The 144,179-nt window shown below is 33.4% G+C and overlaps 8 protein-coding genes and 1 non-coding gene across 23 annotated transcripts; 6 read left to right on the forward strand and 3 right to left on the reverse strand.

Moving 5' to 3' along the window:
• The first annotated feature begins 7,820 nt into the window (after positions 1-7,820).
• On the forward strand, positions 7,821-9,504 carry LOC105804537 (ricin B-like lectin R40C1). Of its 3 annotated transcripts, XM_012637201.2 has the most exons (5): positions 7,821-8,077; positions 8,171-8,412; positions 8,656-8,778; positions 8,987-9,206; positions 9,326-9,504. In XM_012637201.2, coding segments are annotated over exons 1-5 (717 nt in total). In that variant the 5' UTR covers positions 7,821-7,947; the 3' UTR covers positions 9,328-9,504. The 3 variants fall into 3 exon arrangements, with proteins under 3 accessions (XP_012492655.1, XP_012492653.1, XP_012492654.1); XM_012637199.2 differs by having other exon boundaries at positions 8,987-9,504; XM_012637200.2 differs by having other exon boundaries at positions 8,174-8,412; positions 8,987-9,504.
• Positions 9,505-35,737: 26,233 nt separating this feature from the next.
• On the reverse strand, positions 35,738-37,585 carry LOC105804535 (NAC domain-containing protein 87). The gene is made up of 3 exons (XM_012637198.2): positions 37,182-37,585; positions 36,781-37,061; positions 35,738-36,586 (listed from the first exon to the last, which is right to left on the reverse strand). Exons 1-3 carry the CDS (start codon positions 37,369-37,371, stop codon positions 36,008-36,010), a joined length of 1,050 nt encoding a protein of 349 aa, XP_012492652.1. The 5' UTR covers positions 37,372-37,585; the 3' UTR covers positions 35,738-36,007.
• Positions 37,586-52,077: 14,492 nt separating this feature from the next.
• Positions 52,078-59,265, forward strand: LOC105804534 (U11/U12 small nuclear ribonucleoprotein 65 kDa protein). 5 transcript variants are annotated; one of them, XR_001137018.2, is made up of 13 exons: positions 54,671-54,767; positions 55,094-55,337; positions 55,463-55,534; positions 55,737-55,973; positions 56,236-56,317; positions 56,446-56,628; positions 56,735-56,905; positions 56,986-57,168; positions 57,327-57,414; positions 57,625-57,683; positions 57,880-57,945; positions 58,608-58,752; positions 58,853-59,265. XR_001137018.2 is itself a non-coding variant. In XM_052624070.1 (12 exons), exons 2-12 carry the CDS (start codon positions 55,123-55,125, stop codon positions 58,689-58,691), a joined length of 1,440 nt encoding a protein of 479 aa, XP_052480030.1. In that variant the 5' UTR covers positions 52,078-52,127; positions 55,094-55,122; the 3' UTR covers positions 58,692-59,265. The 5 variants fall into 5 exon arrangements, 3 of the variants coding, with proteins under 3 accessions (XP_052480030.1, XP_012492649.1, XP_012492650.1); XR_008191060.1 differs by having other exon boundaries at positions 58,939-59,265; XM_052624070.1 differs by lacking the exon at positions 54,671-54,767 and adding an exon at positions 52,078-52,127 and having other exon boundaries at positions 58,608-59,265.
• A 298-nt stretch (positions 59,266-59,563) lies between these two features.
• LOC105804532 (uncharacterized) lies at positions 59,564-62,035 on the reverse strand. 3 transcript variants are annotated; one of them, XM_012637192.2, is made up of 3 exons: positions 60,320-62,035; positions 60,147-60,236; positions 59,564-59,924 (listed from the first exon to the last, which is right to left on the reverse strand). In XM_012637192.2, exons 1-3 carry the CDS (start codon positions 61,877-61,879, stop codon positions 59,877-59,879), a joined length of 1,698 nt encoding a protein of 565 aa, XP_012492646.1. In that variant the 5' UTR covers positions 61,880-62,035; the 3' UTR covers positions 59,564-59,876. The 3 variants fall into 3 exon arrangements, with proteins under 3 accessions (XP_012492646.1, XP_012492648.1, XP_012492647.1); XM_012637194.2 differs by having other exon boundaries at positions 60,342-62,032; XM_012637193.2 differs by lacking the exon at positions 59,564-59,924 and having other exon boundaries at positions 59,955-60,236; positions 60,342-62,032.
• A 1,728-nt stretch (positions 62,036-63,763) lies between these two features.
• LOC105804531 (pentatricopeptide repeat-containing protein At4g20770) lies at positions 63,764-68,477 on the forward strand. 7 transcript variants are annotated; one of them, XR_008191096.1, is made up of 4 exons: positions 63,764-64,249; positions 64,415-67,421; positions 68,004-68,066; positions 68,158-68,477. XR_008191096.1 is itself a non-coding variant. In XM_052624157.1 (2 exons), exon 2 carries the CDS (start codon positions 64,453-64,455, stop codon positions 66,772-66,774), a length of 2,322 nt encoding a protein of 773 aa, XP_052480117.1. In that variant the 5' UTR covers positions 63,764-64,249; positions 64,415-64,452; the 3' UTR covers positions 66,775-67,482. The 7 variants fall into 7 exon arrangements, 1 of the variants encoding a protein (XP_052480117.1); XR_008191095.1 differs by having other exon boundaries at positions 64,415-67,102; positions 67,342-67,421; positions 68,004-68,477; XR_008191098.1 differs by lacking the exon at positions 68,004-68,066 and having other exon boundaries at positions 64,415-67,102; positions 67,342-67,421; positions 68,103-68,477.
• Positions 68,478-77,021: 8,544 nt separating this feature from the next.
• Positions 77,022-78,948, forward strand: LOC105804527 (U-box domain-containing protein 9). Its single transcript, XM_052623584.1, has 3 exons — positions 77,022-77,408; positions 77,825-78,582; positions 78,696-78,948. The coding sequence occupies exons 1-3, from the start codon at positions 77,022-77,024 to the stop codon at positions 78,946-78,948; spliced, it is 1,398 nt and encodes a 465-aa protein (XP_052479544.1).
• A 2,891-nt stretch (positions 78,949-81,839) lies between these two features.
• Positions 81,840-83,952, forward strand: LOC105804529 (thioredoxin-like 1-1, chloroplastic). The gene is made up of 4 exons (XM_012637182.2): positions 81,840-82,312; positions 82,663-82,842; positions 82,933-83,097; positions 83,362-83,952. The coding sequence occupies exons 1-4, from the start codon at positions 82,064-82,066 to the stop codon at positions 83,605-83,607; spliced, it is 840 nt and encodes a 279-aa protein (XP_012492636.1). The 5' UTR covers positions 81,840-82,063; the 3' UTR covers positions 83,608-83,952.
• Positions 83,953-88,560: 4,608 nt separating this feature from the next.
• LOC128035059 (small nucleolar RNA R71) lies at positions 88,561-88,667 on the reverse strand. Its single transcript, XR_008191463.1, has one exon. It is a non-coding gene; the product is annotated as a small nucleolar RNA R71 (small nucleolar RNA).
• A 54,403-nt stretch (positions 88,668-143,070) lies between these two features.
• On the forward strand, positions 143,071-143,448 carry LOC105801209 (protein MAINTENANCE OF MERISTEMS-like). The gene has a single exon (XM_012632542.1). The coding sequence runs from the start codon at positions 143,071-143,073 to the stop codon at positions 143,446-143,448; it is 378 nt and encodes a 125-aa protein (XP_012487996.1).
• The last annotated feature ends 731 nt before the right edge of the window (positions 143,449-144,179 follow it).

Raw genomic sequence — 144,179 nt, forward strand, 5'->3', positions numbered from 1 at the left:
TCCTAAAATTAAAAATACAAGGGCTAAATTTTAATTTTTTAATAAAATTTGTTGGTGTGAAATTTTGAAATAAAAAATATACTTGTATTTAAATTTTGAAATTTTAATTTTTATATAAAAATCATTTAGATCATTTTAAAGTTTATAAAATTTAAATTAATAAAGATAAAATTATAGTTTAGTACCCTTTAAAATGATAAAATTTGATTTAATCTTTTAAAAATTATAAAGATATAGATATTAAAAGAATGAAAAAATATTTTTATCATCATAAAAATATACAATTTATTTTCAACCCCTAAACAATTTCTAACTTTACCAGTTAGTACAGAAAGTATATGTGAATGATAATGACAAGCTTCGTAGGAAAAGAAATTAACCGCTGTCTTGAAGAGCTCAAACGACTCTTGCAATTACCAATGAAATAACAAGAGAAAGAAGAAGAAGGGTTGGCCTTATTTAAAGAGCTGACAGTTACAATTTAAGTGGTGCAGCAGCTGGCCATAATTTGAAAAAAAAACATGCTAAAAACAGCCAAATTAACAATCTGCCTCATTTGTAACAAACCGAAGTTTATGTGAAATAACAAATTAGCTAATTTAAGGTAAGATTTTCTAAAAACATGCTGTCAAAATCAAGATTTTGAGAATGAAATTGCAATTTTCTTATATATTCACGAGGTTACTACAAAAGGATTTCTTACTCTCCTGTTCTTTAACTTTTAATCCAGATGGAGTACTCATATGGTGGAGAACCCTCTCACACCGCCCATCATCCAACTAATTCCCAAGATAATGAAAGACAACGCAATGACTTTGCACCGCCGCACCATCCATTGCCTCACCAACCTGGATATGGTGCTGCACCACCGCACCAACTCGGATATGTTGCTGCACCCATGCACCAAGCTGGATATGGGGCAACACTACAACACCAACCAGGATATGGGGCTGCACCACAGCACCAACCAGGATATGGGACTGCATCATTACACCACCTTGGATATGGGGCCCCACCGTCGCACCAAGCCGGATATGGAGTCGCACCGTCACACCAAGCCGAGTTTGGAGCTGTACCATCGCACCAAGCTGGATATGGGGCTGCACCGCTACACCAACCCGGATATGTGGTTACACCGTCACACCAAGCCGGATATGGGGCTGCATTATCACACCATTCAGGATATGGGGTTGCACCTCTTCACCAACTCGGATATAGAGCTGCACAACACCAACCTGGATATGGAGCAGCACCGATGTACCAGCCAGGATACGGTGGTAACTACCTACCTCCTGAATATGGTTCATACAACTACATAACAACACCAGGACATGTTCAACCTTGCGGCCATGGAACTAGTGAAGGGAGGTTTGATCATCATGGTCATAACCGTCCATATTCCCCATCTATGACTCACCATTCATCCTATCCTGGTTCTGCTTCCAACCCCTCCATGAAACCTACAGTCAAAATATTTTGCAAATCTGATCCAAATCTTAATCTTTCAGTTAGAGACAACAAGGTTGTTCTTGCTAAAGCTAATCCCTCCGATGAACACCAGGTATGTAACTGGAAACTATATCAGCAAAACAGTTTTTGATTATGTATCATTTTTGTGCCTCTTGCATATAGTTCGAAAGCTTGTTCATATTCAACAAATTAGTTAACAAACCGAAAGTCCATTTTGATTCTTAAAGCTTAAAAGGAACGCAAAGAAATTGATCCTATTTTGATTTGCATTTTCCTTTCTTTGGTTGCTATTTTAGCTTTGGTACAAGGATGATAAGTTCGGGTCCAACGTGAAAGATGAAGAGGGTTTTCCTGGATTTGCTCTGGTTAATAAAGCCACCGGTCTGGCCCTCAAACATGCTAGTGGAGCTACTCAACTGGTAAGAATTGTCCATTGCCTTTTATTTTTCATTGCTTGAAAACTTTTGTTGATACATGCAAGAAGTAGTAGGCATCTACATTAAAATATGCGATACACTGTTTGCTCATTCATCATTATTTTTTTTATTTTTTTATTTTAAGCTAGTAAAAATGAACAACATTCTTTATATATTAACTTCAAATTTGCATTGAAAAATGTTTTCTTTCCTCTACAGGTGCAATTAGAACCTTTCAAGCCATACGAATTTGATAAGTCCCTGATGTGGAGTGAGGGCAAGGTGGTCGATAATGAAGGCTATAGAGCTATAAGAATGGCTAATGACATTCACCTAAATATGGATGCATACCTAGGTGATCGCCCTCAAGTCCAAGATTGCAATGAGATTGGGCTTTGGGAATGGAACTCTGGAAATAACCAAATATGGAAGATATCACCACATTGTAAGTTTCTTAAAAACTAAAAAGAAAAGGCAACACGGTAATAAAAAAAAAAAAAACCAGAAAATGTCACTAACTCTTCACTCGGTTCATCCAACTACTTGTCAGCACCAGGACATGAAAAACAAGGTTGTCATGCAAGTAGTGAAGGAAGGCTTGAACATCATGGTCACGATGGTCCTTATTCCTCATCTGACACCCACCATTCCTCCCACTTTGATTCTGCTTCCAGCCTCTCCAAGAAACCTGCAGTAAAAATATTTTGTAAATCTGATCCAAATCTTAATCTTTCAGTTAGAGATAACAAGGTTGTTCTTGCTAAAGCTAATCCCTCCGATGAACACCAGGTATGTAACTGGAAAGTATATCAGCAAAATAGTTTTTGATTATGTATCATTTTTGTGTTGAAAAAAAAGGCTGCTGCTAAAAAAAACAGAACAAAGGACTGCAGCGGAAGCAATGGGAATTTAGAGAAATTGATAACAGTGATACAAGACACTTTATTCCATGAAGAGTTTAAATACTGAAATAGCTAGCAACTTAGAGATATATTAGGACTCTAATAGAATCTTGATACATCTCCTAAATAAAAGGAACACTACTGGAATTAAAAACAGACTTACAACAGACTTTGACTGACTCAACGTCTAAATTATTCAATCAGTAAATAATTTCTACATTACCCATTAACACTCCCCCTTAAGGTAGAAACTCTCCAACACCCAACAATTCTCTCAAATAAATGAACTTCTTCGGTGGAAGTGGCTTTGTGAACAAATCAGCAACTTGTTCTTCAGTGCAACAGTGCTCCAACTTGATATCTCCCTTTGCAACCAGCTCTCTTATGAAATGATGACGTGTTTCAATGTGTCTTGTTCTATTGTGATAAACAGGGTTTTTTGTCATTGCAATTGTTGACTGATTATCACAATAGATGGTAGTTGCCTCCACTTGTGTTTGTTTTAAATCACCAAGAATTCTTCGTATCCAGACAGCTTGACACGCAGCAGCAGTAACAGCCATATATTCAGCCTCCGACGATGATAACGCAATTGCTGGTTGCTTCTTTGAGCTCCATGAAACAGCTCCGCTACCCATAGTAAAAACGTAACCAGTTGTACTCTTGCGATCTTCAATGCAACCACCCAAATCACTATCTGAAAAACCATACAGTCTTTGATTGTTAGAGAATTTATACCATATTCCAAATGAGCTTGTCCCCTTCAAATAGCGCAAGATTCGCTTGGCAGCTCCAAAGTGATGCTTGCTTGGACTCTGCATATATCTAGACAAGAGACTTGTTGCTTGCAAAATATCAGGTCTACTATTTGTTAGATACAACAGACTCCCAATCAAACTTCGAAACAATTGACAATCAATTTTCTCTCCCCCATCATCTAAACAAAATTTTTGATTGGTGCACATTGGAGTACTCACGAGATTGCAGTCCTTCAAGTTGAACTTTTCAAGGAGATCATTCACATATTTTTCTTGAGACATAAAAATACCCTCTACACATTGTTTAATTTCAAGCCCCAGAAAGAAACTCATCAACCCCAAATCAGTCATTTCAAATTAAATCATCATCGACTTTTAAACTCATTCAACAAAGCACTACTATTGCTAGTATAAATCAAATCATCAACATAAAGGCAAATAATGAGAATCTCAGAAGTACCTCTACTTTTCACATATAGATTTGGCTCACTGGGACTTCTTTGAAAACCATTATTGCTGAAATGTCCATCAATTCTTCCATACCAGGCTCGCGGCGCTTGCTTCAAGCCATATAGAGCCTTTTTCAACCTATACACTTTCTCTTCTTGATTTGTAATCTCGTAACCTTTTGGTTGCTGCACATATACTTCTTCTTCTAAGATCCCATTTAAAAAGGCCGACTTGACATCGAACTGATAAATTTCCCAACTTAATTGAGCTGCAATTGACAGAATAACACGTATGGTGTCAAATCTTGCTACCGGAGAGAAAGTTTCTTGGAAATCTAACCCTTCACGCTGCATGTACCCTCGTGCTACCAGTCTTGCTTTATGCTTTTGAATTGAACCATCAGCCAGGAATTTAGTTTTGAAAATCCATTTTAACCCAACAGCTTCTTTTCCATTTGGAAGATCTACTAATTCCCACGTATTGTTCCTTTCCAAGGCTTTCATTTCATCATCCATTGCATCTCGCCATTCCTTGGATTTGATTGCTTGTTCAAAGACAATTGGATCTTCAATTTGGGCGAATTGGCATTGTTCAGTGCTTGCATAAATTTCTGCCAATGATCTCCATTTTCTAGGTGGTGACTCTGATAAAGAAGAGCTTGATGAAGTGGTATTTGGAATTACTGAAGGACTGCTTGGTGCTGATGAGCAAGAACTTCCATCTCCATTTTCTTGACTCGGATGAGTGTCAAGACATTCACCAACTTCAAGTAATGCTTCTGAACCTGCTTGTAATTCCTTCCAATTCCAAGAGCTTTTCTCATCAAAAACAACATCACGACTAATTAATAGCTTCTTAGATAAAGGATTATACAATCGATATCCTTTAGTTTTAGAACTATACCCAACAAAGATACATTTAGTGCTATTATCATCTAACTTTCCTCTCTTTTGAGATGGAATATGCCCAAATGCAATGCAACCAAAAATTCTCATATGAGTTACCTCAGGTTTCCACCCATGCCAAGCTTCAAATGGTGTTTTTTGTTCTAGAGTTGCTGTTGGAGATCGGTTGAGGATGTAAACTGCTGTGTGAATTGCTTCTGCCCAGAAACTTTTTGGAAGATTTTTAGCTTTAGTAAGCATTTTCCCATCTCAACAAGACTCCGATTCTTCCTCTCAGCGACTCCATTTTGTTGAGGAGTGTAGCTTGCTGTTAGCTGGCGTTGAATGCCAGATTCTTCACAGAATTTGTTGAATTCGAGAGAGAAATTCTCCACCACGATCTGTCCTCAAAGGTCTTTATAAATTTGGGCACTTTGTTTCTCAATACTTACTTTAAACTTCTTGAAAACTGAAAGAGCCTCTGATTTTTCTTTGACAAAGTACACCCATGTCATTCTACTATAGTCATCAACAAAGACTAAAAAGTACCTGTTGTTATTGAGAGAAAGTGTTCTCATCGGCCCGCAAAGATCAGCATGAATAAGTTCAGCAAGTTGGGAAGCTCTCATTGCCTTGCCCTTTGGAAATGAATCTCGATGTTGTTTCCCAAATATACAGCTCTCACACACATCACCAACATTTTTTATTAGAGGTAAACCATCAACTAAATTCTTTTCAGACATGAGTTTTAAACTACCAAAATTTAAGTGCCCATATCTGTGATGCCACAACCAATTTTCATCAAATGATTCTGCCTTCAATGCAAGCTTTTCATCAATTGCGAGATTATAAGGAAAAATCTTATTTTTTTCCATTGGAACACTCGCTAACAGGTGCTTTTTCGATTTATCCTTAAAAATGCAGCAATTGAATTCCTCAAAGACAAGTGAATACCCATCCACCATAAATTGCCCAACACTTAGCAAATTAGAATCTAAGTCTGGAACATACAAAACATTATGAACGCAATTAAGACCTAGGGAATTCATCTTTACTGTACCTTTTCCCTTTGCTACACGAACAGTTCCATCACCAAGCGTTATTCGGCTAGTTACCGACTTATCTAAGTTGCTGAAGAGACTTAATTCATTTGTCATATGATTGCTACAACCACTATCTATGTACCAAACCTCAGGAGAACACTTCTTAGCACTAAAGCATGCAACGAACAGGCTCTCTGTCTCATCTTCTTCACTATCTTCATGAGCCAAGTTAGCCTGCTTCTCTTTAAGCTTGCAAAACCTCTCAATATGCCCGAACCTTTTGCAATAGTAGCATTGTTTTGGACTACTATTTTCTCCTTTATCGTCATCTCTATACCGTTGGTTCTGTCCATTGAATCGTCCACCAGCCCTACCTCTTCTTCTCCCACGAGATGAATTTCCTCCACGCCAGTCATTGAAGTTTGTTCCGTTGGTGCCCTTTCCACCACGAGAGTATTGCGACCTACTATAAAAGGCATTCTCAACAGACACATTATCATACCTTTTCATCCTATCATCATGAGAATAAAGAGAGCCTTGCAACTCATCAATTGTTAACACACTCAAATCTTTTGATTCTTCTATAGCTGCAACTACATGATCATATTTCCTCGGTAAACTCCTAAGAATCTTCTCAACTACCCTTTGCTCACTTAAATCCTCACCATATTTTCGAATTTGATTCACAACATCAATTATTTTTGACACATAATCATCCAGAACATCATCATCTTCCATAATAAAATTATCAAACTTCCTACGCAGAGTTTGAAGTTTGACAGTCATCACCTTTGCAGTACCTTGATATGCCGTTCGCAGCGTGTCCCATGCTTCTTTCGAACGCGTCACCGCTTCAATGCGAGGAAAAATTGATTCATCTACAGCTTGTTGGATAAAAAACAAAGCTTTAGCATCCCTCTTTCTTATATCTTTGAGAGTCTCAGATGCTGCCTCCTCTTCATCGTATCCATTTTCCACCAAGTCCCATAGGTCTTGGGACAAAAACAAAGTCTTCATCTTAGTGCTCCAAACTCCATAGTTGCTGCCTTGAAAAATTGGAACCAACGGCTGTGAGAGATTCACTCCATTCTGATTGCTTGCCATCATAAGTTTGAACACAGGCCTCGAGTAGCTCGGATACCAGATGTTGAAAAAAAAGGCTGCTGCTAAAAAAAACAGAACAAAGGACTGCAGCGGAAGCAATGGGAATTTAGAGAAATTGATAACAGTGATACAAGACACTTTATTCCATGAAGAGTTTAAATACTGAAATAGCTAGCAACTTAGAGATATATTAGGACTCTAATAGAATCTTGATACATCTCCTAAATAAAAGGAACACTACTGGAATTAAAAACAGACTTACAACAGACTTTGACTGACTCAACGTCTAAATTATTCAATCAGTAAATAATTTCTACATTACCCATTAACATTTTGTCCCTCTTGCATATAGTTCTAAAGCTTTTTTATTTCATATTCAACAAATTAGTTAACAACCCGAAAGTCCATTTTGATTCTTAAAGCTTAAAAGGAAAGCAACTAATTTGATCTTATTTTGATTTGCATTTTCCTTTCTTTGGTTGCTATTTTAGCTTTGGTACAAGGATGATAAGTTTGGGTCCAACGTGAAAGATGAAGAGGGTTTTCCTGGCTTTGCTCTGGTTAATAAAGCCACCGGTCTGGCCCTCAAACATGCTAGTGGAGCTACTCAACTAGTAAGAATTCTTCATTGCCTTATTTTTCATTGCTTGAAAACTTTTGTTGATACATGTAAGAAGTAGTGGGCATCTACATTAAAATATGCGATACACTGTTTGCTCTTTTGCTCATTATTATTATTATTATTTTAAGCTTGTAAAAATGAAAAACATTCTGAATATATTTACTTCAATTTTGCATTGAAAAATGTTTTCTTTCCTCTACAGGTGCAATTAGAACGTTTCAAGGCAAACGAATTTGATAAGTCCCTGATTTGGAGTGAGGGCAAGGTGATCGATAATGAAGGCTATAGAGCTATAAGAATGGCTAATGACATTCACCTAAATATGGATGCGTACCTAGGTGATCGCCCTCAAGTCCAAGATGGCAATGAGATTGGGCTTTGGGAATGGAACTCTGGGAATAACCAAATATGGAAGATATCACCACATTGTAAGTTTCTTAAAAACTAAAAAGAAAAGACAACCTAATAAAAAATCCTAGCAAATGTCTCTTACTCTTCACTCGGTTTATACAACTAATCAGCAGTGTCAGGGCACGAAAAACATGGTGGTCATAAATTTGGTGAAGGAAGGTCCGATTGTCATGGTGATGATTGTCCCTACTCCTCATCTCACACTCACCATTCCAATCATTCTGGTCATGCTTCCAACCTCTCAAAGGAACCTACTGTCAAAATCTGCTGTAAAGCTGATCCAAAATTAAATCTTTCGGTTAGATTTGACAAGGTTGTTCTTGCTAAAGCCGATCCCTATGATGAACACCAAGTATGTATCTGTCAACTATATTAGCAAAATAGTTTTAGATTATGGGAATTTTTTTATTTCGTTTAGATTTACCTTGTTTATCCACTTTTCCCCTCTTGCATAGAATTATAAGGTTTTTGACTTGGTAGTTAACAAATTAGTTAACAGCCAAAAAGCCCATTTTGATTGTTAAAACTTAAAAGGAGGGCAAAGAATTTGTTCTTATTTTGATTTTCATTTTACTTGCTTTGTTCGCTATTTTAGCACTGGTTCAAGGATGATAAGTTCGGGTCCAACGTGAAAGATGAAGAGGGTTTCCCCGGCTTTGCTCTGGTTAATAAAGCCACTGGATTAGCCCTCAAGCATGCTTGTGGAGCTGCTCAACCAGTAAGAATTATTCATTGCCTTGTATTTTTCTTTGCTTGATAAGGTTTGCTGACATCGGTAAGAAGCAACAAACATCCTCATTCAAAAATGTGATACATTTTTCCTCTCTTTTATTCATTTTTTTCTTGAGTCAGTAAAAATGAACAACATTTTGAATATATTAACTTTACATTTGTGTTGAGAAAAAAGTTCTTTTTTTTCTTTGTAGGTGCAATTGGCATGTTTCAATTCAAATGATTTATCCCTAATGTGGAGTGAAAGCAAGGTGATTGATAATGAAGGCTATAGACGTATAAGAATGTTTAATAACATTCACTTGAATATGGATGTATACCTCGGTGATCACCCTGATATCCAAGAAGGCAATAAAATTGTGCTTTGGGAATGGAAGAATGGAGATAACCAAATATGGAAGATATCATCGCATTGTAAGTTTTAGCAACCGAGAACTTGGATAAACATGATCATCAGTCAAATGGTGTAGCCAATTAAGCTCGATTACCTTCATTTCTTTTATGTTTCTTCCAGTAATCAGTGATATATGCAGGATGGTTGCAATGTGGTGGAGTCAGTTTCGTGATCCAATAGCTTGAAAGGACCGATTGCTGCTTAATTATCTACTTAATATAAATATATGTTGGAAAGTACTAAATATCTGCTGGCTGCATAGTTTCTGTGAATGCCTGCAAATTTATTCTATTCAAATATGCTTCTCTTTGTTCTTTTTTTTTTGGTTGAGGTCATTAGTGGAGAAAATGAATACCAACCCAAAACAAATCAGTTGATGAAGGATTCAAATGAAAATTTCTTCATTTGGCAAAACAATGAAGATTTAATAACATTTTGCCATCGCTACAATATGTGCTGCATCATCTTGTATGCTTCTGCACACTATAATTAGTTCTGAGTTTTTGAGATCAACCTTTCTAAACAAAAGCTGAAAACTCTCTTTCAGATATAACAGTATGAGGTCTTTAAATATTAAAAAATCAATACAAACTTAAACTAATTAAGCCTGCCTAAGTAGATGCGAACTAAAAAAAAGGCATGTTGAGGACCCAAACATTATAAAAGGTTCTCCCTGTCTCACCTTTTCTTTTAAAGAATCTTTATTAAAAGATATAGATCAAAAATCATAGGAGTTAGGCAAGACTAGTGATCGAGTATTCGATCCTTACTCTAGGTATGGAACAAATTTAAAATTCGCAAGCAGTATCTACTTTGAAAATATAGAGGATTGATTATTGGACCAGATACCTTTAAAATATATATATATATATATTATATTATTTTCTTGTCATTTTCGTGTGCAAATATATGAAACTTTAGCATCAAAATACTTTAGTTGATATTGCCAAGAATGACATCAACGCGGATAATCTGTTTAATTTAAACAGTAAATAGATTGGATACATTGTGTTTTTCTATCTGTAATAATAATATTCCATAATGATTAATGTGTAAAGAAGGGTGTTCACATTATTCATATTGTGATTTAACCTTTATATATCATAAGTTGGTTTGATTTATCTTCACACCTCATTATTACATTTACTATTTCTCATTTCATCTAAATTATGCTCATAAAAACAAATCCCACCTCACAATTCACAACTTAACTTTAAATTAATATTTTCATTTTAAATTATCCTTAAATTCTAAATCCTTCTTATCTCAATTAGGTATTTACATTGTTAAAATTGTTAATTTAAGCATTAAATGACACATCGATCTTATATGACATAATTCAAAACGAAAAAATTAAAAATAAATATTTGGATTTAGTTTTCTTTAAACTTTTCATTTTAAATTTAGCTAGATAAGATTTGGCATATCATTTAACATGTTAAATTAACAGTTTTAATAATGATTTAAAATGTAATTAAAATATTTTAAAATTTTAAAACAAAATTAAAATGAATGTCATAATTTGAAAATATCCAGTACAATTAACTCTTAAAATAAATACTTTATTCATAAATCATAATCTTTTTCATTTTATATTCATCTCAAAGTTATTTAAACTGTTGTGAGTTTGAAGTTTTGAATATTAATGTAAACTCAAGTGCATATTGACTTATTTTCAATCTAATATAATAATTATTTTTAACAAATCTGATGTTTAAAATGAATCATGATTGAAATGTAGCTTAATCATTTGATTAAGTCTTAATGAATTTTTAATCTTCTTTTAATTTCTTGACTTTTGACTAATTATACTCATTTAAGGAAGGTATTATCCATAGTCTACCAAAATTAATATTCAACCCATCTAATACTATCTCATAATCATTCAGTGTTCTAAAAAATAAAAACAAATTGAAATAGAAGAAAATTTTGTTAAATAAAATATGTCCTTGTAATATCACATGGATAAGTATAATTGTTTTATTTATTTTAATTGAATTTTGAAATTTTAACATTGGACCAATCTATATATGATCTCAATAGAAATTCTTGAAATTTACCCTTCAAATTCTCACTAATTAAATTATGTAAATAGTCACCTAATTATGAGTATGTTTGTATGTTAGTCATTCAATAATGGAAATTTCAATTTGGTCACTAATGTTTACGATTTTTTTTTGTTACTCTCTCGTTAAGTCACAAAAGGAAGCTCGACATAACTTTTTTGTTGAGACAATAACAAAGTTAGTCCCCAGTATTTACATATTCCATCAATTAGTTCACAACTCTAAAAAAATAAAATTTTAAATTCTACAAAATTATCATCCCTAGACAATTCTCCATCATTGCAAAGGTGTCCGAGACCACTCCTTTTTGTAACACCCCTAACCCGTATCCGTCGCCGGAATAGGGTTACGAAGCGTTACCGGAATATACAGATCAAGTAAACAAACATTTCATTTTATACAGTATTCATGTCAGAAATCAAACATAAAGTCTCTTATATGAACCCTCGAGGTCCAAAACATGCATTAGAAATGAGTCGGGACTAAACCGGGTACTTAGAGAATTTTTCGCAAAATCTCAAAATTTTTTCTAGGTGCAGGGGTCTCACGCCTGTGTGGTCAGGCCGTGTGGTTCACATGGCCAAGGAACACACCTGTGTCTCAGGCCGTGTAACTCTCTGACTTGGGTCATATGCCCGTGTGCTAGGACGTGTGTAAATACCTGGGCATTCTATTTTGAAATTTTAAAGATGCATGGGACACACGACTAGGTCACATGCCCATGTGTTAGGCCGTGTGTCACACACAGCTGAGACACACGCCCGTGTCTCTACCCGTGTGGACGAAAATAAGCTATTTTCCAAGTCATATTTCTCACCCCATTTTGTCGTCCTCCTACACCAACACTTTAACACATTCACAAGCTATTATAGGTCATTTAACCCAACTCAAAATCAAGTCCTGTACATGATATAATACCTCATATAATCAAGTATACACACTTAAATTACCAAGTTAACATATATGCATATCTTATCAAATATGCTAACTTAATTCAATCATCAATATGCCAATATATTTTCTATCAATCAACCATTTCAAACACATACCAAACATATCCATCACAAGCCATTCCAATGTCTAGTTACAATTAAAGCATTCATATGCTCATATTGGCTAATTAACCTATACATGTCATTATAACCATAATTGATTTACCATATATATATACCAAAATGGACTGATGGATAGTGTGAGTGATCTCCGCCAAGCTTCCAATCCAACGAGCCTCCGAATTACTATAGAACAGGGGAAAATAAAACAGAGTAAGCATGAAATGCTTAGTAAGTTCATATAACATGGTAATTAACTTACCACTCATTTAAATTCAATATAAACATACAATGCACCTCCAATCAACTTGATCACAAGCCCTAACACGTATCCTCATCATCTTTGTTAGTCATATATTTCATATAAATATAAAGAAACATGTATGGGCTCAACAATAATTAGATTTCCATGTACATATACTTTCCACATTGTACAAGCCCATTTTGCTCGGCCCAAAACCCAAAATTTTTGCAGCCCAAATTCCCAAACTAACTAAACCCAAACATAATAGCCAACTACCCAAACCCATTACCGAGGGCCCGATAAGCCCAAAACATTAACTAGTTTCAGCAAAACAAAATTGAAACCCTAACCCTAGCTCCCTTGTGTCGCTGCCTCCATGTGCGATGTCAGCACACCCACCACACGAAGCCTGACAGGCATCTGTGACCATGCACCAAAAATAGCAATGGTTAGCCCTTCAACATCCATTGACTTCACCTGCAAAAGACAGAAACAAGCAAAGACACAGAAGACAGTAGCATAGATTAACAGTAACCGTGGCTATAAAAACCACGAAAAATAACAATGTAAAAGAGGGGATTTTTCTTTGGTTTTTCTTTTCTGATAAATGAAAGAGAGCAATCAAAAACCTTGAAAAAAATGTGATCTTTTTATTACTATCTTCCCTTTTGTATTATTATTATCTATATATATAAAAATAAAAATAAAAACTACATATCCGTTCTTCGTCGTTGTCGGGATTTGAAGGGTCCTTCCTTCTTTCGGCCATTTTTGGCCAATTTTTCTAAAAAAAAACCCCAGATTCGAAATCAGGGGGTCGAGAGGATTAAAAAGGTGTTTTTTTAAGAAAATTTCGGCCACCGTGAGTGGCGACACCGTCGCCGGCGACCAGCGGCCGGTGCGGTAGACCTTGGCCAGACTTTAGGCCGGAAACTGGGCCAAAGGAGAGAGGGGGGAGAGCATCCTTAGTTTTTTTTAAAGGGAGGAGAAAAATAAAAATTTTGAAGGATTTTTGGCTTAAATAGCCTAGTGAAACGACATCGTTTCACTTGGCCTCCCCAGGCGCCAAAACGGCGTCGTTTTGGGGAGGCCAACCTGCGACCCAACCTGCTCCAGAGAGGATCTGCGCGTTTTCGCAGAATGGGTTATTTACAGCCCTGGTCCTGTCGCGTTTGCGCTTATTTTAATTTACTCCCTATTGCTTATTTTTAACCTTTTTAAAACTTTCCCCCAGAATTTTGCTTAGTTATCAATCAGATCCCTAACCCATCAGCACGCTGAAAAGCGGACACGTGTCCAGGGTCTGGTTTATTCACTCATTCGGCCCTCCGCCCTTTCGTACCTTTCCATTTTGGCCCCTCCGTATTTATTTTATTACAGTTTCGACCTTTAAATTTTATTTTTATCCCTAATCGGTCCATCTGTGTTATTTTTGTTATATTATTAATTAATCTACTTATTATCTACTTATTATTTTCTTTTTATATTTATCTATTCATTATAATATTATTATATCATATTATTAGTTTTGTATTATTATTATTATTATTATTATCATTATTATTATTTATTCATTTATACCATCTAATTTTAGATTTAATCATATACATATATACACATCTTTGACATATATATACTTACTTATTTTTTATATACTTTATAATTCATATACATACGTATTCATATATTTTTATATTTTATATACACGTCTATATATATTTATGTACATAGTTTTACTTTACCTCCACCAATATATACACACTTATATTTTTCTTATACATTTTAATTTATATACATATCTACATGTATCTATATACCTACTTTATTTTCATAAGCACATACATATATATCCTTTTATAACTTTATTCATTCTCTTTATTTGTTTATCTATTTACGTTTTCATCATTATTTCAAAAGAATGTTTTAACTTTACTTGCTTATTATACTTGTTATTTTGCATGTTATTAATTTGCCCTTTTTATTCATTTTATTATTGTGGCTTGTATTATTTTTATACTATCGCATTCAATATTGCTTTGTAAGCGCATTAACACCGTATTTTATTTCTACCATTTTGTGTTAGATTAATTTTATTCAATGTATAAATTATGATTTTTGAATAAGTAATATCTCGTATTTAGATTCGAGAAGGCCGTACCCTAACTTACTGGGTTTCGACTTTCATAATAGATCTAAATACACGAATCTTTTCAAACTCAAGTATTAAACGATCTCGGGAATCAAGAAGAGATCATGTCCTAACTTACTGGGCATGATCCCCTTTTTTTCTCAAGTTTTAAACGATCTCAGGAATTAAGAAAAGATTGTGTCCTAACTTACTGGGCATGATCCCTTTTTCAAATCCGAGATAGCTAAAAATCTTCTAAATAAGTAAATTTTGGCATTCATTCGCGCATCGGGAATTCAAGACATTGTGTCCTAACTAATTGGATAAATTCTCTTCCTCGATTAACGTAAAATATGCTCTTTTCTTGAAAATTTTCAACATTCTAATAAAGGATCGTAATTTAAAACTCTTTAAAGTTTTCAATCTTCGACACTAAGACATTAATTAATCAACTAGGTACCAATTTTGGGCGTGTCGAGGGTGCTAACCCTTCCTCGTACGTAACCGACTCCCGACCCCGTTTTTCTGGATTTCGTGGACCAAAATCATTGTTTTAGTAAAATTAAATTGTTTATTAAAAACAACCACATTTCAAGGTGGCCCGATCACATCTTATAAAAAAACATTGGTGGTGACTCCCATTTTCGTTTTCATTTTTAAAAATCCAAGTCGACCCCGCTTTTTCAAAAAAATGGTGTCAACAGCTTGGCGACTCCGCTGGGGACCCAAAATAAGAGAGTCAAGCCACGAGTTGATTATTTTTTGTCTTTTCGTCAAAAATTAAAAACTTGATTTAAATATACGATCCTTTTGTTGCATTTTCATTCGTCTTTATTATGATATTCATCATTGTGATTTATAATTGCTGTGTTAGTTTAAGTTTTGGTATCTTTCTGCATATTGCATTGCATGACCGTTGGTCACACCCTTTTAAGTGGGAGTGAGAAACTACGCCTTCGTGAGGTTTTCACCTCCGCATGGGATAGTGAATCGCTTCCGGGATACATCCGTCCTATGTTTTCATGAGATTTTCATCTCCGCATGGCCATAGGGAAATGTATTCCCCTGAATTGAACTCGGTCTATATGAGCCTATGATGGGTGAGGATCGAGGAATCTGCTGGTTCAGGTACCTTTGCTTTAGAACCAAACTACATGTAGAAGACCTTAGGAGCCCACCCTAGGTAGAGCCACTTCAAACCCTTAGTGGTTACCCGAATAGGTACTCTATTTTTCTTGTTTGCTTTTCCTTTGTACTAACCCGTTTCATTTTGTTTTGGTTATGATTGCATTGCATTTTCATATTAGAAAAAAGGTGTTGATTCAAATTTGATTACTAAATTAGAAAGCTTGTCATGGAAAATGAATTTCTTGATAAAGTGGAAGATAATATAGCTGGCCAAAAATATCCCAAGAAACACAGCGAAAGAAAGGTGGTGAAAGAGTACATGACTTTATTTCGTGGCCCGAAGATTCAAGCTAATTATTTGAGGGTCGCCGACATTTTGACTTCCTTAAAAAAAGTGATGAGCATTACGAGGATGGATAAAAGATGGATCATGACCAGGATCAAGCAGGAAGGAGTTAGTAGTGGCATCCGGATCAATGTTGTTTCTTGGAGTATGAAGGTAAAGCCGTACATGCATCCGTTTTATATAAAGAAATTTATTTTTTAGTAAAGTTTTCTAAATGGAATTGAATCAGAGTCAACGTCCTTTTTGCATTTATACATCTGCATTACATTTCATTGCATGCATCAAATTTCACTAAAAAACCCTAATCAAACGAAATCATTTCAGAGTCAATGGAAACCAACCTACCAAACAAACACCCTTGCGCTACCCGAACAGAAACTAAAGGAATGGACCAAAGGTTGGAGAGATTAGAGCAAAGGTAAATACAGATGCAAGAGCAATTGACCAAATTCCAACAAGATATGAAGGATCAGATGCTAGAAGTCCAAAGAAATCTGATGAGTCAGTTAACCCAGTTATTGGATATGGGGATAGAAAAAGGAAAAAAACCCAGCTGTTCACTTTGGAAATGATAATGAAGGCTCTGCTTATTTTCTAGGCTTTACCTCAACAAACATCCAAGCACAACCAAATACATATCCACAAAGGGTAACTCTTAACATCCGACCACAATACCAAACCAGTACCTCAACACCGGTGAATTTCGCGACAGGCTCAAGTTCTAACCTTAGGGGCAATCTAACTAATCCCGTCGTTATTGATGATCTAGCGGAAAAAAACAGACGAGAGTGGAGCTCTCAAAATAATTTGGAGATCGTTACAAACGGAAAGGGCAAGAGTGGAGCCCTCACATCAATACTTTGAAGGCCCCGAGGAAGAGGAAAAATGAGGTGAATGATGCAAGTAGGTATAAAGAGGGTTATTCAAAGCTGAATACCGCAAGCCAACCAAGGACGGTTACTTCTGGCCATCAGATCCCTCCAAGACAAGAATCTGGCACAATTTAAAACATTGAAAAGTCCAAATTTACACTAATCCCAATGTTGTATCGGGAGCTGTATCAGAGTTTATTTGACGTACATGTTGTCTCCCCTTTCTACTTGAAGCCTTTATAACCTCCGTACCCCAAATGGTACGACACAAATGCGCAATGTGACTATCATGCTGGAATTACGGGGCATTCTATAGAAAACTGCACTGCCTTTAAAAAGCTAGTGAAATGTTTATCAATATGGGCATTGTCAAATTTATGATTCACTCAGTACAGAAAATCTGCTGCCCAATCATATTGATAATCGGGGTGAATACGATAAATAAAGAAATGTTAGGAAACGTTCACATCAACGCCGTATACAAAGAAACAACTAAAGAAGGGACCTTGTTAGATATCCACCCTTATAAACTTGGAAGTGTTCTAAATAAACCGGACTGTAGATGAAATCTCTGTAGCATTTAAAGCTTATTTAGAGTAATGTTAAAAACACTTTTGTTGCTTTTGGACTAGAGGCAGTAAGAATATCTATGTGAAATAGGCTCATGTCTGAGCATTATCATTTTAATGAAATACATTATCGTGATCTGTAACAGCCCAATTTCGACTCTAATCGGACATAGTGGTTTTGGGACCACAAGTCTGAGTCAAAAAATATTTTAATATTATTTTCTGTGTTTATTATGTGTGAATTTACTAGTGTAAAAATTTCGTACTTTAATTTCGTCGTTTGAGTGTCCGATTAAATAAAAGGATTAAATCGCGTAAAATAAAAATTTAATGGTTATTTCTAAACGGGCTGAATAGTGGTTATTCTTTTAATATGGAGGTTTTATTTTGCAATTTGACCATTAAAAAGATAGTGGACGGCATTATGTGTATAATATATAGTTTTTATATTATTTATAAAGGTTATAATATATATATTATATTATAATATTATAATTAAACAAATAAAAGCCACTATCATCTTTTATTTCATTATCATCTAACCGAAACTAAGAAAAGAAAAGAAAAGAATAAAAACCAAGCTATTCGGCCATCTTTGAAGCTTGATTTAAGGTATGTTTGGTTTTGGTTTTTGATGATTTTTACGTTTTTGTGATCGTTGCTTCGTGTTATATCTAGCCCATGCTTTAATTTTAGAATTTGATGGTGATTTTGAGACATGCCATTTATGAATACTTGAGCTTGGTAATAGTTGATGATGAAATATGAAAGATATGTGATAGATTATAATGTTTGTTCTTGAATTTTTGATGAGTTTGATTATTTTGGATTAATTTGTAAGAAAATATTTAATTGAGAGACTAAAAGGTGAAATAAATGACATGCAAGGACCTATATGAGTCTAGGGAATATTCGGCCAAAATATAGTGTGGTCAATTTGGAATATTTTGTGTTTTGTAAATTTGGACTAAATTGTAAAAATGTTAAATATCAGGGGCAAAATGGTAAATTTCCCATTTATGTGTTGTTGGAAAAAATTGAATGAAATTATGTTTGAATGAGTTCAATTTGAACGTGTTTAGATTAAGAATTAAAGAAATCAGACTTGGATCGGGGGAAGACTAAAGTCGTTGACTAATCGTTCCGTTTCGATTATCGTTGTCCGAGGTAAGTTTATAAGCAAATAGACATTGTAAATTTTAGACAAATATTAATTATATATGTTGAAATGAAATATGAAATATATATATGTGGTAACCGAATGTGTATATGTTTGAGAAGCAGGGATGGATGTGAAGGTGATTTGTTGATATTTAGCACTGAGTGTGCGAGTACGAAATAACTACGGCTATATGATTAGTCCTAAGTGTGCTAATTAAATGATGAGGTTGAATAACGAGCACTAAGTGTGTGAAATTAAATAATGATGTTAAATAACGGGCACTAAGTTATGCGGCCGAGATCAATTTGGTTAAGTGAGAGAAGAGCACTAATGGTGCAACTTTATTAATGCTTCGATAAATTATTTAGTACAAATTGTCTTGATCCGATGAATGATAAATGTGACACATATGTATATGTTGGTATAATTATATAATATTTAATTAATATATGCTATCAAATTTATTAGTTGGTTATGTCAATTAGGATACAAAAGTATGTGTATGTGTAAAAGCCTATATATATATATTCTACCAAAGGGTAAGTATATGTGTGAAGTCATACCTATGTTTTATATGCATTTATATATGAGTGAGTACATTCGGTAAAGAGTGGTATATGATTTGAATACAAAAAATAACTAAGTTATTACTTAATGTATATTCGCCAAGTGAAATTGGTTCATAGTTATATATTTGATATATATAAGATTTGCAAGCTCGAATGTGTATATATGAATATGATTGCATTATTCAGCTTGTTATTGCATTTTTAACGTCATTAAATTTTTTAATTGCTTATGACTTACTAAGCTGTGATAGCTTATTATGTATATATGTTTCCTTCAGTTTTATAGATTTTGGAAGCTAGTTACAGGCTCGAGGATCGTTAGCGTAGTCAATCACACTATCGGCCGTCCATCGGTACCTATAAAAGTTAAATTTAAAATCTATGGCATGTATAGGCTATACTACCCCTTTTGAATATATTTTGAATGAAGTGTATATATATAATAAGCCATGCGAAAATGGTTTGTTTATTTTGACATGAATGGTTTCATGCTTTGATAAAATATTATGGTTGATGATTTGGCTATGTCTCTTAAATGGTTTAGACTAATATAAGTGATGTTATGCTTTGGAGGATTTTGACTTTTGATAATTATGAATATTGATTGTGATAGACAAGTCAAGTTGATTGATATGATACGGTAAGTATAAGCTATGTTTGAAATCATGGATGGAAATATTTTAATTTTTGGTAATTGAGATTGAATTTGAATTACCATTTACTATGTAAAAGTTGTATATTGATTTACTATGAATATAAAGTAGTTAAAATTGGTAAATTGCATAATGAGCATTGTTTATGGAATTGGTCTTGTAAATGACCTTTGAAACATTGAGGGTAAATAATACATAGTAAATAAATATATATATATATATATATATATAGGATCGGTCTTGGTATGTTATGCATGGAATTTTTGAGTATTGATGAATTTGACATTGGTTAAAGCATTAGTATTTAAGCTTAATTGTATTCGAATAAAGCTTGGGAAATTGGCCACATGAATAGTTATTTTATTTATTTGATGAATAAATATTTGTATGCAATTTGATAAGTAGTTTTGAGTGTATGAATAATAATAAGTGAATATACTATGAAATTATACAAATGCTTATGGCATATTCATTTCAATGTTTTTATTTGTTTGTATTTATAAGAGTTGATATAGGTACATATGTTAAAATATAATGATTACATGTAAAATAGGTAAAATTTTAAATATGAGTTTTATATACACATTTGTGTCATTGTTGTTTGTAATTGATTTGTTAGTCGAGTAGGCGAAATGAGGTATGACCAAAAGTGGTATTTGAAACATTCTGCATAATTTTTAATTATGAGTTATGTGTTTACGAGTTTGTTCGGTGCATGATATGAAATGACTTGTAATAGGTTGATATTACCTTTTTGATTTAAGACTTGGTTTATGTTATTGCACTGATTGATTCTGGTTCGACTCATTCATATGTGTGTGAAACTTTAGTATTCAATACGACTTTGCCTATTGAGTCTACTGAATTTGGGATTAGAGTATCAAACCCCCTGGGCCGATGTGTGTTGGTTGACAAAGTGTGTAAGAATTGTCCGTTAATGATTCGAGATTTGTGTTTTACGGCTGATTTGACGTTGTTGCCATTTGATGAGTTCGATATAAATTTGGGTATGGACTGGTTGACTTTACACAATGCTGTGGTTAACTGCAAAAGGAAGACTATTGATTTAATATGCCAGAATGACGAGATTATTTGGATTTAATCTAATGATCTGAATGGTTTAACGGCAGTGATATCCACTATGTTAGCTCAGAAGTATGTGAGAAAAGGTTGTGAAGCTTATCTTGCATATGTTCTTGATAATAAAGTGATAGAAAAGAAGATTGAATCAGTACCTGTTGTATGTGAGTATCCAGATGTGTTCCCTGAAGAATTACCGGGTTTGCCACCTATTCGAGAAGTTGAGTTTGGGATTGAATTAGTACCGGGGGACAACTCCGATTTCGATAGCTCCATATAGGATGGCACCTACAGAATTAAAAGAGTTGAAAGTACAGTTACAAGAGTTGACAGATAGAGGTTTCGCACGACCGAGTTTTTCTCCTTGGGGTGCGCCAGTTTTATTTGTGAAAAAGAAAGATGGAACGATGAGAATGTGCATTGATTACCGATAGCTTAATAAGATGACTATAAAGAATAAATATTCGTTGCCACGTATTGACGACTTGTTCGATCAGCTAGAAAGGGCTTCAGTGTTTTCGAAGATAAATTTGAGATCGGGTTACTATCAGTTGCGATTTAAAAACTCTAATGTACTAAAGAAACCTTTCCGAACGAGGTACGGACATTATGAGTTCCTGGTTATGCCTTTTGGACTTACTAATGCACCTGTTGTTTTTATGGATTTGATGAATCGGATCTTTAGACAGTATTTGGATCAGTTTGTGGTAGTGTTCATAGATGACATTTTGATCTACCCTCATGATGAAGTCGAGCATGCTGAACATCTGAGCTTGTGTTACAAACTTTGCGAGATAAACAGTTGTATGAAAAGTTTAGTAAATGTGAGTTCTGGTTAAGCGAGACATGAGTGACGCTGCTACAGACTCAGAATTTCCATTTGAGTGAGACATATGTTTAAAGGGATCTCATTACTTTAAAGATGACATAAATTGTAGTCTATCTCCGGACTTGTTGAGGATGGTAGAACAAGGTGAAAAAATAGATCCTACCTTACAGAAGTCAATGGACAGTGAAAAGAAAGAGATTGGATCATGACTCGCCATCGAAGCAAAGCGAAACATCATTCTAAGAATTCAAAGATGATTTCGCACAATCGTATCAAGATATGCCTGAGATACTAGGACATGTGGGTGCTATTAAGGCTAAGAAAATCTTGGAAAGAGGTCCATAAGAGTGTCTGAGGAACACATGTTAATGGATTTGCAATGACCAAGTAAATCATAAGATATGGGTACTGCTGGTCCACCACGGAAGGGGATTGCATCAGTTATACTAAGAAATGTCATAAGTGCCAAATTTATGGAGACAAGATTTATGTGCCTCCTTTATCTCTTCATGGCCTTTCTCTATGTGGGACATGGATGCCATTGAGCCAATCTTGTCAAAAGCTCCTGGTGGTCAACAATTCATCTTTGCAGCCGTCTTTTGCTTCATTAAGTGGGTAGAAGATGCTTCATATGCTAATGTCACAAAGTCGACAGTCAGCAAATTCTTGAAAAAAAATCATTTGTTAGTATAGGATGCCAAAAAGGATCATATCTGACAACGCACTAAATTTGAAAAATAATACGTATCAGAAGTTGGCAGTCCGTTCAAGATTAACACCATATTACCCCAAAATGAACAGCGTGGTAAAAAAAACTCTACCGGGCAACGCCTTTCACTTTGGCCTATCACGGTTTTACCCATTGAAGTCGAGTTTCCATCTCTCCTAATTTTAATTCCGATTGAAGAAGAATGTTCAAAGTTATCCATCATGGTCAGATGTGCCAAAAGCAAATGATGCGAGCTCACCCAAGAAGGTTTGCCCTAGAGAATTCCATGAGGGTAACCTGGTGTTGAAAAAGATCCTTTCTCTACAAAAGAACTTTAGAAGGAAGTTGATCCCAAATTGGGAAAAGACCTTATGTTGTAAAAAAATGTCTTTTTTAGAGGAGCTTTGATCTTGAGTGAGATGGATGGTAAAAGCTTGCCAAACCATGTAAACTCGAACTCAGTTAAAAAATACTTCACCTGAAGAAAGAAAGGGACCAAAGCACAAACCCGCAAAGGGCGCTTTGAATATAAAAAAAGGTGAAAACCTACAAAGGGCGCTTAAAGTAAAAAAAATGAAAAAATAAAAAAGTAGAATGGGGAGGCCAAGGCAAAAACCCGCAAAGGGCGCCTTGAGACCAAATGAGATTTGAGTTGAAAACTCGAGAAGGGCGGCTCAAATTTTGGATCAAAATGGGGCATGAGGTGATCAGAGCAACTCAAATTTTGACCAGATTGGGGCATGTGGTGATCTTGTTATACCTGAATTAATAGGAAAGGGTAGGCGACATCTTGGGGCATCGACAAAGTCCTATAGATCTCCTAAACACATGTCAAACTCAGAATGGCCTTTCAAAAAGTTTGTACAGAGAAATTCAAGCTGCGATATCTGGGGCGCCTAACCTTCATACTATTTATATTGAATTTGTTGTTCTTGGAATACTTCTTTCTTTTTCAAGATACGTGTTCCCATTCAATTCCTCTTTTATTCTTGATAATTTATTCGTTTCGAGCTATGCTCCAAAATCAATTTCATTTTTATCCATTGTTATGATCTTTTTGCAAGTATGTTGCATTGGAATAATGATTAATGGATTAATAATACTTTTACAATGGAAGTTTTGCATATTACCCTAGAAGTTTCTAAATAATACAGGAACCTGAAACAGAACAACTGTTTAGAACGCACCAAGTTTAAAGGTTGAAATGTCTAAGAAGGAAAGTCTAAATTAAGACTACCCTTTCGAATTTTTTTGTCAAACATTGGTTGAACAAAATGACAAGATGTTGTGTTGGTGACAAAGCTTCAATGAACAAACAAGCAGTGATCACCGAGTGATAAGAAGAGGTTTCTCAGAAGAGAAGGTTCTACAATTGTGCATAAACATTTGGTACGACACCTTGAGAATAGTGTAGGACACTAAAGAGATTCAGACCCTACATCCTTGAATTGCAGTGGGAGAGGATTGAGGAAGAGCCAGATCTTATACTCAGTGGGAGGAAGATGGTTCAAATTTTATGTCCCAAAATTGCAGTGGACTGAACCTTGAAAATTACAGCGGATTGAACTTGGAAGATTACGTGGGGGCAATCCAATTAAGTAAGAGATGAGAGTTACCAACCGAATAAGATAACATTCTGACGTGTTGGCGGTAAAGTCTTATTGAATAATAACCAATAACAACTCAAACATTAAGAAATCATTTTCATGACATTTTGTATTCATGCATGCACATTTAGTTAGGAGATTTTGATTCATTCCGATCATAACATCCTAATCACTAGGCATAAATAGGCCCGTGAAAGGAATCCTACAGGTCATGTTCCCCAGAAAACAAATCGGTGAAACCAACCTTATCTCCCTAAGCAGTAGTAGAGTAGGTTGAAGATAGTAGATCTTGCCTTCCTATTGGCAGCGAAGTAAATCAAAAACACAAACCTTATCTCCCTAAGCTGTAGTGGAGTAGGTTGAAGATAACAGATCTTGTCTTCCTGTATTGGCAGCGAAGTAGATCGAAGACACAAACCTCATCTCCCTGAGCAACACTGGAGTAGGTTGAATGTGGCAGATCTTGTCTTCCTGTATTGGCAGCGAAGTAGATCGAAGACACAAACCTTATCTCTCTTAGTAGCAGTGGAGTTGGTTGAAAATAGCAGATCTTGTCTTCCTGTATTAACAGCGAAGTAGATCGAAGACACAAATCTTATCTCCCTGAGCAGCAGTGGAGTAAGTTGAAGATAGCAGATCTTGTCTTCTTGTATTGGCAGCGAAGTAGATTGAAGACACAAACCTTATCTCCCTAAGCAGTAGTGAAGTAGGTTGAAGATAGCAGATTTTGTCTTTCTGTATTGGCAACGAAGTAGATCGAAGACACAAACTTTATCTCCCTGAGTAGCAGTGGAGTAGGTCAAAGATAGCAGATCTTTTCTTCCTGTATTGGCAACGAAGTAGATCTAAGATGCAAACATTATCTCCTTTAGTAGCAGTGAACTAGGTTGAAAATAGCAGATCTTGTCTTCCTGTATTGGCAGCGAAGTAGATCGAAGACACAAACCTTATCTCCCTAAGCAGTAGTGGAGTAGGTTGAAGACAGCAGATCTTGTCTTCTTGTATTGGCAGCAAAGTATATCGAAGACACAAACCTTATCTCCCTAAGCAGTAGTGGAGTAGGTTGAAGATAGCAGATTTTGTCTTTTTGTATTGGTAGCGAAGTAGATCGAAGACACAAACCTTATCTCCCTCAGCAGTAGTGGAGTAGGTTGAAGATAACAGATCTTGTCTTATTGTATTGGCAGCGAAGTAGATCGAAGACACGAACCTTATCTCCCTTAGCAGCAGTGGAGTAGGTTGAAAATAGCAGATCTTGTCTTCTTGTATTGGCAGCGAAGTAGATCGAAGACACAAACCTTATCTTCCTAAGCAATAGTGGAGTATGTTGAAGATAGCAGATCTTGTCTTCCTGTATTGGCCGCAAAGTAGATCGAAGACACAAACCTTATCTCCCTGAGCAGCACTGGAGTAGGTTGAAGATAACAGATCTTGTCTTCCTGTATTAGCAGCGAAGTAGATCGAAGACACAAACCTTATCTCCCTAAGCAGTAGTGGAGTAGGTTGAAGATAGCAGAGTTTGTCTTTCTGTATTGGCAGCGAAGTAGATCGAAGACAAAAACATTATCTCCCTGAGCAGCAGTGGAGTAGGTTGAAGATAGCAGATCTTTTCTTCCTGTATTGGCAACGAAGTAGATCTAAGACGCAAACATTATCTCCTTTAGTAGTAATGAACTAGGTTAAAAATAGCAGATCTTGTCTTCCTGTATTGGCAGCAAAGTAGATCGAAGACACAAACCTTATCTCCCTAAGCAGTAGTGGAGTAGGTTGAAGATAGCAGATCTTGTCTTTCTGTATTGGCAGTGAAGTAGATTGAAGACACAAACCTTATCTCCCTGAGCAGCAGTGGAGTAGGTTGAAGATAGCAGATCTTGTCTTCCTGTATTGGCAGCGAAGTAGATCGAAGACACAAACCTTATCTCTCTTAACCGCAGTGGAGTAGGTTGAAAATAGCAGATCTTATCTTCTTGTATTGGCAGCGAAGTAGATCGAAGACACAAACCTTATCTCCCTGAGCAACAGTGGAGTAGGTTGAAAATAGCAGATCTTATCTTCTTGTATTGGCAGCGAAGTAGATCGAAGACACAAACCTTATCTCCCTGAGCAGCAGTGGAGTAGGTTGAAAATAGTAGATCTTGCCTTCCTGTATTAGCAGCGAAGTAGATCGAAGACACAATCCTATCTCCTTAAGCTGCAGTGGAGCGGATTAAAAACCACAAATCTCATCCCTCTAAAGTTGCAGCGGAGTGGATCGAAGAAATAAGACACAGTGGACTGAAATTAAGCATCGAAGAAGTCAAGATTTGGCGAGACCGGGCAAAATTGGTCTTTTTTAGTCTTTGCTCTATTCTCGTTACACGACAACAAGCAAAGAAGGGCAGCTGTACAAGCCCATTTTGCCCGGCCCATAACCCAAAATTTTTGCAGCCCAAATTCCCAAACCAACTAAACCCAAACATAATAGCCAACTACCCAAACCCATTACCCAGGGCCCGATAAGCCCAAAACATTAACTAGTTTCATTAAAACAAAATTGAAACGCTAACCCTAGCTCCCTTGCGCCGCCGCCTCCTTGTGCAATGTCAACACGCCCACCGCTCGAAGCCTGACAGGCGTCTGCGACCTTGCACCAAAATAGCAATGGTCAGCCCTTCAACGTCCGTTGACTTCACCTGCAAAAGACAGAAACAAGCAAAGACACAGAAGACAGTAGCAAGATTAACAGTAACCGTGGCTATAAAAATCACGAACAATAACAATGTAAAGGAGGGGATTTTTCTTTAGTTTTTCTTTTCTGATAAATGAAAGAGAGCAATCAAAAACCTGGAAAAAAAGGTGATATTTTTATTATTATCTTCCCTTTTCTATTATTGTTATCTATATATATATAAATAAAATAAAATAAAACTACTTGTCCGCTCTTCTTCGTCGTCGGGATTCGAAGGGTCCTTCCTTCTTTCGACCATTTTTGGCCACCTTTTCTAAAAAAAAACCCTAGATTCGGAATCAAGGGGCCGAGAGGGTTTAAAAGGTGTTTTTTAATTTTCCGACCACCGTGCGCGGTGGCACCGTCGCTGGCGACCGGTGCGATGGACCTCGGCTAGACTTTAGGCCGGAAACTATGCTGAAGGAGAGAGGGGGGAGAGCATCCTCAGTTTTTTTTAAAAGGAGGAGAAAAATGAAAATTTTGAAAGATTTTTTGCTTAAATAGCCTAGTGAAACGATGCCGTTTCACTTGGCCTCCCCAGGCGCCAAAACGGCGTCGTTTTGGGGAGGCCGACTTGCGACCCGACCCGTTCCAAGGAGGATCTGCGCGTTTTCGCGGAATGGGTTATTTACAGGCCTAGTCTTGCCGCGTTTGTGCTTCTTTTAATTTACTCCATATTGCTTATTTTTAACCTTTTTAAAATTTTCCTCCAGAATTTTGCTTAGTTATCAATCAGATCCCTAACCCATCAGCACACTGAAAAGCGAACACGTGTCTAAGGTCTGGTTTATTCACTCATTCAGCCCTCCGCCCTTTCGTACCTTTCCATTTTGGCCCCTCCGTATTTATTTTATTACAGTTTCGACCTTTAAATTTTATTTTTATCCCTAATCGGTCCATCTGTGTTATTTTTGTTATATTATTAATTAATCTACTTATTATCTACATATTATTTTCTTTTTATATTTATCTATTCATTATAATATTATTATATCATATTATTAGTTTTGTATTATTATTATCATTATTATTATTTATTCATTTATACCATCTAATTTTAGATTTAATCATATACATATATACACATATTTGATATATATATATACTTACTTATTTTTTATATACTTTATAATTCATATACATACGTATTCATATATTTTTATATTTTATATACACGTCTATATATATTTATGTACATAGTTTTTACTTTACCTCCACCAATATATACACACTTATACTTTTCTTATACATTTTAATTTATATACATATCTACATGTATCTATATACCTACTTTATTTTCATAAACACATACATATATATCCTTTTATAACTTTATTCATTCTCTTTATTTGTTTATCTATTTACGTTTTCATCATTATTTCAAAAGAATGTTTTAACTTTACTTGCTTATTATACTTGTTATTTTGCATGTTATTAATTTGCCCTTTTTATTCATTTTTGTTGTTGTGGCTTGTATTATTTTTATACTACGCATTCAATATTGCTTTGTACGCGCATTAACACCGTGTTTTATTTCTACCATTTTGTGTTAGATTAATTTTATTCAATGCATAAATTATGATTTTTGAATAAGTAATATCTCGTGTTTAGATTCGAGAAGGTCGTACCCTAACTTACTGGGTTTCGATTTTCACAATAGATCTAAATACACAAATCTTTTCAAACTCAAGTATTAAACGATCTCGGGATCAAGAAGAGATCATGTCCTAACTTACTGGGCATGATCCCCTTTTTTTCTCAAGTTTTAAACGATCTCAGGAATTAAGAAAAGATCGTATCCTAACTTACTGGGCATGATCCCTTTTTCAAATCCGAGATAGCTAAAAATCTTCTAAATAAGTAAATTTTGGCATTCATTCGCGCATCGGGAATTCAAGACATTGTGTCCTAACTTATTGGATATAATTCTCTTTCTCGATTAACGTAAAATATGCTATTTTCCCGAAAATTTTCAACATTCCAATAAAGGATCATATTTTAAAACTCTGTAAAGTTTTCAATCTTCGACACTAAGACATTAATTAATCAACTAGGTACCAATTTTGGGCGTGTCGAGGGTGCTAACCCTTCCTCATACGTAACCGACTCCCGAACCCATTTTTCTAAATTTCGTGGACCAAAATCGTTGTTTTAGTAAAATTAAATTGTTTATTAAAAACAACCACATTTAAAGGTGACCTGATCACACCTTATCAAAAAAGATTGGTGGCGACTCCCATTTTCGTTTTCATTTTTGAAAATCCAAGTCGACCCCGTGTTATCAAAAAAATGGTGTCAACACACATCATGTACTCATATAACATATACAAATTATATCCTCATATTTCACGTACATTTTTATAATAATTCATCTCGAGTTCAGATTATTTCATATTGAAAATTTGCCCATTAAATCATTTGAAATATCAATGTCACACGCGTAGTACACTCAAGGTGTACAAATCTATAATCATGGATGAACATATTCATCAAACAAATTCCATGTTCATATATTGTCATCTAGTATTTCCATATATCATGTATCATCATTTTCATGTATTTCAGACAGATACGTGTATTAATTAATTTCATGTTCATATTTGCTCATATCAGGATTTTGCCCGTTGAATCGTTAAAAACATCGATAGATACACAGGTAGTACACTCGAAGTGTACAAATCAAAAATCCGTCAATTCATATTCAGAGTGCTCTTTAAAGTACATAATTGGGAAATCCTCTCTCAAGCCATATAACAGGAAGCTCACAAAGAGCCATTAATCAGGAAGCTCACAAAGAGCCTCTCAGAAAGCTTATTCGGGCTATATAACAGGAAGCTCATAAGAGTCATAATCAGGAAGTTCACAAAGAACTTTTAATCAGGAAGCTCACGAAGAGCCTTTAATCAGGATCTCCGGATAGCCATATATTGGGAAGTTCAAGCGAGTCATATTAGGATGCTTACAAAGAGCTACGTTTGTATCCACAATATATGCAGGATCACAACCAATCATATAACAGGACGCTCACAAAAAGCTATGGTAGTCCGCAACACATGCAAGATCACTACCGATCAGGATGCTCATAAGAACCATATAATGGGAAGCCCGAGAGGGATTATAGTGGGATGTTCGTAGGAGTTGTGGTGTGTTCGCAACACATGCAGGACCACAACCAATCAGGAAATCCTGTATCCATCGAATTCCATTATTCAAACGGGATTTAATATTTATCGGGTTTTGCCAGATATGTAACCAATATTTGACATTTATACAATTCAAACACACAACATTTAATTCAAACATATAAATATACACAATTTAGTTACACGAACTTACCTCGACAAATGTTCGTGTACGTAAAATCTACTAATCCGATATTTTCTCTTTTCCTCGTTCTAAATCCGAATTTGATCTATCTAAATCTATATGAATGAATTTAACATTAATTCATGTTCATTTCAATTCAATTCACATCTTAGGCAAAATTACCATTTTTACCCTAAACTTTTAATTAATGACGATTTCGTCTTTAGGCTCGAAAAATAAAATTCATGCAATTTAATCCTTATTCCAAGCCTAGCTGATTTTTACATGTAAAATTTATGGTCCATGTATTTCATAAAATTTAGAATTTTTTCGTGAATTTTACATATTTTCAATTTAGTCCCTAAATCATAATTTCATCAAAATTCCCTTTACAAAAGTTGTTTATCTATTAACAACCTTTCATTTTCTACCATAAAACTTCATAATTCATCTATTTTCATACATAGAAAAACCCTAGTACCTTGATAAATTTATAATTTAATCCCCGAGATAGCTAGATTAAGCTATTACGATCTCGGAAATATAAAAATCATTAAAAACGGGAAAGAATACTTACCTAATCAAGCAAAATAAGTTGGCTTGAGCTTAGGTTTCCATGGCTAGGGTTTCCATGCTTTTAATTTGGGAAAGATGATATAAATGATGATATTTTTATTTTTTTATCATTTAATCATCTTTTATTATTTCACTTTCCAATTTCATCATTTTCTTTATTTTATTTTCCATGGATGAATCATCATCCTTAACCACTAAGCATTTTTAATGGTCTATTTGCCATATAAGGACCTCAAATTTTGAATTCCATAGCTATTTAATCATTTTAGCTATTAGAACTCAACTTTTGCACTTTGTGCAATTTGGTCCTTTATCAAATTAAACATGTAATCGGTAAAATTTCTTTACGAAAATTTTTTATACGACATTACTATCATACTATAAACCATAAAATAATATAAAAATATTTTTTTCTTCCGAAATTGGATTTGTGGTCCAAAACTACAGTTTCAATTTTACCGAAAATGAGCTCAATTTAGTAATTGAGCTTTCATAAGCTCGATGAAGTCTAAGAAACATTGTGTGACGTATTTATGAAATGTTATGATTATGAATGCTTGTATAAATCGTTTATTATATGTTGTAATTGTTCCGATATGGACCGTAACATCCCGTAACTTAGACCCGGTGATCGGGTCGAGCAAGGGGTGTTACAACCCTTGTATCAATACTTGGGTTATTGCTTGCCTAAGTGAGGCCCCCAAATGACGCTTAAAGACCTATTTGAATAAATTTTTTTGTAATTGTTTGTGGATGCTTAGATTTATTGTATGAATTATAAAACTTGTATACAACTAAGAAACACTTAAAAGATAGATCAATCAAGGTCACTCCAATGACTAATGTAATGTTTTTTGTCCGGCCAAGCCTTTAAACTAGGTGATGGGTGTTATAAAAAGTCGCGGGTAGGTAATTTTAGGGGCTACGAGTCATTTCTCTATTGACCACAATATTGTAAACACTCCCTATGATGAAGGTAACATTAGACGAAAAGTTTCAATACAAGTCATCTTTGGCACAAGTGTTAAAGGACATAGGGGTGTTGTAGAAAATTTTGAGTAAACTCTCTAGTGCCTTGAAAGAGAGTCCGATAAGGCCCTAGTCCTCCCATCTAGCCTTCTTATTAGTTAACAATTATTCTTCCTCTTCCCTTCGGAGGGGGACTTGGATTAGGACTTGATAAGGAGAGAAGGGGTCACCTTGTCTTATCTCTTTGTAAAGCTTGATATTATTTAACCTCTCGTAGTTTACCATAATCTATAGTTCAAAACTAGTAATATAATCCATGATTAGACCAATCTACTCTGTAAGAAAAATGAAGTTTGCAACTTTGTACATATAAAACAATGCAAACTTTCTTTTACTTCTTTTCTATATTGATCTCTCATCTCATCTTTTATAATAACTTTAACTTAAATTTTCAAATCAAAATATCAAAATTTAACCATTTATATGCTTTCGTAAAGACTTTATAGATATATATATATATATATATTGTAAATAAAGTAAATTAATCCATTAAATTAAAGTCGTGTTGTTCTGGCCATCCTCGATCAAGTCATCATGAACAAGAGACAAGACATAATCAAATGATTTTATATATCAAATCAAAATATCAAAATTTAACCATTTATATGTTTTCTTAAAGACTTTATAAATATATATATGTTTTTTTTTGGTAAATAAAGCAAATTAATCCATTACATTAAAGTCGTGTTGTTCTGGCCATCCTCAACCAAGTCATCGTGTACAAGAGACAAGGCATGATCAAATGGTTTTATATATCAAAATTTAACCATTAATATGTTTTCTTAAACACTTTATATATGTATTTTCAATTACCAATAATTTATCAAACAACAGTTTAGTTAAGGACTTTTCTTTTCTTTTTAAAATGATTCTAACCAAAATAACATCACAGCCAAATTACATTAAAACCAAATTTGTGACTTAACCAATAGTTTCATTTTATCATTGATCAAAATTGACATCTAATTAATAATTTAGGATTTGAATATCTATAAATACATCCCCTATCTACAAAAAGAGTTTTTCTTTCTCAAGGTTGTGGGGTATATGTATATATATGGTCTCCAAGCTAGAAATTGCCTCTCTCTTTTTTCTAGAGCATTAGATTCATTGTTCTATAAGCCATTGAATTAAGAGGTCAAATTAGTTTGATTAAAAGTGCTGTGATGTTAGAATTACTTTTAGTTAAGCTTCATAAAGACGATTGTGTAATCCAACAGTTGTGATTAGAAAGCATCATTTCATCCCTAAGAATTGCATAGATTTGGTTAGTAAAAACCCTTAAAATAGATTATTTTCTACAAATTATATGGAGCATCCTTTGAGTATATTTTTCATTTTTAGTAAACCAAAAATGTATTTAATTCAAGGTTTAACCATTAAACCGTAGTTAACACAACTATATCTCCAACGCAAGGACAAATATCACTGTTCAAATAGGCTAGAATATACGGTTAATGTTTTCTTTTTATTCCACAAACAGTCTTAAAAATTATAATATGTCTCTTTTTAATATTTTATTGTACTTTATAGGACAGTTGTCAATCCCCTAACTCTGCTTAAACTCAGCGGATAGTGTAGAAAGAAATTTATTTTCCTAAGAAACTTGTAAGAATTTTCCCAACCTTAGAAGAATATTAGCCCCCATGTAGGATGCATGTTTTTCCTGCAGCTTCTAGAATATTTTTTTATTAAAATATAGATTTCTTTTTTCAACTTCAACTATTTATTTATTGAATCCAAAAAAACCTTTTAAATTTTTTTATATGTACCAAGATAAGCTCTTGATTTTGAATATATTTGGGAATAAATTCTTGGCATAAACCAAAGTTTTAGTTAAAATAAAAAACTTAAATAGATGTAAGATGAAATGGTAAGAAAAATAGAAGGATTCAGAGAAATTTCTTTTAAAAGAAAATTAGGAATAGTGGAAAATGGGATGATATGGGTTTCCTATGGGGTTTGATTCAATCAAAGATTAGGTTGAAGGTGTGCGATACGAAATTTCCGCGTCTTTTATTTTAGAGAATAAAATTATATAGGTAGCGAAGATTTGGAATTGATGAATGAAACAGTAAAAATGATTACTCCAACCTACAGCTAGTTTGTGAAAACCCACGTGAGCAAACTTAAAGTTTGTCCCACATGATTCAGGAATGAAGTAGATTGTGTTTAAAATGTTGATTACCTAATTGAATCTTAGATGAAATGTTTACACAAATATTAGGTTTAATCACGAAATAAATGACTTGAGGAAGAAGATTCATATCAAATCTAGAAGTTCAGACTAAATCTGATCTAAATATATTTAGTTGTGTTTAAAAAGGGTTGTTCACTTTAATATGCAATTATTAATTTTCACAAATTTCACTTCATCAAAATTCCAACTATAATTTAATGTGGCCAAAATCAAGTTAATTTAAAATCTAAATCCAAGAAATTCTTTAAAAACAAAACAAGGCCATGTGACTTAAGCAGCAGTGTTATAACAACTAAATCAAAAATCACAAAAGATACCCTTTGATTTAACCAAATGTTACAAAAAGACTGAACAGTGTCCAACCAAAGAAAGTGGTGAAGAAAAAGAAAAACCCGAGATGGCGGATAAGATGATGATCGCAATACAAAGGAAGAAAAAGAAAGGCGGTCTCATTTTTCAAAAGCTGACAACGATTTTAGAATTCTACGCGGTGGAGGCTGGCAATTGGTTGGTATCCCCATGTTTTCATGCAACAAATCAGGGCTTCCTTTTTTTTTCCTTTCTTAATACAATATTCTCTCCTCCAATTTTCCTTTTTTTTTTTTTTTAAATATTCATAACTTAAACACATATTGTGTTGCTTGGTAAAAGGAGATGTATATATAAAATAGGGTGCTAAAACTTTCCTGAAAGCATGAATCTCCTAAGGGTAGACGGAAGCTTTGGTTTGAATAGAAAGTAAAAAACAAAAATGGAGGGTTCAATGTATATCCACACAATCACATGAGCCTTTCTTCCCTTTCAGTAACCGATTCCCTATCAATCATCTCTTTTTTTCCTTTTCTCCTCATGTTTTTTTCCTGCTGCCTTTCTGTTACACTAATATCTACATTTTCATCTAATCCTCTTTTGGTTTTTTTCCTAACAACTTCATTCACATCCCATGTCATCAAATCAAAATAACAGATATTAAAACATGTTTTAAACATTAATATCACATTATTATTATTGTACGTGTCTAAATTTAATACGTTAGAATACAAATGGAGTTTCTTGTACTAGGATTCATTGTACATCAAATTAAAAAGTAAAATGGTCTTTTCTGACAAAATAATCAGTTTTCTCGCATCGATCAGTTTTTAACAATAGAATCAAATAGATGCAACTAGGGATAAGGGTATTAATTAGTTGAAAATTTATTGGAAAAAAAGGAAACAGCTAAGCTGATGAAAGCGCATATTAATTGAGGGTTTAAGGGAGGGGCAGATGTAATAATTAATTATTAAAAATGAGAGTACTTAAGACAGAAGATTAAGTTGAAGCATTGCTGTTTAAGAAAACAGTGTGGGATTGTTATTGTCAGGGATATTAATTAATTAGTTAAGTGATTCACAATCTGGTTCATCTCATGCAGTGAATTTGATGGAGGAGGTGGTTAAACTGACATTTCAGTGAACATCCACTTATTATGGCTTTCTTGAAATCTAATGTTAATTATTCCTATTTACAATTATTGTAAGTTTTAACAGAGACAATATATTTCATTTAACAGACAGTTGAAAATAAGTAACTAAAACAAATAAACCTTAAATGTATGTTTGGTTTTAAGTAGGAAATATGATCACAACATTAGAACATGGAATCAATGAGAATTTATAGCTAAAATGGAAAGGTCAAAATAAGAAGAAAAATTTCCACTACCATAAGAAAGAATTCATGTACATAAACCTTTCTCAGACATATATATCTGTTGATAAATGAAGTGAAAATATTTTCAATACCATGAATCTACCTATACAAATTGTATACCCATTTTTCTTTTCCATCCAAATACCAAGAAACTTTCCAATCTAATAAAAATAAATAATTTACCTAGTGGAGAAAAAAAAAAGAAAAAAAAAATGACTGTTTCAAATCATATATTCCTAGGAAATTTCAACAAGCCAACTTGGTGATGATCGTCATCAAATAGTACCCATCATATGATTCTTAGTAATCCCATAAACATCTCAAATCTTCAAAAGACTTGCTGATTCCAAATCCCATATCGTTCTTGGAAACCACCGATGAAATCTCATTGTTGTTAATTTCAGTGCTGAGACCGGTATCTTGTGAGAGACTGACCATTGATTGATTTGATGAAAACTGCTCCACCTTGCACTGCCTGTTAGCAGGATCATTGCCCGCGAAGCCAGTTCCGGCAGTGGTCCTCCCTTGGTGCACGTAGGTGGAAGTGGGAGTGGCTTGATGGAAGACGATGGGATTTTGGATTGGGATTTGTGGGTTGAAAATATTGGAGCTTCCGTAAGGATGATTTGGCGGAACCTGAAGGAAGGTTTGATTGTTGATGGCGGCCTTGAATTCGTTATCGCCGCCGTCCATGAAAGTGCAGGAGGAGCCAGGCTTGTTGGAATTATAAGTAGGGTCCATGAGAGGAGGCAGTGAAGCATAATCCATAAAATCATCACCATAAGAATTCATTCTCAACAGCTGATGATGATCAGGGATTGGACTTTTCTTGGTCCCTGTATTATTCTTATCGAAAACCCTACAAACAACCCATTCATCCTGCAACAAGAAACAACAAAAGTTAACATACAAATGCATAGATTCTTCATTTGCACAAAAGCAAAGAAAAAAAAGACCCCATGAAAAGATACCCCTCAACCAACAGAACAGTAAAAAGATGATGATAATGATAAAAATTGAAAAGAAGAAAAAGGGGGTTTTGAAAGTGTAGCTTTAGTTGAAAAATATGTTACCTTTGCACCTTTGGGGAGATTATAGTAAGAGAATTTGCCTTCAAGTCTGTATTCATGCATGACCCAATTAGATTTCTCTCCTTTGGGAGCTCTCCCTTTGTAGAAAACAAGGGTCTTCTTCATCCCAACAAGGCAACCTTTCCCTTTGAAAATCTCTTTGTCTTTGCCAGTTGCCTTCCAATAACCAGCTTCAGTTGCTCGGTTTGTTCTCATCCCTGTCGGGTACTTCCTGTCTCTCTGACAAAAGAAGTACCATTGCTTCTCTCCCATCTTAGCTTTCTCTGCAAATTTAAGCAAAAGATTAGATGCAAATACAAGGCAGCAAAGCAGTAATAAACAAAACTAAACACCCAAGCAAAGAAAACAAAAAAACACACAGTTGGCTTAAACAGAAAGCTTACTAGGTAAATCCCAAGGCTCACACTTGTTCAAATCAACTTCACCAATAGCGCTTGCACTGAAGTTGCTGTTCATCACCTTCTCTGTGAGGTAATGAGTTATGATCTCCTCATCAGTGGGATGGAACCGAAACCCAGGAGGCAAATCGATGAGTTCGTCGTCTCCTTTGTTCACAACAATAGCTTCTTCCATGGAAATATTAAACAAAAAACAAACCCAGAAACAAACAAGTATAAATAACACAAAAGGGAGCTGTTATAGAGAGCAGAAGAACTATAGAAGATGTGAAGCTAGCTTGCAGAAGATGAAATGAAGGGAAGGCCGTTAAGAAAGTAGAACAAAGGGGAAAAAGGGGGCTTAAATAGAGGAGCTTGTTGAAGAGCTAATGTTGATTGAAGATCCGTAGGCTGCAAGGCACTTGTCAAGGAAGCCTTGATTCGGTATTTCTCAAATTAAAATTGGTTTGCTTTTCTCTCTGTTTATTTTATTTGTTTTGGTAATTTATGTAGCTTTCTTAGCCATATCTACCTGTTTGAAAAATACAAATTAGTACGAAAATTCATTTATTTAAAATGGTAAAATGAAGCTAGTTGGGGACCCATGTTTCCAGCTCTCTTTTCACATTAAACTATGTGACTTTTCTCTGCTTTAAACCTAACCCAAAGCTAAAAATTCTGTTGCCTGTTTGCAGTGTTTTAAATTCCCAGTAAACCTCATCTATTTTATAAGAGGAGGAGGGTTTTACTTTCGAAGGTTTACAAAAATGGGGTGCTGTAATTCATGGTTTTATATTAAAATAGTAGCAAATTTAGGTTTGGTTTTGTTGGGAATGGATATGGTCATACTTGACATTGTAGACTAATTGGGTATTTTGGTCTGACTTGGTATGTTATACAGATAATTGCAAGTATTAAAAGGTATAATGATTTATTTAACACTTCAATCTTATAAAAAGAATCATTTTAGCCCTCAAAATTGGAAGTGGTTAGACACTGAAAAGGTCAAAAAGATAAAGAACAAGGGGAACGAAATTTCATGGAATTCTACATTTCACACGATAAATAGGTGGCATATTTGGCTATTAATACGTGTAAATAGACTTGAAGTGGAATGTGGATTAATAATCTTATTATACCATAAACATGAAATGGTGAGAATTGAAAACAATATGCTTAAATAAGTAATTTTGTAGGGACCTATTACTTTTATTTGCTAATATTTGGAAATTCAAATTTCTTTTGTCAATTGCACTTTTGTTTTATATGTAAAAAATCCCAATCCTTTTTTGGTTCTCTTTCAAGATATTTCATGTGAAAATCCTATATGCAATGAATCAAGTACTGGAAATTCTTGGCCAAAATATATACAAATAAATGCTAAAAAGATAAAGACGTATAATTATTTCCTGTCAATAGAATAGACAGATTTCTAAATCCATCCCTCACTTTCTTTTATGAATCTTAAATTAATTTAAAGCACACCTGTATACTTTGTACACACTTCAGATTTGTCTTTATCTCAACTGTCAATTACCAAAATGGTTGAAAACGAAAATTCAGTAGTAACTATTACAAACTTAATATATCAAAACAACATTAAAAAAACAAAACAAATTTCATCTCACTTACTAAACTTTAATATAGGGTGTTCAAACAGTTACCCGATTGATTAATCAAACTAAAATAGTATTAACCGAATTAATTGAATTTTTTAATTCTTTAACCGTTAATCGAATCGAATTTTTTAAAAAATTTTAACCGAATTGAAATATTTCGTTAATACGGTCGGTTCTCACTTACTAAACTTTAAATGTTTTGTTTTTGGTTAAAGCAAGTATAAAACACATAAAAAATTAATTGACAATATTCATTTGGTCGAATTAACCGAATGAGTAATAGCCTAATACATATAATATATAGTATTATTTTTTAAGTTCAGTTAATCGAAATTCTAAAAAACGTTTAACCGACCTCCGACCGGACTAGATCAGTTAATCAACCGATTAACCGAATTAAATCGGTTCGGTCGGTTAATTCGGCTTTAACCAAAATTTGAACACCCTTAGTTTAATATTGTTGATACAAGAATGTGGTGCAAAGACATCCAATCGGAGTGGAGAGTTGCAAAATGGAGGTAAAAGCCATGAAGGAGAATAATTTCAGGAAAGCTTAGTTTGGAACATAGGAGAAAGTCGATTCCAAAGAGTGAAAAGTGTCCCCCTAGTGAGCAGAAAGAATGATATAAATGGGTTGACTCCTTATGCCATGCGGCACTTTCTAATGGACCAACCTATCATTCATTGGTTCTTTGTTAGGTTCGTAATTTAATAAAAAATGACTATGCTATAAGATATGTAGGTGACAAATAATAGATATCTTGTCAAAATTGTTAGCTTGTCAAGGGTAGTAGATTTGCATACTCCTAACAACATAGCAGAATTGTTCTTGTGGCAAAAGGAATAAGCCACTGGCAAACAAGTTTAGATGGTGAAACTAGTGGTCAAGTAGAGCCAAGCGATGAGGGTATCCTTGACAAAGGTGTCTTTAGTGGGCTAAGTGTAGCAATTGCCCTCTACTCGAATGTGAGGTTACAATCCTTGAGACGAGAATGTGCATCGGGTGAAGGTTGCTTGTTTTTATTTGTGGCTAGATTTTTCTTTCGGTGTAGGTTTCAAAAATTCTGAAGTTTCGATTTTTTTTTAATTAGGTAAACTACATTCATGGTCACTCTAAAATAGGGTTTGCCATATTTTGGTCACTCTTTTTTTTTAAATTTAGTTACTCTAAATAAGATAATTGTGCGAATTAGTCACTATTATTAAAATTTCTATTTTTTAATAGGTTGCTGACATGGCATATTAGCTCATTGAGTGATTGACATGTGGCATTTTTTTGTTTACTTTTGACTAAAGTTTAGGGACCCGTCTATAGAGTTTAGGGGGGAAAAGTTTTTGACTAATTATAGAGAGGTCCCTAAACTTTAGTCAAAAGTCAACAAGAAATGTCACCTGTCAGTCACTTAATGTGTTAATGTGTCACATCAAAAATTCGTTAAAAGAGAACGAAAATTTAAACGGCAGTGATTAATTCATACGATATCTTATTTAGAGTGACTAAATTGAGGAAAAAAATTTGGAGTGATCAAAATAGGACAAACCTTATTTTAGAGTGACCATGGGTGTAATTTACCCTTTTTAATTTTGAATTTTATAACTGAAAACTTGTTGGTGAGTTGTGATTCAGGGAAACACTATTTGAGCTATTACTTAAGTTGTGCAGATTATTAGAGTTATGATGAAGCATAGGATAAGTTGTAATGCCTGATTGGTTGTTGTGGTGACTTCTTAGGGAATGTATGTGAGAGTTATTCTCTTAGGTATAAGGGGGATGAGATCATTTATAAGTAGGAGCTTTGTTTTTACTATTCTATATTTCGAAATTTTCTTAGCTATTTGGGAGTTCCCTTGTTTATGTATTACTTGTTTTCTTTCTCTATCTTCTACAATAATTTATCTTTTCCTTTTTTTCTTTCTTATTAGGTGTTCTGCTTATTATTCATTTACTATCTCTGTTCTTGATCTTATCTGAGTACGTTAGGTGAGATTTTCATATTTTTCTTTAGCTTTTTATCTATGTTTTATCTTCTTTTCTTAGTTGGTGAGATGGATGGTAGTAGTAAGAAGAAACATGTTGCTAAAAAGAAAAAGAAGAAGAAGTGGGGGTAGGGGGAGAGGTCAATCAACTAATTCATTAATAGTGAGAACTTTGAGTGCACAATTACTACAGAGGAGATGGAAGCCCTATTGGAGTGTCATGGCATATAATTGGATAATTATCACTATGAATTCTTGATACCAAAGAGGGAGAATGCACTGAGTATGATGGCTATAACAATTAAAGGTAGACTAGCCTCCTTTATACCCTAATATGCCCACAAAACTAGAATCCATCTTCCTATTCATCTCTTCTTTGTGGAGGTGTTAATTGCATATAGGATCATGCTAGGATAATTAATTGGGACCTCCTAATGGGCACTTGTGACATATGTTATTGCTTGTTGTCTATGAGGTGAACAGTCACTAAAGGTAATGTTGCACAAAAATTGCATCATTTCCCCCATCAACAAAATATTCTAGAAGTTTTGGCATCATTATTAGACCAAGGCTGAAGATTTGTTGCACAAAAGGAATGCATTGAAGGCTTGCATTGATAAAGCCACGGTGGATGCTGCAAAGTTTAAGAAATTAAACATAGAAATTTCCACCAGGGAGGTCTACTTAGGATTAAGGTATGGCACACTATGAATGTCACAAGTGAATAAATCCATAAACGAGTTTAGGATTTATTAAACTTATGTTATATCTTATGCATTGTCAATCCAAACAATGACATTTATGTCTCGATCTTCTGGGAGTCATTCATTTCGATGCCCAAGACAATGCATTTCCCCAATTAGACTTGATAGACAATATAATAGTCTTTCAATCTATTCGCTCAAATTTCATTAGACTATGAACTATTTAGATTATCTACTAATATAAATTTCCTTCTCAAATTATGAACTAACCACATAATGCAACTTAATATTAGTTAAATACTAGATAATTAAGGAGTCAATATTTACTTACATTTTACTTTATATGAAAAAATCATCGAGAACCAATACAAATGATATTGATGTACAATGGAATTTTTTTAAAACCAATTTGTTCAAAAAGTTACAAGTATAAAATGACGAATACACTACACTTAAGGAATTGGATCCTAACATAACCACAAAGAATTCTACTGTTTTTATTGTGGTATATTGCCTATCACCTAATGTAATCGACTAATCCTCTCACTTATATAGGTTGGTTGGTGAAACCATAAATAAGGCTCCCACTTTTGAGTATTGATTTCCTTAAACCCACACGTTCAAATGCTTACCAATGTAAGACTTCCACCACAATTCCAATATCAAATGATATCCATTTCACTCAAAAATTATTATAGTTGTTACGGCCACTAAAGGATTATTATCATTTGTATTTAAGAGTTGGTCTTCATTTATATCATCAAACTTAAGTTTCCATCACTCACTAAGTGGGGCTTGCATTAATAAACACCACACTCCTTAAATATGTCTTTCTTTTAGCATTAGATTTTGTCCAATCCTCGTTACTGCATACAATTACATTTATAAATCCTATGAATGGTTTGCTTACCTCTTGCCTTGTCCTCTCTGAACTCTCAAGAAAAATCTTCTTCTCAGTTACAATATTATATTGTTCTAATTTTAAGGGGGTTAAGTTACATACTACTTTAATTGCCCTCTTCGCACCGCGGATACTACTGTATCTTTCAAGTATATGCAGTCCTCAATCATATTGCCAGAAGCGTTATGGAATTAACACTTATGGCTTGATTGGTTTCTTAATTGAATGAAATTATAAGTTGGCAAAACAAAAAACGGGTGTATAAGTTTTGAATATGTTATAAAGACTTCTTTCAATTTACCTTCTCTACTGATGTCATTGCCTATCGTCTCCCTTTATTTTTTGATGATGTGGAAAGTTGACAGGATTAGAGAAACGTTGCCCCTCAAAGTGTATGCTCGCAATGGGGTTTCATCTTTGGTAACCATGTAATGGTGGGAGACCCTTGCACAGGTTATTATAGTTTCGCGTTGAAGGCTTGGCATAAGACTTGGATAACTGAATGTTGGCTACTTGAAGTTTTTTTTAGTTGCTTCATACCTTCACGCCTTCTGTAACACCCCAGTCATTTAGCTAAACGATCAGCCAAACAAGGATGCTACTCATAGACTGAAATCAACTTAATATGTTAATGTATGCTTTTTACTTGCTTGCAAGCTAAAATACACAATCCACATATTCATAAGGGTGAGTTAAAAGAATTTCATACTCATGAGCGAATTAACCAAATGTCAATCAATATGATACGATATTCTTATAGCATTAGACCTACATAATGTCTTGTAGTTCAACTACATAACCAATTATGACATTGAGCTTAAATCCTACAATTCGCCCCAAATGTACGAATGTTATCATGAAGGGAATCAAACTCATACTAGTTTGAAGGATCCTGACTTTGTCCTTCCTCTAAGTGTCATCTAGCTCGGTATACCTAGAAAAACAAAGAAATAGGGTAAAATCAAGTGAACTTAGTGAGTTTGTGAATGCCAACTACTCTATCATGATATTAAGTTTGATAAATTTCTGATAGACTTGCCGGACTGAATGCTTATCACCATTGGCACAGGTAGGTCATACCTTAACATAGGGCTCTTATTGACATCATTCGTACATTATCTAGGCTTGCAGGTTGACACATTTTGTGGATTGGAATTGTCACACTTAAAGATTTATTGTAATCATATCCCGCGGATAAATCATATGAAGAGAGTCTTAACATATATCTCCATTACAAATTTATACGTAAGGATTAATCCCAACAGACTCACACTTGAAAAAAATTTTCGTGAATTCTTGTTTAATAGACTTTTACGTATGACTCTACGCCTTACGAACTTGGACATGCGGAACCATGTTTTGGTGGTCTTAGACATACCGATTCATACCTTTCAAATAGATGTTTGAAGGCAGTCATTGTAGACACGTACTTGTACACATGCTCGGGAGGTAGTCTCTATAGGCACATGCTTGGAAAACAAAATGTCTTGTGGACTTTCTTAACTTGTAAACTTGAGGACAAGTTTTGCAGACTTATATACACGGATTCATACTTAACAGATGCATATATGCTGATTCATTCTTGATAAGAAATCTTTGCGGACTCATACTTGATAATAGTCCTTTTGGACTCATGCTTGAAATAGTATTTGCAGACTCATACATGAAATAGTCCTTGCGGACTCATACTTGAAATAGTCCTTATAGACTATTGCTTAAAAGATATTCCTTGCAGAATCTTACATGAAGATTCATAGATACAAATTCATATATGCTAAATTCGTGCTTGGTGGGCTAAAATGAGAGAAATCATTCCATGCGGATTCAAACATACAAATTCAATGAACAAATAGTCTTGCTGATTTTTATATGGTGGAGTCCAGCGTATAGCCTTAGTATGGAAACTTGAGGACACATCCAACGAACTGTTATAACTTGAAATATGTGGGAAAGGCTAGCAAATCGTCATAACTTGAAACATGAGGGCAAGTCCAGCGGACCGTCATAACTTGAAACATGAGGAAAAGTTTAACAAACTATCACAATTGCGTACGTCAATAGCCATGGGACTTGCATACATATATGAGGCTTAGAGCCTTAGACTTTGTAGAGTCTCATACTTGAAAAAAACCCTCGTAAGGCCATCACATACTTGTGCGCATAAATCCCCATACAGTCCAATCGAACCTCGAAAAAGCCAAATAACATGTGGCACAAAGTGCACAACATGACATCTCCTTATTCAATCATCCACCATTACATCCCTGCATACTCTGCATATCATTCATTTTCACCAAAACAACACATATCAAGCATTCATCAACATAACATAATCAATAATACTTTACCTAGTAACAACTTATCAATATAACAAGCTTATGCTTATAATCGGGCATGCATTTGCACACCAAACTTAACATTTATCAATATTACAGCAAAAATCTCACCAAAACAATAAACATACACCATAACACTGTACTCATTAAACCATTCTTCAATACCATAACTCAAGCTCACAACCAACATGCACCTTATCTCATAACATACATACACAATTATGGTAACTTTCTTACAACAAGGTAACACTTCCTCGTCAGTATAACACACAACCTTAACATCATAGTACAAAGCATGCAAAATAAACACTGAAGATTTTAGTTCAAGAACTAACCAACAAGAATACCTAGAAGTTGATACCACTTTCTCCTGCTTAGTTTCTCCATTTTCACTCGATCCTTGACCTTCGTTATTAGCAGCTTGCCAAAATCTCCATTACTCAAGCTAAAATGTTTGTTTCTACCTACATGCAGACTGTTCCCTTATTCCTTTTTCTATCGCTTGCAAAACAAAGCAGAGAAGTAATGGAACAAAGAAAGTGAATGTGAGAATGAGAGAGTCCTGCAGAAAGACAACTCCGATTCTCCCCCATTTATAACCCTTCTCCTGCCCTGATCTCTAGAACTCAATAAATATTATAAAATTTTATAACCTCATCATTATGTTTTCCATTAAGAAACAGTGTAGTTACATCTCAACCATTCGGTTTCACTCCAAATATTCCCCAACCGACCACATAAGTATTCTATAATTACTCTAAGGCCTGCTTCAACCCAAATATTTACAACTTGATACTAAATAATTTTCATAGGGAAAAATTAAATAATAATAAATTAAGTAACCCAGGGATTTCAGTTCAAATATATACAGGCTTTATTTCTAGATTGGAGGGTGACACCTTCTTAGATAAAATTGATAATCTTTTTGTTTGGTTACTTATCAACACTACTTTAAGTGGTTTTGTGCTACCCCCCCCAAAAAATAGTTTTTGAAAATTTTAGTATACCCTTAATTTTTTTTTTGAAAAGTTCAATTATGCTCCCAAATTTTTTTGAAAATTATTATTAAACCTTTGAGTTTTTTTTTAATTTCAATTAGACTCTTCAATTTTTTTTTGTAAATTTTCATAAAACCTCTAACATTTTTTTAAGTTTTAATTAAACCTACCAAAATTTTGAAAAATTCTCACTAAAACCCTCAAAGTTTTTAAAAATTTTTGTTAGCCCTCCCAAAACTTAATGCCAAGATTCGCCACTGGGTATTAAATTCGCGAATGAACTCTTTGAGGAGTTAAGCTGAACTTTGTTGTAATGTTTTGTTGGTGAGGAACCTACTTATGAATAATTTTTCCAACCTATCAAATGAATGTGTAGAGCCCTTTGGCAAAGATAAATGCTAAGCCTTTACACTATTTTTTAAGGCCATTAAAAAAGTGTGTCATATCACGGTGTCTAAACTAACCAATATATTGATGGTGTTGTTGTAGTGCACCAAAAGAACTTAAGGGTTGGATGTTATACATCTCCTTGGGCAATTTGAAAGTTAGAGACATACATTCTTTTACTACCTCGAAAAACTTGTATTTTTGCGGAAGGACTACATTTATTTTTTGAGGGTTTTTTTTTCTTAAAAGGATTAGCTTGTTGTTGAGGATCTTGCATTTGTGACTAATACAAAGGGTTAGCCTTTAGATTTCTATTCGGTCTTCGGCTCCTTCTTCTATTGGGGAAGGGTTGAGATGTCTCTTCCTATTGTTCTTCTTGTTAAGGGTTCTATAGTTAAGGGTTTTTGTTTTCCTTAAGTTCTTCTACAATCTTCTCATTTCTTGAGTTCACTTTTTGATGTTTGTAAAGTCATTGTTGCATGGAATTTGTTCTTAAAATATTCTTACGTTTTTCTTGTATCTTTTTTAATTTTTGTGAACCAGAGTTTAGGTTATGTGAGGTTTGCCCACCATTGAGGGCATTGGGGTGGACTTAATGGAGTGGTGTTTAGGTTTGTTGGTTTAGATACTGAGTGTAATATTAGGATGAAGGTAATATGCATAGTTTGTGCGTATGGATAATGGGGTCATATGGATTATATGGGTCATAATTGCTATTTGGTTGTGATTGTTGTTAAGGTTATTGTTACCTTGTGCTAGTCTGAGATTGGCCTTGAGTTGAAAGGAAGGAAAGAATCGATTCCAAAGAGTAAAAAAGGTATATAAATGGGTTGACCCCTTTATGCCACGTGGTGCTTCCTAATAGGTTGGTCTGTCACTCGTTAATTCCTTATTAGATTGACAATGTGATGTAAAGTAAATAAATTGTAGGGTATGTGAGTGTCAAATAATAAATGTCTTATTAGAGCGGCTAAATTATTAAGAGATAGTAATTACCTGACAGAGCATTTTTTGTGACAGAAGTAGAGCATCCCTAACAAAGGTGTGCTTCATGTTGTATGTGTAATAAAATATTTGAAGAACAATATTAACATGTCACGATAGTTTAATATTTTTACCGTAATTCAAAGTGTATTTTTTTTTCCGTAAACATGAAAAACATAATTCACCCTTTAGAAATTCAATAAGCATGTGTAAATTTGACTAGCAAGCCAAAATAACAATAAAAAAAAATGAAATAATGATAGGTGAGTTGGGTGAAGCCACGCATATGTTTCCTAATGTATAACATAAATAAAACCAACGCGTGGGAGCAGACACTAAATAGGTTGAAAAAGTTAACAGTTCCGGCGCCGACAAATTGAAAATAGAAATCAAAATTAGGAAACAAATGAAGAAGTAATTCCATCGAAAGGGTACGAAACCAAATCTTGTTGACCAATAAAACTCAACTACTCAGCAAAGCTTATTGACCTTTTAAAACAAGATTAGGTTTAAGATTATGAACAAATTTGAGTTCAACACTATTCTCGATTACGTACAAAACATTATGTACACGTACACTTGATCATCCAAATTATTGTATTACTACTTAATTAAGCATAGATTATCCAGAGATTTCTAGGACTGAAATTGAAGACTAAGAAGGATTTTTTTATTTATTTCCAAAACAACACTTTTGAACAATAATGAAAAATAAATATAATTTAGGGTACAAGATTCTTATGGGTTACATTGGGTTGAGATTTCCAATCTCATACCTTAAGTTCGACCTGTTTAGACTCAATCAAATGATTAAACTTATAGTCTAAAATTAATTTCTAAACAAAAAAATGGGCTAGACAGACTCGAACTGAAATATATAAACTTAAACCCGACCTAAAGTAGCCCAAATCGATTGAACCAAATGGATTACTCGATCTATAAACACTTCTAATTTAATTGGTTTTTTAATAATATTTTATTGGAAATTTTGTGAAACAGATGAGGAAAAAAATGACTAAATCTTGGACTTTGAGGTTTATCATGATTGGGCATAAACATAAAGAAAGAGAAGGATTAGGGAAAAAGAAAACGAAGGGAAGTAGAAGTAATAGTAGTTTAGAAGATTGGGTGGTGGGCCAAAGCCAAGCAAATACCATGCCAATGCCATATATATAATTGACATTATGAAGCTTCAGCATGCTGAGCTGGAGACTCGCTTTCCACATTTGATTTAGTTATGTGTTCATATTCTATCTTACCACCTCATCACCCCTTTTTTTCTTATTAATTTTGTATTAATCCAAATTTGATTAATTATAAAAAAGAGACTTGTTTGGATTGTGGAAACGCAAGATACGGAATATAATAAAAAAAGAAGAGAGTTTGTCAAAGAATAGCGTGTGGACCTATGAAAAGAGACGGCTTCAGAAAGTGTTACCCTAACTCTCATAACTTAAAACTGTTGACTTTTGCACCCTATCAACGAAGCTGCAAAGCAAAGAACCCTTTCGCCATTGGTGACGATTCCTGACGCTCTACACCTCATCACCTGTCAAATTTCTGTTGCTCCTTATCTTGCGCTACCATGTGGTGCAATCTACTGGATCCCATTTTCAGCCTTTGGAATATTCAAGGCTGAATACACAGTGTTTTATCTATTTTAATTTACACAAAAATTGTAATTCAATGGATGATTCTTATTTTTTGCACACACATATAGTTCATATGTACTGTACTTTTGAGGTATATGTATATAATCTTGGGATTCAAATAATGAAAGATTAACTTTGTAATTACTCATGTGAACATGAATTGCTCCACACTTATGTGATAATGTAAAGTGTACAAATGGAATCTATTTCTCTCTCACTTTCAGGCCATCCATATATAAACTATAATTAAAAGAATACCCATGACGTCATTCAATTTTCCTCATATGTCATGGTTAGCACCAATAATATACTCATCCCTCAACCCCCCACGATATATCTTGGTCTTTTAATATCCCATTTTAATTAGTTTAAGAACAAAGGTAAACTGAATCAAGTGGGCAACTAGATTATATATTCAATAAATTTAAAGTTTGAATTTCAATATTTCTAATTTAATAGCAACGCGATTAGCACAACTCGAATCCAGATCGATGAAACCATCGTATATTCATTTGTAAAAAGAAAAAGAAAATAGAATTGTAATAAAGTTAGAGAGGAGCCACTGTTTCAGATTTTGAAACAGTTGGCTGGCAATGAGACAGATAAGGAGATCAGATGTATATTAATTAATAATAATATATATAAAGATGAGTAAGCAGTAAGGTTTTTAAGGCAATTTTCATTTATTCACTCACATGTCAGCTTGAAAATGATAAGATTTTTAATCCCATATTTACTTTTTTAATCACTTATTAATTAAGGTGAGTTTGGGTACATAAAAAAGAAAGTCAAGATAATGGACTTTTAGAGGGGTTTTTTATTATTATATATATATATATTGTGTTGGGTTGGAGAAAGTTCTACAGTGGACTTTTCTTTTTAAGCTAATCAATCTCTTCTCCACTAATTAAAATCAAACTGTCCTAACCATCAAATTAACTAACAAATGATAAAACTGTAGTGAAAAGTAACATATATATGATCCAACAATATGTGACATATCTGTCTTTGTCTGTGAGTACTGCCCAGAAGACTTGCTATGCTCATAAATCTGAAGGAATTAAGATGCAATTGTTTATGATTAAGATGACAATTATTTATTCTTGTTTTTCGTTTGTGTATTATAATGATTATTTCTGGTTGTAGTTATAAACATGTATTGATTGTAATTATATTTTATTGATTTTGGTTTTCCTTATACGATAATTGTGATTGTAGCTTTAACTTTAAAAACTATTCGATGATTAGGAAAACAGTTTTATCGAAACATAACCAGTTTATTGAAAACATATTAATTGTGATTCATTTGTTGACGTGTTAAGCATCATGGTATTGTATTTTCTGGGTGCTCTTGCCCTAACAAGTAGGGGAGAATATAGAAAAGAAATTTGGGAGAGCAAATTGAATTACAAATTTTTGATATGTCAAATATAGATTTTATAATATTATTATTTTTGAAGAGACTAAATTGAGTTACAACTTTTTAATTTTGGGGGACCAATGCTCGTGCCCCTGCTTGATCGCTTGTATTCATCCTTGCTAACGAGGGGCTTATGGGAGTCGATTCCCTAGATTTTGTCCCTCATCCCTCAAGAAGATCATGAGGGCTTCTTATGGATTACTGAATAGATAAAATCATGAAAATTAAAGAGCTTGCGTAAAATAAGATTTGTGCATATGACTTTTAAAAAATGTTTCGAATGAGAAAATTTTAAAATTTAGGTCTTATAAAACCTTTTTTATAGAGAAAAATAAAATACCGGATATGGACTTGGCAGATTAACAAGTACATAATGTTTGTAATTACACAAGTTGATTGTGAATCATGAAGATTCATCAAAATAATTTAGAAGGCAATAATTAGAGATATCCAAGGTTTGAGCAAAATAATTGGTGAATGGAACATATGATTGCTGCTGTTTGAAGGCCTCGATAAAACCAGACAGCTTGCTTTTAATTGGGGATTGGAACAAATGATTCTGTAATAATTGAATGGAGAGTTTAAGATAAGGAGAGTGAGCCAACCATCAACTTCACAATCACTACCTTGTTGTATTTAAAGCATTTTCTTTTCCTTTTAAAAGACAAAGTGGGGTCTCCACATCAAATAAATGATCTGAGAAGACACACCAAAAGCTTCCCAACTGAATTCATGGCAATCACTAACTACACCCATTTTATTTATCTCATATATACCATTGCCTTTTATCATATACCTCATTTAAAACCTAATAAAACCATATATGTATATTCAAAGAGAGACAGTAACATACAATGGTGAAACCTAGTACTTAAATATGTGTTTTTGTTGTTGAACTAATGTCCTCTTTTTCTTAGGAAAACAAAATGGAGTAGAGTCAACTTCACACTCATCAAAGAAAGGAGTAGAAATAAATCTGCATCTGCAAGCATTATGTCAAGTTAATTAAATCCATACCAAATTTGAGAGTAAAGGATCTTCCACTTAATCATACCATCAGAGACATCCTTTCGATTCAATTTCATATTTTTCTATGTTATTACCAATAAAATATTTCAAAATATCTGTAAATTTTGAATTATTAATTTCAATATATATATAACTCCAATTTCATCGTTAAAATAAATATTGAAAATGGATAACTACGCCTAAGGTCACTAAACTATTCCTAATAATTTTATGTTTTGATCACTCAACTTCAAAAACTTATAAAATGATTATTGAATTATTTAAAATTTTTTGTTTGAGTCATTGGGTTTTTCTAAAGCCCGGCTAGTGAGCTTCAAGTAACGATTTGGTGATTGGTACGATGGATCAGTACCCATTGACAAGTAGAAGAACATACCTTAGATCAAAATCAATCTGGCAGTTTATATCGGAGAAGAAATTTATTTGGATTTTGGTTCACAGATCCGTGACGTTCAAAGTTATTTCATGAAAAAAAAACTAAACTATAGAAAAGAAAGAGAAAAAGAGCTTTTAATTGGTGCAAGTAGTGCAAACAAAGAAAGTCATACAACAATGATTTTAATAGTTCAATGACTTAAATGAAAACTTTTAAATAATTTAATGAGTATTTTGTAATTTTTTAAAGTTAAATGACCGAAACGTAAACCCACTAATTTAGAAAACTTGATGTGGTTTAAAAAATAAAGATTTATAGAATGGTGTTCATCAACTGAAAACAAAGCCCAGACATTATTAGAACCAGAAAGAAAAGCCCAGGCATCACTAACAAACCAGAAAATTTGGATCTCAAAAGCCCATTATGAAACCCCAAAGCCCCCATAGATCATTAGATTAGATCCATCCTCATAAACCCATCAATTCTTCTTTAGAACCCTCCTGTGGACGGAATTTTTCAGAAAAGAACGAGCTAGCAGCAGCAAGCAAATTAATACCCAAAACTCTAAGGTGCAATTTTATTTTACCTTATAATGTGAAATATATATACGGAAACTAAGAAATCACATTTGGGTTTCTGAAAAGTTCTCTCTTTTTTTTCTGACAAATTTGATTGTAAGAACTGTATTTCTTGTTAATTTTGTATGGTTTTATGTCTCCATGCTGGCAGTGTTTTGTTGTTGTTGTTATTTTTCATTTCTAAGTTTGGAGTCCTTTTACTATATTATGGGTTTTGGTCAAATTCAATCTGTAGTGAAAAGTAACATATATATGATCCAACAATATGTGACATATCTGTCTTTGTCTGTGAGTACTGCCCAGAAGACTTGCTATGCTCATAAATCTGAAGGAATTAAGATGCAATTGTTTATGATTAAGATGACAATTATTTATTCTTGTTTTTCGTTTGTGTATTATAATGATTATTTCTGGTTGTAGTTATAAACATGTATTGATTGTAATTATATTTTATTGATTTTGGTTTTCCTTATACGATAATTGTGATTGTAGCTTTAACTTTAAAAACTATTCGATGATTAGGAAAAACAGTTTTATCGAAACATAACCAGTTTATTGAAAACATATTAATTGTGATTCATTTGTTGACGTGTTAAGCATCATGGTATTGTATTTTCTGGGTGCTTGCCCTAACAAGTAGGGGAGAATATAGAAAAGAAATTTGGGAGAGCAAATTGAATTACAAATTTTGATATGTCAAATATAGATTTTATAATATTATTATTTTGAAGAGACTAAATTGAGTTACAACTTTTTAATTTTGGGGACCAATGCTCGTGCCCCTGCTTGATCGCTTGTATTCATCCTTGCTAACGAGGGGCTTATGGAGTCGATTCCTAGATTTTGTCCTCATCCTCAAGAAGATCATGAGGGCTTCTTATGGATTACTGAATAGATAAAATCATGAAAATTAAAGAGCTTATGTAAAATAAGATTTGTGCATATGACTTTTAAAAATGTTTGAATGAGAAAATTTTAAAATTTAGGTCTTATAAAACCTTTTTATAGAGAAAATAAAATACCGGATATGGACTTGGCAGATTAACAAGTACATAATGTTTGTAATTACACAAGTTGATTGTGAATCATGAAGATTCATCAAAATAATTTAGAAGGCAATAATTAGAGATATCCAAGGTTTGAGCAAAATAATTGGTGAATGGAACATATGATTGCTGCTGTTTGAAGGCCTCGATAAAACCAGACAGCTTGCTTTTAATTGGGGGATTGGAACAAATGATTCTGTAATAATTGAATGGAGAGTTTAAGATAAGGAGAGTGAGCCAACCATCAACTTCACAATCACTACCTTGTTGTATTTAAAGCATTTTCTTTTTCCTTTTTAAAAGACAAAGTGGGGTCTCCACATCAAATAAATGATCTGAGAAGACACACCAAAAGCTTCCCAACTGAATTCATGGCAATCACTAACTACACCCATTTTATTTATCTCATATATACCATTGCCTTTTATCATATACCTCATTTAAAACCTAATAAAAACCATATATTTATATTCAAAGAGAGACAATGGTGAAACCTAGTACTTAATATGTGTTTTTGTTCTATTATCCTCTTTTTCTTAGGAAACAAAATGGAGTAGAGTCAACTTCACACTCATCGAAGAAAGGAGTAGAAATAAGTCTGCATATGCAAGCGACATGTCAAGTTAATTAAATAATTAAATCCATACCAAATGTGAGAGTAAAGGATCTTCCACTTAATCCTTTTGATTCAATTTCATATTTTTCTATGTTATTACCAATAAAATGTTTCAAAATATCTGTTAATTTTGAATTTTTAATTTCTATATATATATAACTCCAATTTCATCGTTAAAATAAATATTGAAAATGGATAACTACGCCTAAGGTCACTAAACTATTCCTAATAATTTTATGTTTTGATCACTCAACTTCAAAAACTTATAAAATGATTATTGAATTATTTAAAATTTTTGTTTGAGTCATTGGGTTTTCTAAAGCCTGCTAGTGAGCTTCAAGTAACGATTTGGTGATTGGTACGATGGATCAAGACTCCATTGACAAGTAGAAGAACATACCTTAGATCAAAATCAATCATGCGGTTTATATCGGAGAAGAAATTTATTTGGATTTTGGTTCACGATCCGTGACGTTCAAAGTTATTTCATGAAAAAAAACTAAACTATAGAAAAGAAAGAGAAAAGAGCTTTTAATTGGTGCAAGTAGTGCAAACAAAGAAAGTCATACAACAATGATTTTAATAGTTCAATGACTTAAATGAAAACTTTTAAATAATTTAATGAGTATTTTGTAATTTTTAAAGTTAAATGACCGAAACGTAAACCCACTAATTTAGAAAACTTGATGTGGTTTAAAAAATAAAGATTTATAGAATGGTGTTCATCAACTGAAAACAAAGCCCAGACATTATTAGAACCAGAAAGAAAAGCCCAGGCATCACTAACAAACCAGAAAATTTGGATCTCAAAAGCCCATTATGAAACCCCAAAGCCCCCATAGATCATTAGATTAGATCCATCCTCATAAACCCATCAATTCTTCTTTTAGAACCCTCCCTGTGGACGGAATTTTTTCAGAAAAAGAACGAGCTAGCAGCAGCAAGCAAATTAATACCCAAAACTCTAAGGTGCAATTTTTATTTTACCTTATAATGTGAAATATATATACGGAAACTAAGAAATCACATTTGGGTTTCTGAAAAGTTCTCTCTTTTTTTTTTCTGACAAATTTGATTGTAAGAACTGTATTTCTTGTTAATTTTGTATGGTTTTATGTCTCCATGCTGGCAGTGTTTTGTTGTTGTTGTTATTTTTCATTTCTAAGTTTGGAGTCCTTTTACTATATTATGGGTTTTGGTCAAAATTCAATGCAAGAAATTATGTGTTAATTTCTTTTAGTCATCTACATTTCAATGGCCTAGGTGTAATCTTTGGATTTTATTATTATTTTTAGGAAACGAAATAAGGTACTGTGATGCTTTAATGGCTGCTATTCCATCGTCGCAGCCTTTTAGCAGTCCTCAAATGCAGCAATTTGGATATCAAGGTGTTGAAGGAGCAACGTCAAACCCTATAGGAGCGGATTCTGTGGCTACCCTTTTGATTCGGCATCTTCCCGAGGCCATTCCTCCCGAAACCCTCTTGCGGCTTTTCTCTCACTACGGAGCGTCATCTGTTCAACCTTTCTCTAGTGGAAAGTAAATGAATTTTAAACTTTTGATGGTTCCTTTATAAATTTTATTCAATTTGAAATTAGTTTCCAAGGCCTTGTATATCTTTGTTTTTATTATGCATAATCATTTTTCCTTATTTGGTTAAATAGGTTGAGAAACTGTGCTTTTGTGGATTTCAAAAATGAAGCATTGGCTTCTCAAGCGCATCGTCAATTAAATGGGTAAATATCTTGCTTATGTTTGTTCTCCCATGTTAGGCACTTGGTTTATCAAACATTTGAGTTATCTCTCACTGGCATTAGATGGGAACCCCTGTATTATAGTTATATTTCATGATTTGTGTATTAATTATGTTTTTATTTGTTGATATCAATACAACATCAGAAACCAGTATCTGACTATCCTATTTATTTGGTGTCCCAGCCTGAAGTTTCTTGGTAAAGTCTTGTTAGTGGAGAGAGCTAGTAAGCCGGCTGAGCAAAATAAACCTCAACAAACTGGAGTTCAGCTTGGAAAGGATTTTTCACAATCTGCATCTTTGCTGAAAGATGCCAACTCGACCAGAGACCCGAATCTAGGTTCAAGATCGGGATCAATACCTGCTAGTGAACCAATTGCTCCTAGACTTGGTGTAGACTATCCATTTCCTCCTCACCTTGAGTGAGTCTTTCCTCCTATCCTTTCAAGTTTCCTTTTACTCTTTATCAGCAGATGCTTGAAATATAAAGGTCCTAATATAATGTCAAGTATTATGCACACATCGTATACAGTAATCGGCATAAAGTTGGGTTTTTTTTTGCCACCAGTGGATAAGGATTTATTCAATAATGATTTTATAGTTTGAATAGGGTATCCTGCTTTCTTTCTAAATGCAATGAACATGTCAGATATGAACAAAAGCTTATGCATATTTGTGGTGCAGATATGCTTACCCTCCACCAGATGGAAATATTTTGACTAATATTGTCAATGCACTTATTGCTGTTCCCCGCTTCTATACTCAGGTTTTTTTTTTTTTTTTTTTGTTTCACTTTATTGTAAACCTGCTTAAATATTTTATAATCTTTCCTTTTAGGTTCTTGTAACCATAGTTGGAGATATGTCCCTTACCAACACAGTATCTCAATTTCAGGTGTTGCACCTAATGAATAAAATGAATATTCCAGCTCCATTTCATATGGCTTTGCCCACACCACCTCTGCCACCTCCAGTACCTGCACCACAACAACCACCCCCACCTCCTGCTTCCACACCTGCTCAGCCTCATTTGGAAGATGCATCTTCTAGTGAATCTGAAATGGAGTCTTCGGATGAGGCAAGATACTGCTGCTAAAATAAAATGCTGAAAATCAATAACATAGATCTAACCGTATTTATGAATTCTGTAGTTGTTGATTGTTAGTTGACTAACATGTTTGTAGGAGGTCAATGACAAAGGTGTGCCAAAATCTGCAAGGAAGCGTGCAAGGCGAGAAGTTATTGTAGGCCCTGCAATTGATAAAAGTGTAGCTCATGAAGCTGTTGGAGTGAAACCTGCCACCTTGATCCCAAAAGAAATCCCATTGATGAAAAAGAAGAACCCTTTACTACAGGTCATACTATTATCTAATGGGACTATTTTAGGGTAACCTTTCCTCTCTGAAGTTTGACGATCTTCTCGGTGTTTTCACAGATCAAAATTGCCCCCAAACACATTCCATATGAGCGGAAAGATGATGGTGCTGATGATGACCATAAACAGATTTTAGAGGAACTGAATGAGGAAGGCTTAGATGCTAAACAATTTGCTTCTGCCGACGAGTTGGAAAAGGGAAAATTGCCCCCAGAAGAAATCTTATCACTTCCAATGTTTAAGGTATTCGATCTTATCTCAGCAGATGCTTTTAGATTGTAGATTAAATCAAATATGCAATGACCCTAGTTTCCATTTACTCATCTCTTGAAGTATGAAAGCTTTTCGTTCATGTGCATCTGAGAAAACATAAACTGAACTGGGACTCTTGGTTTGTGCAGAACTATACAGCTGGTAATCCTGCTTCTGTGTTGTATATAAAGAACTTGGCAAAGGATGTTGTTCCTGAAGATTTCTACTTCATATTTGGTGAGACTAAATGGATTTATTCTTACTTTACACAAATAGTAAGCTTGAGCACTCAGTGCCCATGATAAAATGGGAAAAGAAGATAGTAGTTATAACTTTTCCAGCTAAAACTGCTCTTTTTAAGTACTTGGAGTTTAAATGCCTCTTTACTTTGTTCCTTGTTGGTATTAGCAAAAAGATTTTGGCTGATTAAATGTTGTTGTAATGTAGGATCATTATTTGGAAGCATTGATGCTGCTACATCCGGTCTTAATGTGAAGCTAATGCAGGTTACCTTACTTCTGGATTGCTCTCTGTAGCATTATTTCTAATGTGCACTGGCTTATTTAAATTTCTTCTCCCAACTTTATTGCTGAACTTTTTGTTGATAAAATGTCTTGCCGTTCAGAGTGTTTCACTTGCATGCAAATAAAAAGGTGCTGTGATTACCTAATTGTGAAGCTGAAAGTGATCTTTTGATTTCAGGAGGGAAGGATGAGGGGTCAAGCGTTTGTGACATTTCCATCAGTTGAACTTGCCCATCGTGCTTTGGTATGTTTATCTCGGGTTTTTGTTTTTTCCTGTTACAAGGGAGTTTGTCCACTTTGTTTATCTTGTAATAGTAGCTGCATAGCCTGCTCAGCAGTATCAGTTGTCCTCAATGTTTAAAAGAACAGACTGAAGTTGAAACCAGTGTGAACAAAATTAGATACTAAGCCAGACCAGCTAGAAATAACTTGGTAGTAAAGAATAACATACAAAAGTGAGGCAGGATGAATTAGCTCTCTTCTTTAGAAGTTATCATCTCAACATTATGTTTCTTTTGCCTAAACTGCTGACCTGGCCCCCTTTCACAGTAAATCTTTTTCTTGTGACAAAGTTAGCAAAGTTAAACACATCTTTGAAGCTCAGAACAACATTCTTGAGACTCTCCTGTTTGTATTTCTACTATACAATAATTATTAACTTGTAAAATTTGTGCAAATCACAAACCTTCGTTAGCAAGTGTTTAGTCTTATTAGCAAGCGACTTTAACCATCTTCTAAGAGGTAATTCTTAGTACACAAGCTATTCATGTTTAGTTCTTAATTTCTCACCGGAGTAGTTACTCCCAGTGATTACTGCTTTATTTTAGGTCTATCAATTCTTTGTTGTCTTTGGTAGCAGTGATGGACTGCTCATGTAGTATTCAATTGGATTCTCCTTCCTTGCAGAACCTCGTAAATGGATATGTATTCAAAGGCAAACCAATAATTGTCCAGTTTGGCCGGAATCCAGCTGCAGCAAAAACAAATTAAATTGATATGAGGCGGTAGGAGCAAGTCTCCATATATTGTTGATTAGGCCTTATTAAGTCAGGTAGTCTTACCTTCATAATGTTATAATCCCAAGGATGCACCGAGCAATGTGTGATAGGGTTTATGAAATGATATATCTTGCAACTAAAATTTTCATGTAGCAAAGCAGAGCAGGGTCTTGCAACTTGGCTTCCTTGAAGGTTCACTCCAAAAGTCATGATTTGTACCTTCATTGGTGAAAGGAGAGCAAAGCAGAGCAGGGTCTTGCAACTTGCCGATACAGAATTTAAAGGTGCAGAGTCGCTAGGGTAAACCTTTATCGTTCCAGAGCTCTAATGTGAAGCCGTTGCAATGCCCTCAGTTTTTCTTGGTCGATCATAAACTGGGTACAAGCATGCTGTGCTGAAGTAGAACTTATTTTTAGGCTTGGTACTCCTGATTGTGATTTGGAATTTGGATAAAATAAATTAGATACAGAATAGGAAAGCTTACACTTATTTGGAGCCTTTCGATACTTCAGGTTGTAATATTATTATTATTATAATCAATGGTTTCAAACACTCCTTTTTCATCATTTTCTCTGCTTTGTTCAAACAAATTATCATGCATAATTGAATCAAACCAAGCTCAAGCTATAACAAGCTCAAGTTGCACTTGATTCAAACAAATTCTTTTCCTTTGTTGCTTTCACTTCAACAAACCCAAACCCATCTCTCCCATTCTCCTCGGTAAAACACAACCATCAAAAGTACTTCCAATTTCTCATTCTTAATAAAAAACCCAGAGAAACCAAAGAGTCCCAAATAAGTCCACTTCCACTCTCAACTGCCTTCATTTTCCCACTCTCAATGCTTTATTTTGATGCTATACTGTAATGAAAATCTCAAAGATGCCATCTTTCTTTACCATCATCTATTAACGGTTACAATTAATTTGTAAGGTAAACTTTCTTATTGCTGGTTCAAGCAAAAATTAATATGATATATTGATATGAACAAGAGCAACAAGAGACTGAACTTATCAGTTCAGATTTCAGGGATTCTGTATCTTCCATACCATAGATGTTGCCTTGTTGGTGATGACATTTTGCAGGAAGAATGGTCTGAATTTAGTATCAAAATGAAAATGTTGTATCATTTTGATTCCTTAAGATGAAAATCTTAGTCCAAAAGGATCTCAACTTCTTCATTTTAGGAGATCTGCCTCTTCAGATGAGACAGATTGTTCAAGTATCTGTAATAAAGATATGAAATAGAAATCAGATGATTAACACCTGCTGAGACATTCAATTTAATATGATTTCTATTCATTGTTTGCAGTTTAAATAATACAATATTGCTATCTGAAAGACTTTCAATAATACAATTCATTTCAACTAATGAATAGATCTCAACTACATAGAAGATATCTTTCATGTCAGTCTGAAAAGACAATCTTTATTTCTGTCAGAACTACCTGTAAGTCATCTAATGCCATATCCCCAAAACAACTGCAACGCCAAAGAGTAGTGCAAGCGCCACGTCTCCTCCCGGGAGGATCGAGAACCTGTCAAATTGAAGATGTTAATCAAGAAATGGGGAAAATGCAGTGCACATATTTATCTTTTTTCTGTCAAGTATATGCAGTACATTGGTATATTTAGGCAAACACCTGAGCTTCTTCCTTGACTGCTGTATATATGCCATTGCAGGGGGTAGGATGCCAAAGAGGAAACAGTTTGCATAAACCCCAGCAAAATCAAGGGCTTTTGAAAAAGTTGAGCGGAAGAAGGAGGCTATAAGAACTGGAGCACTGAGCACTAGTGGCATTACAAATATTTCTAATGATTTAAGGTCAGTTGTTCTTAAGAGTTGTTCATCTTCTGAAGCAGATCGAAATGAAACTTTCCCGAACTTTCTGCATTCGTGCTGACTCGAATAAATCACAAAACCAACTTTGCCTGAACCATTAGAGACCAACTGAGATTGATAAGGAATTTGCTTTTGCAAATTTGTTTTCCCTAGAACCAGTTCCAGGGTATCAAGAAGTTGCTTTGGAAAGCTTACAGCATATCCTACCAGGCTAGTTGCCAAAGCAGAAAATGCAAAGCCTTGAACTGCAGACAAAGCAGAAGGATTCACTGAAAGTAAAAGGGATATAGGGTCTTTGGGGGAGGTATTTCCAGCCAGTCCTAAAACAATCAAATTCCATGACACAACCATAACTAAAGGAACAGCCCCTCCGATCAGTATTGCTTTTCGAGCCTCGGATACTGAATTTCCAGCAATCTTGCAAATAAAAGGAGTGATAACATGGAATCCTAATGTGAGTACAGTAACAGGAATGGCAGGCAAATTTGATGATAGACTCCATGAGGCATGGGCAAAGGAGCCTAATACATTTTCTCTGGCCACAGATAAACCAATGGCCACCAATGCAGTAATGGAGAAAAGCATGAGGAAGCATAAAAGCCTGTTTGAAACATCAATGACCTTGAACGGAAAGAACATAATAACAGCCCCAGTAGCTAGTGGAAACAAAGCATGAGCCAATAACAAATTCATCCAAGGAAACCATTGACACACTATTGAACCAATGCCTGAAACACAAGCCACTAATAAAGAAAAACTAAGGGAGGCATAAATGACCGCAACAAAAGCACCGAAATGACTTCCTAATGCCTTTGTTGCAAGGCCAGTAAAGCTCACTTCCGCTACACCCTCTTCTTCCATTACTGCAAAACTTAGTTCTGCAATAAGAATGATGGAGGAAATAACATAAACCCAAGAAATAATAATGGCAACGGTTGATGGAAGTGGACCTGATATTATCGTTGCAGCGGGTAAACCCAACATTCCAGGCCCTACAGCCGTACCAATAATCAAACTAACAGCACCCCAGAAGCTCTTGTCTTCTTGTTGGGATCCTTCTGGTAGCTGCTTGTTCACTGTTTCAACATTATGTTCCTCACCATCAAGGGGAACAACAGGAAGTGCCGAACTTTGGGGTGTAGATTTAAGGAGCGGCTGGTGATTCTTGGAGGGTAATGTAGAGAAGAAATGTTGGGTTATGGCAAAGAATGGAAGAGGCTTATTCTTGAATGCTGGTGAGTAGGGAATGGACAGCCTGGGAGGCTGAGTGTAGAGATATGGAAGACTGAGTCTTGACTTCAATGGTGAGATGAAAGATGGATGGTGAGAAAGTAACATATTGGCAAGACAACTTTGTTAGCAAAAGAATCTTAGAGAATCTTGTGTACTTTAATTTTTTGGGAATCTTTGAATGGAGGCTGATAGGTAGGGAAAGTTTCAGGGGAAAATCTTAGCTTTTATCTTGTCAGAGTGGAAGTACAAAAAACCTTATATGGAGGAGATCATGGATCTATATAGACCAATTAGAGGGGCAAGAATGAAGAATGGGACTCATCCAAGAAAAAGAAGAGCAACCATTCAAAGCCATGTTTCATGGGCCACGTTAAAAGTGGGCTTACACTCGTAAAATATTTGGTAATATACATTTTTATATGTTTGGTATCAACTATCAAGTATTGCCGGCGCACCTTCCATTTTCGAATCTTAAAAATAATATTTTTAGAATATAACATTTATTATCTTATCCCTAGTTCTTTTTTCAAAGCGATTTAGAGAATACTACTTTCATATTTTTTATTTGCAATATTGGCACTCAGCAACTTATGAAACATGCATTTTCATAAGAATTTTCAAAAGTGTCGTGAAAGAGTATTTAGCAAAAAAAAAAAAAAGGGTTAAAATTTAAGTGTTTTGTATTATTGTTAAAATGTGTTTTGAGAAATAACATTAATTTTAAATTTTAAGTATTTTAAGAAATTAATGTTAATTATTTGTATATTTTGTTTTGAATATATAAATATTAATTATTTAAAATAAATTTAAACAATGAAATAATTATGTATTCAATACAAATATTAAATAAAATACATATTAAAATGTTTATTTTCACAAATGCAAAAGCTAAAAAAATATTGCTTTTGCTTTTAGATTCAAAAGCAATTTTAATTTCAAAAGTTGTCTATTTAACCTCACTTATAAATCTAAAGGCACATTTTAAAATTAACGAGAGGCAATGCTAAAGCAAACTTGTTACCATCTATGAAGAAATAAAACATCTTGTTTTTCTTTTTACAAATCATATTTACTCAAGTTCGACTCGACCCAAAATATGGACCTAAATTTTTGTATAACCCCACCTATATTTATAAATAGTTAAACCCAAGGTAATTTTAGGTTATTTTTAATTTAATATGTAATAAATTTATATCTTTTATTTATTAAGCTTTTATATTAATCATTTTAATATTTTTAATATTTACATTATAGTAGTAGAGATTTAATTTGGAAAAATTACAATAGAAGTCACCTAACTATGGTCAATTTTATTTTTTGTAACTTAACTATAAAAAGTTTTAAATTGGTCACCAAACTTATTGGGTTAATCTCTTTTCGTCCTTTTCCGTTAATTGCTGATAAAACTTGGACGGAAGGATGACATGGCTGTTTTGAAATTGGTATAATTATAATTTAGTCCTTAACAATTACATATTTTATCAATTTGATCTTAATTCTAATAAAATTAACAAATTTAACCCTCAATTTTTACGTATTATATCGATTTATTCATAATTTTACGTTAATATATCAAAAACTTTATCTTATATTAATATTAAATAAAAATAATTATATTAATATTAAAAATTAAAAAAAATACTTTTCCCATTTCTGTTCCTCCTACCCCTCCCCCAGGGACAGTGGAGGAGAGGGAGGGGAGAATGGGAGGGAGAAGAGGTATTTTTCTAAATATTAATATAAAATAATTTTAAATATATCAATATAAATATTATGATTAAATTAATATAATATATAAAAGTTGAGGATTAGATTTACTGATTTTATTAAAATTAGGACCAAATTCATAAAATATATAATCGCTAAAAATTAAATAATTATTATACCAATTTTAAACTCGCCACTTCAAAAGTCTTAAAACAAGTAAGAGAAAATGACCACAAACAAAAAGATAACTCAATAAAATGGATGACAAGAAAATGTTAAGCTCTACTGAACAAAAAGAAAACTCCGACCAACTTAAAACTTTTTAAAAATTGACGCAAAAAAAAAAAAAACCATAAATGGGTTACTTCACTTAAAAAATTAGGGTAGACAAGACCAAGCCTGAGCCTTAAATGAAAGCGCGAGCCCTATTCCTTAAACCAGGCTAAATTTTTTCTCCAAACTCGGAACTCGGGCGGTACCCCGGCCATGAAACACACAATACCCCGCCGCCAAACAAGCTTCTCACCACTTTAGTCCACTACTGTCCCGGCCTCCTTCATTGACTTGACCCAAAGCCCTCTCCTTCCGACAGACAAGGAAATTAAATGAGGTCATTTGACAGCCTAAACTTCACTTACAACATTTCTTCTGCTCGAGTCATGAGATATTGTCTGCTCTCTTAGCGGTGGTGCGAACTGGCGGCTGCTCCACCGCTATTTGAAACCATTTCTCCGGGCTGCACATCCGAGCCTCGACTCTGGATTTTAGGTACACAGCTACACACCCTTTCGACTTTGTTTGATGTTCGGCTTTCACTTATGTGCATATGATTGATTTCATTTTATTGGAGCCCCATAGCTGATAAGGTAGAATAGAATTGACTAACCCAATTTATCATTAACATCATTTGTTTTTTGAATTGGTGTTTACCAGTCTGCAAGAAATACAGCCAAGTGGGAAGCAAAAGCAACATGAAGGGCATAGCTAACCTTTTGCAAACTTGCATAGACAACAAATCTCTTCTGCTAGGCAAAGTCCTCCATGCTTACATTCTTCGCACCAACCTTTTAACCAATACTTTCCTATGCAACCGTCTCATTGAACTCTATTCCAAATGCAACGACCCAACATATGCTCATCGTACATTCGACAATACCCCTCAGAAGGACATTTATTCCTGGAACGCCGTTTTGAGTTTCTATTGCAAAACTGGGAACTTAACTTTTGCCCGTAAAGTGTTCGAACAAATGCCTGAAAGAAACGTTGTTTCCTGGAACAACCTGATTAGTTTAATGTTAAAAAATGGGCACCAGGAAAAAGCTTTGGATGTTTATAAGCTTATGGTTTTGGAAGGTTTTTTGCCCACCCATATTACTTTTGCTAGCGTTTTAAGTGCCTGTGGAAGTGTTTTTGATTTGCAGCTCGGGAAGAGATGTCATGGTCTTGTCATTAAGATTGGTCTTGATAAGAATATCTTTGTCTGTAATGGGTTATTGTCTGTTTATGCTAAATGTGGGGTTATGAGGGAAGCTGTTCAAATTTTTGCAGACATTGATGAACCTAATGAGGTTACTTTTACTTCAATGATGGGTGGGTTAGGAAGGATTGATGGGGTCGTTGAGGCTTTGGAGATGTTTAGAATGATGTCTCGGAAAGGGGTTCGGATTGATTCTGTTTCATTGTCTGCTGTTTTGAGTGTTTGTGCAAAGGGGGGAGAGTATGATGAATTTGGCTGTTATGAAAGTGGAGATAGATTATTACGTAATGTTGTACTTGGAGAACAAATACATGGTCTTGCATTTAAGCTTGGATTTGAACATGATCTTTATTTGGGCAACTCATTGCTTGATATGTATGCTAAGAATGGGATTATGAAGAGTGCTGAGATGGTTTTCCATACTTTGGGAAAACCCAGTGTTGTCTCCTGGAATATAATGATTGCTGGATATGGCCAGAAAGGAAATAGTGGGAAAGCTATTGAGTGTTTTCAAAGAATGCAGTTTAGTGGTTTTAAACCTGATGAGGTTACATATATTAATATGCTTGCAGCGTGTATAAAGGGTGGAGATGTTGAAACTGCACGTCAAATGTTTGATAACATGTCATGCCCAAGTGTTATTTCATGGAATGCTATAATCTCTGGCTATTCCCAGAATGAGAATCACAGAGAAGCAATAGATCTTTTTAGGGAAATGCAGTTTCAAAGTGTAAAACCTGATCGGACTACTGTGACTGTTATCCTTGGCTCATGTGCTGGAATGGCCTTTCTGGAGGGTGGAAAACAGGTCCATGCTGCCTTGCAAAAGGCTGCTCTTCATACTGACAATTATGTTGCTGGTGGGCTGATTGGCATGTACTCAAAGTGTGGGAAGATAGAAAGGGCAGAGCACATATTTTCTTCCATGCCAGAGTTAGATATTGTCTGTTGGAATTCTATGATTGCAGGTCTTACTCTTAATTCTCTAAACAGAGAAGCTTTCATGCTCTTTAAGCAAATGCGACAGGGTAGAATGTTGCCTACTGAGTTCTCTTATGCCACAGTATTGAGCTGTTGCACGAAATTATCTTCTTTATTTCAAGGTAGGCAGGTCCACTCTCAGATAGTAAAAGATGGTTATGAGAGTGATGTGTTTGTAGGCACTGCTCTTGTTGATATGTATTGTAAATGTGGTGACATAGATGGGGCATGGAAGCATTTTGATATGATGCCTGTCAGAAACATCGTTACATGGAATGAGATGATACATGGATATGCCCAGAATGGATATGGAGATGAGGCGGTTCATCTATATGAAGACATGATTGCATCAGGTGCGAAACCTGATGCTGTAACCTTTATTGCTGTTTTGACTGCTTGTAGCCACTCAGGATTAGTAGACTTGGGGTTCAGAATTTTCAACTCAATGAAGAGTGAGCATGGAATTGACCCAGAATTGGATCATTATACTTGCATCATTGACTGTCTCAGCCGAGCTGGTCATTTTCATGATGCAGAGCTCCTTATGGAAAAGATGCCATATAGAGATGATCCAATTGTATGGGAAGTTGTGCTTAGTTCTTGTAGAGTCCACGGTAATGTCAGTTTAGCTCAACAGGCAGCACAGGAACTCTTTCGCCTGGACCCTGAGAGCTCTACCCCTTATGTGCTTTTAGCCAATATCTATTCATCTTTAGGAAGATGGGATGATGTAAGAGTTATAAGAGAGCTGATGAGTGAAAAGCAGATTGTTAAGGATCCTGGTTATAGTTGGACCGAAGATAAAGAGCAAGATACATGTCTATTTGTTGGGTGATACATTTATGGATGGTCAATGAGGCTTTTGACTACATTACTCTCTATGTTAGAAATCAGTCATTTAGGTTTTGTGGGCTGTGCCGAAGATGCAACTAAAATCACTCAATAGAAGGCCAAGAGAATGACATGGGAAACCAATGATCTTTGCTACCAAAATGATTTGGCCATAGTTTGCTTATTGTTTAACTTATTTATTTATGTAAAAAGGTGGAGAATGTTGCAGAGTTTTGAAGTGGAGGTTCAGTGGCGAATCACCCAAGAACCCGCAAAAGAGTCCATGTTGCCATCCCCTGTTGTTCACAGGATGGTAGTGCCTTTCTAAAGTGGTAATAAATACCTATATTTCCCTAGTCATGTATATACCTAAAAACTATTACTTTGCCTATTGTTTTCCTTTTTCTGGTGGGGTGATCATTGATCAATGATCATTAGGATTTTTCTATGCTTCACCTTTATTAGTGATATTGAGGTTTGGGTTTTTTATATTATCACGTACTGTTGAAATGTCATTTGTGGTGAAATGGTGGCAATTGTGTTGGCTGACATGCATGACTGTTGTGGGCAGAAAGAGAATGAGTTGAAAAGGTTTAAGGGCATAGCTGGAAATCAAAATGCTGTCAAACCAATAATTTCGTTGCAACACAGGTTGCCTTTAATATTTTCTTGTAAACTTCTCTATTCTGATTCCTCACATTACATTCTTCTATGTCATCCATTTATTACATTTTCAAATTGTTTAGGTTTTGGAAGGTTTGAGAAATCCTAATGAGGGGGAGAAGGGATTGGAACCTTAAACCTCAAATCTTGTAGAAGTCTTGGCCATGCATTTTATTATGGCATTTTGTTCTTTATTGATGGTATACAGTGAATATTCTGTCAAACTTGGGTCTTTTTGTTTGCATATTCAATTATTTTGTAGAAGGTACAACTTTGTGGGAAGCATGAGCTTGAGTCCCAACTCTTTTAATTAGGAGAAACATGTAATTGGTCAAACACCTAGGAGCTTTGTCTATTTGTATCTCCCTAAAATTGTTTATGACCTGATTTTACATGCAACATGTTAACCACATTTTGAAATTCATCTTGGTTGGTGAGAAAATAGAAAGAGATGGAATTGCAAAAAGGAATTAAACTGCACCTTCATGACCATTTTTGAGTTGAGGGTTTGTACAAACTAAACTGAATTATGCATTTCGTTTGGTGTGTTTCTTTATGGAAACCAACAAGAAAGGAAATTTGATTGATATTGACCTGAAGGGGTTTTGGACTTGGAGAAACATGTACGAGGAGGTAATGGTTATCCCAATGCGTGGTTTCTTTTTGTAGGAAGTTTTCTGTTGGTATCTCATGATGAATATCATCGGTGTATTTTTCTTCATAGGAGAGAGAACCATATGTTACTCAAGCTGGAAACATGAACTCAGCCTACATCAAGGGCGTGATTGAAGAGGAGAAAAATATTATAAAGGTAACGGGGTTCAGAGTTTATGAATGTTAATTCTTTTAAACTATGTATAGAGCGACTTAATTCGTTCTTGGCATGATTGGTGAAATCAATCGTTGTGCTTTCATAGCATTGTGGATGTTAATCATAGAACTTGTTGTGTAGATTCTTTAAATCATGAGCTGTTTGTGAATTAAGTTCTTCTCTGTTATCAGCTGATGAATAAGAGAGATGTCTTAAGGCCTGATTATTCTGAAGATACATGATTCTGGTTTCCTTCCTTAACATTGTCAGTACAATTGCTTCTGAATTATAAAATTTTCAAGCAAGAATTCACAAGAATAAGAATCAGCATATGACATATGATTGCAGTGATGTGTTGATAAATTAATTTCTCCCATGTGGATTCTTGAAATGTTTGAAGTTGAAAGTTTTCATGTTGATTGTTCAAAATGGAGCATATGATTGAATTTATATAGTTGTTAGGTAAGTGTGAAAATCATTTATTAATCTTTAAATTAATACATAATTAAAAATTATATTTATATCTAATTTCTTGACAATAATTTAAATATAAAATAAAAATTATAAGAATATGTCAAATAGCATTTTTACAAAACTTTTTGGTATTTATGCAGTGTTTTATTTTCATTTAACTCATAATAGTTATATAATAATATTGTTTGTCTACTAAATAATTACACCAATTAAAAACTCAAACCTAAATTTTCTTAAAATCATTTCAATGAAACAATCAGAGCATAAATTATAACATTTTCCTTTAATAATAAAATTTTAATTTATAATAATATATTATATAGACTTAATAATAATTAATATCCAATTAAAATTTAATTTGAAGTTATATATATTATATATATATATATGAAAGTAGATAATGACACATTAGAATTAAAAGTGATAAATGAAATTAAGTAGGATCTAAATAAATATTTATATTCATGTTATTAAGATATTCATATTTTATATCATAAAACATTTGTTACCAAATATTTATAAATTATAAATTCCATTTATTATTAAAATATTAGGATAAATTATATTACATGTCATTCAAATATGCTTAAGTTTCTCTTTTGATCACCCAACTGTAAAAAGTTATAAAATGATCATTCAACTAATTGTGTTTATCTTTTTGGTTTAGCTGCTAACTCGGTAATGAAAAGATGATGCGATAGTTATCAAAATTGACATAACAAAATTATCTCCCAAAATTCACATATTTGTATTAATTTGGTCTTAATTTTAAAAAAAATCTTAATGTCTACACATTGCAATTTCTTCTTGACTATGAAAATATAAATTTTCAAGAAATAATTTTAAATCTCAAAATTTCAAAACATAGATTTTACCTAATTTAATCATGAATTATTAAAAATAAAAATATTTAAAATCAATGATTTATATAAATATAAAAATATTTAAAATATTAATTTCCTCGTTCATAATTTTCATTGTTAACTAGTATGATTTTCGATCGACGCTTTGTGTGGGGTTAATTGTTTGTTTGTACTAAATTATAAAGTAAAAATTTGAAGGTTAAAATATTATCTAAGTCCTTATATATTTTGTACATTTGAAATTTAGTCCACCTACTTTTATTTTAAAAATATAATCCTTTACTTTTCAAATTAAAAGTTTAGGTTAAATTGTAACCACTGGTAAATTTCTTCTATTAGATTTTCTGTCGATATTTGAAATTAAAAAAATCATTTAATAGTTATGTAACAAAAAAAATGACGTTGAAAATGTTGATTATGGCTTTTTCTTAAAATGACCATTTGAAATTGTCATAATAGAATAATATTTTTGTTGGAATAGTGTTCTCAAGAAAAATTGATGTAAGCAGTTTGATTGAAATAGTTAACAATATTAACTATTAAGACTAACTAATTATATCATAAAAGTAGGGGATCAAATTATGTCAAAATTAAAGTATATAAATTAAATGTCAAGTTTCAGCATGGTCTAGGGGCCAAAATTAAAATTTGACCATTGCCTTATAATATAAAGAAAAGCGACGCAAACCTAAAAAAAATGGGAAGCAACGTGTTAATCTCTAAAACTCTTAGGGTATTCAAATTATATACAACTGTTGACACCATTTTTTTGATAAAAACGGGTCAACTTGGATTTTGAAAAAGAAAACGAAAATGGGAGTCGCCACCAATCTTTTTTGATGAGGTGTGATCGGGTCACCTCGTAAAGCGGTTGTTTTTAATAAACGATTTAGATTTTATTAAAACAACGATTTTGGTCCACGAGGAAGGGTTAGCACCCTCGATACGCCCAAAATTGGTACCTAGTTGATTAATTAGTGTCATTGTGTCGAAAATTAAAAGCTCGAAAAGAATTTAAAAATACGATCCTTCTTTATATTGTGTTATTTAAAAATGCTTTAATTAAATCAAAAATAGAAAATGCCTCCTTATCTCGAAGTAACAAGATGTCACACCCAGTAAGTTAGGACCCGACATCTCATATTTTGAGAGTAAGTTTGCATTTCACTTTTTATTTAAACCTCATTTATTTTAATTTTAAAAGGATATTCGATTACTTAGAATCAACGAGAAAAATCAAAGCTCAGTAAGTTAGGGCACGATTTCTCGAATTTTCTAAATATAGAATATTGCCTTTATTTTTTGAAATTTTATGTGTTTGAAATTTAAAAGGATATTTTGCTATTTGGGTTTAACGAGAAAATCGAGAGCCAGTAAGTTAGGGTACAATTTCTCAAATTTCCAAAATGTAAAATATTGACTTATTTAGCAAAATTCCATTTCGAATAATAGCGGGTAATCTATTTGAAGGTAAGCATTTGTTTTGTTTGGAATAAAATAAAGTAACCTAAGTTGGATAACTATGTCGGAGTTTAATTTACAATATGATGACGTGAAATAACAATATAATAATAAATATGGAATAATGATACATGGATAATTACGCAAATGTATGACAATAATATGAAGATAAGAGTAAACTAATTATGGTACACACAATGACAATACACACTCAACATACATTATTTGAATACTAGTATTAAAAGTTAAAGACGAATGAATTAAGTAGCATATAACAATTTCAAAATGAGTAGCATAAAACAAACTAGAACAAATAAAATGTAGAATAATTTTAAAAAGATATAAGTGAGCTTTGAATAAATAGTATGGAAAAGAAATTTAAAATCAATTATATACAAAATAAATTTTAAAAAATATTATGTATGAAAAATTTTAAAATAAATAATATCTGTACACATAAAAGCTTAAAATAAGACAAATCTTAAAATAGATAATAAATAAAACAAAAAAGCAGATAGTAGTTGAAAAAGATACAAACTGATTTAAAATAACTAGCATATATAATGAGACAAAATAATGTATAAAGTATTAAATCTATAAAAACATGAAATAAGTAAAAATAAAGAGGTTTGGAAACGATCAAGTATAAAGAATTTCAAAATAAATGGCAAGAGAAACAATTTAAATTACATAATACATATAAATTTGAAATGGATAGTGCACACATATATTTGAAATAAATAAAATATATAAGTCAATCTAAAATAGTTTAAAGTAAAATAATATATAAAAGAGAATCTTAAATAATAAAAGAAACAGTTAAAAAAATACAAAAATGGTGTTAAAAGGTTAAGGGCGCGATTGAAATCATAATAAAATAAAGGGGCATAATTAAAAGTTTAAAAGAAATGGAGCAAGGGTGTAACACCCCGACCCGCGTCCGTCGCCCGGATTAGAGTTACGAGGCATTACTAAACAAAGCACACATTCGAAAACACATAAAACCCAATTTAAACAAAATGATCATGAACAAAACATTTTTTTTAAACCAAACTGATCACCAACATGGAAATTAAACCATTTTCGCATGGCTATTTATATTTTATGATCCAAAACTAACCAAAAACAAACTCAAGTCTATACATGCCATAAAATCGAGATCAACTTAACAAAATACCAAAAGAAGTCGATAGTGTGATAGACTATCTTGATGATCCCCGAGCTCAGTAACGCGACTCCAAAATCTATAAAACAAATGGACAAAAACAATCAAAGTAAGGTTTTATAGCTTAGTAAGTTTATAGCAAATTAAAATACATATAAACGAACATATGTATAAACATTATATGCTTATAATCAAGTTACATACATAATCATTAATTGCATATACTAATTTCTAATATACTTATCTTTTAGATTTCATCGAATGCATTTCTATGATCTTTTCAATACATATATCAAAAGCTTATATTTTTACTTATCAACTTCATGAACCAAATGCACATTTATACTTCTAATCCACATGTGCGAATGCCTACATGTATATTCAACAATCTTCATAACAACCGATATATATGTACCTATTCACTAAACACATAGATCCAAACATTTATATGCTCATCAAATACATATAAATAAATGTTCATATACTTATCCATTATATAACCCAAAATCATTTACATATTTATATATATCAAATGCATATAATCACTTAATTTAACATATTCACTAAGCACTTAACTCCTTTAAGCTTATAGCCCGATTAGGATCACCGACACTTAGCCTGCTAGGTTTATAACCTGATTCAGATCACCGGCACTTAGCCTGCTAGACGTAAAGTCTGAAAAATTCACCGGCATTAAGCTTGCTAGGCGCTTAGCCTGAAAATTTCAATTTCACAGATACAAAGATGATTCCTCGTACATTTCTTAATAGCAACACATGTTCATAACATTTATGTATAATTCACAACCTCAACTTTATCTCCAGAGAATTTGTAATCCATGTTCGAAGCATACAAGCATTTACAAATTATATTTTTAATCCAACTCAAGTATTTGTATATGTATTTATATCTATTCGAACCACACACATGCATATGTAAAGTCCATACTTTACATTCATTTCAAAAACTTATATATATACACATAACTATATATTCGAACCTCACACATATGCATGAAAATATAGAATTCATACTTTTAATTCCATTCAAAACTTATACATGTATATACATATATATTCAAACCTTATATATATAAATATATCATCCATACCTTTAATTAAACTCAAGATCTTATACATATTCATATATACATATTCGAACTTCATTTATGCATATATATAACATTCATACTTAACTAATTTCAATTTATATACTTTCAATTATAGCTCATCAAATATACAATAGATATACGTATATATTTACATATATTCGAACTTCATTTATGCATATATATAATATTCATACTTAACTAATTTCAATTCATATATTTTTAATTATAGCTCATCAAATATACAATAGATATACATATATATATATATGCTGATTTAATAACATTAAATTCTAATAGACTTACCTCGGACGATGGAAAATCAAGTGGACGATTATTCGACTAATTTGGCTTTTCCCGATCTAACTCGATTTCTTTGGTTCTCGATCTAAATATATTCAAAATGAGATAATTTATTTATTAACACATTCAATTTAGTCCAAAACACATAATTTGGAAAATTACTATTTTGCCCCTAATATTTACACTTTTGCAATTTACTCCTATTGCATAAAACACAATTTACACAAAATTTGCCCATACCACACAAGGGCCGAATATTCATGGTTCTCATACAAGTCCACACATTTCATTTATTTCACATTTTAGTCCCCCAAAAATTGAATTTCACAATTTAGCCCTATTTACTCAATTTCACTAAAAATTCAAAGACAAAACATTTTAATATTTCACCCATCTTTCATATTTCATCATCAACTATCGAAAAGCTCAAACATTCATCAATGGCATATCTCAAAATCACCATCAAATTCTAAAATTAAAGCATGGGTCTTGTAGTACACAAAGCAACGATCTCAAAAACGTAAAAATTATAAAAAAATCGAAACAAAACAAACCTCAATCAAGCTATGAAAGTGCCGAATTTTAGAAGGCCATTGTTGGGTTCTTCATGCTTAACATTCAGCTAAGAAAAGATGAAAACATTCATTTTTTCATCATTTATTTTTAATTATAATGTTTAATTTAACAATAAACTAAATTAACCTTAGTATAATAAATATATATAACATATATATTAAGGTCAATTATGTCATATGCCACCCACTATCTACTTTATGGTTTTATTGCATCATAAATCCTCCCATTTAAAAAGACATCAACAATTAGGTGCTTTTATAATTAACCCCTAAATTTTCATTTTACGCGATTAAGCCCTTTTATTAAATCGGACACTTAAACGACAAAATTAAAACACGAAAATTTCACACAATCAAATGCACACAAAATAAACACACAAAATAATATTAAAATATTTTTTTGACTCGGACTTGTGGTTCCCGAAACCACTATGTCCGATTAGAGTCGAAATCGAGCTGTTACAAAGGGATTGAAATGAAAAGCGCCGAGGACATAAGGGACTGACTGTGAGAATTTCCCATCCCTTATGCGCATCACCTTGTGCAGGACCAGATTGGAACAAGTGAAAACTTATGTGGCCAAAATTAAGTAAATAGAAAAGTGCATCGAATGTGCCCCAGAATTGGAAGGACTAATTGCGCAAAATACCCATTAGGGTAATAATGTGCAACCCTCCAAGCCTTCAAACGGCGCCGTTTTAATTACCATAAAAGCAAAAAATTTTACTCCTGCCGTTTCATTCTTTTGCAAAGAATACACAAAAAATAAAAATAAAACAAAAGGGAGACTCATTTTCTCTGCTAGGGTTCCAAGGTTAGGAACCCCGCCGCCGTCATGCCTCCTCACTGCCTGGTGGCCGGAGCCATGCGAGGGCGCCTACTATTGGCTCATTGAAGCGCATTCAGAGGTTGAGGCTATGGAACGGGGAAACAAAGGGAAAGAGAAAAGCTTTGGCCCCTCCTTGAACCCAAGTCCGACGACGGTGGAGGACCATCGACGGCAGGCCTAAGGGCCGGTTCAAGTAGCTTCTTTTCGTTTCTTTTTTGCTATTGATTATTTTTAAGATCGATTTGCAGAAATAAAAATAAATAAATACGCAAAAGATAAGAAAAAAATGAAGAGAAAGCAATTCAAATCAACCTTTTTAAATCTTGTTTTCTGTTTTTTGATTCCAATATCTGTGTATTCGTAAAAAGGTTACAATGAGAATCCTTTGGCTTTTATAACTGTATTACACCCGTTTTATCTTCATCTTTTTGTTTTTTTGCTCTTTACTTCTTTGTAATCCTCTGTTGCTTTGCATTCACTCCTTTCTGTAGGTGTCAGAGGAGGCCAACGGTGGTGGCAGAGGCATGCGCGAGGAGGGCCAGCAGATCGTGTGGCGCTAGGGCATTGGGCAGAGGCATGCGGCGCGCCCTAGGGTTTGCTGTGCCGTTCTGCCAAAACTGTTAATGTGGCGGGCTTGGGTTAATTTGGGCTTAGGGTTTGGTTTGGGCTTGTTTGTAAATGGACTTTTTATTTTTGGGTTTATTTTTATTTTGTTATTTGGGCCCGGGCAGAAATTGAGTCTCACAATAACTATACAATCTTTCAATCGAAAAGCTAACAACATTAATTAATAACATTATACAAATATAAGAATCAATTTATATTAGAAATTAAAGTAAATTTAAATATATTATAAAGATGAAAATTAAAATTAACCATTTTCTAAATTGTAAAGAGAGAGCATAATGGATGTGTCAAGTGTCGGAAAAGGAGAACCTTTAGACCTTCATTATCTATATAGGTATATAAATTATTCTCACCACCAATCCATCAATAACATGTTTATATTTTAGGTGGTATTTATCGTTTTGCATATTTATTAACCGAATTGAATTAATATTAATTGAATTAATAATTTTTTATTCCTTTAACAGTTAATTAAATTGAAGTTTTTAAAAAGAATTAATCGAATCGAAATATTTCGGTTAAGTTAATCGGTTAACCGAAATTTATATGTTTTTGTTTTTAATTTTGGCTAAAACAAGTGTAAAATATATAAAATAAATAAAGTGATAATGTTCATTTGATCGAATTAATGTAATTAAAACTACATATAAATTGTATAATTAATTATTAAGTTCGATTAATTACCCGATTTCAAACTGAATTAACTGATAACCGAACTTCTAAAAAATCATTAATCGACCTCCGATCGAATTAGATCGATTAACCGACTGGTTAGTCGAATTAAATCGGTTTGATCGATTAATTTAGTTTTAATCAAAATATGAACAGCAAAATTATTATTTTTAATTAGAATACATGATACCATTTGATTTAAGTTTAAATTCTTAAGTAAAATTTAAATTTTAAATTGAAAAAACAACTCAAACATTAAAATCAAATAACATGAAATTATATTGATGATTTTAACTTCTTTTATTTCTTTAGTCTTTTTTTTTTCATAAATAAATTCAATTAATTAAGATAATACCGAATTAAGTGATAAAATATTTCTTGAGAATTGCTTGACAGATGGCAAAAGAGGTCAGCAAGTATAAGCCTATTTGACATGAAATCCGTATCTCACCTCTATATATAGTTGAAGTATCAACATGCACAATATATGGCTCTCTTCTTTTCACTAACAAAGGAAGAACGCCAAGAAAACTCACTCCAAATTACAATCTTTTTCTTTCATTTATCTCTTTGCTATTAGAACGCCAAGAAAGCTTTGATCCCTCTAATTTCAGCACTTACATCTTCGTTTCTGTTCATTGGGTGTTAAGATCTTGTTCCTTTCTATTTCAAAAGAACCTGTTTATTCTTTTCTTCTTAAATGGCTGAAAAAGGAGACTCATCAGCAACAGGGGCAGAAACAACTTCAATGGCTGAAAAAGAAACGCCTTCAATGACTGAAAAACAAGCGTCATCAGCAACTGGGGAAGAAACATCTTCAATGGCTGAAAAAGAAACGTCTTCAATGGCTGCAGAAAGAAAGTCATCAGCAGTAGGGGAAGAAACAGATTTAGAGAAAGTAGTGGAAAGAGTGGTGACAACGATTCCTGAAGATGATGCTACCTACAAAATTGATATAATGAACGAATCTAGAAGACTCTTGTCTCTTTTAAAAGAGATGAAGCTGAATCAAACGGTTGGTCTTGGAAGGGGTGACGGAGATAGAGCATTCTTGGATGAGCAACTCGTGATCTTGGGTTCAGGCCAGGTTAGTCTTTTAACCTTTCTGTATTGGTAAATTGGTTTTTCTTTAAGCATAAACTTATTATTTTGGTTGGTTTGTTGCATAATAAGGTTTCTTGTCTATCAGTAATTCATTCTTTAAAGCTGTTGGTAAATGTTCTAATTTTTGGCTTTATTGAAGAATCTTTTATAGATAATAAGTTGCATTATGCATGTAAAGCTAATTTTGTTACAAACGGAACTACATTGTTTGATCTTTGACCATGCCAATGTTAATGAGATTAAAGTTAATAGGTAAAGCAGATTACTCTCTGTCATGATTGTTAATGAGGTTGAACTTCCAAAACTATAGAGCTTCAACATTTTGCCTTTTTTAGCATATAAAATTTGGTTTTTATTCTTCTTAATCATATGTGGTGACCGCATGTTATCAATTTTCAGAACTGGTTGAATGATGGTAACCTAAAATGCGCTATGGTGGATCGAGTATTAGTAGAGTTGTTGCTTGAAAAGTTGTCGTCTTCACTTCCTGATCAGAACGAAGCTGCTAAAGACCTTCAAATGCTGACAAAGGCAAAACCATCATGTAGGGAAGCTTTTTCCAAGCTCAATGGTGCCATCTCTAGATTGCTCAGTCCGCTATCGTTAACCAAGGTCGAGTCAAATCCAGAGCTCCAGGAAGATTTGATCACAACAGTTTTAAACATTTTGACTGATGACCGCAATAAGCATCTCGTAGGGGAACATCCTCGTGCCATCCCTTTGCTTACTGAATCTATGAAGTATGGAACCGATGAAACAAGGAGAAATGCTATAGCTGCTCTCGTATCATTATCGGCACTCGACTTAAACAAGTTCATCATTGGAAGTTCCGGTGCTCTTGCACCTCTACTTGAAGTAATGTGTGTAGGACATCCATTGGCAATAAAAGAAGCTGCCTCTGCAATACGCAGCCTTTGTAAAGTATATGAGAACCAAGACAAGTTTACTAAATTAGGAGCAGTGAAGATAATCCTACAGAAGATCAAAGAGGGTATACTTGTTGATGAGCTATTGGGTGTTCTTGCAGTTCTATCTACACATAATGATGCCGTTGAAGAACTTGGGGACCCTGATACTTTTCATTACTTGATTGATATCAAAAGAAATACCGCTTCCGAAATTGCTAGAAAGAAATGCATCGAGATCCTGTTTAATGTGTCTATGTTAGAAAAACCTTCTTTTGGTGATGAGAAGAAGAAATCAAGGAGATTAGTCTAAAGGCACCTGCAGAAATTAAAGGTCGGTTGCATCATTGCATAAATAAATAAAGCTGTTTCCAGCTTGATATGCTGCTTGATAGGGAAACAATACTTGTACATTTTCATTGTTGTTCTGAAACAAATTCAAGCTCAGTTACCAGCTGCCAGCGTAAAAAACTAGGGCATGTGTATACAGAACTTCCATATACCAATTATCAGGCAAATTTTGGTCCAAATGAGCAAAGGGCAAAGAAAAATTCTATCAATTGTGGAAGTCAGTCCCTTTATATCAGCAATATGGTCTTCTTTGAGTTCAAATATTGAACTGATACATTTTCTGTACTTAAAAAGAGAACTTCATGTGATGGCTTGATAGTTAATGGTGTTTATCACTTCAGGTGTGACGGGTTCAAATTGTGTAAGTTGCGTTTGTTGTTCGAATTTTCTTTGAACATGATCACGAACTAAATATAAATCCACCTTAAGATGCTTTATTTTGCATTGGATGCTAATTGTGAAATATTGCACCGTGATTGTCCCAAAAGATTTTAAATAATAGAAGGTTAAGATATTTTACTTGATTCATAACTCAGAATTTCAAATGTGATAGATGCAATCACTGGATATTCAATTTTAGTGGAGGAGTGGGTAATGATAAGTTATTTATTTGAGGATGAAGAATAAAACCACTTGTGAAACTATGATAAGTGTGATCATTTACCCAGTCAAGATCTGTGAAAATATAAACAACATTTATGGTTTTGTCATCATTTTCAAATCTCCTTAACCATTCCATCTCTCATCTCTTTGTCATCTAAATGGCCCATGCTATACTCATTTCTTGTCTCGCACCAGCAAGTGCACCAACGTGATCTCCAACATCAGGTTTCATAAATGTATGGATAATAGAGCATACGTAGACTGAAAAATTTTTGTTCTCAGCAAACTAAATACCAAGTCTTGTAAGGAAAAATATTGGAGTTTCCAAATAGCTCTTTGATATATAGTAATGTTAGGTCTCATAAATGTATGGACAATGGAACATGCGTAAATCGAAAAATATTTGTTCACAGCAAACCAAATACCAAGTCTTGTACGGAAAAATGACATTAATAGGGTTAAACTCATCTTAAAGTTTGTAATGGCGAGAGGAGTTCATTAGAGTAAGAACTGTTGTGTTGCCTTACATTTTTATGTCACTTAGGATTGATTTGTGACAAGAATAGATCATATGTAATTGGTATTACTTTAACCCAAGAAAAAAAATCAATGAATAAGTTTTGAATCTAGTACCCTTAGTATTTTCGTCTATGTAAATCTTTATTGTTTTGAACAAATTGATTTAATAAAATATTCATTAATTACATTAATATTCTTTATTTTGATTAAACTCTTAAAAACTGATTTTATATAGAAAATAGATTAAAAACTAATAAATAATAATATTAATTAAAATTTTATTTTTCCCGTATTGTCTATATTTAATCTCAATAAAAGTTATTCAACCAAAATAAAATCTCAATAAAAGTATTTATTGAATTGAAAATCTAATTAACTTTTCTCAAAACACTTAATTTACCCTTATTAAAATTGTAAAATAACTAAATTACCCTATTAATTTCAATGACTCCCAAATGGAGCTAGTTTTATATCATGTATAAATTTATTCAGAAAGTAAATAAATTTCCTAACTCATTAAAATATTTAAATACGTAATTATATAAAAATAAATAATTAAGTTAAAAAGAATCTTATACCATCTCAATTATTATACAAAATATTAATGTTAAATTAGATAAAATAACAGTAGCATATAAAAATGAAAAATAGAAGGTAAGGTTGCTTTTCAAAAAGAAATGAGTTAATTACATTAAACATCTCAAAACTATGATTTTATTTTTAAATTGGTTCTCAAACTTTATAATATTCTAATAATATCCTAAACTATTGATATTATATCAGTTAAGTCCTTCAATTGTTAAAGCCACTAATTTAACCGTGGAATGACATGTCAAAATCTTATGTGATATGATTTAAAATGAAAATTAAAGAAAGTAAAATATTATTGTACAGTAAAAATTAAAATAAAATAAAACTGAAAATAAAAGGTAAGTAATAAAACTTTTGTAAAAGCTTTGGAAACCTTAAAACCAAGATGTTTATAACATCTATTTTTCTTTAAACTTTTCATTTAAACTATGTCATACAAGATTTGACATCTCATTTAATGGTTAAACTAGTGGTTTTAGTAATAGAAGGACATTATTGATATAATCTCAATAGTTTGGGGGATGTAATTAGAATATTCTAAAGTTTCAAGACCAATTTAGAATGAAGGTTATAATTTGGGGATATATGGTGCAATTAGCTCAAAAAAAGTTGAAAAAGAAAATAAGTAGAAAAAACGGGTAAACTATACTCAAGGTCACTAAACTATTAATGAGTTGACATTTTGGTTACTCTACTTCAAAAAGTACAAAATGGTCATTGAACTATTCAAAAGTTTTCATTTAAGTCACTAGGCTATTAAAATCGTTGTTGTATGGCCTTCTCTGTCACACCACTTGCACCAATTGAAAACTTTCATTTCCCTTTTCTTCTATAGTTCAATTATTTTCATGAAATAGTTTTGAATATCACAAATATGTGAACCAGAATCCAAACAACTTTCTTCTTTCTCTAACATTAACTATTAATCAATTTGGGTCTAAGATATGTTCTTCTACTCGTCGATGGTATTGATCCACTAGATCGATTCTTGAATTGTAGCTTAGAGCGCTCTAGCTGAACTTTAAAAAAAAATAACAGCCCGGTAATTTGAATAAAAATGTTTAAATAGTTAAGTTACTTAAATGAAAACTTTCAAATAGTTCAGTGATCATTTTGTAACGTTTTGAAGTTAAGTGACCAAATCATAAATTTACTAATAATTTAGTGACCTTTGATGTAATTTTTTTTAAAAATAAGCTGGCCCACAAAAGTAATGAATGACGTGTCAAAGAACCTACCTTTTATCCATTGTATATCCGAAACTGCCCTTTACTTTTGTAATATCTAAAGTCTGATTCCACGTGTCACAAAATTCACTTATCACGTACATCTCCTTACCACCATAAAAACCGACCAATATTAAAAAAAAAAAAAAGGCAAGACAAAGAACCTTATCCAATACGTTTTGACATGAAAATTTTCCAGTCACAACACATCATCAAGCGTTAGATTCACATCAAGACAAACCAGATCGACGGTTAAAGTCCATCCTTAGACCTTAAAATAACCAACAAAGAAAGAGAAAGATAAAAGAAGCAACTTTTGCTTAAAAACGCTTCATTTTCATATTCGGTATTTTAATCTCCGTTCGGGAATAAAGCTTAGAGTTTCAATTTTGAATCTGAATTTCTGTTTTTGTTGTTAGAAAAAAAATATAGAAATATTAAGCATGGCTGAAGTTTTGGGGAAGTCAAATCTGTTTACAGCTTGTAACTATAGTCAGAAGAAGAATCAAGAAGGTGGCGTTCCTTTGTTTTCCAGGAGAATCTCTGTGTTTTGTTTGAGAAAGAATAGTTTTCCTTCTTTGAGGTTGGAACCTCAAGCTTTGAGGAGTGGTTTTAATGGTCAAAGAGTGGTTTTTTTAGAGAAAAGAAGTCTAAATGAGAGAAGGTTCTGTCGAGTTCCCATTAAAGCACAGGTTGGTTTAATTAACTTTTTTTAAAAAGAAAAATTTAGAACTCTTTTTCTGGTCCAAAGGTGTGGGTATTTTCTGATTTATTTTATGAACTTTCTTATTTTGAATTTCTCTGTAATTTTAGCTATAGGTAGTTCTTAGTTTAGTTTTCACATGCCAAAGGTCAAATCTTCATATAGAAATTTTACTTCCATTACCAAATAGATTTTTCCTTTTTTGGAAGGGTTATTTAGTATGATTTTTTATGTTTAACAGTTCTTTTTCCCTGTACTTTGATCTGTTGCTGAGGATCAAAACGAAACATTCTAATTGGTTTCTCTCTTTTATTTTCTGGTATTGTTCAACGAAATTAGATGCAAACTGGGCTTATTGGTAAAACTCAAAAGTGGTGGGAGAAGGGGAATCAACCAAATATGAAAGAAGTGACATCTGCACAAGACCTGGTGGACTCACTTTTGAATGCTGGGGATAAACTTGTTATAGTGGATTTCTTCTCTCCTGGTTGTGGTGGCTGCAAGGCTCTTCATCCCAAGGTATAATAATATAGACTTTTGAAGTTTTTTTTATCTATTTTCTTTTGCATAGTTGTGCTAATGGTGAATTTGGATGTTGGGATTTGCCAGATTTGCCAATTGGCAGAGATGAATCCGGATGTGCAGTTCCTTAAGGTGAACTATGAGGAGCATAAATCCATGTGTTATAGCCTTAATGTACATGTGTTGCCTTTCTTTAGGTTCTATAGAGGAGCTCAGGGTCGTCTATGCAGCTTTAGCTGCACCAATGCCACGGTTAGTCTTGTTTCTATCCCTCCCTTGTGATGCAAAATTTATCAGATACGTTTTAGTAATTAGAATGAAATAAACCCACTGGTCCCTTTGGATCATTTGATTTTGATGACCATGGTGCATCTTAGTTATCAGTTGGTTGTGTTATTGATGAGGCTCTGCTAGTTTTGCTCCTTCAATGCAACTGGTTTTGTATCTTAACTGTTTGTCAATTGTTGTTTATGTTTTACCATCATATATGTTCTAACAACAATGATAATCCCACAGATCAAAAAATTCAAAGATGCATTGGCCAAGCACTCACCAGACCGATGCAGCCTTGGGCCGACAAAAGGTCTCGAGGAGAAGGAGCTTTTGGCATTAGCTGCCAACAAAGACCTTTCCTTCAACTACACACCGAAACCAGTTCATCCTGCACCGGAAGAAATTCCGGTGCTGAAAGAAGTTCCATCCGGTTCATCCTTCAGGCCAAAAGAAAGCGAGGAGAAGACCTTGATTGGTGTGGGGAGATGATCGTCAGGGATAGTTTTTGCCAACCCCGTTCCCACTGTACAGTTACTATAGTACTATCTCCATGTTCGGTTTTCATGTTCTAATATATGTTCATGTAAGAAATGAACAACATAGTAGAGGTGAAGCCATTAGGTATCGTCTTCCTTTTGGAGTTGCAGGCTATTGGATTTATTTTTTGGGGATCCCAGCCTGCTTGATTGAAGCATGTTTGAAGAGCAACTAGCTTTATGTGTATGTTATGGTGGTTGTCATTTTTAAGGATAAACCACTTATGTGAAAGTAAAATATATGGTTCATATTGTATGGTTTAAAATATTATAGAAAAGTAAAAAGCAGTTTTATAAATTTCATTGCATTTATGTGTTCTTGTTACTTTTTTGGATATGGTTGAAGAAGTGGGCATCCCTGAAAAGGACAACTCAAGGGCAATGCATTTACTCTCTTTGTGTACTCAGGTATCAGATCTTGTACTGAAAAACGAAGCTGTCCTCGGCCACTTATCCTCTGTCATAAACCCAAAAATATCCGGTTGGTTTTGGATGGTATAGAACTCGTGGAAGCTTCAAGAATTGTTTGAAGAATTGCCAAGTCTGTTCGCATCATCTTCAACCGCTGTTTAATAATTTGTAGGAATTTTGTCAAGGCCATAAACATGTCCAGGATCCTATCCTCAAACATTAAATGAAACAGAGATTATAAAAGCTCATTTGCATGGATTAGACTTGTTTTACCCTCTTTTAGAGAGGTAAAAAGTAGTAAATTGATCTTTTCTTTTAAAAAGATCATTATTTTATATTGTTAAAGATTGATCTAGTTGATAGAATAATGACGTCACGTGTATTTTTTATTAACATACATAAATTAATTTTTAACCGAAACTTTTAATAACAATAATCTACAAAAAAATCTTATTTTTAAATATAAAAATCAAAATACAATTCAACTACAGTTTACTTTCATTATCATTAAGACAATTACAGCAAAAACCAACAGAAAATTTCAGGGTTTTGATTAGTAATGCAAAGCATCCAACCTGTGTCCCATCCATGTTGTTCCATGATGAACAAATTAATTGCTTGAAAGCAACAAAGTTATGGTTTGAAAGTAATACAAAACTCTTCTCTTACGTTATGTTCACAGGTGTCGAGGGGCAAATCCACAGAAATGTTGTCATGGTGTGCTTGGTTGATTGGGTTGAAAGCAAATCCTAGAGGGATGGCCGACAGCCCTTTTCTTTGTTACTATTTGGGGTAGTAGGAATTGAGTGGAAGTTATTAGGTGTGAGAATAACGGAAGTTGCTTTTTAATTTGAGTGAAAGGTGGAAGGGTGATACGTGTATTCCTTCCTACGCAATACACGGTTTGTATGACACTGACACCACTAACTTTTCTGCCTCACTAAGGAAACATTACATCTATAAACCACAATTTTTAAAATCACCAATTAAATTTACTATATATATATATTTTAAAAACTATTAACAAATAAATTATTTACCCATATCTATGTATTTGATTAATAACATTAATTTAGCAATGAAATGATACAAAAAGTCATACTATGATTATAATAATTTTATTTATTTTATATAATACTTCAAACTATTTATAATTTTACCTTACTCTTAAATAGAAGGATAAACACGTTTTAATGTATTTGAACTTACATATTCCTATATTGATAACAATATCGATGTTAATTGAACTAAAACCAATTAACAATTACAATAAATTTATTAAATAAAGAAAAATTTGTCATTTATTCTATAAAATTTACATACTTTTATTTTTGTGACTATATTAATAAATAACTACCCTGAAATAAATAAATAATCCTTCACTTAAAAATTATTATGGATTCATTCATAAATTATTCTTAGTTTAAGTCTCATCATGTGTGGTTGTTATTGATTTATTTTGGTTTAGATTCGAATATATTTAAGTTTGTAATCTCTTGTGCTTTTTATTGAATTGGTTCTATTCTAGTTGACCAGAATGTATCATTTATAATTTTACTATATTTGAACTTATAAACCCTTAAGTAAATTTTTTTATTTTTCAATATTTTTCAAAATTTAATTAATTTTAGTAAATATTATTGTTTTTTTAAAATTCCACTCCTTAAAGAATGTGATGAATTATAATATAAAATTAAGAGAATCATTTAGGTCTTCAAATAGTAAAAGTACTAAACGTCCTTATACTAGTAGTTAGATTGCATTTTGTCTCATTTACTCAAGAAATGGGTAAAATAGTCATTGTACATTAGATCAAAGAGCAAATTGGTCATATATTTTAAAAATATCATCCAAATGTATTGTTAAAAACTGGGATGGTTATCGGAATAACCATACAATGACATGTAGTGTGTCACGTGTACCTCATGCTGATGTACAGCGACCAATTTTAATAGTAGAAATGGATGACATTTTAACCAGAAGGATTAGTTTGCTTTTTTATCTAACGTATAAGGACTAATTTGCCTATTTTTTGAGTAAAGGGGACAAATTTCAATTTGACTCTTAGTACAATGGCTTCCATGCTACTTTTACATCTTTAAATTTAACTAATCGAGCTATAAATAAATTTTCATATATAAGTAGTTTTAAAAATAAGTAGTTTCTCCAAGTCTTCGAACGTTACTGGTTTGGTTGCTCTAGTCGGGGACATGAATGGCAGGTTTGTAAGGGATTTTACACGTTGTTTCTCCCTACTAATGGAACATTGGCTTGCGGAGGCTATGTCTATCCGTGAGGCCTTCTCTAGGTTCAAAGCTTCAGGCATGGATAACATTGAGGTGGAGTCAAACTGCCTGGAGGTCACTATTGCCTTAAGTTCTCGACAGATTTGCTCCTACGAGTATGGCCTGATTTTACACAATTGTTACCTGTTGTGGCTTTAGTTTCAACATCTGTCCTTGTAGTGGACTTGTCGAAATGCAAATAAGGTGGCTCATAATCTCACTTGAGTGGCCTTATCTTCTGCAGACCGGTCTTACTTCGAGTTTTGTCCTTTTTCTATTATTCATGTTCTTACTATTGATTGATAAATGATAAAACTAACATATTTTAATCTCATTCTTAATGCGTTTTTGGATGATTATTTACGGAAATTGGTGAATTTAATGCTCTTAATCCTTTTAATTCATGTTCTTATACTTAGGTGAGCATTTGGGAGTGAAAAACAAGCTAAAATCAGACAAATAGAGTAGATTTCAGGAGCCACATGAGCTAGACACATGCCCATGTGCCAGCCCTTGTCAATTTCGCCCATTGCTTCACAAACATGCGAAAAAACACAATTTTTAGGCTTTTTGGGCATTTTAAAGTCTAAATACCAAATAGAAAAAGAGATATGGGAGTTATCAGAGAAGATCGAAGAAAACACTCGAAGAACACCATTGGAGCCAACTCTGAAGTGAATTTCCATCAAGATCGAAGATCTCATTTTAATTTCTTCTGAAGTTTTTATGAGTTTCTTTATGTCTTGTGGTTTTTCTGACTTTGAGATGTTTTTATTCAGGATTATGAACTAATTCCCTAGATACCTAGGGAAGATGAAACCTATGATGAATTCTATTATTTGATTTTTGTTTTACATGATAAATACTTTATTCTTGTTCTCAATTATGTGTGCTTATCTCTTGTTTAAATATTTTTGGGATATTAATTCATGTTTAATGTGCTTAATTCAAGAGAGGAAAAATCCCTGTTTAAGAGTAAATCTAACATAATTGAGTAAAGTTGCATGCAATCCTGGAAATCGGATGACATAAATATACTGGATTAGAGTCAAATCTAACAAGGGAATCCATAGATCGAGTTAATGTGATGATAGGGGTTTTAATTAGAAAGAGATTTCAATTAGTCAACCTAGAGTCAATTGTTCTTACTCTCGAAAGAGATATTAACATAATTTAGGGATTACTTCGAATCAAGACACCAAGTGAATAAATCATTTAATTCAGATTCATAATAATAGATGAAGTCTAAGTGGGTTCTTTCTTGGGTATTGTCTCTCTCATTGATTATCTTTCGATTATTTCTTATTTCATTCTCTGTTGAGTTCTTAGTAAATTTAGTTTAAAACACATCACTCTAATTTGTCGACTAAATATAGAAAAACAGTAATTACTAATACTTTTAGTCCTCATGGATACGATATCTCTACTCACCATAGCTATACTATCTATCGATAGGTGCACTTGCTTTTGTCGTATTTTTAGTTAGTCACATGAGACACATCAAGTTTTTGGCGCCGTTGTCGGGGACTAAAATATTAGGAACACTTTATTTTTATTAATTTAGTCATTTTTTATTTTTATTTTTATTTTTAGTTTAATTTTTACATTCTAATTTTTTTTCTTTTGTTTGCTTTTAGCAAGTTCTTTTAATTTATGACTAGAAGAAACCCGCTGAGACCATTGCTTTTCGATAGTAAAATTGAAAGTACAACTTGCAAAAATCATAAAGAAGTAAGCCAAAATCGACAGAATTTAGTAGACGAATAAGAGGGCATTATTATTACTGAAGAGATGGACGATAATCAGAATATTCAGCTACCTCCTGCAGCTCCTGCTCCTGTTCCTCGTACCATGTACGATTATGCCAAGACCACTCTGACTGGGCTGAATCGAGTATTGTGAGACCTATCATTGCTGCAAATAATTTCAAACTGAAGCCAAACACAATTCAGATGGTACAACAATATGTTCAGTTCGATAGTTTGTAAGACGAAGACCGAAATACTCATTTAGCTAATTTTCTGAAAATTTATGATACTTTCAAGATTAATGGTGCCATTGACGACGCCATTCGTTTACGGTTGTTCCCATTCTCGTTGAGGAACAAAGCTAAATAGTGGTTAAACTCTTTACCATAAGGTTTCATCACTACATGGGCTCAGATGACCGAGAAATTTCTGCTAAAGTACTTCCCACTGGCTAAAACAACCAAATTGAAGAATGACATCTCTTCCTTTGTTCAGATTGATTTAGAGACTCTATATAATGCATGAGAGAGGTATAAGGAATTATTGAGAAGGTTCCCTCATCATGCATTACCTCTATGGTTATAAGTTCAAACCTTTTACAATAGTTTGAACCCCTCAACTAGGTAACTAATCGATGCAGCAGCCGGTGGAACACTTAACAATAAAACACGCGAAGCAGCTTATGAATTTATTGAGAAGATGGTACCGAATAATTATCAATGACAAGTCATGAGGACAAAGCCGATGAAAGTAACCGGTTTCTTTAATTTAGATGCAGTTACCATGTTATCGAATCAGGTAGAACTATTAAATAAAAAAATGATGGTTTATATCTTTCTACGCAGGTACATCCGGTGATGCAATGCGATACAAATGGAGGTGGAATGACTAATCTAGAATGTTTACCCTACGGTCTTAGCATAGAGAATGAGCAAGTCAATTATATGGGCAATAATTCTAGGCCTCAAAATTAACTCTTATAGTAACAATTATAATGCAAGTTGGAGGAACCATCCCAATTTCTCTTAGGTTAGTCAAGGAAATCAAAGAACACAACCACCTCTAGGCTTCTAGCAACCTGACCAACAAGAGAAAAAGCTAAACTTTGAGGAGATGTTGATCAAGTTTATCTCGGGGTCAGAAACGCATTTTCAAAACATTGAGGTAGCATTAAAAAATTAGCAAGCATCGATTCAAGGGCTCTAGAATAAAATAGGTCATCTTGCTAAACTAATTTTGGAACGACGACAAGGTAGTTTGCCTAGCAATACTAAAACTAACCCAAGGGAGCACCTTCATGCAGTTACTGTTTGAGACGAAGAAGGGTTAGTTGAATCTGAACAAGAATCGATGCAAGAAATTATGGTGAATAATGATAAGGCTGTGGAAGATAGGAAAGAGCAAAAGTCTGTTGTCAATGAATATAAACCTCAAGTGCCATATCCTAATGCATCAAAGAAAGACCACACAAACGAACAATTTGGTAAATTCCTCAAGCTTTTAAAATAATTACATATTAACTTACTATTTGTTGAAGCTCTTTCGCAGATGCCAAATTATGTTAAGTTTTTAAATGAGCTGTTGGCAAACAAAAGGAAGTTAGACGACTCATCAACTGTGGAGCTCAACGCAATTTGCTTGGTCATTCTTCAAAATAAACTACCCAACAAATTAAAAGATCCAAGGAGTTTTACTATTCCTTACCTAATTGAAAGTTTAAATATTGATAATGTTTTGGCTGATTTAGGGGTTAGTATTAATTTCATGCCCTAGAAAATGTTTAAACAACTAGGTCTTGGGAAATCCAAACAAACTAGGATGCATATTCAACTAGCAGATAGAACCATTGAATATCCTAGGAGTATTATTGAGGATGTACTTGTAAAAATTGATAAATTAATATTCCCTTTGACTTTGTTGTGTTAGACGTGGATGAGGATAGTGACGTATCTTTGATTTTAAGTCACCCTTTTTTAGCAATTGCTAGGACTATTATTGATGTTGGTACGGGTGAGCTTGTACTTTGAGTAGGTGATGAGAAAATTATTCTCCAAGCACGTGATTTTGTGACAGTTTCTAATGATTGAGATGATATTAAAAGTTCTGTTAATGTGAGTAACCATGTGGCTCAACATTCTTTGCAGGAAATCCCTCGTGGAACCATGATGGAGCCATGTTTCAGTCAATGTGACAGAAACAGAACAACTTATGAAGAACGAATGGTACAACTCGATGAACTAGATGAATGATGTACACATGTTAAGAAGAAATAGGGAAAACACGATGAAGAGCCAAAGCGACGCTGTGAGGAGCACATGAGGATAAACCAATTTAAGGTTAAGGATAAAGTACTACTGGACAAAATGGATCTAGAATTGCCCCTTCGGAGATCGAATCAAACGGATCGAACACATTTATGGTATTAAACGTCTTTCTATACGGTACAGTCGAGGTAACTCATTTTGAGTTCGGCACGTTTAAAGTAAACAATACTCGACTCAAACCTTATATTGGTAAAATAATTGATAACGAGAGAGAGGAGCTTCGGCTCCGAGAACCACCGTAACCTTGCACAAGGTAAAGCTAAACTTAGACTTTAAATAAGCGCTTCTCAAGAGGCAACCCGAGTGTTTAACTTCTGCTAACTCTTTTAATCTTATTGCATGTTAATTTAAAATTAAACTAAAAGAATTATGTTTTTGACCCACACGGCCTGGACACATAAGCGTGTCCCAGGCTGTGTGCATAAGGAAGCAAATGACAGTGAGTCATACGGCCTGGCGACATAGCCATGTGACACACATGGCCTGGACACACGGGTGCGTTTTGGCCGTGTAAGTCCTGGGACTTAATTTTTAAAATTTTCGAAGGTTACACGGCCTAAGGTGGTCCACACTGTAATGACCCAAAATTCATGGGCATCGAAAAAGTATAAAATCGGGCCTCCGTCTTAGTAAACTGAGTTTGAAAATAATTATTAGAAATATTTACGAGACTAGTTGTGTGTTTAATTAGGTTTTAGATAGGTGAATTTAGCTTAATTAAGAGTAATTAAGAGTAAAGGGTAAAAGTCTAATTATAGATCAAAAGAAAATAAAATGGACTAAATAGGTAAATAAGCCAATGGCTTAAGATTAGCTGACAATACATGGAAAAAATCTTAGATTTTTCTTGATTAATATTATAAAATGTTATTTAATTAAACCATTATAAATTATATTAATTAAAGTTAAAGATATTATATTAAGAAATAAATTAAATAAAGACAAATGTATGGTGATGATTTAGTGCAAGTGTATTAATAAAATACATATATTTGTAATACTTATAATTAATTATTAAATAGATATTATTAATTTATTTAGTTAAATTATTATTGTAATTATTTTTATTATTATCATATTTTGTAATAAATTAAGAAAAAATAAATGTAGTGTGTAAAATTATACATGTGTCATGCATATATTCTTACACTTGTAAAATAAATGTATGATTACTTAAAATTTAAGTATAAAGATATTTATAAATATCAAGTAATTTAATATAAAATAAATAAATTAAATGGTGCCAATTGTATGGTGATAAAATAATAAATGTGTAAAATATATAAAACACACTTGTAATAAAATAAAACATTTCCTTATAATTTAAGTAAAAGATATTTGTGAATAAAATATTATTATATGATTATTATAATATATTGTTATTATTATTATTAACTAATACATAAAAGGAATAAAATAAAAAATAAAAGAAACAAAAGAAGAAAAGAAACAGAGACCATTCGAAATAGGGAAGGAAAAGAAAGAAAGAAAAGAAAAGGAAAACCTAGGGTTTAAGGATTTAAGCTTTAATTTGGTAAGTCAATCAAGTCCTTTTTTTTAATTTTGATGTTTTAAAAGCCTTAGAATAGAGTTTTGTTGAAATTAAGTTGAGGTTTTGGAAGTTTATAGTTTTTTAAGCATGGTTCATGTTGAACAAATTGTTAAATTAGGGATTTAATTGAATGAATTTCAAGTTAGAATTGATAAAAGGATTAAATTGTAAAAGAAACAACAAATTTTATGTGTTAGGGACTAAATTGAGGGAAATTCGAAATTAGGAAAATATGCTGAAATTTTAATAGTTACATTTGAGTTTGAATGAAATTTGAATAAAAATAGAGTGTGAATTGAATTAGGAAAGTAAGTGAACTTAGTTAGGATTAAATTGAGAATAAGGAAGAAATTGAATAGAAATTCAATTATTTATCATAATTAGTGCTAAAATTAATGGTATAAATTATTATTATTTTCGTAGCTAGCAAAGAACCAGTTATTTATTATTAAATGTTAAATTTTAATTTATGTGTTTGGTAAAGGAAATGTGAGGTAAGTATTATTATTATTATTATTATTATTATTATTATTATTATTATTATTATTATTATTATTAAGATGAGTGAGAATTACATTGAATAGTTGATGTGAATTAATATTTGAATTGTTTGTTGATTGAAAGCGGGAAGTGAATTTGAATCGAATTGTGACTGAGATTAAATTGAATGGAAATGTATTGAGTTGTGAAAATGTGTGAGTTTGTGGATTAATTATTGATTGAAAGGTGGAAAAATGATTGACTTGAAAATGTGAGAAATTGTGATTGAATTAGGGTTATATGTGATTTAAATACCATATTAACTAGTCGGGCTGAGTCGAATATAATTGGCATGCCATAGGATTGGAAGAGTTCAGGGATACTTCGACCTCGAGTTAATGAGACACTGGGTGTCACTATATTTCTTTGGATAGATTCGATGAGGTACTGGGTACCAACTTTCTTCGACTTTGCCGATGAGACACTAGGTGTCAACTATTGCTTTGAACTATCCGATGAGGCATTGGGTACCAATTTGGTGTGTTTGGTTGGATCCATGTATCCGCCAAAGTCCGAGTTTTGTTAATAGGGGTAAATAATGAAATGATAATCCTAATGAGTTTGATCAATCGAACTACTGAAATAAGATGAAAAAGTTGAATTGTGAATTGAAATATTATATGAAATTGAGGAATGAACCTAAGGGTCATGATATGTTCAAGTTCAAATTGTGGATATATGATATTAATCGACGAATTGCTATTGTTGAAATATGAAAATTGAGCTTAAACTTGTATGTTTGATGTTTATGTTTTATTCTTATTATTATATTTTGAATTCTGGTAATACCACTGAGTTGAAATACTTAGCGTACGGTTGTTTCCGTGTGCAGGTCGATAAAAGTCAAAGGTTTCAGTTCAACATCCAGACCAATTCCGACTTCAGCATAACTTTGGTGATGTATATTTTCTTTTGGCAATGTGGCATGTACATAGGATGTGAATAAAAGTTATTATGTTTTAATATAAATGATTAAAAATGTTAGTATTATAAGTTTATGAATTATAATGAAAGAAGTTTATCTATTTTTATTTAATAAGTACATTGTTAAATTTAAATTGATATTATGTTGATTGAGTTTGATTAGAAGGTATTTAGAATAGAAAAAAAATGAGAATGTGACATGAATTGGTTGATTTGATTATATTTGAAAATTATATGGTTTTTAATTGCAGGGGGTTTTATGTAAAAATAAGCATAAGTGCTGCCGAAATTTTTTAAAAAAATGAATGAAGTCAATGAGTAAAATATTATATGAATTTATGATTTTATTTTAATATGTTTGTTATTTATTTAAGAATTATTTGTAAATTATCTGATATTTCCGGTAATGCCTCGTAACCCTGTTTCGATGACGGTTTAGGGTTAGGGGGTGTTACACACACGACCTGGAGATTCGGGTGTGTCCTAGGTCGTATGAGTTCTGGAACTAATTTTTCAAATTTAATTTCAAGTCAGTGAGTTACAGGGGCAAGAGACATGGCTGGGTCACACGGGCGTGTGATACGAGAGTAGGAAAAGCGAAGGTGCAACACACATGGCCTAGACACACGGGCGTGTCTGAGGCCGTGTAAAGACTGGGCTCAATTTTTGAATCGTACACGGGCTAAGAAAGCCCACACGGGTGTGTGGCCCAATACGGGCATCTACATGACTATGTCACCCTTTTAAAAGCCTAATTCCACCTTCATTTTATTTTTTGTCTTCTTCCTACCCCAAAGCCCTCATACCGTCGCTTTACCTCTACCCACGTCAACCCCCATTCTGGCCACTGTCGTCATCGCCCATCCGCACCAAACGCCGTCGCCGTTCCCTTCGCATTTTCTCTTTTTCCCTCCCTTTCCTCTTTCCCTTCCCAGTCGTCTCTAAACAAAACCCCTTCCCCTTTTCCATTCTTTTTTCCCCTCTCTCTTTTCCCCCACGCACACCCTCACCCCTATTCCCATTCGAACCTCCTTGCTTCTCCCTCCCTTCAAAATAGCCTCCACCATCGTCGTCCCTTTCCTCGTCGGCCCACCGTCGCGCATCTCCGCCCATTTTTAGAGAAATTTCCCTAAATTTGGGTTGTTTCTTGAAGTTTTAAATTTGCAAGTTTGACATAAAAAACTATGATTTTTTGTGAGATTTTGAGCCTTTAGTCGTGCTCATTCTATTATTGGTTATGAGTGTGTCAACCTAATTTGTTATTTTAGAACTTGTTTTGACTATGTATGTCGAGACCACACATTTGATTTGATATATTGAGATGATAAAGACACTTAGGTTTTAACCCACTTATCCCATAAAAAGCCTATTTTTGTAATTAACCTTTAGTGAACCCCGTTAAGCCTAACACACTGTTTCTTGGTTAACCCATTAATGTTAACCCATAACCCATTTTTTCATTCGTTGTGACTTTTTCCCGTCCCTTTTTGTCAAGATTTGATTTGATTAGTTGCCTAGCTATACTCTTCTATTTGATTTGCTGAATTATTTCTTATTATTCTTGATAAAAAAAAGAACAAAAAAATATTGATTATTAATTAGTTATTGTTGATTGAGCTTGAACAGTTAAATTCATATTTTAAGAAGAAGCTCTTTTTTGTTCTTGAATAGTTCTTGATTGATGCGCTTGTTTTTAATACAATATTTGTTTATTTTTCCTAGTTTGGTAATTTATCAACTCGATCTCGATCATAACCAACTTTTCTGGCCTTTCTCCACACCCTTAACCTAAGCCCCTTGCAACATCTTAAAGACCTTTTGATTAGTATGTCATATCATTTTATAGTGGTGGAGATTTAATTTTCAAGCAAGCTTATGGTAATGACATTTCTTGTTCAACTGTTGAGTGCTTATTCTTGAACCTTAAACACTTTGAGTGATTTGAGTGAATCTTTAGTAAGGATGTCAATTCTTGTAGATTTTGAATTAAAGGTAATTACTTAGATAAGGGGAGATACCTATGTTTTCATGCTTTAAAAATCTCGACTTGGATTGTTTGAATCTTTAGTGCCCTTTTAGTTGAATGGTCAATGCATGATTATTTGCGAGTTATTTCGAAACATTGTTGATAAGAATTATAAGTTGAGAAAGACTAATATTAGTGTGAGTTGAGGATTTTTCTTGATGACAAGAAAATGTTTAAGTGTAGGGATATTTGATAAATGATAAAACTAACATATTTTAATATCATTCTTAATGCGTTTTTGGATGATTATTTATGCAAATTGGTGAATTTGATGCCTCTAATCCTTTTAATTCATGTTCTTATACTTAGGTAAGCATTTGGGAGCGAAAAGAGTGAAAATGATCTAAAATTGAGTAAATAGAGTAGATTTCAAGAGTCACACGGGCTGGACACACGCTCATGTGTCAACCCGTGTCAATTTCGCACATTGCTTCCCAAACATGCGGAAAAATGCAATTTTTAGGCTTTTTGGGCATTCTAAAGTCTATAAATACCAAATAAAAGAAAAGATATGAGAGCCATCAGAGAAGATCAAAGAAAACACTCGAAGAACACCATTAGAGCCAACCTTGAAGTGGATTTCCATCAAGATCGAAGACTTCTTTTTAATTTCTTCTAAAGTTTTTATGAGTTTCTTTATTTCTTGTGGTTTTTTTTGACTTTGAGTTGTTTTTATTCAAGATTATGAACTAATTCCCTAGATACTTAAGGAAGATGAAACCTATGATGAATTCTATTATTTGTGTAACACCCCAAACCCGGCCTAGATGTTATGACCGAATCTGGTGATGTTACAATGATAGGTTTTGAAAACAAAGTCATTTTGATAAAACATGGTTGTTCAATAAATCATCCAAATATTATATCCAATACTAAAAGCGTTGTTTAATTAATTCATTTGCCAAAACATGATCTACAGCGGAATTCTTAGACAGCGTTGTATTTTGGAAATCCAGTTCGTGTATTTGAAAAATCTTTTATTTTTGTAAAACCGCGATTTTAGTCAAATGTGGAAGGAAAACTTAAAACTCGTCCAAAACCTAAATAAAAATTCAAACAGTCCAGAAAGTCCAATTGTTACAAAATTCCCAAAAACAATCATTAATTTAAATAAAAACTATAATTTAAATAGTTTTATGAACTCGTGGTCACCGTGAGGCTTCGTCACACCGATCCGCCTAAGTCTTTGGATTACCTGAATAGAAAGACAAACAGATGTGAATTTTCGTAAACTCAGTGTGTAACCCAACAGAATTAGACATGCAATACATACATAAATCTTAAATACAGTCAGATACAGATTCAAACTTGTGTCCATTTCAGATAAGCAGTACAGATATGCAAAATCCTACCCTCATCCTCTACACACCATCTCTGACAATCCCAACACACCATGTGGGGTTAAAAACACCCACCCATCCCTACACACCATATAGTATCGATGCGACACATTAAAGATAATATGTAGTCAAATTGTCAGAATATAGGCGAAGTATCGCTGTACAAATCACTCCATCCACATATACAAAAACCCACCCCAATCACAGATACAGAAATAATAAATATAGTAATTATCATACATAACATGCTCATAAACAGATATCATGTATATACTTAATTAGAACACATATACTCATCAATATCCTACACAAAGTAGACTATCGGAATAACAAAGCATATAGTTTAGGGTTTGGTTAGCCCTTACCAACCCTACAATAGGCTTACAGTCAATCAGAACGAACCATGTGGCCATAGGGAAAATTTCAGAATTATGTCCCCACATGCCCTTGTGACCTACAAGCCCAGATTGACCTTACCCATGTGGCCCACACGACTTGGCCTAAGACCCACACGCCCACACTCACACCATCACACGGTTATGTCTCGTACATGGCCAACCACACGGCCAGGCACACGCCCATGTGGCGTTGACAGTATGGTTTTTTAGCGTTTGTTGAAGCTCGATTTTCTATGTTTTGCGGACGGTGCTGTTACGATTTTGATGCAAAAACACTCCCGAGCCACACAACACCTAAAATCGACAAACCAAACTCACTAAATCAGTCTTAATTTATTATTAAACGAAACCACGAAATCGACAATAGTTCAATTCAAGCGTTCATCACTTACCCCAACACCCCGAACGATTTTGACTACGACTTCACAAGAGGAGAGCCCCGTTCTACACGATTCCCTACTACCAAAATAGAAAATAAAGTTCCAATAAAAAATTTGGAAAACGAAAACTATAGAAACACGAAAATCCTACTTACCAAACAACCAAGAGAAAATAGAGAAGCAAAATACAGAGATTTGACAACATATCAAAATAGAATAGAGGGAAGCAGTAAAAGAAAAGAAAAACGAAAGAGCAGAGGGAAAGCAAAACACAATTGACTTTAGTTTTCTTTTCTGGAAAGAGAGAGAAATTTTGAAAAAAAGAATAAAATAAAAGATATACCACATCCCCTATTTTTCTCCCACTAACCCACTAACCACAGAATTTTAGCTTCACCAAAACTCTAACATGCAACCGAGCAAAAATAATATCCATGCTCACGCCGAGATTCGAACACAGAACCTCTAACATACTAATCCCCTTACCACTCGAACCAACAGGCTCATTCTAATATGGATTAACAAACAGGTTTATACAAGCTCATTCAATAAGGGTAAAACTTGGATCTAAAATAAAAAAAATTTGCCAAAGTGGAACTTGAACCCAAGATCTCACACACACACCTAGAACACTTAACCACTGAAGCAAATATACACTTGTGTCAGATATTTACAGAAACATAAATAAATTATTCAGCGCGTTACAATTTGATTTCTATTTTACATGATAAATATTTGATTCTTGTTGTCAATTATGTGTGATTATGTCTTGTTTTAATATTTTTGGGATATTAATTCATGTTTAACGTGCTTAATTCAGTGGAGGAAAAGTTCATGTTTAATAGTAGATCTAGCCTAATTGAGTGGAGTTGCATGCAATCCTAGAAATCGGATGACATACATATACCAGATTAGAGTCAAATCTAATAAGGGAATCCATAGATAGAGTTAATGCAACGATAGGTGTTTTAATTAGAAAGAGATTTCAATTAATCAGCCTAGAGTCAGTTGTTCTTACTCTCGAAAGAGATTTTAACATAATTTAGGGATTTCTACGGATCAAGACACCAAGTGAATAAATAATTTAATTCAGATTCATAATAATAGATGAAGTCTAGGTGGATTCTTTCCTGGGTATTGTCTCTCTCATTGGTTATCTTTCGATTATTTTCCTATTTCATTCTCTGTTGAGTTTTTAGTAAATTAGTTTAGTAAATTTAGTTTAAAACACATCACTCCAATTTTTCAGCTAAATAATAGAAAAACAGTAATTACTAATACTTTTAGTCCTCGTGGATACGATATCTCTACTCACCATAACTATACTATCTATCGATAGGTGCACTTGCCTTTGTTGTATTTTTAGTTAGTCACGTGAGACACATAATTGATATTAGCTCATTTAGTACCAATGAAGTTGAGAGATATTTGGACTGGGTGTACGGGGCAAGCCTATTGGCTTGGGGTTTAGTTAGTTTCCTCGTTTCTTTGGCCGTTGCTTTGTTTGGTTGAAAAAACAGGCGTAATGACAAATTTGGCCACTAACATTTGTATGTTTTGTCAAATTGGCCCTAATTGTTTTTTTGAGCTTTTTTTGGCCGTCAACGTTGTTCTTTTTTTTTCAATATGCTTTTTCTAACAGATTTAATGAAAGTACCATTAAAAAAGTTAATGGGGATGATGTGGAATTTCATATGTGGAATATTTTTAATGAGATGCAACTTATTACTTAGATAACCCAATAAGATAATTATATGTGGAAATAATAAAATAAATAATACTTTAAATTAAAAAATAACTCGTAATTTAAATAAAATTAACGTAATTATCTAAAAAATTAACTTAGTAAAAAACTTGTTAATAAACAAACATATGAAAGATTGAAACATTTTGAAAGAAAAGAAAGATTGAAACATTGAATTTATTCATTTAATCTCTTGAATTTATTTATTAAATCTGTTAGAAAATGTAGTTTGAAAAAAAATCAAAGATTGATGGTAAAAAATTCGAAAAAACAATTAAGGCCGGTGGCAAAATTTAAGAAAAAAAAAAGAGATGAAGGCTGCATATCTATACTTTCTACTCTTCAATCTTTATTGTTTTCGATCGCTGAAAAAGCTATATAAATAAATTAGTTATATTATAAATGTATTAAATAATAGTGTTATTTTGAGTTTTAAAATAAAATAATTTGTGTGTTGTAAGCACGGGCTAATATTTTTGCTTCGAGAGAGTCATAACTAAAGTAAATTTTAAAATGTTATTTTAATTAATGTCATTAATAAAATAATTATAGAGGATTGATGGGGAGAGGAAGGTAAATTTTTTATTTTATTTAATATTAATATAAATATTAAAATAAAATTTCTATTTAATTATATTTTAATGAGATGATTACATGTAAAATTTGATTGGCTAACATGTTTTTTTTAACGGCACTAACGGCAAGTATCAGCTTCAATAACGGAATCAAAATTTAGGTACTCAGATTTATCAAAAAATAGTTTGGAGACTTAACTCAAACAAACCCAATAGTTTAGGTACCTCTTGTTCGATTAAGCCTTTTTTTTCTACTTATTTTCCATTTTAGCCTTTTTATTTTCTTTTAAGTTAATTGCACTATATATTTCTAAACTATAACCTTCATTTGAAATTGATCCTAAAACTCTAAAATATTCTAATTACATCTTCAAATTGTTGAGATTAGATCAATAAGGTCCTTCCATTATTAAAACATTAATTTAAGCATTAAATGAGATGTCAATCTTGTCTAGCACGGTTTGAAATGAAAAGTTTAAAGAAAATGGTTGTTATAAACATCTTGGTTTAGAGGTTTTCAAAGCTTTTACAAAAGTTTTATTGCTCAGTCTATTTTTTCGATTTTATTTTATTTTTAGTTTTTACTTTTGAAAGTTATGAAATAATGTTCTACTTTCTTTAAAATTTCCATTTTAAATTATACAACATAATATTTGACATGTCATTTACAGTTACATCAATGGTTTTAATAATTGAAGGACTTGATTGATATAACACCGATAATTTATGGATGTAATTAGAATGTTTTAAAATTTAAAGACCAATTTAAAATGAGGATCATAGTTTAGGAATATTTGATACAATTAACTCTTTAAAGCAACCTTACCTTCTAATTTTCATTTTATATGCTAATTTTAATTTATATAATTTAACATTAATATTTTGTATAATAATTGAGTTGGTATAAGATTCTTTTTAACTTAATTATTTATTTTATATTTTCCTTATTTAAATATTTTAACGAGTTAGTAAATTTATGTAATTTCAGAATAAATATTATATAATTTTGAACATCTATAACTACATATAAAAGTAAAATACATAATGTCACTTTAGAAGTTTGGGCTTAGATTTTGTCCCTGCACTTGTTTTTTTTTTTTTATTTTCTTTTGTAGTTTAGGAAGTAAGAAGTGGGGAAAGAGGAAAAAAAGGAGAAGAAAGAATTAAAATTTTGTATTTTTATGTTTAAAAACTATCATTATAAATTTAATGAATTTTCTAAACGTTAATAATTTTGTATATTTTCACATGTCATATTTATTTCATTTTCCATTTTGTATATTAATTATTAATAGTATATCATGTTTAAGGCTTTCAGGATTAGTCGGGTGGTTGAACCGATCAAACTATCGATTTTTGATTCGATCGGTTTGTTTGGATTAATTGAATAAATTATTAAAAATATTTAAAAAATAGAGGAAACAGTTCAACTAAATTTTTAGTTTGATCTTACCGGTTCGTATCAATTCGTAAGTCTAACAGGTCCAACTCTTTATTCTAGACTAGTACTATAATTGATTCCTAATCTAATCGATCCGGTTCCGTAAAAAATGTCTTGCTAATTTGTTTAGAGTTTGTGCTTATGTTTTATACTAACTTACTTAATGTTGTATTAATTTTAAAATATTGATTCCCATTATTTAAAAGGTTTTTAACACCATATATATATATATATATATATATATATATATAGTATGGATCTTGGTCCACGCTTCACGTTGGGTTGATTAGTTGTTAGTATCAAATTATAAACTAAAATTGAAGGTTAAAATATGCTCTAAATCCTTGTATACTTTGTACATTTGAAATTTAGTACCTTTACTTTTATTTTCAAGAATATAGTCTTTCATTTTCAAATTTATAAATTCCATGTATTTGATACCACTGTTAGAATTCTTCTATTATAATCTTTAGTGTGAAATTAAAAAAAAAGAGTTGAGAATCATATAACAATGAAAAAATCATTGAAAATACTTATTATGATTTTTTCTCTTAAAAACACTTATCTGAATTTCATGATAATTTTTTTGTTGAAATAGTGTTTTGAGAAAAATTGAGGCTATCATTTTTGTTGAAATAGTTAACAATATTAACTATTTAGACTAACGATGTCATTATAAAAGTAGATGAATCAAATTATGTCAAAAATTAATGTATATAGATTAAATCACAAGTTTCAAAACCAAAATTGAAATTTGACCATTGTCTTATAATATAAAGAAAAGCATGCAAACTTAAAAGAAATTGAAAGTCATGCAAACTTGAAAAATTAATTAATTATGTAAATGACCTATTTTTTGATAAAATATGTAAATAACTTAAAATCTACAGTAAAAGTTGGTGGAGCCAAAGTGTTTGGCGCTACCAACATGCCATATTAGCAATCGGGATAAAAAAATCAATTTTTTGGTGGAGCCACGTAGAATTGCGCCACCTGTATAAATACTAGGGAAATATTGCGATTTTTGAAAAAATAAGGGGGCTTTAAAAATTTTTCCTTTTTCTGATAGAGCTAAGGGTGAGTTTGGATAGGCGGTGCGTTTCCCTGCGGTTAGTGTAAAAATAACGGTGGCGTTGAGATTAGATACTGTAGCAATACTATAGCGTAAGACAAAAAGTAAGCTAAACGCACCGCACCGCACCGCACCCAGTCGCTTGTCCAAACCCATCATAAATAATTTGGCGCCAACAGATTCCAACGCCTCTGCTACCTTTTGTTCTTTTTCTTTTATTTGTTTATTATTTGTTTATTTATCATTTGTTTTATAATATTTTATGCATATTTTTTTGGTGGAGCCATTCCAAATGGTGCCACCAGTGCGTTTTGAGAAAACAGACAAAAAAATTAAAGGGACATTTTTAATAGAAATAAAAAAATAGAGGACCAAAAAATAAAAAAATGAAAAAAATGAAAGTTGAATTATTGAAAAAAAAAGATTTATTTGTTAAAAAAATTATGGCTTTTTTAAAAAAAGTATGAAAGAATTAAAAATACATATTATAATTGGTCATATTGTGTCAGTGACATCAGCGATGTGACTGGTCAATAGGTTTATAATGTTTATAATTGCTAGATAAAAAAAAAAGAAATAGAAAGGGAGAAGAAGAACCAACGTCTCTATTTAAAAAGTCAAGGAAGGAAAGTGGGGTTTTGGTCCCCCTTCAAATATTTTATATTTTGTAGAAGAAAAGAAGGAAGAAAGAGAGAAAAAAAACTCGCAAGGTATTTATAGTTTGTATTTTGTATTTTATAGTTATTGTAATATAATAATTAATTATATTTAATTATGTAATTTTTTTTTAAAATTATGCAGATATCAAGATATCTTCTTGAGTAAATACGGATCACACTTCATTGAGGATCAAAGAAATAGTAAAATTAATTATAAATTAAATAAAAAATTCGTTTTAGTTTCTCATTTTTTCTTGCTCAGCGCTACTTTGCTCAACGTGTTTTGATTGCATGAAATTGATCTCTATGTGGTTGTTATTAACCATTTTTAACCCCTTTTTGCATGAAATTAATCTCTACGTGGTAATAATAATCTTTTTTAATTTATGACACATTCATAAATTTATATATTAATTTTTTTAATATGACGACCTTTGTGCTTAATTTTGCATTGTTGCTGTGCTTGGTTTCATTTGTGGGGTACAAAAAAGTTACATTTGTTTTCCACTAATTTAATATCACCTAAATAAAAACTAAAAATCGCATTCACATGAGGAAACTAGGAATATATATTAATTTGGCTTCAACTAATCTATATATCATATTATAAGTGTTCAAATCAGATTGAATCAAGCTCGAAATTATTAAAGTTATGATTAAATTATCTTTAATGAATTAATATATATTTTTTTTATAGAAGTTCTTGGATGTAAGATAAATTTTTGAGTTCTTTGATATCCATGTCGCTCTAAATCCACATTGTTGCCGGTCAACCTTTGACTTTCCTACGTAGTAACCGATCAGGCAACATCTAAAATGTAGGTGGTTGCACTTCCCATGTCGATACGTCCCTTAATATGGGGAACTCGTTACCCTAAATACGTAACGTACGTTCAAGCGTGTACACATCATCAATATATTGTTCGACATTCAAATTGTAGGTAGCACACGCTGCAACCACATGTGCACACAGGTACCGTAGTGTTTGGAGCATCCTGCACTCACATCGCCTGTTTCGGATATCAACTCCGTAGGACCGTGGCGGAATCCCCGACTGACGATCGATGTACTTTGTCACTTAAAAAGTTTCCAAGTTTTGGGAATACAGTTCTACATTTCAGGAATATAGTTCTACATTCATCGACCTAGCCCTTTGAGAGTTCTCTTTCATGACATCCCTGATATCTTTGATGTGTACATGTCTTATCTCCAACTGTTTTGCTTGTTTCAACCCCATTTTTGGCATTAAGGTTGCCAGCCTGTGAAATGTGGTTGAAAAAACTGTTGAAATTGGCAAATGACATGTACGCCTCAAGACAGAGTTAACGGCCTCAACGAGGTTGGTCGTCATATGACCATATTGGTACCCAACCATTGTCTGAGAGAAGGTTTGGACTCCACCATATCAGTCTTAACCTCACCAACTTATGTCTGAATCGGTGTGCTTCCAGCTCATATCCTACATATGTATTCCGATAAAACACGTTACCATCCCAATTAGGAAATGGACTCAAAAAATTTACAAATATGAATTTAAATACTATATTTTTACCCATGTTTATGATTCATTTGCGCCAGTCTTTGTTCTTGTACTCATTGTAAAAGTTGACAGTGATGTGGCGAATATAGTAGACGGACCTCCACGGAACCTTGGATTGCCGAATCGCAGTAACAAAAACCTTCGATCTGTCAGAGATAATGCAAATGTTGTCTTGCCTGACAACATTCCTCCACAAGTTTTTAATGAAATATACCCACGATTCGGGGTTTTTCGACTCCACGATGGAAAAAATGATTGGTAGCACATTTTCGTTACCGTCCTATGCAACCGCAATTAGAAGTATCTACGTGTATTTTCCATAAAGCCACGTTCCATCAACCTGTACTAGCGATTTGTAGTGGGAGAAATCCCTAACACATGGATCAAAAGTCCAGAACAATCGATAGAAAACTCTTCTCCCCAATTCCAATTGTCCATCCGGGCCTCTATAAGGCAATGTTTGCAAGTCCACAAAAGTTCCTGGGACGTACTCCACCATCGTTGAAATCCAACCCTGAAGTTCATTGTATGACTCATCCCAGTCGCTGTACAATTGTTGCATGGCCATTTGTTTCGCCGACCACACTTTTCTGTACGACACTCTGTTCTGGAATTGGGATTGAATGTCCGCAATCAATGTTGACACATAAATGATTGAGCTATCTTTCATTAGTGACATGATGCAGTTGCAATTACTTTTAGCATCCAATTTCTGGTGGTCTTAGGATATACGTGCGACAGTGCATGTTTGACGCCATTCTAATTTTCATATTTGCCATTGTTGAGTCCTCTGTATAAATGCAGCCCAAACCCGCCAGCCACACCCATCGTCGGCTTTCCAACATTCCCCAACATATAATGTCAGTGTAGACTTAGTAACCTTGTAATCAATCGACAACTTCATGTTGTACTGTTTGATGGCAAACACACAGTTCGCCTTGTTCTTGAACGGTTTCCCAACAAACAATTCTTCCAACTACGAATTTGACGTCAATCTATGAGCAGATACTATATCGGCGTACTCAGGGAACTCAGATGCATGCGCTACATCTGGATCTACGTTCAACATGTCGCCCCCAGGTTTATTTCGTAAAGTAATGCCACGACTTGGGTTACTGAATGAAGGGCCGTGAGCATCTTCAACCTCCTCTCCGGGCCTTCATCATTGATATCATTCGGAACCTCATCAACATCGGGGTCATTAAAATCTTCAACGTCCTGATCAGAATCTTTAACATTATTGGTCTTTTCTCTGATGTCTGCCTCTGTGCTTATTATCACCTCCAGATGCATCTGTAGACGGGGATTGAGGGTAGGGGTTTTATACGAACTCCCACCATAATTTGGATTTTCGGGTATCTGTGATGTCCCTTCACATTCTAACTGGTCTGTCCATCCGACATTAAGATCTAAGTCAAATCCGCTATTTTGGCTTATTGGACTAACATTCTCAACAGGCTCTAAGTCTGCTAACTTAGGAAATAACTTAATTGGTTAGGGATTCTCACTCCCAGTTGACCACCATATTTCCATCATAGTGCCCAAGTCATCATCATCTAACAGTTGCATCTCACAAAATTTCAACGGATCTGTAGAGATTGGAAACTTGTAAAATAATCTGGACGTCGCCCTTCCACAATGGATAACTATTTTTGCACTGATCTTCCTTTTCATTTTTTTCCAGCTTCATATTATTTTTGAATCGCAACCCTACTATTTGTCGACCTTGAAATACACAACCAACATCACCTTCTACAATTTCACCATAAAAAAGAATGTACACCAAAAACACCTCGTTATTCATCTTCAACAGAATTTTTAAACTCTCCTACTAAACACAACAATTTCACCATTCTATATATGTTAGAGAACCAAGTGGTGGAGCCATAAAGAATGGCTCCACCAAAATAAAATATCAAATTTTAAATTTTATATTAAAAATAAATTTTAAAAAATTACACTTGCAATAAAGTGGTGGAGTCATTTAGATAAAATATTACTTTTTAAATTTTAAATATATATTTTCTGAAAAACGTATGAATAAACAAATATTATAAAACAAATAATAAAAAATTAAAAAATTTGAATAAAAAAATATTATAAAACATTTAAAATATTATAAAACAAATAATAAATAATTTAAAAAACAAATAATAAACAAATTAAAAAATAGAAAAAGGACAAAAGGTAACTGAGGCATTGGAATCTGGTGGCGCCAAATTATTTGGCTCCACCAGAAAAAAGAAAATTTGTTTAAAACCCCCTCCATTTTTTCAAAAATTGTAGTACTTCTCTAATATTTATATATGTGGTGCTATTCTACATAGCTCCATCAAAAAATTAGTTTTTTTTATCCCGATTACTGATGTGACATGTGGGTGACACCAAATACTTTGGCTTTATCAAATTTTACTGTACATTTTAAGTTATTTACGTATTTTATCAAAAATAAATCATTTATATAATTAATTAATTTTTTAAAATTAATTTTATAAAAAAAGCCAAATGTATTACATATATTAAGGTAGGATACTTTAAACGTTTGACATTTTAAAATTGACAGCTGGGTTGGTTGGTGCGCGCGGAGGAAGAGAGAGAAAGTGAATAACAAGTAAAAGGAAAGGGAAAAAGAATAGGAAATTTTACTCTTTTTTTTCTGGGGCAAATTACCAAAAAAAGCCGTTTTTTTCAAAATTTACCGAAATGGGTCGATTTTGTGATTATTTACCTGAATGAGCCAATTTTCGGGAAATCGCGTCCACGTCATTGAGGGCGCGATTTCCTTCCATGTCAGCAGGTCGCGCTGACGTGGACGCAATGTCCTGACACGTACCCTGACATCGCGCTGACGTGGACGTGATTTCTCGGAAAATGACCCATTCGGGTAAATAATAAAAAAAATCGGCCCATTTCGGTAAATTTAAAAAAAAACGGCTTTTTTTAGTAAATTGCCCCTTTTTTCTGTGTTATCTTTTTATTTTTAAAGTGTTATTATAGATCCATTATTATAAATTTATCTAAATTTTTATTTGTTAATAATTTAGTTTATTAATCTTAGATTACAGTATAGTTTGGGAGAAAAATATGTAAAAGAATATATTTTAAAATTGATCTAAAAATCAAATGAAGAGTGTGAGTTTTACCAAAAACTTTATTAAAAATGTTTTATGTTTTGTGTTTTCAATTTTTTTTAAAATAGCTTGGTCAACGAAAATGATTCACTTATCAATATAAAATAAGTTTTATTTTTAAATTAATTTCTTCTTTTAAAAAGTATAAGTCATTTTTAGAAAACAGTTTTTATAAGTAATTTGATTTTTACATAAGATTTAATTTGAATAAAGTAAATATTATTATATTAATAATAATAAAAAATTAAAATAAAATATTAATATCAAATATTATAGTTTTCAATATTGTTAAGAGAAAATATTTGGTACATTGTAAGTGGAGTTTTAAACTCCACAAATAGAATCAGCAGTTGACAAGTGTCCTATAGAGGTATAATAATTTATTTAAAAAAATAAATATATGTTAAAAAAGAGAGACATATGTCAAATTTTTAAGGCTATTTGTGGAATAAAAGAAGTACATTGCCAATACCAAATACTGACCCTATTATTAAACGTACTTTTTTTTTGATATAATACTTACAACTACTCATAATTTTAATCTTACTCCAACTCTTAAATAGAAGAATAGACGTGCTTGAGCACACTTGAACCAAGCTACGACTCAGTCAACAACATGATTATTTATAATTAATCATATAATAAATCATTAATATAATAATTATTATTTATTATTCTAATAAAATTATTTAATACTAAATTATGTTACACTCACAACGTGGTTGAAAAACATAAATATGTAAAAATAAATATGTAGTGAATTATATTATTATGTTTATTTATATTTCTATTTTTCTATATAAAATGGAAAAACACCTTTAAAATAATATAATTCACTATATAAAGTAAGGGTATTTTGTTATAATTCAAGTGAGTTGGTGCTCGATTGATTCGTGACACCAACTCAGTTAGTAGGGAGTACAATTTATTTTAATAATAAACTTTAACATTAATAATAATTTTAAACATTAAGTAATACTCTTAATATTTTATTGAAAATTTTATATTAATATTTTGGATAAAATACAATGCAAATCATGCAAATATGTTTAAGTTTATTTTTTCGTCCCCCAACTATAAAAAGTTACAAAATAGCCTCTCAACTAATCACATTTGTTTTTTGGTCACCAACTGTTTATTGAATAACGGAAAACTAATGTGTCAATTATAAGTGTCGAAACCATTTTTTTGGTAAAAGGGATCGACTTTGATTTTGAAAACAAAAACGAACATGGGAGTCGCCACCAATCCTTTTTATTAGGTGTGATCGGATCACCTTGTGATTTAATCGTTTTAATAAAAGATTTGATTTACTAAAACAACAATTTTCGGTCTACAAAAATCCAGGAAATGGGTTCGGGAGTCGGTTACGTACGATGAAGGATTTACACCTTCGTAACGCCCAAAATTGGTACCTAATTGATTAATTAATATCTTAGTGTCAAAAATTGAAAACTTTGAAAAGATTTAAAATACAATCATTTGTTAAAATATCGCTTAATTAAATTTTTTTAGAAAAGAGCGTATTTCACGTCAATCGAGAAAAAGAATTATATCCTGTGAGTTAGGACACAATGTGTTAAATTCCCGAAACAAGAATAAACACCAAAATTTTTATTTATTTTAAAAGATATTTGATTATCTCGGTTTTAGAAAAAAAACATATTCCGTAAGTTAGAACACGATCTTTTTTAATTCATGAGATTATTTAAAAACTTATGTTTAGAAAGGTTCGTGTATTCGGATGTATCGAGAAAATTGAAACCCCGTAAGTTAGGGAACGATTTTTCAAATCTCAAAATACAACATATCGCTTATTTAAAAAAATTATATATTGGGTAATGATTAATGTAACACGAATTGGTAGAAATAAAGTACGATGTTGATATGCATAGCGAATAACAATAAATGCGTTAATGTGAACGATAATATAAAGAACGAAAATAAAATAAAATAAACGAGCCAAAAATAAAAGACAAATAATAAAGATAACAAACTAAAATTTGAAGCTAAAGACCTAATATTAAATAAATAAATAAATGTTGTATAAAACAATTTAAGAATAATAATAATATTAATAATAATGATGATGATATTAAAAATAATATAATAATAAAAATCTAAAGTTTTAAATTATATAAAATGATATAAACAAATAAATGACATGATATAATAAAATAAATTTATTTAAAATATTTAGGTAAATAAATAAATAAAATATAAATAATAATGCAAAACTAATTTATTTAATAATATGGTAATAATAACAAATAAAAAAAAAGGAAAGTAGTAATAGTAATAGTAATAATAATATTAAATTAATTAATTTTAATAATAAAATAGCAAAAATAACAAAAAGAGACTAAATTGAATTTTAAAACATAAATTTGGGGCAAATCAGAAAATAATAAAAGGAAAAGGACCAAGTTGAACGCGTGAATAAAAAGGAGGGACCAAATGGGCAATAATCCCCACCCTCCAAAACTTGCAGTTTTAGAGTAGACCAATTTCTAAATCGAAATAAATTATAGGGCACAATTAAAAAATGAAAGAAACTTGATTGCAAACCATAAAAAAAGCGGAAGGGCTAAAGGCGCAAATAACCCATTAATAAAAACATGCGGATCCTCCTAGACGGGTCGGGTCGCGCGTGGGTCAGCCTTAAAACTATGTCCTATTGGGGCTTTCTGAACCCCACCAAAACGGCGCCGTTTTAGCACTTTATAAAAGTTAATTTTTTGCCCAAAAAATTCATTTAGCCTATCATTTAAAAAAAAAACTTCAAAAAGCCTCTCAAAACTCTCTCCCCTCTTGTAACTTCCAGCCATCGGACTGCCGACCTCCCGCTGTGCCGGTTGCCGGTCATTGGCGACGGCGCCGCCGTCTGCAGTGACCAGAAAACACCAAAAACCTCCGTTTTACTATTTTGACCCCCTCTAAACCTAAATACGGGCCCAAAATTCCCAAAATCCTCACGAAAATGACTCGAAAGTAAGGAAAACCTTTCGGCTTTCAGCCACTTTTCATCGGAAGTGGCTACCTCAGCCGTTCTCGGTGACGGAGCGCAAAGGTTTGTCTTCTAAACCTTTTTTTTGTTGTTTTTTTATTATTTTCTATTTATAAAATGAATCTATTCGAAAAAATAACACACACAAAAAAAGAACCACCTTTAGAAAATTGCTATTTTGTTTTTGATTGATACTTGAGTGTCCGATTCTCTGTGTTTTTTGTATGTAAAAAAATATACATGGTGGTTTCGTGGCTTTTATAGTCTAAAATACAACATTTTTTGTATCTTTTTTTTTCTTTCTACTGCTATTCATTTCTGCAGGTGCGGTTTTGGTGCAAGGCCAGCTGTTTTGGGAGCATGCTGTGGAGGTACGAGGAGGGTAGGCTCTGAAGTGGAGGCACGAGGGGGAGCAACAAGTGGTGCGGCGCTGGAGGCTATTAGGGTTTAAGTTTTTTTTGAAAATGTTTAAGTTGTGGGCTAGGACTTTGGGTTAGGGTTTGGATTAATTTTGGGTTTGTAAATTAGGTTTTTTGGGTTTAATGTAATTTGGTTTTTTTTGGTTTGTAATTTATTTGTAAACTGGGCCCAAGGGAAATTGAGCCATTACAGCTGCCCCTCTTTGCTCGTTGTCGTGTAACGAGAATGGAGCAAAGACTTTAAAAGGGCCAATTTTGTCTGGTCTTGTCGAATCTCGACTTCTTTAGTGCTTCTCTTCTCCAAGTAGCCTCATTCTAACCTACTGCAACTTCGAAGGTATTAGAATTGTTGCTTCGATCTACTCCACTGCAACTTTAGGGAAATAAGATCTATAACTTCAATCTGCTCCACTGCAACTTCAAGGGTATAAGCTTTGTAACTCCAACCTGCTCCACTGCAATTTCAGGGAGATAAGATTGATATGATCTGCTCTACTACAACTTCAGAGAGATAAGATCTGTAATTTATAACTTTAGCCTATTCCACTACAAATTCAGGGAGATAAGATTGATATGATCTGCTCTACTGTAACTTTAGAGAGATAAGATCTGTAATTTATAGTTTTAATCTGTTCCACTGCAACTTCAGGGAAATAAGATTCGCTATCTTCAGTCTGCTCCACTGTAACTTCAGGGAGATAATACTTGTAACTTCAACCTCCTCCACTGCAACTTCGGGGAGATAAGGTTTGCTATGATGACTTCAATCCATCCCACTGCAACTTCGGGGGTATAAGATTTGTGGATTTACTGATCTTGTCACACCATCTTTTAGGGAACATGATCTATAGAATCCATTTCATGAGCCTATGTTTATGCTGAATGATTAGGATGTCATGATCAGAATGAATCAAATGCTCCTAACTAGATGTGTATGAATGATATTTGCTTGAATACAGAATGTCATTTTTCGAGAATGATCCATTTTTAATACTTAGGTTGTCATTGCTCTTTGTTCATCAATGTTCTATCATTGACACATTACCTTGCCTTCTTATTCAGCTATTATCTTTGACAGAAAACCCGAAAAAATAGCCATAATTTAAACTATTCTTTCTCAAATTTTCTAACCCTTAGGTTTGGTTAGTTCTAAATAATAGTCTTGTTTTAGGTCCTTGTGCTATTTAGAAGCTTTCAGAGTAATATGAAGAACTCCTTTTGCTTGAATATTATCAGTCCATTAATTGTTATTTCAATGAAAAATGCTTGAAAAAGATTATCACAATAGACAAGATGAAATTTTATTGAGAGAAAAGCTCGAAATGAATAAATTAATCAAGATAGCAAATTTTGCTAAGATACAAAATGAATAAGATGAAAAAAGGTACCCCAGATATCATAGCATGAGCTTTTCCGTACAAACTACTTGAGGGCCCTTTTGAACTTGATATGTGTTTCAAAGATTCAGAATGCTTTGTTGATGCCCCAAGATGTAGCATCCCTCATTCTTGTTAATTTGGAGAGGAAAAGACTACCATATGCCCCCATCTTTGATCAAAATTTGAGCTGTCCTTTTTCGGGTTTTCAACTCAAAACCCCTTTGGTCTCAAGGCGCCCTTTGCGGGCTTTCGCCTTGGCATCTCCCTTTATTTATTTATTTTTTTTAAGTCTCAAAGCGCCCTTTGCGGGTTTTCGCATTGGCCTTTCCGCCCTTTTTTAGGTGAAGTACTTCTTGACTAAATCCGAATTTACAGGATTGGGCAAGTTTTTACTATCCATATCGGTCAAAATCAGCGCTCCTCCGGAAAAGACCTTCTTTACCATATAAGGTTCTTCCCAATTTGACATCCATTTCCCTTTAAAATCCTTTTGTATGGGAATGATCTTTTTCAATACCAGGTCCCCTTCATGGAATTCTCTAGGACGAACCTTTTTGTCATAAGCTCGCATAATTCGTTTTTGGCACATCTGACCATGACGGATAGCCCTTATCCTCTTTCTTTCGATCAAGTTCAACTTATCATATAAAGACTGGATCCATTCTACTTCATCTAATTTTAGTTCTGACAAAAATCAAAGAGAAGGAATCTCAACTTCAATAAGCAAAACTACCTCAATTCCGTAAACCAAAGAGAAAAGCATTGCCCCAGTAGAGGTCCTGACAAATGTTTGATAAGCATAAAGGGCAAATGGTAACTTTTCATGCCAATCTTTATAAGTCTAAGGTATTTTCCCCACAATCCTCTTAATGTTTTTATTGGCTGCCTCCACTGCACTATTCATTTTTAGGCGATATGGCGACGAATTATGGTGTCTGATCTTGAATTGACTGTAGACCTTGTGCTGTTGGGCGATATACCGACATATGATCTCATTCTTCAAGAATTTACTGACTATTGATTTTGTGACATTGGCATATGAAGCGGCTTCTACCCACTTGGTGAAGTAATCGATGACCACGAAGATGAATTGATGCCCATTGGAAGCTTTCGGCGATATTGGCCCAATAACATCCATGCCCCACATAGAGAAAGACCATAGAGAAGTCATAACATAAAGAAGTGAAAGAGCCACATGAATTTTGTCTCCATAAATTTGGCACTTGTGACATCTCTTGGCGTAATTAATACAATCCCTTTCCATAGTGGACTAATAATACCCAAATCTCATAATTTACTTAGCCATTATAAAACCATTAGCATGTGTTTCACAAACACTCTCATGGACTTCTTCCAAGATTTTCTTAGCCTCAACAGCGTCCACACATCTTAATAGCCTAATCCTTTCTTCTTTTGTATAAGATCTCCCCATCTAAGACATAGTCACTGGCCCGTCTTCTCAACGTCTTTTTATCATTCTCAGTTGCTTGTTCAGGGTATTCACGATTATTCATATATCGCAGTATATTGTGGTACCAAGGGTGGTCATCCTTTTTTTTCTTCTTCGATGTTGTAAAAATGAGCCGGAGCTTCATAAATACTCATCTGGATAGATTTTATGTCCTCTTGTTTGTTCACTTTGATCATGGAAGCTAAAGTAGCCAACACGTCAGCCATCTGGTTTTCATATCGCAGGAGGTAGCAGAAAGTGATGTTATCAAACTCCTCAATTAACTTTTGAACTAGCTTTCGATAATTGATCAATTTGGGGTCTCTTGTCTCCCATTCACCTTTGAGCTGATAGATCACTAGTGCAGAATCCCCATATACCTCTAGCACTTTGATTTTGTGTTCTACGGCTGCACGGATACCCATGATGCATGCTTCGTATTCTGCCATATTATTCGTGCAATCAAAATCCAATTTACTAGTAAAGGGATAATGATCTCCGTTTGGGGATACCAAGACTGCCCTAATTCCGTTACCCACAGCATTTGAAGCTCCTTCAAAATTTAGTTTCCAAGGATGGTCTTCTTGAGAATCTTTTTCGATGGTTGCAATATACATTAGATCTTCGTTTGGGAAATCAAATTTCAAGGGCTCATAATCTTCCAGAGCTCTACTGGCCAAAAAATCTGTTATTTTACTCCCTTTTACAGCTTTCTGGTTCATATAGACTATATCAAATTCGAAAAGCAAAATTTGCCATCGAGTCATGCTTCCATTCAAAGCTGTCGACTCTATCATGTACTTCAGATGGTCTAGTTTCGAGATGAGCCAAGTTGTGTGATACAACATGTACTGTCTTAGTCTTCGGGTTGTCCAAATTAAGGCACAACACAATTTCTCAATCGGTGAGTACTTTGTCTCACATTCAATGAACTTTTTACTAAGGTAGTATATCGCTCTTTCTTTCCTTCCTGACTCATCATGTTGGCTGAGCACACATCCCATGGAATTCTCAAATATCGCCAAATACAGTATCAATGGCTTATCTGGGTTGGGTGGCATTAACATTGGAGCATTAGAGCATTTGACAAGTAATGTTTGACTTTGTCGAAAGTCTTTTGGCATTCTTCATCCCATATACCTGGATTGTCCTTCTTAAGGAGACGAAATATAGGTCGCATTTCTTCGTTAGTTGTGAAATGAATATGGCAATGTAATTTAACCTCCCTAAGAAACCTTGAACTTTTTTCTGGGTATATGGTGGAGGTAACTCCTGTATAGCCTTGACTTTATCCGGGTCAATCTCGATCCTTTTTTCACTGACCACAAATCCTAGTAATTTTCCCGACCTGGCCTCGAAGGTACACTTTACTGGATTGAGCTTTAGCTGGAACTTTTTTTAATCTTAAGAACAATTTCCTCAGGACTTGCACGTGCTCCTTCTTTGTTCGGGATTTCGCTATCATATCATCGACATAAAATTTGATTTCTTTTTGCATCATATCAAGGAACAGAGTTACCATGGTTCTTTGATACGTTGCTCCCCTATTTTTCAGTCCAAATGGCATCACCTTATAACAAAAGGTTCCCCACACAGTTACGAATGTGGTATTCTCCATGTCTTCAGGATGCAAATTAATTTGGTTGTATCTGAAGAAACCATCCATGAAGGAGAACAATAAGTAACCTGCCGTGTTGTCCACTAATGTGTCAATATGAGGCAATGGGAAATTTTCTTTCGGGTTGGCTCTATTAAAATCCTTGTAGTCTACACACATTCATACTTTTCCATCTTTTTTAGGGACGAGGACGATATTGGCTACCCATTCTGAGTATTTAACCACTTGTAAGAATCCAGCATCGAATTGTTTCTTAACCTCTTCCTTTATTTTCAACAAAACATCGGGGCTCATTCTTCGGAGCTTCTGTTGAACTGGCTTACACTCTTCCTTTATAGGGAGTCGATGTACCACAATATCAGTACTTAACCTGGGCATGTCTTGATATGACCATGTGAAGACATCCTTGAATTCTTGGAGTAACTTAGTGAGGTTTTGCTTTGTCTCTACGACAATGCAAGCTCCAATCTTCACATTTTTTCCCTCTCCTAAACTCACAATTTCTACTAACTCTTTGTGAGGTAAGATTTGTTTCTCATCTTGTTCTACCATCTTTAACAAATCAAGAGATATGTTACAATCTCGATTATCTTCAAAATCTTGAGAATCCTTCATACACATATCTTGCTCTAAAGGAGACTCTGAGTTATTATCAGCGTCGTTCATATCATTGATATCTAGAGACGTGTTATAGGGATGAAGGAAGATCCAAAGAACAAAAGAATCTAAGAATAATTATTAGTATAGTATGATTATGAATGAAATGGAAAGAATAAAAGAATATTTGCTCAAAATGATACGCAAAGATGCATTTTATTGAAATAAAGATTTTGAACATAATCTTATTTCACAAAAGGATTCTTATTACTACTAGGCTTAAAGCAATAAGTGTGTTTTGAACATTACTCTGAATTAGCTCTAAAAATTATAAGAATCTCTTCCGTAGTCCAATTGTTCAGAACACTTCCGAGTATATAAGGGTAAATGCTTGATAAATTTTTTTCTCCAACTCCTTCTACGGATATGGCGTTGATGTTCAGATTACCCAACATTTCTTCTGCAGTTTCTTTTCTTGACATCTTCCGTTCAAGGTGAATAGTTCCTCCTAACATGAAACTGGATATGTGGGGGAAGGTCATTGGTTCCCATTTGATCTCCTCCCCGCTCAAACGTGCTCTCCTCCTTTTCTGTTTCTTCTCTAACTCTTTTCTCTTTTGCTTCGCATCTGGCTTATATCCCAAGCCAAAGTGGTCTCGTTTGTCCATTAAGATGGGTACCTCAACCCTCCCTTGGAGGTATTTCCTGAGTCTTTTTCCAAGTAAAGCTCATTTCCCAACTGTCAGCTGTAGGCCCATCCTTGTAGTTTTGGATATTTTGGGCATCGGGATATTATTCTCTTTGACAATGAAAGTTGCATTTACAAATTCCAAAGATCGAAAGGAATATTTGATCACTTCATCATCTGCCCCTAAATATGGCGCGTCACTGGTTATAGATGCAATGATGTCTTCTTCTACGTTTATCGTTACCAGTCGACCCTTTGTTATCAACTTTAGTTTTTGGTACAGTGATGAAGGTACTGCCCTCGCTGAATGAATCCAAGGGTTCCCCAACAAGTAATAGCAAGAAAGCTTGATGTCCATCACCAGGAAGTCTACCTGGTACGTGTTTGGGCTAATCAAAAGAGGTATTTCAATCCTTCCCATTACCCTCCTTTTGGTACCATCGGATGCTCTCACTATGTTTTGGCATGTCTTCATATGAGAGCTATCCACGGGTAACATATTCAGTGTGTCCAAGGATAAGACATTTAGGGCCGATCCATTATCAATTAACACCTCTGGCAGTGTATATCCCTTGTAGCAAGTGGTGATGTGCAGAGCCTTAGTCAATCCCATGCCCCCTGGCGATATTTCATCATCATTAAAAAGATAAAATTATCGGCGCTTATGTTACTAACCAGACGGTCTAGCTTGTTGATGGAGATATCATTAGCAACATAAGTATCATTTAATACTTTCATCAATGCGCTACGACGTACCTCCGAGCTGAAGGGTAAAGTTAGTACTGATATGCGAGCTAGTTGTTTATACAACTGTTCTGCAACGTTATACTCCCTGTGTTTTAAGAATTTCAAGAATTTCTTAGCCTCATATTCATTTACCAGCTCGTTAACAAGTGACTCAAGTTTGGCCATTTTTTCTTTCTTTTGTTCAACCGCCAGGGCTTTTACCTTTATAGGATCAGCTCTTGCATTTGCTGAATCATAGCGCCTCCCACTACGCGTATAGAAACCCACATCCTGGTCCTCTCTTGAAGCGCCAACCGGGTTTTCCTCTCTTGGGATCGTCACATTACAGTCGTAATTTTAGGGAACCCTCTTGCTGTCTTTAGAGGGAAAGACTACAGGTTTCTAGATTATGGTCTTTGGTGTCGTTTGTACTCCGATTTCATTGATTTTTGGTCGTGAAATAATGACCACCAGGTAGTTGACTTTTTGGATCTTCACCGTCGATCCTCCCTCCGACGCGCATATATTTCCCTCATTTGGGCCTTTTTCATAAAATTCAATTTATTTATTATCCATCAGGTTTTGCACTAGGGCCCTGAACTTGATGCACTCTTGTATTTCATGACGCTTCTTAGTATGGAACTCATAGTAGTTCCTCATCCTTTTAGATCTCTCCACTAAATCCTGCTTGATTGATCCTCCTTCTACCATTTTTTTCCAAACCCATCTTAGTGGGGTTTTTACTTCTTCCACATCAAATTTGTTTTCTTACCCCCACTTTCAATTATCCCATATACCCCTTGGTTAGGATGACTGGGTAACGAATTTTCTGCCACATTTGGTCCTGATGGGTCGTCGAACTTTACAATTTTCATTTTAATGATCATTTTGATCAATTTTTTAAATGCAATGCAATTTTTAATTAAATGTCTAGGGATTCCCGCATGGTATTCGCATTGAGCATTTGCATCGTACCATTTGGGAAATGGAGGTTGAATAGGTTTAAGGTAGAAGGGGGATACTACATGTGCATCAAATAGGCTTTGATACAGCTCCCTATACGTCATTGGTATAGGTGTAAACTGAGGTCTCTCTGTATTTGTCCTTGTGTAGGATTCTTGCATTGGGGGCCCTGATGGCTAGCGGTTACTGTCTTTAGCTGGCCCACAGTGTTTGGTTTTAAGTAACCCTTGTTATACATGCTTTTGTTATTCACCTCATTCTCTATTATCCTTGGGGCTGATCTTTTGGTACTTCCCCTGCATCTATCTTATCACTTCTTATTACGTTTTCAATCATTTCGTAGGACATCACTATGTCTGAAGAGCTTTTAGTAGCGCTTCCCAACATGTGTTTGATGAATGGGGATTTTAAAGTGTTAATGAAAATTATTATGGTTTCTTTTTCTAGGAGAGCTGGCTGGACTTACGTTGCCACCTCTCTTCATCTTTGGGCATATTGCCTAAATCTCTCGTTTTACTTTTTTTCCATATTCTGCAATGTGATTCTGTCAGACGTCATATCTGTCACATGACTATATTGCTTCATAAAAGCATGTGCTGGGTCTTTCCATGAGTTGATCTTGGTACGGCTCAGTTGGTTGTACCATTTGGATGCTGATCCAACCAGACTGTCTTAGAAATAGTGAATTAATAGTTGATTGTTATTGACGTATCTTGTCATTCGTCTACAGAACATGGTGATGTGAGCTTCAGGACAGCTAGTACTATTATACTTTTCAAATTTTAGAGTTTTGAACTTGAAGGGAAGCACTAGGTCTTGTACCAAGCTCAAGTCTTTAGCATCAATTCCATAATGATAATCAACATTTTTCATTACTTTGAATTTTTCTTTTAACTATCTGCATCGGTCTTCGAGCTGCTTTGGCAGTTCCACTCTCGGTTTTTCCATTTCTGCCATATCATCTAGATAAAAAACAACGGGATTAGTTGGATTATCCCCCGAATTAGAACCTGAGCCTATTTGGTAGTTCCTTGGTGTCGAAGTACAGGCATGAAATTGTTGAGTCTTGATTGTAATAGGCACCCTTCGTGAGTATGCCTCTGGTTGTGTCTGGACATTTATCAGGGTAAAACCTGAGGGGTAGATAAGATCTTTATTATCATCTCCTCAATTGGCCACAGTGCTCTTCCCCTTTTTGAGTCCTTTAGCCAACAACTGTGTCAGTTGGCTTATCATGCTTCTTTGGGATTCCTAGATCTGATCCCTCATATCCTGTTGTACTTTTGCTAATTGTTCTTGTAGCTGTATTTGTAGCTAATCTTGCATTTCATTTTGAATATGTTCTAGCCTTTCCAATATTTGGTCCATTACTTTAGTCTTGGCGCGAGTACCGTAATGATGTTTAGTTGGTAGACTTTTGTCGGTTTCTAGATTAACTAAAATGATTTCATTTAATTAGGGTCTTTTGTGAAATTTAATGCATATGATGCAATGTAATGCATGCGATGAATAGAAAAAATGTGTCGATTCTGATTCAATTCTATTAGAACAACTTTACTAGAAAATAAATATCTTTACATAAAACGGATATTTACATATACGGCCTTGCCCTAATGCTCACAGTCTTGACTTTTTTAAGAAGCCAAGCTAGCTCTCGGCCTCGGTCCAATTTTGATTCATACTTCAAGCTTAGCACGTTAGCTTGAACTGCTAGGGTTTGCAAATGATCGGCCACCTCTTGTATTTGAGCCACAGCTTCACCCATAATATGATCTCTGTACCGAACTTGACCTTGAGAAAGGTGGAGTTGTTCTTTCCAATGCTCATTATTTGTTTCAAGGAGTTCAACTCGGAGTTCACAATTTTGTAACGCGGTCTCGAGCTCCTCTATCTTCTTTTCCAGTTCTTCAATCTTGTTTAAGCTCGCCTTCAGCTCAATTGTAGAGTTGCGATTACGATACTAATGAAGTAACCTTTCTATTTTTGCTACCCTAGCCTTTAATTCGATTTTTTCATTTCGGCTTTCTGACAAACTCTTTTCTTGGGCCTCTCTTTGAACCCAAGTGTCTTAGAATTTTTTCTCCCATCGATCAGCTTTAATCTTTTCTTCATGGATCTCTTGTCACCATTGCTCTAACGTTTTCCCCAATCTGGCGGTTCTTATCAATAAACGCAACTTCTTATAATCCATTTTCAAACTATCCAAATCTTCTTCAGCCTTGCTCTTTCCTTTTCTCAATTTCTCGGCCTCTAGTTTTTGAACATCAACATCTGATCTTAAATGCATTTTTTCCTCCTCCAATTGTTCTATCTTCTTTCCTACCTCCGAATTTCTCTTTTCAAAATCTTGCTTTGTGATCTCTAGCTCGGATGGGACCACTTGCAAGTGTTCTCCCATTGATCGAATGCCTTCTTAACTTGGCTCGGGGATGTTTTCATTGACTTTTTTACTCCACCGCCCATTATATTTGGGGGTTTTCATCGGACCTACAGCAAATCATTTCATCTGGAGGGTTTCATTCCAGGCGTTAGACATTTCTCGAATCTTTTTCTTGTAGTTATCACCCCTATACGAAAACTCGCACTGAGCCAACCCTTGTGTTGTTGGTATGAACTGTCTTGATCTATATTGTCTCAATACGAACAAGGGAGCATATCCGATAGCTCTTCAAATCCTAAGTAGAGGGACCCAGTTAAAGTCTCCACATCAGTACAGAATCTCATTAGGGACCATCCAAGGGGCTTTCCATTTAACGTCCTCGTCTTGGAGAATCACTATCCATTTTTCCTCTGAAATGTTGTCTCGCCTCAGTGTAACCACTAATTCTTTCAATGGGGAATTGTTCTCGGAGAACACTCGATAAGAAACTTTGTCTTCTTTTCAGAAGTGGCTATGAAATCAAGCTAGCAAGAGTTGCCCACATCCGATGAATCTTCCTTCACCCGTCCTCCGACATGCATTCAAAGATCTGAATGTTTCGGCCAAAATTACCAGGACAGGCGTGACCTCTTATCAAGTCAATCAAACAAATCTGAAATTGCCTCATCTACGTGTCCTAGCACTTTAGGGAAAATAATCAGCCCGTAAATGCTTAAAGCAAAAACATTGACCCTTTTCTTCATATCAAGGTGTGCCAAAATCAGATCTCGCAAACTTTTCCAAAGGATACATTTGCTTTCTCCTTTTTGCTTGATCCGAGCTGCGGCCTATTGCTCACTCATTCTCGTGATGCTCATTAACTTCTTTATGAAAGTCGAGACATTGATGGCTCTAAAATAGGCCTTGTCAGCTTGAATCTTCGGACAATGAAGCAAGGCTGTATACTCCTCCATAGTAGGTAATAAATCTACCTTCCCAAAGGTAAAATAGCTATAGACGGGATTCCAAAATTCAGCCAGAGCTCGAAACAAGTGTTTGTCCACCTTGATATCGAGTAGATAGGGTAGATCACCATAATTACAGTAAAATAGTTGTTTGACTTCATCATCCCATTGGACCCATATCTCTTTCAACTCTTGGAGATTGTTCTGGGTCTGGTTGATACTAGTGAAGTCCCATAGTTCTAATGCGTACCCTTCCGTGAAACTATCACCTTTCTCTAGTTGCATTTTCTCTGACCATATTTGGACAGCTGCATTATCTTCCACTTTATCAAGAAATTCGTTCTCCATAGCAAGCTCTCTATTTAGTAATCAAACGTGAATCAACACCTTTTTTATGATGAAAATGTCATGCAATCACAATCAAAGCGAAACAAAACAAGTTAGTACATTTTATACAAAACTAAAATTTAAAGTAAGAAAGAAATAATAAACAGAGCACCTACTCGGTCAACCACTAGTGGTTCGGTGCGGTTCTACCTAGGGTAGGCTCTTATGGCTCACTATATGTGGTTTGGTTCTAAAGAAAGGGTTCCTGAATCGACAGATTCCTTGATCCTTACCCATTACAGGCTTATACGGACTGGGTTTAGTTTAGGGGAATAGATTTACCTATGGCTATACGGAGATGAAAATCTCATAAAGATATAGGTATTGATGTATCCCAAAAGCAATCTACTATCCTATACGGAGGCGAAAACCTCATGAAGGAATAGTTTCTCACTCCCACTTAAAAGGGTATAACTGAACGGTTATACAAATGCAATATGCAAAAATATATCGAGACTTGAATAAATAAAGCAAATATAACAAAATGGTGCAGACTATAAAAATGAAATGCAATGAAAGGATCATAAATTTAAACCAAATTATCAAATTTTGACAAAAAGACAAGAACTAATCAACTCGTAGCCTGACTATCTTATTTTGGTCCCTAGTGGAGTCGCCAACCTGTTGAAACCATTTTTTTGTAAAAGGGGTCGACTTTGATTTTGAAAACGAAAACGAACATGAGAGTCGCCATCAATCCTTTTTATTAGGTGTGATCGGATCACCTTGTGATTTAATCGTTTTAATAAAAGATTTGATTTACTAAAACAACAATTTTCGATCTACAAAAATTCAGGAAATGGGTTCGAAAGTCGGTTACGTACGATGAAGGATTAGCACCCTCGTAACGCCTAAAATTGGTACCTAATTGATTAATTAATGTCTTAGTGTCAAAAATTGAAAACTTTGAAAAGATTTAAAATACGATCCTTTTTTAAAATATCGCTTAATTGAATTTTTTTTAGAAAAGGGCGTATTTCACGTCAATCGAGAAAAGAATTATATCCCATGAGTTAGGACACAATGTCTTAAATCCCCGAAACGAGAATAAACACCAAAATTTTTATTTATTTTAAAAGATATTTGATTATCTCGGTTTTAGAAAAGAAATCATATTCCGTAAGTTAGAACACGATCTTTTTTATTTCCCGAGATTATTTGAAAACTTATGTTTAAAAAGGTTCGTGTATTTGGACTTATCGAGAAAATCGAAACCCCGTAAGTTAGAGAACAAATTTTCGAATATCAAAATACGACATATCGCTTATTTAAAAAATCTATGTATTGGGTAATGATTAATGTAACACGAATTGGTAGAAATAAAGTACGATGTTGATATGCATGGCAGAATAACAATAAATGCGTTAATGTGAACGATAATATAAAGAACGAAAATAAAATAAAACAAACGAGCCAAAAATAAAAAGACAAATAATAAGGATAACAAACTAAAAATTTAAAGCTAAAGACCAAATATTAAATAAATAAATAAATATTGTATAAAACAATTTAAGAATAATAATATTAATAATGATGATGATGATATTAAAATAATATAATAATAAAAATCTAAAGTTTTAAATTATATAAAATGATATAAATAAATAAATGACATGATATAATAAAATAAATGTATTTAAAATATTTAGGTAAATAAATAAATAAATATAATAGAAATAATAATGCAAAACTAATTTATTTAATAATATGGTAATAATAACAAATAAATAACTAAAAAGGAAAATAGTAATAGTAATAATAATATTAAATTAATTAATTTTAATAATAAAATAGCAAAAATAACAAAAAGGGACTAAATTAAATTTTAAAATAGAAATTTAGGGCAAATTAGAAAATAATAAAAGGAAAAGGACCAAGTTGAATGCGCGAATAACAAGGAGGGACTAAATGGGCAATAATCCCCACCCTCCAAAACGCGCAGTTTCAGAGTGGACCAATTTTTAAATCGAAATACATTATAGGGCGCAATTAAAAAATGAAAGAAACTTGATTGCAAACCATAAAAAAAAAGCGAAAGGGCTAAAGACGCAAATAGCCCATTAATAAAAAATATGCGGATCCTCCTAGGTGGGTCGGGTCGCGCACGGGTCAGCCATAAAACGACGTCGTATTGGGGCTGTTTGAACCCCACCAAAACGGAGCCGTTTTAGCACCCTATAAAAGGCAAATTTTTGCCCAAAAAATTCATTTAGCCCCTCATTTAAAAAAAACTTCAAAAAGCCTCTCAAAATTCTCTCTCCTCTTGTAACTTCCGGCCATAGGATTGCCAAAGTCAGGTCACCGATGTGGCGCGTCGATCGATCTGATGTGGCGCCGTCGTCATGATGGTGAAAAATACCAAAAACCCCTATTTTACTATTTTAACCCCCCTAAACCTAAATCCGGGCCCGAAATTCCCGAAATCCTCACGAAAACAACTCGAAAGTAAAGAAAACCTTTCAGCTTCTGGCCACTTTTCATCGAAAGTGGCTACCTCAGCTGTTCCTAGCGACGGGGTGCAAAGGTTTGTCTTCTAAACCTTTCTTTTGTTGTTTTTTATTATTATTTTCTATTTATAAAATGAATCTATTCAAAAAATAACACAAAAAAAAGAACCACTTTTAGAAAATTGCTATTCTATTTTTTATTGATACTTGAGTGTCCGATTCTCTGTGTTTTTTGTGTGTGTAAAAAAATATACATGGTGGTTTCGTGGCTTTTATAGCCGAAAATACAACGTTTTCTCTCTCTCTCTCTCTCTCTTTTTCTTTCTATTGCTATTCGTGTCTACAGGTGCGGTTTTGGTGCAAGGCCAGCTGTTTTGGGAGCATGCTGTGGAGGTACGAGGAGAGTGCAGAGGCTGACACAGAGACACGAGGGGAGCAAGAAGGTCTTGCTTGAAGGCTATTAGGGTTTAAGTTTTTTCTGAAAATGTTTAAGTTGTGGGCTAGGACTTTGGGTTAGGGTTTGGGTTAATTTCGGGTTTGTAAATTGGGCTTTTTTGGTTTAATGTAATATGGTTTTTTTTTTGGTTTATAATTTATTTGTAAACTAGGCCTGGGTGAAATTGGGTCATTACAATAAGAATTGACATAGTAATAAATTTAGCCCTCAATTATTATAAAATTGTGTAATTTAGACTTAATTCTAAAAATATATATATTAAAAATAAAAAAATATTTTTAAAAATTCAAAAATTATTAAAAAATGATTTATATAAGTATACAAAAATATTTATCCATGTTCATCATATTTCTTGATTCTTAATTATCCTCGTTCTATCAACTTGTTTATATTTTAATTGGTATTTCTCGGTTTATTTTTCTACAAATTCATCATCATTGTTGGTGGGCGTGGCCATTGGAAAAGGAGGTTGTTTGGTGATCGGAGAATACTACCCATGAAATTGGCGTTAGTGTTGTTTGGATGGAATAAGGATTTCCTTGGGGAAATGGTTGAATGTGTTGCCCTATTGTTTTATTTTGTGGGTAAGTGTTAGAATTTCATTATTCAAAAGAAGCATAGTTCTGCTACATTTACCAAACAAAATTTCCCTAATTATCCTAATAAAAACAAACACAATATCAACTCTATAAATATGTTTCCCCAAAATTCTTAACTACATATAATATCTTTAATGCTACTCAATAAGTCTTGCTCATTACCATGTAGTCCTTATAATTGCCTCTATTTCCTCTCCCTCCAAAATCAAATAGATGTGAGCTTATCAAGCAATCTTCATAACCGAAGTGATAATAGATTTACTCTTCAGCTTGGTATATGCAGGCTTGCTGCCAATTCAAAACTTCTTTATCAATCTTCAATAGCCCAAGCACTTCAGACCAAACTTTCTTAAAAAACATACAGTTAGAAAAGAGATGATTCCTACTTTCAAAGTCTTTTTAATTGTACTAATGGCACGTATCAACTTTAGTAATGGAGTCAAAGTTTAGGTATTCGGATTGACCAAAAATAGTTTAGGTACCTCCTGTTCAATTAAACCAAAATAATTGTAATGAATGACGTGTCAAAGAACCTACCTTTTATCTATTGTATATCCGAAATTGCCTTTTTACTTTCGCAAAATCTAAAGTCTAATTTCAAGTGTCACAAAATTTGCTTATCACATGTGTAACACCCTAATCCCGAATACTGAGTACTCGAATACTAAGGCGCTACATCAGGTCACCGGAGTAACCCAACAAAATTTCAAATAATTTTAAAACATTGAAATACATTTTATATAAGAGAAAATACCATACATAGTTATACTGAAAATAGTAATAAAAGTAGTTATACAAAATATGTGGAGCTCCAATATCATCGTATATCAAAATAGTTAAAATAACAAAAATGATAAATAAGTTACAGACCTACAAAAAAAATACAAGGCCTTAGGAATATAATGCCCACTAATAGATAAGGTACTGTACTCTGAATACGTGATGCTAGGAGTCTCTTGTCGATGATGTTCCTCGGACACTAAAAAAAGTCTAAAAATTTGAACATTAAGACAAATTCGAAGGCTAAGCTTTATAGGCTCAGTGGTACACAACAAATCTACTGTACTTCAAGCAATTCATAAATATAAGCATGCAAATCAGATGTATACATAGAAACATGACATGATTACCGAATAATTAAATCATGAGTCATTAAATCTACATAACCAAATTGCTTGCATGTCAAACTTGTTAGATTGCACATACTACTCAAATAATCGGTTATCCAGATAGTCCCGCGCCACTCATGGCCGCTAGTCAAATAATCTCAAGTGCCCATAGGGTTATCCCGAGCGCCACTCATGACCGCTAGTTAGGTTAGAGCCTGAAGGCTGAGCACAAACAAAACATCAAATATATAATCACAAAAATACAACCATGACATTCGAGTCTCATACTCGTTTCAACTTGCTTATCATTCCAACTAAAATATTAACTAATGAGATGTGATTGTCTGTTACCTTGACATTATGACATTTTCTCATCCAAAAATTAATAACTCTTAATATATAATTCTAAATCAAGCACCGTTTGTTTTAAAAGAAACTAGACCTCAGTACGGTTATAGAGATATAAGGCTTACTTCCTCTTTTATAAAAATTTTGCTGCTAGATTTTTATGACCTTTCAACACTCAAAAATTCATATATTTTAAAATACAAATCAAAATCGATCTCTGTTTGTTCTAAACGAAACTAGACTAGCTCATGGTTACAACGATGTATAGATCACTTTTTAATTATTTTTACAGAATTTATGACGAATTTTTAAACTTACTATTCATGTAATAATTTATTTCTGGCAGATTTCACAACTAAGTTTTTAGCTTCATTTTAAATCATCCAAACATGATTTCTACCCAAAGACATATATCATGCATGCATTATCATACAAGCATCATATTTATGTCTTATCAAGAATGATAAGAGAGTTAGAGAGTACCACCTTGATGGAAGAACTCCAACAAAGTTTCTTGCCTAGCTCTCCACCACTTTGCCTTTACCCTTAGCTTTAGAAGATTCACCACCCTCTTTAACTAATAACCATGTAACACACAAGATTTCCCACAAAAAATAAGAGTTGATCGGATGTAAAAATACATACTTTAAATAAATAAATAAATAAATAAAATAAGAGAAGATGGGTAGAGACTTCCTCAAACTCAAACCCTTCCAAACACCCAAAAACCTCCACCTTCATCCTTGATGAACATAGATATATTTTTCTTCCATGGATCTTTTTTTAAAAAAAAAACTAGATCAAGACCCTTACATTCTTTGAGATTTGGAGGATGAAAAAAAATGGTGAGAACTCACTCAAATCTCTCTCCCTCTGCATGACTTGCTAAGGAAAAATAGATGGAGAAAAGAAGAAAAAAAATGAAGAAATGTAAAAAGAAAAAAAAAACAATAGGGTGATTATAATATAGGGAAAGATAGGGACAAATCCACTTTATCCCATACCTCAATCTACCAAACTATTTTTTCCCATTAATTGGGAGAAGACTTTTATTCAAAAATGATAAAATCACCATATTAGCCATCCATCTTCCCTCTACTTCACACAAGCTTCCCAACATCCTTAATTTCTTATAAAAAATCTAAAATTCACCCAAATTAATTCCAACAAAACCCAATCACAAAATAAATATCCATTGCCAATCTAGGTCAACACTCGAACATTGACTCGAGAATTTGGAGTCGTTACAACATGCATCTCCTTACCACCAGAAAAACCAATCAATGTTAAAAACACCAAAAATCCATAACATGTCGAAAAATTTGCTATGTTCTAAAATTTCATATTGAGAAGTTTTTTAGGAATGGATATTGAGTTATTGAATAATTTGATAAGAGTGAATTTCCATTTTCAATTTCCAGTAAATTAGTTGAAAGTGAGGAATTAGTAAATTGGGATATGGGCTATTTTATAAGAAAATGGAAATTTATTAGCCAAATATCGTAGGATTAGATTTTTAATTTAGGATAGAAGAGAGAGGTTTAAGAGTTGATTTTCTCAAGGACTTAATAGCTAATAGAGTTTAAGGAAAACAGAGGTAAGTGTTAGTTAATTTCATTTGGTTTTCATGTCAAAGCTAGAAGAAAAAGAAAAGAAAGAATTGGAGGAAATTTTCTCTCAAGTTTCTTCAATCTTGGAGTCAAAATTCATTTAATCAAGAAAGGTGAGAGAGATTTTACTTGTTTCCTTTATCAATCAAATGGAAATCTTAGATAATTGAATGAAATTTATGCTATTTTTCTTCCTCTTTGTTGTTGATATTATTTTTTGAGTAGATAATTTTGAGAGAGGATTTAAATAGTGTTGAAATTTGTATCAGCATTAAATCATTAGAAATTATATTATTAAAGATTAGGTTGAATATTGATAGGATTTCGTGGGGTTCTTAAAAAGTGAAGAGAGTTTCATCATATCGAATGCATTCATATTAGTTGATTTAGAATTTTAGATGTTTAACCTTATTAATCTTATTAGATTCAATGTTTTGAATGTGTTGTTGAAGTGAAAGAAGTATTGAAAGCTCAAAAGTAAAAGGAAAGACGAAAGTGGTTGAAGAGTGAACAAACTCCTAACAATTGTGGTTTAGATGGTTAATTTGTGTTCTCTAATTTTTTTGAAATACTCTATATTCTTGTCTAAATTATCTTCTTAGGTTTGTATGTTGATTTTCATTAACTAGATTTGATTTGCATAGATTGATTGAGATATTGGCATGATAGTTGATGTTAAATTTACTAGTTTCATGTGTATAATTTTAAATAAGACGATAAATGTGTTATTGAAAGCAATATGTTGTTATTTGATTGGTATTGAAATGTTAAAAGATATGATACATGCAGGTTTACTTATTGCACTTGGGAGTACATAAATGTTGTGCTTTTCACTTTCATGAGGTTTGGTTGACTAAGTCATATTTTATATGCAATGAAGTATAACTCATTGTTTTATGGTAAAGTATTGGATTTGAATGAATATCCGTATATCGAATGATTATTTTGATACTCAGTTATTAGAGGCAAATCTTTTAAAGAAAATGTTTCTTGATGAAAATGTTTAATGCATGACTTGTAAAACAATAATTGCTACCAGTTTGTTTTATATATGCAAATGTGTTATGTGAACAAGTAGATGTTGAGATCTTGAATGTGCCTAATCGAATTATGTTGACATATGATGCTAATCTCATAGTATGTTTTTAATTTAGCAATTCTATATAGCATTGTTAGAAAATAGTTTAGTACTATTGAGCTTTAAGGAAGTTCAGTGTGTAGATTTGTATTTCGAGCACAAATTACAGGTGATTTGAAAGGTTCGTCGGCTGGGCAAGAATCTCAAGAGTCTTAATGGATCTTCTATTTTTCATATATATTTTTACTCTTTAGCAGTCTGACATGTACCTAGAATCTTATAAAGACTAAATTGTTGTTTACTTTAAAGTTTTTATGAATGTTAATATTTTGACCATATGCTGCACTTTTGTATGGTATATTATGTTGGTTACTGTGATTTATTTTATTGAGGCTGAGTTGATAAGCATATTTGTGTTGAGTAATTTTGTCTCATATCTTATTAAGGAGAACATTTGAATATTTATACATACTATCACTGTTGATGACATGACCCTATTGTTCATGACTTGACCCCACTATTCCTAGGACTGATCTTCTGAATGGATCTCGAGCATATTTGGCACGTACTCCATTCTGGGTTGCTTGCCAGAGCACGCAGTCTCCATCCTACGGGCTCCTTGGGTACATGCGAACAGAGACCACGAGCTCCCCTTGCTATCCTTTCGCTGTTCGCCTCAAATTTATCCATCCAGCGGGTCACTAGTAGGCGATCCAGATCCTATCTGAAATTTGGGTCAATGATTATTGATGTATAACAATTTGATTTACTATGGTAGTCAATTTTTGAATTAGATTAAGTATGTATTCAAATTTGCATGTTTTAATTATGTTTGGAATGTTAAATATGTTAAAGATTAGTTTAGTTTTATGTCTTGTGTGTTTAGATATATTTTGAAGAATGTTTAGTTGATTTGTTTTAGTTTATTTTTTGCATTTATGAATTGAAGTACCAGTGCTTCATGTCCTAGTATCGCTACTTCTTTGAACTGAGTATTGATACTTAGACCCAAGTTTTGATACTTTTGAAGTTAGTAGTCAAAATTTTGAAATAAGAGAAGCATGTATAGGTACTTGACCTCGAGTATTGGTACTTATCATTAGGTACAGATACATCCCTTAGTAGCATTGATACTTTGAAACATCAAAGCTAAATAATTGAGAATTTGACCCAAAGTATTGATACCACAGTCCTAGGTATTGGTACTTGGCTTGCAATTTGTATAATTTTGTCTCCAAGTCAATGTTTTAAGGTTTGATTAATCTTGATTCTTGTTCATATTGATTCGAGAGGTGTTGCTCTAGCAATTGATACAGTACTTATTGTCCGACTAGACCATTAAATCGGGTAAAGGGTGTTTCGTTTAATTTAAACATATATTAATAGTATTTTATCATAAAAAATGAAAGTAGAAAAATATCTATTTGGAAATTGAAATAAAATAAATAATTGATGCAATAAGTTGATGACATTTTCTAGAGAAAAATTGAGTTATTTTTCTTTTATGTAAAATATATTTAATGATTTTATGCAATTAAAATTGTAATAATTAATAACAAAATAAGAAAATATTTTAAAAATATGTAAATGAATAACCATTTCGTCTTTTGATAAAAATTACTATATTATATTAAAATAAAACTATAATTTTATTAAAACAAATTTAAAATTTTACTAATTTCAGAAAGTAACTCAATTTGTTAAAAATAAGTTGAAAACTCCGAAACCTAAATTTAGAACTGAATTATAATATATAATTGAAAATTTGAAAAATTCCATCCAACGGAACTCAGCCTAACCTCTGATTTGATTATGGAGATTTTAAACCTACTAGGAATCTATAATATAAAAGTAATATATTTTAAATAATAAAATGAAAGTTTAAATCCTAAAAAAAAAAAATATCACTCTTGAGCACCTCTACATTCTCCTCTTGACCGTAATCATCTGAGGGTTAGTTTAGCAATACTTTTGAAAATTGTTTTTGAGAAGTGCAGTGAAAAAGTGGTTTTGAGAAATTTGATTTAAAATTTGAGTGTTTAGCATTAATGTCAAAAAGCGCTTTTCAGAAATAATATGTCCATTTTAGACATATTATTATCAAGTAATAAATATGTATTTAAATAATATTTAAATTAGTTAATATTATTATATTTTAGTAAGAATATAAAAAAATTATAACTTGTTGTTAATAATTTAATTTATAAAATATAAATTTTAAATATTTTTAAGCAATAAATAATAAATATTTATAAAATTTAATTAGAATATATAAACTATATTTTAAATATTTAAATATAACCATTAAATATTTGTAATTAATATTTTAAAAATATTGTTTTTATTTTTAATTAATGATTTTAACATATTTGTAATTAAGTATCAACAAAAAAAGGAGAAAGTACTATTTTATTAGAGGGGTGAAAAAATAATTAAGCACCAAAAATACTTAAAAATTTAAACTTCAAACAACTTATTTAGTATAATATTACTTCTAAAAGCACTTTTAGAATTAGAAATGAAATTTTTAAAAGCCTGAGTTTGATTGAGACATTGTCGGGTTTTAGCATCTTATCCTGGGCTGCTCCACTGAAAACTCTTCAAGCCCACAATATTTTGGTGAAAAGGACCTGATATAGAGCTATGGGTACCCAAAACTTTGGTTATAATTGATTCAATGAAGTATAACAAACTAACAATCAAACATTAATTTATTATGAAAGATTAATCACGTACAATTCTTTTAACTTTACCAAACAAAATAATATTAGTATATATTTGATTGGGTATTCATTATTGACATCTATTTTAAAAAAAATAAATTACAAATGTATTCCAGATAGTTAAGAGATGAGAGGAGTAATCACCATTTAATGATTTTATATTAAAAATAAATAACCACCTATACATATAGTGAGTATATAAAATAAAAGAGCTTCTGGAATGAAAAGCGATGGATAAATTGAATTCTATGTAATGAATCTAGCTATTTATGTAGATTGGAGATCCTTTAGATAACAGTAATAAATATGTTGAGATAGAGATCGAATCACCAAAAGCCTAGCATGAGGAGCGGAAAGAAAAATGTAGCCAAAGACAACCTGCCGACGACCACTTATCATGATGGGAGGAGGAAGAGTCGGCAAGTCATCCTTGGCTACACCATCCTTTCTAGGCCTAAACGCTAGGCTGCTGGTGAATATAACATAATTACATATATATTAAAAGGCAAAAGGAAATAGAAAAGGAGGATGATGACGAAACAGTGAGTGAAAGGAAGATCAGGGGGGATGAGGTTGATGAGCTGAGGCTCATATATATATATATATATAGAAAATGAAAATGCTGAAATGGGGGATGATGTTGATATTTGGGGTAAAAATTGTAACAATAATTATCTAGGATCGAGGTGATGAGGACAGCTAGCTGAACGGGAGATGTTATATATTTGGTCCCAGTAGTCGTAGAATTTTGTGATAAGGTTTCTTCACTTCTGTCCCCTTCTTTCACTATCCCATGCTCAGCTAGTAAATATTTATATCACCATGTTAAATCCTTTTCTCTACTCCGAGTTGGGACAGCTTTAATCCCAACTAAATTGTCCATATTAAATGTAAATGTAAATATAAATATTTAATTTAGTAAAAAATTCCAAAAAAGAAACAAATATTTATAAACATTAGTTAAGGGGCCTAATGTTTGGTTTAAGTAATTTTAGATCCTTGGGTTTTCTCATCATCTTATATTTCCATTAATGTTAAAAGATTACGAAATACAATACCACATATTCCTTAAAGCAATATATATTAGATTCTCATGATAATTTGAGATTTTTAACTTTATTTCATTTTGTTAAACTAAATCAAATAAACAAAATTAATGAATTAATTTCTTCGGTTATTTGATATATATTTTCAAGTAACATTTTAATTATATTTATTATAAGTTGAGAAAAAATATTTTATTTGTTATATATATTTTGTCTATTTCGTTGTGATTATAATGTTAAATTTATAATATGCTACCATTCTTTTTTATTTTATTTTATAAATTTGGTCAATTTTGCCCTAAAACTATAACAATAACATGACTTAATATTTAAGGATATTTTGGATTTGCTGACAAGGTTGAGGTATTAGAATCTTGATTTCTAGGTTTGAATTTTGTTATACTTGTGCGGGTTCTTTTTAAAATTATTTTGGGTTTAAGTTTCATCATGTGTAAGTTCTATCTAGAGTTATTTTGGTCTAAGTTCAGATATATTTTGATTTTCAATATGTTGTTGTTTGCATTGAGTTCTAGTTGATTAAATATTGTATTGTTTACAACTTGTAATTTACTTGTAAAATCCTTAAAAGTGTTTTAATATAAAAATATTTTCTTTCTTTCTTTTTTCGTGACCAAATACAAGCCTTAACTACTTATTGCTCTTCCTCTATTTTAGTTTATTTATTTCAAAAGGAACAAAATGCATTAATTTATTAGTAAAATAAAATACTATAAGCTTAAACCATTGTGTAGTAAAGAATAAAAATATAAGCAAATTTTACAAGGATAATTTAATAAAATGTGTTTTTAGATAATTTTACATTTTGTCAACCAAACAACAAAATTTTATATTCCAGTTATACAAACTAAAAAAAAGTAATATAATATATCTGGTAATGTGATAAGTAATCCTACATTCTAGTAATTCTATTCAGGGGTGGAGCTAAGGAAAGCGGGTAGTGGCCCTGACCTCCCTAAAATAAAAATTTTCATCTTTGATCCTTTTATAAATTATAAAATTTTAAATTAGTATATGATAAAATTGTACTTTAGTCCCCTAAAAAGAGAAATTCTGATTTAATCTTTTAAAAATTATAAAAGTATAGGCTATTAAAATAGTAAAATTATAATTTTGCTCTTGTAAAAATATATAACTCAATTGCGACCCTCTCAAAACTTTTTTTGACTTCACCCCTCATCCTATTACTATAAAGATAATCTTATATTCCGTGAACCAAATATTCCCTTAATCTTATTATTATTTAGGTTGAGATTTGTTTTAATCTCATTCATGGATGAAGATAATGTTGTAAATTGATTTTATCTTAAATAATGGGAGAATTATTTCAGTTAAATTAATTAGTTTATTGGATACTATAAATAGCTGCAATCATCTTAGGACTGATTAGGCTTCTTTAGGCTTTAGAAGTGTTGCAATAACCTAAAGATTGGCTGCTCTTAAATTGGTAGCTATGTTGTTGGTTTAGTAGTGGATATTTTTTGGGCGTAAAGCAAAATATTCGTATATTGCAATATCCTTAACAACTTTATTAACACCGACAGGCATAATCAAATTGATCACCATAATGGTTTCTATTGTTCAGAATCGGCATAATTGTATGATTGAAAGAGCTATCATTGCTCAAAATTTTAGCGGCTTCCAACTGTTGTCTTTTTGTACCTTCAAATTTGTTCTTTTACTTAAATACTACGATATTGCTTCTTTTTGGCAGTTGGATTATAATAAGAAATGGATTAATATCATTCATAGACGCACCGAAACAGGATGGAAGTTTTAATCAGTTTTTGAAGACGTCAAACTCCTCCTTCAATATGTTAACATTGGACATCGAAATCATTAAGGAAAGAGGCAAGATAACAGACTACGAGTGCCTCCAAAGCTTTCATTAGTTTTTGATAAAAAAAATCAAACTTATCAATAACACAATTTAATTAAATAGTAGACTTTCCTATTAAGTCTTAGCTTGATTGGTATAAGTATTATTGTAACACCACAAACCCAGTCTAGACGTTATGGTTGAATCTAGAGATGTCACAAAGAAGGGTTTTGAAAAACGGGGTCGTTACGGTAAATCATTTCAGTTTTATAACTCATATTCGTTTATATCTATTGCCAAAAACGTAATTTAATTGGTTTATTTGACAAAACATAACTTACATTGGAAGTCATAGAAAACGTTATTTTTGGAAATCCCATTCGTAATTTTGGAAAACCTTTGTTTTAGTAAAAACCATGTTTTTTAGATATCCGTCGCAAATAAAATGTAAAAACGAAGTCCAAATCCCAAAATAAAATCAAACAGTCCGAAGAGTCCATAAATTATAAAACTCCCAAAAAAAATCCTTAATTAAATAAAAAAACCATGAGCTTAAACAGTTACGAACTCGTGGTCACCGTGAGGCTCCGTCACACCGATCCTCCTAAGTCTGTGGATTACCTTAACAGAACAGACAAACAGATGTGAATTTTCGTAGACTGAGTGTGTAACCCAACAGAAATAGGCATGCAATACATACAAAAATCTCATACATAGTCAGATACAAATTCATACTCATGTCCATTTTAGATACAGATATCAGAATCAGATAGGCAGTACAGTTATGCAAAATCCTACCCCCATCCTCTACATACCATCTCTGACCAGCCCATCACACCATATGGGATTATAAACACCCACTCATCCCTACACACCATATAGTGTCGATGCGACACGTTACAGATAATATGCAGTCAAGCTGTCACAATATAGGCGAAGTGTCGCCGTACAGATCACGTCCTCCACATATGCAAAACCCACCCTAGTCACAGATACAGAAATAACAGATACAGTAATATCATGCATAACATGCTCATATACAGATGTCATGTATACATATCAGAATAATCAGAGATGCATACAGTGTCTTACTCAGAGCAAAATATCAGATTATTAGATCACATAATTTTAGGGTTTGATTAGCCATTACTGACCCTAAGGTAGGCCCACAATCGATCGGAACAACTCATGTGACCCTGGGAAAAATTCAGAATGATGGACCCACATGTCCGTATTCCCCACATGGCCTGGCCCAAACCCACAAGTCTATGTGGCATACCCGTGTGGCCTACACGCCCATCTTGGCCTGGACCATGTGGACCACACGGCCACACCCACACCACCATACAGTCGTGTCCTGCGCAAATTCGCATCTTCGTCAGACACATGGTCGTGTCTAGTACATATCCAACCACACGTCCGTGTGGTGTCGACGAGAGCTTTTTCGACTTTCATCGATATCTGATTTTTTACGCTTTGCAAACACATCTGTTACGATTTTGATGCGAAACTAGCCCCGAGACCACCAGTACCTAAAAACAGAATCCCAAAACCCTATTAACAAACGATTTATAAATTCAACAAAACTAAATCGAGCAACGTTCCACACTTACCACCACAAAATAACTACACATGAAAGTTAAACCGTCGAAGCGAAAACTAAAAATTCACGACCTTCACCTACACAACTGTTCATAGAATTCAGATTTCCTACAACAATCGTTACGTTACTATAACGAAAAAGAAGAATTGAGAGGCTTACCGAAACCGCGCGAAGAACAAAAATAGCAAACAAACAAATTGAAAGGAATAGAGGAACAAGGATTACGCCAGAAAGAGGAGGAACAAAAAATAAAATTGACAGAAAAGAAGAGAAAGAGCATAATTTTTCTCCCACTAACTCACTACTCATAACTCCCTTAAAATTTTAGCTATACCGAAACTCTATTAGACAACTGAGCAAAAATTAACATTCACGCTTGCGCAAGAATTCGAACACAGGACCTCCAACACACTAGCCCCTTACCACTCGAACCAGGAGGCTCATTCTGATATAAATGAACAGACAATTTTATATAAGCCCACTCAACAAGGGTAAGGGTTGGATCAAAATAACAAAATTAGCTAAAAGTAAAACTTAAACTCAAGACTTCATAAACACACCCAAAACACTTAACCACTAAAGCAAATACACAATTGTGTCAGATAATTACAGAAATAGAAATAAATTATTCAGGGCATTACAACTTTACCCCTTAAAAGAAATTTCGACCTCGAAATTTACCTAATCAGAATAGATGAAGATATTGCTGACACATCGAGTCCTCAGGTTCCCACGTGGCTTTCTCAGTGCTATGATTTTGCCACAGAACATCTACTAACGGAATGAACTTCCTCCTCAGAACCTTAACATCTCGATCCAAAATTTGAACCGGCTTCTCCTCAAAAGTCAAATCCAGTCTAACATCAATCTCCTCAATAGAGACAACGTAAGATGGATCAGACCAGTATCATCTCAACATCGAGACGTGAAACACATCGTAGATACGGTCCAACTCTAGAGGTAGCTCCAATTGATAAGCGACCAGTCCCACATGCTTCAAAATCTGATACGGCTCAATAAACCTAGGGCTCAACTTGCCCTTACGACCGAATCTCAGAATTTTCTTCCAAGGAGAACCTTAACAAAGTACTCGATATCTCTCTTCTTCAAATATGCATAAGACTTCTGTCTATCAGAAGTCGCTTCAAACGATCCTAAATCATTCTAACTTTATCTTTAGTCTCAGAAACCAACTCAGGACCCAAAACTCGACGCTCACCCAACTCAGTCCAACATAGCAGAGTACGACACTTACGACCATACAATGCCTCGTAAGTTGCCATCTAGATGCTAGACTAGAAACTATTGTTGTAGGCGAACTCAGCTAGCGATAGAAACTCCTCTTAACTACCTCGGAAATCAATCACACAACTCTGAAGCATATCCTCCAGTATCTGAATCACTCTCTCAGATTGACCATCGGTCTGAAGATGAAACGCAGTACTGAAGTCAAATATAAAACCCAAAGCCTCATGCAATTTCTTCCAGAACCGATATCTGAAATAAGGATCTCTATCTGAAATTATTGAAATAGGAACCCCATGCGGTCTTACAATCTCAGAGATATAAAGTTTCGCTAACTTTTGCAAAGAGTAGTCCGTCTAAACTGGAATAAAATGAGTGAACTTCGTCAATCGATTCACAATGACCCAAACAGAATCCTTCTTAGTGGGTGTCAAGGGCAACCCACTAACGAAGTCCATCGTTACTTGTTCCTATTTCCACAAGGGAATTTTAACGGGTTGTAGCAAACCCGAAGGCAACTGATGCTCAGCCTTAACTTGCTAGTACATTAGACAACGAGCAATAAAATGCATAACCTCACGTTTTAAACCCGGTCACCAGTACAATTTATGGAGATCCCGATACATCTTATTACTACTGGGATGCATAGCATAAGGGCTACTATGCGCCTCCCTCAAAATCGACTACCTTAGATCAGAATCATTCGGCACACAAATTTGTCCTCAAAAACACAGAACTCCATCTTTATTCAACCTAAAATTAGAAGTACTGCAACTTTCAATCTGACGAAATCGCAAACCCAGAGACTCATCCCCTAACTGCTTATCCCGAATCTGATTAATCCAAGTCGGCTTAACTTGCAACTCAGCTAACAGACCTCCATCATCGAATAGACTAAGGTGAGCGAACATTGCTCTCAAATTAGTCAGTGCCCTATGACTGAGAGCATCGGCCACCACATTAACCTTACCAAAATGATACTCTATCGTGCACAAAGACCCCAAACCTGGCCTAGATGTTATGGCCAAATCTAGAGATGTCACAAAGAAAAGGGTTTTGAAAAATAGGATCTTTACGGTAAATCATTCCAGTTTTATAACTCATATTCGTTTATATCTATTGTTGAAAACGTAATTTAATTGGTTTATTTGCCAAAACGTAACTTACAACAGAAGTCATAGAAAACATTATTTTTGGAAATCCCATTCGTAATTTTGGAAAACCTTTGTTTTAGTAAAAACCATGTTTTTTATATATTTGTCGCAAATAATATGTAAAAACGAAATCCAAATCCCAAAATAAAATCAAACAGTTCGGAAAGTCTATAAATTACAAAACTCCCAGAAAAAAAATCATTAATTAAATAAAAAAACCATGAGCTTAAACAGTTATGAACTCGATGTCATCGTGAAGCTCCGTCACACCGATCCGCCTAAGTTTGTGGATTACCTTAATAGAACAGACAAACAGATGTGAGTTTTTGTAAACTTAGTGTGTAACCTAACAGAAATAGACATGCAATACATACAAAAATCTCATACACAGTCAGATACAAACTTGGACTCATGTCTATTTCATAATTAGATAAGTAGTATAGTTATGCAAAATCCTACATTCATCCTCTGCATATCATCTCCGACCAGCCCATCACATCATATGGGATTATAAACACCTACCCATCCCTACACACCATATAGTGTCGATGCGACATGTTACAGATAATGTGTAGTCAAGCTACCAAAATATAGACGAAGTATCACCGTATAGATCACTTCCTCCACATATACAAAACCCACCTTAATCACAGATACAGAAATAACAGATACAGTAATATCATGCATAACATGCTCATATACAGATGTCGTGTATACTTACTTATCAGAATAATCAGAGATGCATATAGTGTCCTACTCAGAGCAGAATATCATATTATCAGATCACATAATTTTAGGGTTTGATTATCCTTTACCGACCCTACAATAGGTCCATAGTCGCTTAGAAAGACCCGTGCGACCCTAGGGAAATATTCAGAATGATGGGCCCACACGTTCAGATTGGCCTCACCCGTGTGGCCCACACAGCCTGGCCCAAACCCATACACCTGTGTGGCATGCCCGTGTGGGCCCACATGCCCATCTTGGCCTAGCCCGTGTGGCCTGTGCACGGCCCCACCTTTGTCAAACAAACGGCTGTGTCTCACACACGGCTAACCACACGGTCGGCCACACGTCCGTGTGGCCTCGACAGAGAGCTTTTTCGGCTTTCACCAATTATCAATTTTCTACGTTTTGAGAACACACCTGTTACAATTTTGATACAAAAATATCCCCGACACCACCAGCACCTACAAATAGAATCCCAAAGCCCTATTAACAAACAATTTACGAAATCAACAAAACTAAACCGAGTAACGTTCCACACTTACCATCGTAAAATGACTACACGCAAAAGGTAAAACGCTGAAGCGAAAACCACAGATCCACCGCCTTCACCTACATAACCGTTCACAGAATTTAGATTTTCTACAACAATCGTTATGCTACTACAATGAAAAAAAAGAATTGAGAGGCTTACCAAAACTGCACGAAGAACAGAAATAGTGAACAAAGAAATTGAAAGGAACAGAGGAACAAAGATTACACCAGAAAGAGGAGGAACAAAAAATTAAATTGACAGAAAAGAAGAGAATGAACAGAAACCTACGTCAACTTTGGAAGAAGAGAGAAAACTAATTAAAATTTGAAGAAAAGAAAAAATAAAAGATATGCCTACATAATTCCCTTTTTTTCTCCCACTAACCCACTACTCATAACTCCCTCAAAATTTTAGCTCTACCGAAACTCTATCAAACAACCGAGCAAAAATTAACATCCATGCTTGCATAGGGATTCAAGCACAGGGCCTCCAACACACTAACCGCTTACCACTTGAACCAACAAACTCATTCTGATATAGATTAATAGACAATTTTATATAAGCCCACTCAATAAGGGTAAGACTTGGATCAAAATAACAAAATTTTCTAAAAGTAGAACTTGAACCCAAGACCTCATAAACACACCCAGAACACTTAACCACTAAAGCAAATGCACAGTTGTGTCAAATATTTACAGAAATAGAAATAAATTATTCAGGGCATTACAATTATTATCAATGTAGGAGGATGTGAGTTTGAGTGTGCTTAAACGTATTATTCTTCTATTTATTAGTAATTTCAGGTCTTGTTCAAAAAAAATTATTTTTTTCAATTTTATATTTTAAACAGATACTTTATATACTATCATGGTGTGTTCAATATATGAAAATTTCACTACAACATAAAAAATTTAAAAATCCTGTATCATATTTTTTTATGTTCTAACCCTAAATCACATTTTCTAAACACATTGTTTTGCTGTCTAATTATATTTAACCTAAGCTTTTTTTCATATTTATTTTCTATCAGAAATGGTAAATGAACCCATAGTTTTGATTCTCTAATCTACTGCCTCGCTTTTATCTTGGCTTGCTTAAAAGAGCCTGCTCTTACAACCCTTCCACCATTTCCAAGCTAAAATCTTAGCTTTTACTTAAAGTTACACTGCAACATTAAAGTTTATTGAAGGCCATATCATTGTACTCTTACCATTATTATACCATGCCAAATATTTATTTGATATTTAAAATAGGGACAAAATTATTTTAGTAAAATCTATGAAAAATACACAAAAAAAAATATTATTGGAGGCATAAATGTGAATTGTTTTCTACCAAAATGAAGTAGAAGCAAATGGAAACATTTATTAAATATCATCACTTAGTTGATAATGATGGTGGGATAGAAACCATGATTCTTTTATGATTCAACAATTTCTTGATAGGGGTAATAATTTGCTCTATTATTTTCTAAAATTGAAGACTATTTTATCAATAAAGGCTCGTTTCCAACTTTATTTACGAAAATGGGCTACTTTTTTCATTATTTACTGGAATGGATCGAAAACACTAAAATGCGTCCACGTAGGAGCGTTTTAGGGTGAAATTCCAGCAAAACGCGTCCCTGAGGGGCGATTTTGTCATGTTAACACAAAACGCGCTGACGTATACGCACTTTGCTAGCTTGGCAAAATCACTCTCACGGGGACGCGTTTTAGCCCGAGTTTTTGACCCCCAGCAGTCAGCCTAACGGTCATTTAAAATTTTGACCGTTAAGGGGTCCAACGGTCAAAAAAATAAAAATAAAACCCCCCTCCTATTTTTTTCACACAAACATTTCTTCCAAAATTCTCAAAAAAGCTTTCGAATTTCTCCCTAAATTTCTCAAAGCTCTCTTTAATTAACTATTTCCTTTAATTTTTTTTCTAAATTAGTATTATTTTTTTATAATTTCAAAAATATTTGATCTGTTAGCAATGGCCGGAGAATTAATTCATCTCTATCATAAACATATCTCCGCCAAACAAATGAAAATGGTTAGGGTTAATTTCAATTTTTGAATATTATTTAATATTTTTTTCATTTATCTAATTCTAATTAATTTTTATTTTATAATTTTTTATAATAGCATGTAGATCGGGTGATACAATGTTATATTCGTAATATATCTGATCCTCTATCACCGTTGATAGAAAATAACTTGAGGGAATAGGGTTTTTGGCATGTGGCCAATATAGGCCGAGGGTGCAAGATGGATCCGAAACTCATCAGCGCATTCATAGAAAGGTGGAGACCCGAGACTTACACATTTCATCTTCCATGCAGAGAGTGTACCATCATTTTGGAGGACGTGCAGTTACAATTAGGATTGCTGGTGGATGGGTTCATACTCACCGGGTCCGTTCCATCTGATGATTCGGGAGCCATATACTACGATCTTTTAGGTGCGATTTCGGATAATATTTACGGAGGTCGGATCGAGATGGGCTGGTTACAAGACAAATTCTTAGAGTCGGCGAATGATTTGAATGAAGTAGAAAGAATACGATATGCTCGGACATACATCTTTGAGATCATTGGAGGTTATCTGATGCCGAACTTGTCACAAAACCTTGTACATCTGAGGTAGCTGCTGAAATTTGTTGATTTTAGAGCAGCTGGCGAACTTAGCTGGGGGTCTGTCGTGTTGGCAACATTATACCGGGAGATGTGCGGGGCGACGATACCAAATAAAGCCAAAAACAGAGGTTGTCTATCACTACTATAATCATGGGTTCAGTTTTGCTTTCCATTTTTATGTCATCGAGTGAACCACCCATATACATTCTCATTTATAACGAGGTAAAATTTATATTATATTATACAATTATTACATAGATTTAAAATATAATTTTATGCTAAAAATTTATTTAATTAGGTGGAACCATTCGGCGAGTTATATTGGAATACCTACCGCTCTTGAAGATATACGACTTTTATTAGACCAACGGTCGGAAGCGCATGTAAGTATTAAATAAAATATATATACATAAAATAGTCATTTCATATTTAGTATTTAGTATTATGTATATAACTAATATTTTTATCACATTCATATAGTTTCAATGGACACCGTACGAGGATCCGGCAATTTGGGCAGTAATTCTAGATGAATTCTTTCAAAATTTGAACATTTGGCATGTTAAGGCCCCATTGGTCAACTATGCTACCATCGAGATGCATCAGACGGATAGTGTTGCGACAATTTAAATTTGAAAATCAATTCCCGTGACACCTGAAGTGCTCGATGATGAGCACAAAATCGACTTATGGTAATTGAATATGCATTAGCCAGTATTCTTCTCGGAATATATTGAAGTT

This window comes from Gossypium raimondii, chromosome 11, assembly GCF_025698545.1.
Source record: "Gossypium raimondii isolate GPD5lz chromosome 11, ASM2569854v1, whole genome shotgun sequence".
Classification (NCBI taxonomy): domain Eukaryota; kingdom Viridiplantae; phylum Streptophyta; class Magnoliopsida; order Malvales; family Malvaceae; genus Gossypium; species Gossypium raimondii.

Bases quoted from the DNA above. Each gene is read 5' to 3' on its own strand.
- LOC105804537 (XM_012637199.2), top strand. From the start codon at position 7,948: ATGGCTAATGACATTCACCTAAATATGGATGCGTACCTAGGTGATCGC. The intron at 8,078-8,170 runs GTAAGTTTCTTA...ACAACTAATCAG, and splicing joins ATGGAAGATATCACCACATT to CAGTGTCAGGGCACGAAAAA. The intron at 8,413-8,655 runs GTATGTATCTGT...TCGCTATTTTAG, and splicing joins ATCCCTATGATGAACACCAA to CACTGGTTCAAGGATGATAA.
- LOC105804535 (XM_012637198.2), bottom strand. From the start codon at position 37,371: ATGGAAGAAGCTATTGTTGTGAACAAAGGAGACGACGAACTCATCGAT. The intron at 37,062-37,181 runs GTAAGCTTTCTG...TTAAATTTGCAG, and splicing joins TGAGCCTTGGGATTTACCTA to AGAAAGCTAAGATGGGAGAG. The intron at 36,587-36,780 runs GTAACATATTTT...TTCTTGTTGCAG, and splicing joins ATCTCCCCAAAGGTGCAAAG to GATGAATGGGTTGTTTGTAG.
- LOC105804534 (XM_052624070.1), top strand. From the start codon at position 55,123: ATGGCTGCTATTCCATCGTCGCAGCCTTTTAGCAGTCCTCAAATGCAG. The intron at 55,974-56,235 runs GTGAGTCTTTCC...TTTGTGGTGCAG, and splicing joins CCATTTCCTCCTCACCTTGA to ATATGCTTACCCTCCACCAG. The intron at 57,684-57,879 runs GTTACCTTACTT...TTTTGATTTCAG, and splicing joins TTAATGTGAAGCTAATGCAG to GAGGGAAGGATGAGGGGTCA.
- LOC105804532 (XM_012637192.2), bottom strand. From the start codon at position 61,879: ATGTTACTTTCTCACCATCCATCTTTCATCTCACCATTGAAGTCAAGA. The intron at 60,237-60,319 runs GTACTGCATATA...TCAATTTGACAG, and splicing joins GTTTGCCTAAATATACCAAT to GTTCTCGATCCTCCCGGGAG. The intron at 59,925-60,146 runs GTAGTTCTGACA...TCTTTATTACAG, and splicing joins TGGCATTAGATGACTTACAG to ATACTTGAACAATCTGTCTC.
- LOC105804531 (XM_052624157.1), top strand. From the start codon at position 64,453: ATGAAGGGCATAGCTAACCTTTTGCAAACTTGCATAGACAACAAATCT.
- LOC105804527 (XM_052623584.1), top strand. From the start codon at position 77,022: ATGGCTGAAAAAGGAGACTCATCAGCAACAGGGGCAGAAACAACTTCA. The intron at 77,409-77,824 runs GTTAGTCTTTTA...ATCAATTTTCAG, and splicing joins TGATCTTGGGTTCAGGCCAG to AACTGGTTGAATGATGGTAA. The intron at 78,583-78,695 runs GTCTATGTTAGA...AAATAAATAAAG, and splicing joins ATCGAGATCCTGTTTAATGT to CTGTTTCCAGCTTGATATGC.
- LOC105804529 (XM_012637182.2), top strand. From the start codon at position 82,064: ATGGCTGAAGTTTTGGGGAAGTCAAATCTGTTTACAGCTTGTAACTAT. The intron at 82,313-82,662 runs GTTGGTTTAATT...CAACGAAATTAG, and splicing joins GAGTTCCCATTAAAGCACAG to ATGCAAACTGGGCTTATTGG. The intron at 82,843-82,932 runs GTATAATAATAT...GGGATTTGCCAG, and splicing joins GCAAGGCTCTTCATCCCAAG to ATTTGCCAATTGGCAGAGAT.
- LOC105801209 (XM_012632542.1), top strand. From the start codon at position 143,071: ATGGATCCGAAACTCATCAGCGCATTCATAGAAAGGTGGAGACCCGAG.